Consider the following 144,179-nt stretch of genomic DNA (forward strand, 5'->3'; position numbering starts at 1 on the left):
TTGCAATCAGAAACACCGGGAAATATTTGCAGCGTTTTGTATCTACAATGAAAAAGATTACTGTGTCAGTGCTCCTTCTGTTGCACTCGGGACAAAAGAAATTGATTATCTCGGGGCAAACGGGTGTGTCGAATCAGCTAGGTAGGGCGGGAGATGAACAAGATTGTACTGAGTGAGTTAAAAAGAGAGGGAAATTTTTTTTTTTTTGACACCTCTGATGACCTTTGCCTAGACCAAGGAAACTTGTTGGAGTGGTCCTGCGCACTAGAAGTCCCCCACCCCCTCCCCCTGTGTACATAAAAGCCCTGTTTTTCATGAATGAAATTCAGTTGAAGTCTGGCGTTCGTGTTGTCTTTCTCTCCTCGTCCGTGTCCAAATGTGCGCTGGAACTATGTTTCATAATGCTGAACAGCCTTGGCACTCTTAGCTAGGAACTAGCACTTATGGAGGAGGGCAGGAGTGGAAACGGCGATGTGCGAAGGAGAGAAAACGCTACTACTAGGGTGCCTCGAGGCGCGTGCCCCCGCGACACGCTAGCTGCTACTAGACACGACTGCGGGCATATATATATCAAAACTTTTATTTAAAAGAAAGAAAAGTGCAGAAAGAGAGTGGGTGGAGCCCCTAGTCCAGGGCCCCACTGGCTTGAGCGGTCCGCCGTGCTTGGTCGAGGAGCGCTAGTTGCATCTCCCGATCCTCGCTGGCGAGCCAAGTCTCCCACTGCTCCCTTCCGGAAAGTTTGCCGGCTATTTTCGGTGTATTAATTTTGGGTGGCCTGTTCTGGCAGTCCCACGTAATGTGGGCGAGAGTTGGCCGGCCTCCGCACCAAGGACAGCGAACGCTGTACAGCGTTGGGTGAATGGCATTTTTCAAATGAAGGTTTGGAAATGTGTGCGTCTGTATTCGGCGCCAGTCATAAGAGTCCTGCCTGGATAGGTCAGGGTGTGGTGGACTGTACTTTCTTCGCTCGCGCCGCTGGTCCTCAAGGATGTCTCGTGGTAAAAAGGGATTTTCGTCAGAGTGGTCGACTGCTCGGTTGACAAAAGCACGAGCTGCACCGTCCGCTCTCTCATTGCCCTCGAGTCCTGCGTGACTCGGGCACCAGATGATGTGTGTCTGCGTTAAGTTGGATCCTAATAGGTGAGTGGTGCTGTGTGGTAACCTCCCGGTGAGGAATAGTCTACATGCGACTTGTGAATCTGTAAGCGTTATCGACGATTGTCCCAGAGCGTCCTTAGTTTTAATAGCTAGCGCGATGGCTGAAGCTTCTGCGGTATTCGCAGATGCAACTCTAGCCGTAGCGCAAGTCACAAGCCCTTGATTTGCGGCCGCTCCTACCACTGCGAGGGCGTATTTGTAAGCACCACATCGAGCGACATCTGTGTAGACTGTATTCGGGTTTCCACCGAATTGCTGCATTAACTTTCGAGCTCGAGCACTTCTACGTCCCCGGTGGTATTTTGGACTCTGGTTCTTAGGGATAGGGGCTACTATGATCCTTTCACGAAGGACTCTGGGGCAAATTGTATAAACTGAAGTTCATGGTACGGTACGTTTTTGCGATTAAAAATAAAACCATGCGAATGTGTTAAGCGGACGACTGACGCAGGACGTGTAGTCTCGGAGTCTCATTAAAGCACCGTAGCGTCTAGGGGACATCGTAGCACCGTAGTGCCTAGGCGTCGCACTTAAAAACCTCTGTGCCGGCCCTGGTAGCCTTGCGGCTATGGCATTGCTCGAGATCGCGGTTTCAATCCCGACCGCGGCAGCCACATTTCGACGGGGGCGAAATACAAATACGCTCATGCACTTAGGTTAGGTGCGCGTTAAAGAACCCTGGGATGGGGGCAGAATCAATCTAGTGTGCCAGTACTGCATACGTCATAATCCTATAGTGGTTTTGTAACGCACAGTTCTATGATTTAATGGAACTTGAACACTTCTGCCACGATGCGATGTGCCGTGTGAGGTAATGAGAAGGTTAACCTTGTAAGCAAACGCGTCTCGCTACTCTGTGTTCTGTGTACTGCGCAAACAGGAGTGGTGCACGCTAGGTAGCATTTACCACTAACTCACAACTGTTATTACAATAAAACCCTAATTAAATAGGAGTCGTCAACATCATGTATAGAATCAGGTATAGGCATCGGGCAGGTAAAATAGGTAGGTAAAATCAGGTAGGTATCGGGTACAATATCACATTTTTCTTAAAATGACTGAAAAACACTTAAGCATACGGATGTCAAAAGGGTTGCGCCATCGCCATGAGGTGGCTGCTACAACCTGCGAGCTTTCTTTAGAGGCCAACACTGAAAATGACCGGCGTCAGAACAGTTAGGAGAGAAGCAGGCTTTCTTGAAGAGGAAAGAGTAGTCCGGGAGCATCAGGGGGGCCATATCGCCGGGCGGACGTGGTTCGGTCGCTATTGGAGAAAGGAACAGAAGAGCATGTATTGTAGCAGTGCTTGTACATGCAACTTAATGTAGGCCGAAGTTATTTGATCAGGGTGACTGCACATTCATTCCGTCCGCAAAACTGCTAGGTTAGCGTTCCCACAAAGAGTTGGCGACCCAACACAGAGTAGACGACTGCGAACTGCAGCCGATTTATTAAAAGGAGACTAAAGACAAATACTAAGTCAAGCTAAAGTGATAGATCAGTGCTCGAGAATATCTAAGGTGCCAATATTATCACGACGAGAGCTTTAATAATCAAGACGTTGAGCTAAATGACATAAGAGACTCTCACGGGACATTGGGAGTACTTGCCCGATGACGATGACAACCACTCACTGCAGAAATATTCCTTGTATGGTATACGACTGAATTGCGAGCTGCCTAGTTCTATTTCATTTTTAGAACAAGAACTCGTCGAAATGCCCCTTGAAAACGACGCGGGTGGTCGAAAGGTTTCGTTTTTGCGCGATTCCGCACCGTCGACACTTACGTGTTTCAGTAGTTTCGTTATCGCGTAGTGCTGCACTGGTTTTTCTGGCTCGCGACACTCGCACAAACTCCAAGTGGCAGAGAATTCAATTTCCATGTCATGTAGCGGGATGCCCGAACGGTCTACGCCACTTGACGGTACCGCCGTCTGTCGGGCGCCGTTTTACCCACCGAAGGCAGCAAAGGGTGGTGATGGCGCATGCAACGTCACGACTCCCCTGTTGGGTGGCCGGAGACTTGAATTTCTAAAAAGGTATTCGCACCCTTCAGATGCAATTCCTTCGTAAATTCTTCATGGCACGAAAAAAGCGTTGCGATGTTTCTGGGACTGTACTTGAACAATCCACGCCGACTTAGTATTTGCCTTTAGTGTCCTTTTAAGCTTTCGCTTGGAGATAAAAGCGCAGAAATTCTCTGGTTACACGATCGCTGGATTGATTTAAATGAAGTTTGCGGTATTTCAGAGATAATTAAGTTCTAGCAACTGCCTATCACAGCCTTGTGTTCGGCAGGTTAGTTTCTTAGATGTCATGCTATAGCCATTACAAAGAAATAGCCAGCAATTTTTCCGTAATCAAGTTTATTTGGAGCGTAGAATTTATAAGTATAGAAGTAGACGGATGGGCATACAAAGGCAACAAGGCCGCGACGTGGACAGGTCTCCAATCACTAGCGGGATTCGGCCGTTATTTCGATAAGAATTTTAACCAGGAGAATGTAATTTTTCATATGTGAATAATGTTTTAATATTTAAGAAGCGCAATCTCACAGAAATATTTATGGTTGGGGAGATTTCATCTGTTTTAGACAACATCGCCGAGACATGCCCTTTACACACGAACTCCCGCCGTCCGGCTCTATTCAGATTTATTAAGTTTATTAAGATTTAAGTTTATCAAGCAGCAGTTTTTTAGGAAACAAATAACTTGGGCTCATTACCTGCCGACAGAGAAGGACCTGTTCTATTGATTTGCATGCTGGAAGACTCAAAAGGCGAATGTTGCCAACTGCCTTTATCCTGCCATCAAGAACTCCTGGCCACATTTGATTTTGTTTAGTTTTCGAATTCGTGCTTCGCTCATTTTCCATGAGTACGACTTACTGAAATGCTCCTACAAAAGCTTGTGAAACGTAGAACTAGCTGGACTAGGACCGAGACGAAACAAGAAAAATGTGAGGTCTGAAGCGGTGCCCTTTCCGTGCAAGATTACACACAACATCAAGATAGTCGTTCGGAGACGCGGTGTGCCTGTTGTGTTCTCCGTCCCTACCAAGCTCAAAAATACGTTTTCCAATTTGCTACGGTGACGTAAAAAGGAGGAAAACACAAGAGACATTCTACGACATTCACCTAATGTTCCACAGCAGTGGTGTATGAGGTTCTATTCTCCAGTGGCAAGTGCTATGTTGGGCAGACTGGGAACTGCGCGAGTCAAAATGAGGGAGCATGCGTAAAATTTTAATAAGACTGACTGCGCACAATTGTTGATGCATGTTAACACTCGTGGATGCGAGCTGCAATTCGGTAGTGCACGAATTCTGAGCAGGAACTCCGCCGCAAGAGAAACACTTGAGCGTTTGATATTAAGAAACATGGTAAGTGTTGTCAGCGGTACGCCTCTTTCTTTGACAGAGCAAACTCAGTGGCACACAGAGTCGACTCAGATTCCACACCGCGTCAGGTGCCTTTTGTACGATAAGATACGCAAGCGTGCACTTGTAAAAGTGTCAAGTTTTTTGCGTAAAATAAACTGCTGCTGATAATGACGCTTGTTCGTGTACTTTTCTAAGTTCTTCGTGACAACCATACATCTAGGTACCCAGCAACAGAGGATGCAGAGTTCTGATTTAGAACCTCATGCTTTCCACAAATGTTGCCGAAAATTGATAAGTCTCAGATTATGCAGAAAGTTCACAACTTTACAACTCTGACACTACAGTTTACAAAACTGAGATCTGGTTTGTTGCAAAGAAACTAAAGCGCATGAAGTTAATACAATTTCACGACTTAATACTGTAGCAATGCTTACGAGTGTTTAGCAAAATCCGAACTCCCAAGCTAGCAGTTCCGTTCGGATCAGTCTATAATGCACTATCTTGCCCACTTTAGTGTCTCTGTAGGTGCTCTTCAGAGAATTGAGAGCAATATTTACAACCAAAGTGAATAGTTGAAAACAGTGCTTAGTTTTGCAATTCACCAACTTTTGTAGTGTCATTCACGGCCTAGAATATCTGCTTCCGATAGTCTGTACGCTTGACCTTTTCGTTTTAAATAAAAAAAATTCGTTGACTGAATGTGTGGTCTTTAGTGGCGGAAGCGCCAGGTATGGCCAAAGAGCACCATGCCAGTGTTAATGAGGTCGAAGTGGTGTGATGAGTTCTATGAAGTTGATGTGACGTGGCTGTAAAGGCGCCTAAACATGGTCGCTAAATTGCGTAATATCTACGTGTAAGATTATGGCAATGACTAATGACGTGTACTATGAGCATTGAAATGCGTTGCGAAAGAATGATGCGATATACAAAATACGTAAGCTGATAACATTGGCTTGAGCACTATTACCCCACCAGTGCCCTTGAAACATAAGGCCTGGAGGCTCTGTGGCTTTTGCAGGCCTGCTATTTGTATTTATGCACAATAAGGATTGTACTGTATTGTATGCGCTATAAAAAACAACTATCAAAGCGGCATCACCTGGAAAGAGGAAGCGCTACAAAACTACTGGGCTTATAACATATAGGACAACATCAAGATAGCGAGAACCGTTTGCTCTTGAAAAGCTGTTCTTGACCAAGGAACATAGCCGGATGAAGAGGGACACAATAGCGGTAAGCAAAAGGAAAATGCTTCTTCCTCTTTCGGCTTCCACTCACTCCAGGAAGACGAGGATGGTCAGCCTGTCACATCTACCACAGGTTGGGGGCTCGTTACTAGTCAAGAGGAAGTTATGAGTGCCAAATATGTGTCCTATTCCGATTCGAGTGAATAGGACATGTGTTCGTGTTTTCGTAGTTGGGGGCCAGAAACCCAACTTCGGCTTTATCACGTGAAGCTTATTGCTCGTTTCAGCATCCCACAAGCGTTGCCAGTGGCGTCGCAGTTTGTTTCGTATCTAAGGCTTCAGATATGTGGCAGGGGAAGCAGCAGAACAAATAACACCTTGCGATTTCGTCGGCAAGCACATTACCTTCGACTCCTCAATGTCCAGGAACCCAGCATATTACATGACTACGAGATAAATAATGTTGAACAAGAGTGAGTAGAGTTCAATAAAAAACAGGATTTGTAAAGACATTAACGCTTTTACAAGGATTTACGAGTGAGATTATTGCTCTCTAAATTTAATATATGTGTTTTACCACAGACAGTACCGCATATTTGCATGGTGGTCAGGTTTGGAAAAAGAGTGGCCAACAGCAGCGTAAGAGACACCAGCCCGTGACGTTAACGCGTCCGTGTATAATTCTGAGCAAGAGTACTTCGATTGCAGTTCATGAAAATGCATCGCGATTTCGGGCTCCGGAGCGTGCTTTGCGACCTGTACAAATGATGAATCGCGTTCTATCAGTTGCCACTCCCGGGTCGGTAACAGCTTCCCGAGAGGCATTCGGCGATGTTCGAAAAGTGAGACTCATTTTTTCGGCAAGTTCTTTCACACGCAGAGAGAAAGGTAGTCTCAAAGAAGGTATATTACGAAAAAGTGTTGCACACGTCAAACCGTTAACGGTTGTAGAACACGGACGTTCCGATTGCAGTGCACATTGAGAAAGTAGGTGAAGCTCATGCATGCCCTCTGCAAGTGGAGTGACGACTCGTTTGATTTTACGTATAAGATTTTCGGTAGGGCTTGTTCCGAATCCGCTAGTGGTCAGGCGGGTACCTAGAAGGTTGACGGGATCTAGCATCTTCAGCGCGCTTGGGGCGGCACTGATATACGACGGTACCATAGTCCAATTGTGATCAAATTAATCTCTTGTGAAGATTCATTAAACATTTCCTGACGATCCCAGAATGCGTGACGTAAAATTTTCAGTAAATTCATGTTTTATGCATTTCACTTTGAGATATCTTATGTGTGGAATGAAAGAAAGTTTAGAGTCAAGTATGGTGCCTAAAAACTTGTGCTCTTTGTTCACAGGTATTTATCGCCAATACATTTCGACAGTGGGATCTGCAGCAAGTCCTTTCTTCCTGGTGAAAACACAACTTTTGTTGGGGCTGACTTGGAACCCTTTTTCCATCTGCCCCCTTAGGAAGTTTGTCAGACAAGTAAAACAGTGCTTGAACAAAGTAAGGTTGCAAGATTTGAAACGTATTTGTAAGTTGTCTATGTAGAGGGAATAAAAAATAGCTGGTTGTGATAATGTACCAAGCGTCTTCATCTTAACGACAAAGGGCGCGCAACTGAGTACGGATCCCTGGGGCACACCAGTATACACGCGGCAGTGCATTACCTATTTTCGCCCGGAATGTACGGTTGTATAGGTAGCTTCCTATAAATAACATGTTGCCACGGATGCCCTGCGTCGACAGGTCACGCAGGATTCTATAACGCCAAGTTGTATCGTACGCCTTTTCCACATCGAGAAACAAGGATAAGGAGGATTGTTTATGCACGAAGGCGTCGCGAATGTTTGCTTCGATGCGCACTAGATGGTTTGTTGTAGGCAGTCCTTCTCTAAAACCGCAGCGATATGGATGAAGAATTTTGCTTGATTCAAGGAAGTGCGAAAAAGGCGACCATTAATCATATTTAGTTTTTTTTTTCAAAAAGTTTGCAAATACAGCTTGTGAGGGCGATTTGGCGGCAACTTTTAACTAATGTGGGGTATTTGCCTTGTTTCAGAATCTGAACGACAAGGGCTTCTTTCCATGCAGTAGGAAGGTACCCGGCAACTCGTATAGCGTTGAAAAGTGCGAGTAGCTTTGAGTATCACTGGAGAGGCGTTTAATCATGTCGTACATAATCCTGTCAGGTCCAGGTGCAGAGTACCGACATGCAGCCAAGGAGGCTGTCAGCTCGGCAATGGTAAAAGGCAGGTTATAGGATTCGTTCTCTGCACGTGCGGTCGATAGCCTTGTGTTCTGCTACTTGTTTGTGCTTGAAGAATGCCGCGGAATACTGGTTAGAACTGGAAACGCGCTCAGTGTTTGCCACGAGCGGCAGCTTGGTCTTACACGCTGTTCGCGTCATCATTCACTAGGGGCAACGGATGAATTTCTTGCCCCTTTAGCATTCTTAGCCCGTCCAATACTTCAGCCTCTTGAATTATGGGGTTTTACGTGCCAAAACCACTTTCCGATTATGAGGCACGCCGTAACGCAGGACTCCTGGAATTTCACCCACCTGGGGTCCTTTAACGTGCACCTAAGTCTAATGCACGGGTGTTTGCGGCCGCCGTGGCCGGGATTAGTTCCCGCGAGCTGGTGCACAGCAGCCCAACACCATAGCCACTGTTTGCCCTCTTGAGTATTCGACTTAATACTTGAGAGAAACTTCGGCCAGCCTTTCCTCACGTCTTTCTTATTTAACACATTGAAATTCTATTAGAATTTCGGCCATAGGATATTCACGTAGTTTGCCCCATGCTTTATTTTGTCTCCTGTATGCCAGTCTGCAATCGTCCTTCCACCAAGGGACCCTTGTTTTGAATGAAGTGCCACTTGTTTGAGGAATGAACTTCACCGTTTTTATCATTGATGCCGCCGAAAAGTACGAAACAGCATAACCTATACTAAAATTATCTATAAAATCTTCTGACAAGTAGTGGATTCCTTAAAACATTCGCAGTCAGCTGAGGCTAGCTTCCAGCGTGGGGCGTACGGAGGGAAGTCAGGTTGGTTTACTAAGTTCAGCGCTAGTTGGAACTTATAATTTCCAAATAGATTTTTAATCACACATCAGTCTAAATCAGAAAAGATAGAAGCGAAGGGGATCGCAGGTCTATTGAAGAGTATGAATTGTGATGTGGATTACAATACGCATGTTCTTTTGCTGAGGCACGCTCCGGAGGTTAAAAGCAAAGTTACAATGAGTTGATCTATCCCGTCGCATCGTGAGTCTCCACACATCGTGTTATGAGCGTTAAAACCTCCGAAGAGTATGTAAGGCTTGGGAAGCTGATCAATGAGGTTACACTTTTTCGAGATGGTTTGGTGGTATATAAAGAGAATATGCAGCGACTAATTTATTAAAAAGAATGTCCCGAACTAACAATGCCTCAAGGAGCGTCTGAAGCGTCGACGTGTCGTCAAGCTACAGATTTGTCGGCGACTATGCCTACACCACCGGAGGCGTCCCTCGGCTCGGTCTTTTCAGAAGATGCTGTAATTACGCAGAAAATTGCGTGTTCGTGTATGTTCAAGAGATACATTTCAAACCTACGAACATTGGATTGCGTTTGGGTAGTAGTTCTATAATGCCGTCAAGGCTATGAAGAAGTCCTCCGACATTCCACTGTAGTATTTGCGTTTCCATTATGATTAAGGTATCTTGTGCTGTTTGTTTTAGAGACGCAGATAAGCTTACGGGCCCTTTCCAGGTACCGTGACGCGAGGTTTTTCTTTACTGGAGCGATTACGATAATCTCGTCGCTGCTTGTGAAGACCTCGACACGCTGGACGAGACCTTTGAGACCACTAGCCCGGAGGTCGATGGCCCCTTCTGAGATGGCGGAGCAGCGCGAGCTGTAGCCGCCGAGGGGGGGGGGGGGCGCTGATGGTGTCACCGCCGGCTCCCTGCGTGTGGGCCGGACATTGTGTTCACCCAAGCTGTCCAAGAGTTCAGCCTCAGTCAGGTCCAGGAAATCAACGCCCGAGACAACGCCGCGGGTGGTGTCTATAGTACGGTGTGGGGTTACTGTTACTTGGGTCTCCCCCAGATGATACTAGTTTCGGCAGTTTCTCATATTGCTTCTGATCACGGAGCTCCAAGAGATCACCGCTTGCCATCCTTCACGCCTTATAACCTGGACCAAAAACTTCACAACGGCTGAAACAAGGAACGGTGAACTGGATCTTACTGGTTTGTAAGACTTTTCAGAGTGAATAATGTTGAATCGAGGAAAGTTCAGGATCTGGCGTCCGAAAAACGGGAAGACATCTTCGGTGCGCCATCATTGAGGGCGATCAGTGAGTTTAAGGAAAGCATCCGCCATAAGTGTAGATGGCGTTTTCAGCGGCAATGCCAACCACCCATCGTAGAGTCCAAAAGGGGGACGAGACAGAAGTTCCTGCGAGGAAGGCCCTGCCAAGGCTAGCCGCACATGGCTGCTATAACCAAATACAGCATAACCAAGAATGGCTAGCCACACAAGGTTAACCCTTGCCACTGGGACACTCGGAAGTGAGAAGTGAAGAGAGGACAGGAAAGATTACAAGAGAAAAACGAAGATTGAAGAGGACAGGAAACTGCCACTGACGATTTCCTTCCAGGCGCATCAATCTGGAGGTACCGTCTATGTGGAAGAGAGGCCGAAGAGGTGTGTATCCTCGGCATTGTAAGTCGCTGTTTAGAGCTTAAAGGTCTAAACACCCAGCAGCGTCGGAACTCGCAGGATCTCGCTTTCCCCTGACACGGCTAAGCCGCGCACGGCAACACGCGGGAGGGTCCGACCCTCGTGTGCTCGGGTTAGTGGTGTCGGTCACACCGAACGCTTGCTGATGCAGACTCCCCTTGCGAGGAGCAAATTCGTTGCCGTGGATGATGAGTAGAAATATTGTTCCATTTTAACGTATTCCGATAACAGGCCTCCAATTTAGGGGTTTTTTTGTTATAGGGAACATCGAGCAATATGCAGGTCAACTCTGCGAAAATCAATTCTAAAACAAGCGCCATCATTCCGACCAAGAAACTAGCATTGAAAATTGTAGAAAAAGGTGGAAGCCACGGTAAAGCTTTCGCACCAGCTTATCGTGAATTCCCGAATTTTTTTTTCAAGCATTGAACTGCGTTGAAGAGGTGAACAACGGATTACAGCAACTTTCAAAAAGTGTGTGGCGAATCGGTCACAATTTGAGTACTTGAAAATACCGGACCTGATGTTGACGTACCTGCTCTAATATCGGGGCGAAATTGAAGAAAAGGAAAGTTTCTCTCATTTCCGGCGGTATTATTCCATCAAATGAATTAAAAGTGGTCATTTATTTAGAACTTTAGGAAAATTACTTCAGAATTGCTGATCCGTTTCGCTTTAGTAGTAGCACACACAAGGAGTTTTTTTACATGCACACAATTGTGGAAATTCCTTGTGGCCTCTAACACTATCCTAATCATTGATCAAAATTACTCGATGAGGTGGTATTACGTCGAGAAATTGAAATTCTCAAATAAAAATTACCATAATTACGCAAAATAACGTCTTAATTATTCACGTTGCCACACATTTCAACCTACGTATTGCAGCTAGCAGTGTGCAAGACTTAGAACGAATTATGAGGATGGCACCGGTTTCCAGATATGCGCTGTAAAACTTGTGGTAAAAATTCTCTGTTCCACTTTCTTTCGAAAGAATACTGTTTTGTGCGTTGAAGTTCAAAAATAAGTCTAACGTCAATGCATTTCATCAGACACTCTGAAAATACTAAGTATGGACAGCTGGGCTAGTTGGTTATGATTAGCATTATGAAACTTCGTTCCAGCGCAGAAGTGAACACGGACTAGATGAGAAAGACAACACGAACGCCGGACTTCAACTGAATTTTATTCATGGTAAACAGGGCTTCATGTACACAGGGGGAGGGAGTGGGGGGCTGCTAATGCGCAGGACCACTCAAAAATATTTCGTTGTTCTAGGCAACAGTGATCAGAGGTGTCAAACCAAAGAAAAAGAAAATCTTTTCCCTCTCTTCTTTTACATCACTCAGTACAATCTTGCGCATCTCCCGCCCAACCAAGCCGATTCTACACACCCGTTTGCCTGAGATAATCAAGTTCTTTCAAAAGAAGAGGGAAAAGATTCTTTTTTTTTGTTATTTTGGTTTGACACCTCTGATGACTTGCCTAGAACAAGGAAATATTTTTGAGTGGTCCTGCGCACTAGCAGCCCCCCACTCCCTCCCCCTGCGTACATAAAGCCCTGTTTACCATGATTAAAATTCAGTTGAAGTCCGGCGTTCCTGTTGTCTTTCTCTTCTCGTCCGTGTTCAATTGTGCGCTGGAACGATGTTTCATAATGCCAACTCTGAAAATTAGTGTTTCCAAACTTGCTTATCCTCAGAATTTGTACCGAATCGATAAGTTGTGCAGACTCACTAGCCACAACTCGTAAATTTAAACATGTGAAGTAAAGGAATAAATCAAAATGATAATTAGCGTAATTGTGTTAATTGTCCTGTGAGGCAATAATCTTTCGTAAAGTAATAGCCGCTACACAGCGTTTTTGTATCAATGGTTCGAATTGTGCCATCTCCCACAGGCAACTTATAAAGATTCTGCGCAGCTAAAGAATAACCTTAATGTTTTCGAATTCAACAAGTTGACCGCATAGTTTCAGCATGAGTCGTTGCAAAAAAAAATTGTGGCTTTAAAAAACTCTTCTTTGTATGCGTTTCTCATTCTTGCAACGTAGGAGGGATAATCTTAACTGAAACGTAGTGATAGTCACCTTCCTTTGGGTCCATCTTCACCACAGCCTTCACAAACCGTCCTGACCTGAAAAAAGCACACGTCATATGTAAATATAACTGCACACGATGATAAATGTTATTCACAGTATCAGCACATGACGCCTGCACGCGGAGGGTTCGTCGCGATATCAAATCCGTCAAGTACCACCAGTGCTTGCGCTAACCGATCCGCGACGAAAGCCTGCTACGTGTTTTAGAGAACGGACGAGGGCTCGCCTATCGTGCTCTGCTAACCCAGGGCACTTTCATTCAACGAGAGTAGCGCCATCAAAGGCCGACAAGGGTGGATCTTTTCTGCTGGCCCTCATTTATGGCTGCCTGACGCGAATGAACATTCGGCGCAGTGCACGTAATTGGTGACATGAAGTAATAAGTGGCTTCACTGTTCAAGACATTTCTGCATTAAGACTCCTGTGGCACAACCGCACGCAGGTTTACGAGCTGCACCTTGAAGACTGTTGTATTAAAGTATTAAAAACATTGAACTAGGCTTTCTCTAATGCCGAAGTTAGCATTACGCATGTCTGGTGTACCGCAGCGCATCGTCTCTCTTGAAGATTTCACCCTCTTCATCCCTTATAGCTGTCTGCATATTGCTAGTTAGAGCTCCGCGTTGTCATACATGGCTACAGAATCTTTTCGGTGGGCCTTTGTGCCTTTTGCAAATGTTATGCGCCCAACGTCCACTTGTGTATGTTATGCACCCAAAGTTCACGGGATATACTTTAGCGAAAATGTAGCAGCCCCGGTTACACGTCGATTCCCCGCGCGAGCTGTAGCTCCTTCAGGTGGGCCCCAGGCAGTCAGGAAGGAAGATTAAGCATTGACTGCTATGACACCAGTAGAGGTCAGAATTTGACCACAAAGAGTTAGGAAAAGACGCACGAACGATAATAGCGAAGGTAAAATTTGCCACAAACATTCAGGGTGGTGTCAAGCAGGAAAAATAGCAGGAAATTTAAACATTTACCGCTGAATGAAGCGATTAGCGCGTACGCCTAGACCAAAACGCATCTACGAGATTTGGAGCAGATAAAAGGATTTAAAAATTATGGGGTACTGGGTAGCCCGGAAAAATCTGGAGCACCAGGCATTTTTTAACGTGCACCTAAATCTAAGTACACGGGTGTTTTCGCATTTCGCCCCCCATCGAAATGCGGCCGCGGGAGCCGGTATTCGAACCCGTGACCTCGTGCGTAGCAGCCGAACACCATAGCTATTAAGCAACAACGGCGGGTAAGGGATTGATTGCATTAGAAGCGATGGGAGATATGAACGCACACAGTTGATTTTGACGGACATACTGACTGTAGTGGTTCTCTAGTGTTAAATCTGTGGGATGAAGGGAAAATGAGTCATGGACAGGTTACGTGGCAATGCGGAAACAGGCAGTCATGTATACACTACGCCTTAGTCTCAGAAATGGCCTATAAGCTAGACCAAATGATAACAGACCAACATGGAAAAAATCGCCCAGGTAGCGATCATAGACGTTTAACTTCAAATCTTGCGAGAGGTACTAACGCAAATCACGAACCAATAGCATTAGAATTCTTAAAGATAAATGAACAGCAAATAGCAAGCACAGAAATTTCGGGCTGATCCATTCATATGGTGGCGCATTAGCCATCGAAGCTGTCGATCACAAGACCGAGCAAACTGCGTCCAGAAAGAAAATCTTGAATCTGGAGTTTGCACCGGTGAAACTCGAAGGAGGTTGCAACTGGCGCCGCTCGTACTCTGCTTGTTCTTCGGCTAGTTTCCATTTCTCTTTGCGTTGCAACTGTTGCAGTGATGTACCTCTGCAATGCATAATCCGGTTATTACACAGCACGGCGGCTACCGCGGCGCACACCTCCATGTCCACACAACTGCCGCAGCGTTGCATTGAGGGCAGTTGACAGGACACGCAGGCAGCAGCAGCAACGGCGGCCAGCACGGGTGCATTCCCTACTGCGCAGGTGCGGCGTGCAGTAAGATGACATGTCCGTTCTTCTGCGCCGTACTATAGTTCGTCGTCTTTTTTGGCCCCTTTACTGGCGTTACCCAGCCCAGATAGTCACCCCCTCCCTGCGAAACCGCACATGCGGCTCATTCCTACAGGCTCGTCAGGTAAGCAGCTTCGCTGTATGGACAGAAGAAAATGCAGGCTTTTCCTACAGCAGTCAGAATATAAGGAATTTGTAGAAGTTACGCAGAAGGAGATAAGACACACATGCATAAAAACTGCTCAGTCACAAAGGGGAAACCACGTAAGTGACGGAACAATCAAAGCTAGCTTGAAAGGAGCTTAAGCAGGCGTGTAGGGATCAAGGAGAAGCGAAAAGTTGGGATTACACGCAGAAGAGTTGCTGCTTAGCTGGAACAAATACCGATAAAAAGGGCGGCGAGCAACCTTGCTCAACAGAAAGTTAAATACACAAGCGAACGTTCGGTGAATTACATTACATCAGGGACAAAGGCGCTCCAAAAAAAAAAAAAGATTCTTGAACAACATAACAGCACTCGTAGCTCAAACTAAACCTCGCAAACGGCTATAAGAGTTGAAGACTAACAACTACGAAGTTGACGATGCGCTGGGGTACATTACAGACGTTGTGAGGGATAAATTTGGCACGAAAGAAAGGGTAGTTCAGGCACACAGATCCAGCAACAGAAAAGCCCGGCGTAGTCCCAAATAATACGGCAGCAGGACCCAATGAAATTCCAATAAGGCTAAAAAAAACTGTCCTAAGAGCAAGGTACTGATGACTAATGCCATAGAGCAAGTGATATGAACCAAGAAAATTGCGGTAGATGGCGTGAAAACAAAATGAACATCCACAAAGGTGAAGTTTATAAGGATAAGACGAGCTTGTACAGGCCAGTTACAGTAACGTCCGTGATAATGTCACGGGGTTAAAAGTAGTCAGAAGTATATTTACAATTGTAGCAGCTGACAAGATGGTAGACAGCGCGCAAAGTCCAGAGCGTCGTCTCCCGACCAAGTTGCAAAGTGTTCGTCAGGTGTCACATGGCCTCTGGCGGCTGAAGCATCGGCTCACTGCTGGTTAGGAGGCAGGCGAGTGGTACGACTTCAGGCGCACGACGTGGACCACGTCGGAGCGATGCTTAGCCACGGTTGGCCCAAGAGGGGCGATTTCGTACGTGACGTCAGTTACTGTCACGCTACTCTGGCCCTGACCGTGTCTTGCGTCAAGTAACTTGTCCGAGAGGCCGACGCGCCGCGACAGTGACCAAAGGTGAACCAGGGCACCCGGTGTGTAATGGACTTCACGATGGCGGGCGTTGTACAAGCGCCGCTGATTGTACTGCGACTCAAGTCGACATCGCGCAATATGGCGCGCTTCTTGCGCTTCGAGTATGGCTTGCCTGGCGTACTCAGATGTGAAATTCCGACTAGCAGGCAGAACAGTGTCGAAAGGCAGCGTAGGGTCGCGGCCAAAGAGGACATAGCGGGCTTCTCTCCATTCATGGGGAATCGAATTATAGGCGAAGGTAACGAACGGCAACGCAACGTCGCAGTCGCGATGGTCAGCGGAGACATACATGGACAGCATGTCAGTAAGGGTTTGGTTAAGACGCTCGGTTAGACCGCTCGTTTGTGAATGATACGCAGTAGCGAGTTTGTGTTCAGTTGTGCACGAGTGTAGAACGTTATCGACAACATTAGAAAGTAGCAGCCTCGGTCGGTGAGGAGCTGTCAAGGGGCACCATGATGAAAGATGACGTTCGCTAGGAGGAAGTCAGCGACATCGCTTGCACGGCATGTCGGAAGAGCCCGTGTGACTGCACATCGGGTGGTCTACTCTGTTACTACAGCAATCCACTTGTTTCCCGAAGCAGACGTAGGAAAAAGGCCCAAAAGGTCAACTACATGTAAGAATGGTTCGGATGATAGGTTAAGTGGTTAAGTGCGGTCGGCGTTTTGCATCGTTGACAAAGGTCACACGCAACGATATAACCGCACACGTCACGGTATAGACCCGGTCAAAAGAAGGGTCAACGAACGAGGTCCGTGACACGCCAAGGTGATCAGCACTCTGTACATCATGAATCTGGGAGAGAACAGTGACGCACAAGCTCAGGCGCAATGAAGAGTCGGTTAGGGCCATCCGGGCGCGTGTTAGAGCGGTACAATATGTCATCGTGAAGTTCAAACATAGAAAGGAGAGGATCGGGCTTCGTTGAAGTGAGCTGTCGAATAAGGTCTTGTAAGGAGACGTCCCGGCGTTGTTCCGCTCCAGTGTCGCGAAAAGCATCCAGAGAGAACGGTGACAGGATTGCCGGACGTAGAAATGTCAGGTGGGTCGACAGGATGGCGCGACAAACAGTCCGCATCTTGATGTAACCGGCCGGTCTGGTATACAACTGAATGGTTGTTTTCCTAAAGGCGCAGAGCCAAGTGGCCAAGGCGCTCTAAAGGATTTTTCAGGGACGAAGCCAACAAAGACTGGTGATCAGTGATGACTGAATTGCAGGCCGTACAAATAGGGGCGGAATTTGCCCAAACGAGAGCCAGACACTCGCGTTTGGAGATAGTATAGTTGCGCTAAGCAGGGGAAAGAAGGCGGCTGCAGTGGGCAATAACACGACCTCGCCCTTGTTTCTGTGCCGATAGCTCCGTAGCTCCATACGAACCATGAGGTCTGTACCGTGGCCACTGGCATCAGTACGGACTTCTGTTGGAGCTGACGCATTAAAAAAAGTAACTTATGGGGTTATACGTGCGAAATCCACTTTCTGAATATGAGGCACGCCGTAGTGGAGGACTGCGGTAATTTCGAACACCTGGGATTCTTTAACGTGCACGTAAATCTATATGCACGGGTGCTTTCGCATTTCGCCCCCATCGAAATGCGGCCGGTGTGGCCGGGATTAGATCCCGCGAACTTGCGCTCAGCAGCACAACACTATAGCCACTGAGCAACCACGGCGGGTCGGAGCTGACGCATCAAAGTGAGCGAGAATGGGCGGGGAAGTAAGCAGCCCAATCGGCTCTGAGAAAGCACCAGCTTGATCACGGCCCCAAATAAGGGCAGCATCTTTCTTGAGGGCCCGATTAAGGGGGTGCACATCGCAAAATTTCGGATGAACCGACGGAAAGAGGAGCAAAGGCCCAAGAAGCTGCGAACGTCCTTGACACATGGTCGTACAGGAAAGCCCTTCACTGCCCGTACTTTATCGTGATCAGGGCGTACACCAGAAAAATCGACGAGATGCCCCAGAACAAATTTCAGGACGACCGCAGTGGCACTTGAACGAATTAAATTGTAGCCCCGCCTGACGGAAAACAGATCGGATCCTCGATAGACGTTCGAGGTGCGTCGCTAAAGTGGGAGAAAAAATGATCACGTCGTCCAGGTAACAGAGGCAGATGGACCTGGACGACATTCGTTCAAATGTCGCCGGGGAATTACAAAAACCGAGTGGCATCTCTTTGAAGTGATCAAGGCCATCGGGAGTAATAGAAGCCGTCTTCTCGCTATCCATGTCAACGACGGTAATTTGCCAGTAGCCGGATCGAAGGTCGATGGACGAAGAATATGCGCTATGCAGGCATTCCAGGGCATCATCAATGCGTGGTAGCGGATAGAAGTCCCTCTGTTACCTTGTTGAGGTGTCAAAATCATCATCAGCCTGGTTACGCCCACTGCAGGGCAAAGACCTCTCCCATACTTCAACTACCCCGGTCATGTACTAATTGTGGCCATGTAGTCCCTGCAAACGCCTTAATGTCATCCGCCCACCTAACTTTCTGCCGCCCCCTGCTATGCTTCCCTTCCCTTGGAATCCTGTCAGTAACCCTTAATGACCATCGGTTATCTTCCCTCCTCATTACATGTCCGGCCCATGCGAATTTCTTTTTCTTGACCTCAACTAAGATGTCATTTACCCGCGTTTGTGCGCTCACCCAATCTGCTGTTTCCTTATCCCTTAACGTTACACCTATCATTCTTTTTTTCCATGCTCGTTGCGTCGTCCTCAATTTCAGCAGAAACCGTTTCGTAACCCTCCAGGTTTCTGCCCCATACGTGAGTACTGGTAAGACACAGCTGATATACACTTTTCTCTTGAGGCATAGTGGCAACCTGCTGTTCTTGATTTGAGAATGCCTGCCAATTAAACGCACCCCTGCCCGTTCCTATTCTTCTGGTTATTTCAGTCTCATGATCCGGATCCGTGGTCACCACCTGCCCTCACCACTTCCAGTGCCTCGCTACCTATCGTAAACTGCTGTTCTCTTCCGAGACTGTTAAACATTAGTTTTCTGCAGATTAATTTTCAGACCCACCCTTCTGCTTTGCCTTTCCAGGTCAGTGAGCATACATTGCAATTGGTCTCTTGAGTTACTAAGCAAGGCAATATCATCAGCGAATCCCATGCTGCTAAGGCATTCTCCATCAACTTTTATCCCCAATTCTTCCCATTCCAGGTCTGAATACCTCCTGTAAACATGCTGTGAATAGCATTGGAGAGATCGTATATCCCTGTCTGACACCTTTATTGGGATTTTGTTGCTTTCTTTATGGAGGACTACGGTGGCTGTGGAGCCGCTAAAGATATCTTGCATTATTTTTACATATGGCTTATCGACATCCCGATTCCGTATTGCCTCCATGACTGCTGAGGTTTCGACTGAATCAAACGCTTTTTCGTAATCAATGAAAGCTATATATAAGGGCTGCTTATGTTCCACACATTTCTCTATCACCTGATTGATAGAGTGAATATGGTCTATTGAGTAGCCTTTACGGAATCCTGCCTGGTCCTTTGGTTGACAGAAGTCTAAGGTGTTCCTGATTCTATTTGCGATTACCTTAGTAAATACTTTGTAGGCAACGGACAGTAAACTGAGCGGTCTATAATTTTTCAAGTCTTTGGCGTCCCCTTTCTTATGGATTAGGATTATGTTAGCGTTCTTCCAAGATTCCGCTACGTTCGAGGTCATGAGGCATAGTGTATATAGGGTGGCGGTCTTTCTAGGACAATGTTCCCACCATCCTTCAAAAAATCTGTTACCTGATCCTTCCCCGCCGTCTTCCCCATTCGCGTAGTTCCCAAGGCGTTCTTTACTTCTTCCGGCGTTACTTGTGGGATTTCGAATTCCTCTAGGCTATTCTCTCTTCCACTATCGTCGTGGGTGCCACTGGTACTGTATAAATCTCTATAGAACTCTTCAGCCACGTGAACTATCTCATCCATATTAGTAACGATATTGCCGGCTTTATCTCTTAACGCATACATCTGATTCTTGCCTATTCCACAATCCACGGAAAATCGCCAACTGTTGGACTTTTTTTACTAGTACAACAGGGGTGCCCATGGGCTTCAAGAAGGTTCAATGATGTTACGAGAAAGTATGTCAACGTGATGTCGGATGATGTGTCGCTCGGTATGCGGGACGTAGTAGGGTCGCCGATGGTTCTGACTCTCATCACCCGTGTTCGATGTTTGACGACAGATGTTTGTCCTAGAGGGCGCTCTCCGAGGTCCAATATGTCCCATTACAACGCAAGGAGGCAAAGTTCTTGAGCACACTGGGGCGAAAGGCTGGGAGCAATCATTTTCTTTAGGGTATTCAAGTCTGAAGGGACAGGAGGCGAATCAAGAGTTGCACACGAGGAGCTGTCACAAGTTCAACCCAAAATGCGGTAGTATCGGGCCAGCGTGATTTGCGCCAGGGATATTCGGCGCGAGGGTGCTTGTGTACAAAGTCCAAAGTTCACAAGCGGCAGGCACGACGTGTTGTCCGAAATGGTAGTGACGGGGTGAGAAAAAGCAACGTTATGCGAGAGCAGGACATCTGCATTAGATGATACGATGTAGCGACCGTTTGTTACAGGTGCAACGGGTGAAATTCTTATGTAGGTAATGGCATGGTGAGGGAGGTGATTATGCTCTGTGAAACAGCCGTGTAGGAGCACTATCGGGAGGGTCAACATCAGCAGGTAGAGCGCGTTGCACGAGACCAGCAGAAGAGCCTCTCAAAGCGGAATGTGTCGACAAAGTCAACACCGAGGATTAGGTCGTGAGGGAAGTGCTCTAGAACAATAAAATAAAACTGAAGTATGATGTCGGGCGACACTCGCGAGAGCCAGGCACATGCCAATAACGGCTGGTGTTGCACTATCGACGACTGATTACAGGCGACGGGACAGCAGAGGACTTTCTTGAGACGATTCCGAAGCTTAACATTCATCAGGGATACGTGCGCGCCTGTGTCAGCTGGAACAGGTATACCATCCACGTTCACTGATAATGCTCCGATGTGTGGGCAAGGTCAGAAGAAGATTTTTTGAGTCTGGTCGGTTTGGCCGCATTACCTCTAGGTGCTGCACCTGTTAGTTTTCCGGAAGCAGCTAGGGGACGGTAATCGACTAGATGGGGGCGATCGGGAGAAGCGGCGACGATGCGAAGGAGAGCGGCTAGAGGGGGTAGGCAGAGAAGTGTCGCCAGAATTTACTGGCTGCGTTTTCGGAGGGAAGCGAGGAGCAGCAAGAGGGCAGTGGGATGGGAGGTAGGGCCAGGGGGTCGAATTCCACAAAGAACGGCAGTGACATGAAATATGGCCGACACGGCCACGAGTGAAGCATATAGGTCTCGTCTGGAGTGCGCCATTCGGCCGGGTTGCCATACCGCGTAGGAGCACTCAGGCTGCGGTTGCGTATGACAGTGCTGGGCTGAGTGTAGTCAGGCCGATTATTTGAGCAGACGTTAGTCAAGCCAACGTCGGCAAATTCCTGGCGCACGACGGACTGGATCAATGAGACGGTGGCCTGGCAATTCTCGGGGCATGGGTTCGGGTCGTGACAGGAGATGCGGCTTCTATTTCACGTCGGATGATAAGTGCGATGGCAGAGCAATCGGGCGTGGGCGCACTGCGGATGTCTTCGCAAGTAGACGTAGCATCCGTGTTGGAAGGCGGGGAAATGGGTGGGCAAAGCGGCGACTATTGGGTTCCTCAAACAGCCGGCATTCAGTAATAATGGCTTGCACAGTGGAAGAATTCTGGAACACAAGGAAGTGGAAAGTATCATCTGATACGCCCTTAATGACACATGCGACTCTATTAGGTTTGGGCACCTTCGGATCCACTTTGCGGCACAGTGCGAGCATGTTTTGGAAATATGTAAGGTAGGATTCAGTGCACGTCTCGACAGGCGAAGCAAGGTCTTTTTGGGCGGCACGCTGCAGTTTAACAGGCTTGTCAAACAAATCCTTGAGCTTCTGTTTACAAATGTCCCAGCTAGTAGGTTCCGCTTCGTGGGTCTGAAACAAGACGCCCGCCGTGCCCGCGAGGCAAAATATCAAATTAGCGAGCCTGATGGGGTGGTCCCAGTGGTTGCTGGCGGTCAACCGCTCATATAATTGAAGGCAGTCCAACATCAGAGTCGTCGGTGCCGTAAGAGGTTCCTGGGTCGCGGGGTTGAGCTAGAATGACGGTGGGCGTGGGTGCCGACGTGCTCGAAGCATGCGCGCCTTGATCTGGCATTGCAGGTGGAACGAAGGAGCGCCCGCTACGTAAATCCTTGATAATGATGGCGCAACCTCCACCAAAAATGTTATGGGGGGTGAAAAGAGGTTAGAAGTATATTTACGGAGTAATTACAATAATTGTAGCAGCTGACAAGATTGTAGACAGCGCGCGAAGTCCAGAGCGTCGTCGTTTTCGTCAGCGTGTCACAATATATAGAATGGTAATGCAAGCCGTAAAATTGGAGCTGTCGAATTCAGTGGAGAAAAATTATGTACTGGATGAACTACAGGCCAGGTTCAGGCCAGGCAGACGCTTAGAGGATAATACGTTCGTACTGACTCGGTGCATAGAGATTAAAGATGTTCAAAATAGAACTTTCCCGACGGCATTTCTAAATATTGAAGCAGCCGATGACAACATACTGAGAATTATTATGGGAAATTAAGCACGAAGGTATAGAGGACGATTTCGTGGAGCTGCTAGGAGAGATAAACAATCGAGTGCAAGTTCTACTGGTAGGATGAAAAGGTAATGAAGTAGAGAAAATTGACGGAGAACTGAAGCAAGGATGTGCTCTGTCTCCATTGTTGTTCACGCTATATGTTAAGTGCATAGGAAGACTGGAAAACAGCGAATTAGGCTTTAATTGATCACACGAGCGCGATGGACAAATTGTGCAACAGAAGTTCCCCGCACTGATGAACGTGGACGACATAATGCTTCTAGCGGACAATGCAAGAAATTTACAGACTGCGGCCAATCTAAGCTTTAAATTTAGCACAGAAATCGGTAATTCTGATCTTTATTTAAGAGAAGAGTAATTATGTGACGTCAATGCAACAGCAATTCACACTCATTCTCAAGCAATATTGATACCTACGCGCATACATAAACGACTTACTCAAGCAGCCACCAAGATCATTTGAAAATAAAGGGGAAGCTGAATTCAGCAAAACTGAAACATAGGACACTTTGGGGCCACAATAAATATGAGTTAGTACATGGGATCTGCAAAGACTTAATGGGGGAAGCGCTGACGTTCAGAAATACCATTTTGTGCTTAAAATCGGATAAATTGTCTGGGTTGGAATTCACCAACGGTCGGTGGGCCGGTTGTCTTTGGGGGGCCCACGGAAAAACCATAAATTAGGCAGCGCAAACGGACATAGGTTGGGCCTCGTATTAAGTCAGAAGCACAGAGCAAAATTAGTCTTTAAAAGGCCCCTCTCAAGTCTGGCCATATCGAGCTGACAAGCGCAGCGCATACATGCGCGATAACGATCGTCTCAGCACAAAGTATTAGACTGTTTTAGTTACACGTACTTAGAGGCTTCACGTGCGCAAACGTGAAAAGCCTACGTAGCTTACGTGCACGCCATCTGAAACGCTTTTAGCTACACGTACGCGACGCACGCCAAGAGGGACCCCGTAGCTCCATCTATCGGGAAATGTGAACACGGCGGTAGCCAATTCAATCCTGTCGCCGTGTTTCAATGCGAGCCGTCTGCGCGCGCGCGCGGCTCGCTGGCGGAACTCCCGCGCGGAGCTGTCTACGTGCGCAGGAAACGCACGCAAAGAATTGAATCTCACGTAGTAAGTCCGTGAGACGCGCGCGCGCCCGCTACGTTCTACGCATGCGCACTGCTCACACGTAGAAACTACGTACGCAAAGCCTCTACGTACGTGTAACTAAAACTGTCTATTACATCGGTACGCGCCCCGGAAAGATATGAAGTTTCAAACCGAATGCCGTTTTCTCGGCTACTTGCGGCCGCTGCGCTCAAAGCCGGAAGATGACGTGCACGTGGTAGTGTGCCTGCGTACGCGTGTTTGTACTGTGACATTGCTCGTGGTGACACGACTCCGAGAATTATTTAAGGCAAGATCTGCTATTTGCGCAATAAGTTGCTTGAATAGACGATATAAAGCTTGCAGAAATAAAACTCGCAAATAGAATGCGTGTTTTTGTTTCACTTCCCACCGCAGCAAAAGAGATGTACTTCCGTTTCATCTCCTTGTTCGCACGTCGTGCAATCTGTGCGCGCAGACACCTAAATTCATTTTCCACCGTGTTCTAGCGGGGGATTTTGATTTGTGATCCGCTTGTGTCATCCTCAGTATTCGTGTAGCACTGACTTATTCCGCTAGTGAAGTGTCCTCATGGACAGCGCGCATTATCGTGCGCTGCACGAAGGGAGACAATAGACAGCTTTAGGTTAGGGGATGCAAGCTGCTTGCGTAGACCCAGACGTAGGGATTGAGCCTGCGCAGCACCGTGGCCCCTAGTTCTTGCGTGCGCAAGCCGCTTGCGTCGCCTAATCTAAAACTGCTGAACAGCTCGCGCGTGAACGCCGTCAGCGGAAGGGCGCCGCGCAGCGACGAAGCCAGGAGAAAGAAAGGAAGAAAAGAAAGGAAAGAAACAAAGAAAGAGAAAGAAAGGCGGGGCCCGTTAAGTATGGGTCACGCGATCCTGTAGGTCCGGTGCGGGAGAACACGAGGAATAACTTTCACTTGTGGAGGCTAGATGGGGCAAGTGGAGAGGGTGTCTGGCTTGCCAGCGTAGCCAGCACAACGTACACAACAGAAGGCCTGAGCGCTCGGCGAGTGACGTCACGGAGAAGAGGCCAGCGGCGTGCTAGGGAATACGGTTTGAATGAAGGGAACGAGCCCTTATGGGCAATGTTAACCCGAGGCTACTTATTCTTTTAGGCGTAGTTGAGCAGATAGCCCGCAGAAATCAGAGGGTGTTCCAAGATTTATGCAAAACTACTTACGCACCCAATTATTAAAAACCCGTGCATAAAAATGGAATGGTTCAACCTTAGGTTTGAGAACGAATTTCGGGTAAATGATGACAGGGAGCATGGCTTATGTCGAAAAGGCAGTGCTGCCCTCTTAATCAGAGTAGCTTTTCCTTCATTTATCGTCGGCGTCAGAGTTTGCCTTTCATGCGACCACGAAAGTTCTACAAAATTTTATCACTGCACCATAACACATCTCATGACAACTTCACTGGTGTGCCCTTTTTCACATTCGGGACACATGTATTTGTTCCAGTCTAGATTAGACTAAACGGACAATTTCGCTTTCGAGGCCTTATTACGTAAAGTACAGCAGTGCACATATTTACAACACCTCACACGAGTTTATCAATGGAGATACAAAACATTCGTGCAACTACTTACAAAGAAACAGGTGGCTTATTCTGCGAACTCCAGCTTTTCTCTTTGTTTTAGCATTGGCACCCAATATTCTGTCATTGATCTTGCGGAAACGAACGCATGATTTTTCGGCCCCGATTTCTAATTGCTCCAGCACTTGGGCACGCAGCAGTGCTTAGGCATATCCGGGCATGAACGTAATCCACATTCCATGGCAATGAAGGCTTGCCGGACGCATAACCGAATCGAAGCGCAAACCCAGAGACGACCAGAAAATGTGCGCTCGGAAGCATGTCGCCGCATGCCAGGACTTTTGTAACCCCGAAGCTATCCAAGGAACGGCAGGAGCATCTAATCGAATTGTTATCGCCGTCGTCGCTCACTCGCTCTTCCGCCTCTCATTTTCAACACAGGTGCGCCGCTCGTAGCATGCTGCACGGAACTTCTATGTGGGCCTCTTTTGCGTGACGTAGCTCAAGAGGGAAGATTATAGCCAGAAGGCCTTAAGTTCTCGAGGGGGTGTTGGTGTACATTGCTCCTGAAATTATGGGTTCGCGACACTGAACTATTCCTATGTTGCTACTATTGAGCCGATTTGGAAAATTTTTGCAGCAGAACGCTCTCTTGATAGGTAAAAGCGTGCAGCGTATAACCAAAGTTTGCTGTGTGGCCTGGTGAGAGGCCCTTTAAGAAAGCCTTGGCAACACGGGTCAAAATGAGCGGCGAAAGCGCAGAAGTATCTGTACCTAAAAGCGGGGACACAAAATGAAGGAAAATGGAAGTAATGTTATCAACCAAGTACAGTCAATTGAAGGCCTAATAAACAAGCAGCAGTAATCACAAAGAAAGTGGGAGAAACAGAGGCAGCGAATTTGATGCAAAGAATGGAAATCGACACTACCGTGGAAATTTCGAAGAACAACAAAAAAATTTACAAGGGAGAACTTTTGCGGTAAAGTGAAGGGAAGTGCATTGCGATTTGAAGCTCGAGCTGAATGCCTAAGGACGCCGACATACCGAAGGGTATATTAGCAATTAGATGAGGCATGTGCACAGCGCAGCAAACATCCGGCGACCGCTCAGCACATCTGAATGTTAAGCGAAGGTATTCGCCCAGCGAGACCAGTACGCAACGTACGCAGTAATGGTGGCCATGGGCGGTGCATTGCCGGGCTGGAGGGGAGAGGCGCGCACTCTCCGCTATAGCCACGACGCGGCGGTTGGTCCGCGTAAACCTGTAGCTTAATGTTTCGCACGGAATCGTTTGCCGCCGCATATTCGTCATGGCCGACGCGTGTCGTTATTCGTGATAAACACAGCCTGCGGTTCTTGCCGACAACGTTTCTGGATCTGTCAGAAAGTTTTTTTTAAGGCATTCCAGGGCGCGCATTTCACGCGACTCGCCCGCTCCAGACCGACAGTGTGTTAGTCTACATTCGACGTGTGCGATGTAGAGATCGCACGAAATGTCTGGAAGATGAAGCACCGGAAATGATCGCTCGTCAATATCACCTATGACTGGACTGTCATGCGAAGTGCGTCAAAGAGCTGGCTTGTATGAGGGAAATTTCTGATTGTGTTTTATTCCGACCCTGTTGAGGCATGGCTTGACGGTTTGGGCATCAGGCTTCCGTGCTCTCAGATCCAGTAAATATATATACCGAAGTTCGTTGGCGGATTGATTCCCATCAGCATAGCACAATTGGTAGTGCAATGCAAGTGTAATGCGGAGGCTGTGGGTTCGGCTCAAACGAGCGACAAGTTATCTTTTCGTCCACTTTCATTTCCCCTTTTGTTTGCTGCATTTCAATATCAACCACAGCCAATTTTATCGATGCTTTTGACGTCATTATCTGTTGGCTTTATATGGTTATGATTATCCGGGCTGATTCACGCAACTTGAACCAAGAATTTTTAAAGGTGACTAACCGCAAGTAAATGCTAAGGTCAATTCTGCAAATGTTTGAAGCTTCACTTTAGGGCCAAGTGCGCTTCGTTACGTTGTAGAGGGCATTCGAAAACGACCGGTTCAATTTTTTTTGCGGCAACGTACATGCCGCGTGGCCATTTTTTTTCCGGCGTTTAAAGAAAGCCCGCGAAATATTAAATAAAACCTCGTCAGTGAGCTCATGCGCTACCGTATTGCAGGGCTCTCAACCGCGCATCGTGCGAAAGAACCGTGAGCGCGGACCGGGGCGAACTGAGCGGCCGTGGCTCTAGGCATCGGCTTCACAGTGCGTCAGAATCTTTGACGGTGGCACTCTGAAAGGAAGCACTGTCGTCCTGATGAGGGATACGCTTGACGCACGGTTGAACGCGCAGCATTACCACAGCATACGAGCGCAGTCACGTGGTTTTATTTCATATTTCGCGGGCTTTTTTTAAACGCCGGAAGAACAGCACGCAGCATTTACGTCGCCACAAAAACTGGCTCGGTCCATATTGAAATGCCCTCTACAACATGACGAAACGGACTTGGCCCTAAAGGAAATATTAAAACATTTGCATAATTGGTGTGAATTATTCAGCTAATTAAGCAAAATATAAGATTAAGAACATCCACATGACGGCAAACGGTCGTTGGTTTCATTGAGTTGCGGCTAACCACTTTTCTTTAAAATCCTTCGTTCAAGTTACGTGAACCACCGTTTATATACAGAGGAGGCAAAAAAAAAGCAGGCTGGCTCCATTGGTGTAGGGTCACAAATGAGAACTACGTACGTGGAAACACTTCGTCACTATCCAAGCGTTTTGGCTGGTATTTCAGGCTTCAGTCAAAATAGGCGAATGCTGGTGCACCAAAGGAAACGTCTGGACTCTAGGTAACGTATTTGCACGTACGTCGCTTTCATTTTATAGCACACCTCTGAAGGCGCAAACACGGGCATGCGTCGGCACGCGCCAATGCGTGTAATGCGTCATAAGCGTAGGTGGCGAAAAGGGTGATGTGTGGCGACGCACAAAGATTTTACCGACTACCGATGCTAGAAGATTGGCGACGCGTGGCGAAACATTGACGGCGTCCGCCAATCAGAGGCTTCGAAGTCTCCGGCTGGTATACCTATCATGCCCGCCAATGCGAAGACGCCGATACCAACCATCGTGCGAGTTCTTTTGACGCATGCCGCGCGCGGCAGTGTTCGCAAGAGACGGTGTTGTGACACGAGACAGACAACGATACAGCCGACAAGCGTGGGTCGACACTCACTTCAAGACTGAAATCTAGCGTGCTGCTTATTCGTCCGTGCGGGGATAAGTTTTGCAAAAACATGAATGCCGACTATGCAAGAATAGAAACTTCAAAAACGAAGAAAGATTTTCCTCCCACACGGGAATAACTTTCGTATTTGTGACAACTGAAATTTAGAGGTAATATAAGTAAAAAAATGGAAATGTGGTGCAAGCAATGCGAGTATTGCCAGTCGGAAGGCTGCGGTCACTGCGAGTCAGCGTATTCCCAGTTGTTGGAATGTAGTAATACTAGATGAAGACTGGTCATCCCACTGCGTTCAACGCAGATGCGTGCCCAACTAATATCGATGCCAGTGGGTTCAGCGAAAGTGATACAAATGACGTCCGGTTTCACAGCGAAGCTGTATACCTCTACCGTCCAAGGAAATTTTGGTATCGTATGCAAAAAAAAAACCCATACGTGGGCCGCTCCAGAAGATAGTGCAATGCCGGGCCGAACCGCGGTGGAGATTAAGCAGACGTTAAGCAATCCCCATACGTGGGCCAATTAGGAAGATAGTGCAATGCCCACCTACCCGCGGCGGAGGTGCAGTTCACCATTAAGGGGCCCACATACACAGCTTCGCTAGTCATCCTGCACACAGTGGAAGGGCACTATTTTTCGTTTAACCGTGTTTTTTGCTCTTTTTGTCCTTTTATCTGGTGTAACAAAACTCCGTCACGTGGGTTTTACATTGGTGAACACCTTAATTCTGTGGCAATCAGCAATTTAGTGGACATACGTTTTCATCGTTTTCCACTTAACGATTTGGTATAGCGTTCACGAACATAAAGCTCGATGCATGCCGAACGGTACCGAAGTGGCCTTTACCGTCTTGATGCAAGCTTTCGAGAAACCGGGCAGAGATTTGATCTAACAAAGATGTCAGATAAAAATGTCAGTGGCGTTGTAACGGCAATGCTAAATAAATTGACGTGAGCATTACGTCGCGGCCATTGGAGGTGCCTGATCCATGCTTTAGAACACGTTCACCAATTTCCGAGGTTCGTGAGGAGCGCACTCGACACATCCTGCACCTACGAGGAGCGAAGTGCAACTGACAGTGGGGTGCAGAGTAGACCACTGTCAGTTGCACCACACACACACGCGTGCGCTGTTCTAAGCCCTCACATTCCCCATCTACCTATACCACACCACCGGCTCCGCACACTTCACTCGCACAGTTTCTTCCACTCCTGAAGCTAACGATTAAAAAACTCCCTTGAAGAGCACCTTGAATATCAGGATATGGCATAAAAATCCAGCGTCAACATGCTAACCGAACACTTACACTTTCGTTGCTGGCTCAGATAAACGAAACAAATTTACCATAATTATTAGGACAAAGCTACTTTGTCCACTTACAGGAAGATATTGCTTTCAGCACCGAACCTGGGTATTTAAGCGGGATATAATTGACATCCTTCACAGCATACCTGCAGGTAATAAAAAACAACTTCAGAAGTGATTGTGTCCCGGAGCAGTCTTCGGTTAACATGAGAGTAATAATTTGTGAAGTAGCAAAAATCCGCAGTGACAACGTGGTGATCCCTTCAACTTTCCCACTCACTTCCTAGTTGCCTTGCGAATAACACGTTCCCTTTTGAGAGTCTCTTTGCTGCAGAACTTGTCAAAAGTAGCCGGGACCTTCGTGGTTGCATTCCATTCGGGGCGCTGGGAAGACGAAGCAGCCGGCCTGCAGCCAGCGTGTGGCTCTGGACGCGCTGCGCCTGCGCCTTGGAACTGCACATAAAGAACAGATTACTACAGATTATTTTGAAAACTTCAGGGACATAAGCTACGCAAGCCTATTTGCCGAAGCTTTTCTTGCAACTTATCTGTTCTTAAAACATTTGAAGCTCTGTTAGCTTGCCAACATTGTTCAGCTCTTTTAACAGCGGAAAATAATAAACTCACTTTCGAACGTAGCGCAACCTTTTCTTTCACAATTACACGGCAGGTTGTGCACACAGATAATCGCGTTTTGTTAGCGAAATTCTGAACCTTCTCTGGACTAACAACTCGTTCACTTTAGGTGAAAGTTTTTTTTTTTTTTTACCCTCCACGGCTGTATCTGCATTGCAAAAAAAAAAAAAAGGTCTCCTTGAAGTACTTGAGAAACAAAATTTTAATGATATTGTAACAGCGAATCAGAAGCAATACAATTCAGACATTCGAAATATCGCTCATGCTTCCAGAAGAGTGTAGGGGCTTACATTTACAGGTTTGCAGGTTGCAGGCCTTATCAGACGCTGTTGAGGCGAAGCGTCGAGACGGCGCTTACGTTGCATGCAGCGAGCAGAGGACATTGCTGCGTCGAACATACAGTCGTAAGTTAATTGCTCGGAAATTCAACGTCACAAAACTAAACATCCGAGACGGCACCGTGCAGGACACAAGGAAAGGGGGGGGGGGAGGTTATTCTATAAGTGTCCACCTAGTGGAATGCCCGTATAGGCTAGGTGGAAATTGGCTGAGTGTGCTTTTTGTTTTTCCTAGCTGGTTATGCAACCCAGCCAATCAGCACTTCAGCTGCAGCTGAAATGGGCAAGTGCTCCAGGTGGATATTTAGAGATTAACCTTTCTAGTAGGATCAACGTTGACCACGTAGAATTCAACCCGCACCAGTCATTTCTTGCGCGAGTGCTTTTTCATACGGCTCCTGTTAGCGTGAGTTAGGTCATGAGAACTTGAACTTGCAACTTCGTGCTCTGCGAGCTACGTTTACCGAAACAGCAGTAGTGACCGTGCGAACGTGCTTACATATTTGATCTTTAAGGTAAAAGAAATTTGAAGGCGGTAGGGACGACAAGCTTGGTTGACAGTTGTCGAATGTAATGCCTAGTGACACTTCGTCAACAGCCTAAAACTTATGTAGCATAGAAACAGGAGCACAGGAACATACATTTGGGGGAGTTGGTACAGATACATGACGGAAATAAACAGCGCAACTTTTTTCGCAAACTGCATGACACTACAGGGCAGCGCTTGTACCTGTCTTCTTGTCCTACGGTCAGCCTAAACGTTGCGCTGTTTATTTCCACTAAGACAGCATGATTCACAAGAATATGGAGACTTCGATGAGAAACAGTGGGTTGGTATTTATATGAGGTACGTGCAGCCCCCGCTTGGGGCATTGCTGTATGGTAGAACAATCACTAAAAACACAGTGATGCGATCATAGAAGATGCGGTAGGCAATTGCTGTAAATTTTATACAGCATAACCAAAATCCCAAAATATAGAGGAAGGAGAATTGCTTTTGTTCTGACAGAGGTGGAATAAATCCCGTCATTTAACCGGAAACTGAGGCGGTGTGGTGAAAGTACAGTCCAAGAGGCTCTTCCAACCGTTTATTGCTTTTCAAAAGAAACATTTATAGAAGTATTCATTCGGCGAATGTATTCACGCCGTGTTGAATAGGGACAGCAGTGCCATGTGATAGAGTGAAGATTCTTTATGTCGTACATGATGCTCTCGGCTCCGGGCGCAGAGCTTCGACAATCGTTTAAGGAAGCCCCGAACTCGGCAACACTAAATGAACGGTTGTAGGATTCGTTTTCATTGCACTTCCTTGTCAGAGGACTGTCGTATTAATTGTTTGTTTTGGGATTGACTCCGAACAATGTTCGGAGATAGAAACGCGCTCGAAATGTTGCCTAAGGGCGTTAGCCTGGTCTTCAACTTTGCCTTGGTCATCGACCTAAGGCAAAGTGTAAGGCTGACGGCATACTAATTTTCTCTGCCGGTTTCATACTTGTCCTGGAGTGCAGGTATTAATGCTGGAGGCGTATTTTTCTGAGGTTTCTCTTCTAGCAATGCGCCGTGTTAGTCTTCCTTAGGACTGTTTTAAGTTAATGAGGTTCTCAGTTGTTGGAGACTGGAGTAGCATGCCCCAAGCCTTATTCCGTTTTTTCCGTGCGTTCCTGCAATCCTCGTTTCTCGACGATATGCGCCTTTTGTTTGGAGCCTTATTCGTTTGCTAGATGCACTCTCATGCGGCGTCAATGATAAAAGCGGTAAAATAAGCAACGCATCGTTTATATTAAAATGGGTAAGAGTGTTTCGAGGCACATGTGTCACCGCCTTAAATTTTCTTCAGTCTTCGGAGTGCGGGGGAGGATCATGTCTTTCTAGAATGAGGCACACAAAAATGATTAGTATAAGCGTTCTGACATTCCATTCTAAATATGGTAGTAAGGTAACGTAAGCCCGTAAAATAGTATTATGTGCAAGAGTAAAATGTTGGTTGTTTGCTATGTAGCACGCTGGTGTCAGAAAACATTTTTCTATTATTCGGCCTTTGGCATAGCATCGAGAATTGTGTACGTTGAAATGCCAACCAATACGTAATGACCTGGCAAGACATCAAGCCCTTAAGTTCCTTTCATTGGGGTCGATACTTAGGTGGTATGTAGACAGAAGAAATTGTAACTATTTTCCCAAGCAGTAAGGCTCCAACCACAACTGCCTCAACAGGCGCTCGAAATCTTAGAGCCCGACATACGACGAACTTTATTATTTCAACATCACTGGACGAGGTGTTGGTGCCGTCACGGCCGTTGCTCAAGATGGCAAACTGCGGCAGAACGCCTAGCTACCTGGGTATTAGATATGTTTATTGCACACACAGCAACAGGGGATTAAAGTTATGAACGGGTTCTTTGTCGTCACCGAGGTTGTGGATAAGACCTCTGACGTTCCAGTGTAATATTTGTTTATCCATATTTATGATAATTGGTGATATGCACCGAGGAGAAAAAAATTACGTTATCCCACAAGATCCTTTCCCTTTCCGGACCCCGTGATGCGGGATACGTCTTTTTTGGCGCACTCCTGAAAGCTGCACCTACCTTCCGGCGTCTGGGACGCTGATGCACTCGGCAATGTGTACACTGCCTCCTCCGAGTCACTGGATGCCCCGCTAGCGGTTGTTATGGGCCCGTTTTCATGCAGAGGAGCCCTGAAGTCCTAGAGCCTACGGGCCCGGAGGACTGCTGGCTCTTGCTAGGTGGCGTAACAGCACCAGCTGATCCGGCAATGGGGCGAGTGGCTGTGCCGCCGGAGCGCTCTGCGTAGGGCAAACGCCCTCTGAGAATGGTTCTGGCATTGCCACCAGCCGTGCCACTTCGGAGAATGTAAGCACGAAAAGGGGGTTAACTGAGGGGCAGATTTTTATTGATATCGTGATAGGCGAACAAACAAAGACGCCTAGGAACTTAGGCCCCTATACATGAACAGGTGCCTACAGAATGTAGGCACCTCTACAATAGAGAGGAGTTTTCACGCTTCTTTGAATAATTTTTTTCTTTGAGGATTATGATTTGTTTTTTTTTCTTCTGCCATGAAGGACACGGGCGTCCCCTTATGTCTGGTTGTGGAAAGTGGCGGACGTAGCAAAGAAATAATGCATACATCCGCCGCCAAGGTTTGTGAGCGGTGGCCCTGGCTAACAGTCCCAGGGTCAGTTCTATTAGTGACATAAATACCCAAGAAAGTGGATGGGAAGACCGCGCCGCGGTAGCTGAATTGGCAGAGCATCGCACGTGTAATGCGAAGACGTAGGATCGTTCCCCACCTGCGGCAAGTTGTTTTTCATCGATGTTCAAATCCATTAATTTGTCATTTATGTAATTCAATTAGTAAGTGCAAGTTTTTCTCCTATGTGTTTTTGGTGTATGTTTGCTTCTTATGATATGATTAATAAAAATCGGGCCCCTCGGTTAATTCCCTTTCTCTTCGTTAATTATATATATACATATGAACCTCATGACCTCGAGCATACCGGAATCCACCAAAGACTGTCAGGCACAGGTAACATCTTTAAATAAGATCCGACTGACATCCGGACACATCACAATATGTTACCATACGTGCTGGCTAACTAGAAGTTCATTAGGAAGACATGTCATGCTTGCAAGAAAAACAAGTATTCAACAGAAAGATGATGGCCAATATGTTTTAAAATGAAATTAGGAATACATCAAAAAATTCGAAAGGAACATCAGAAAGTCAAATGATTGATGTCGAAACTCGCGATACTCATGTGAAACTCCGTCTCATGTTCTTAAGGTACTCTTCCTTTCGCTTAATTTGTTCTGTTGTGTGCTCCGTGTATGATATGTGATGTGAGCTGGCGTAGCAGAGGGCATGGCACAACAAATCACGCAAGAATATTGTAGATTTTTTTCCACCGATAAGGTTAGCCCCGCGAGATTTAGCTGACGCTACCGTGCCTCCACAAGCCAACATTTCAGGGCGCATGCGCTACGGCAGCATCGCTACCATGCGTGCTTATACCTTGATTGCGAGCGTGTGCCGAATCGCACCATTCCACCACCGAGAACATGGGTGTCTGAGTCACCTAACGTCGAGAAATCACGCAGGGCGCGTTCTCGCTTGCCTAAACGTTCCTTTCATTTCACGATTTGCTCCCATGCAGCTGTCACTTTCGCGCAAGGCGCCTCCCCGCCTGACACGTGCACTGCTCGGCAGGATTTCACAGTAGCGGCACCACGTAAAGTAACGCTGGTAACCTCCAGTTGGCGCACCGTCACCAATGGCGCTAGCTGCGACGTAATATGGCCGAGATACGCTGAGCCGTGCTCGTTACAAAGCGGTGCCTCACGCAAAACTCGCCCATAATAGCGGGGCGCGTCGGGCACCACCAGCAGATATACCAGCGTGTACTATACTTCTGGACGAACATGAGCGGGTCTCGACTCCAGGCCAAGCGCGAAGTCGCTGGGCGGCGCAATGATGCAATTCGGCTACCGCTCACAGCGGTCTTGTTTTTGCTCACGACAGTACATATACGTATGTACTCGCGCACCACGTTTTGTGGATGTAGAGAAGCACGAAGGCAAACCATGCTCAAGTCAGTGCGCTTCACATTTTCATCCGCGTTTCAGATTAGGCTGGGGGAAGAGAGAAGCACCTTTTAAGACAAAGCACACCACCAAGTGTCAAAGGACCACTTTTGCTACTTTCTCCTGCGTCAGAACAAACGCGAAACGGTCCACGTGGAAGCAGCAGCGATTCAGCCTCTGTGGCGAGAAACCAAAAGCGCAGCAAATGGCGCGGTAAAACGCGTGCAGAAGCTCCGCCTGAGTAGCCGTCCCTTCATTGCCACAGAATCTCCGCCAGTGTAGGCAGAGCTTCCGTGTTCAGAACGGTGCGCATGCGCAGCGGAACGTGTCCCGTTTCCTATCATAAACCACACGACTGCAAGTAGGCCACGCTTCCGCGTCATTGCCGTGGTGCAGCAAAGGACGCACCACAAGCTACCACCTGGTCTGTGATAGGCAGCACATCAACCCTTTTCTCTGGAGCCCATGACTGCTAGCAAAACAAGGTAATAGCACAGCTGCTGCTTTGCTCAAGGTGCTTGCTCAACACTGCATTGCCCGAGAGCACCTTGTGGCTTCGACTAGGTGCAAACATGCCTCAAACCGGCCAGAAACATTCCTTTGCACCGCAGTGCATCGATTAAGCGCGCTAGACAGATGTGACCAACTATGCTACCAACAAAGTCGTAACTTTACGGATAGTAACCAGAGTCAGAAGGGCCACAATACCGGCTAGTGTTGTGACAAATTGGGTGGGTCTGACGTACAAGGATTCGGTAATGGCAGACGTGTTGAAGGATGGCGGGCATGTTCTAGAAAAACTGGCGACCCTGTATACGCATTGCCTCATGACCTCGAGCGTGCCGAAACTTTGAAAGAACGCCAACATAAGCTTAATGCATAAGAAAGGGGAAAGCCAAAGACATGAAAATTTATAGACCGATCACCTTACTGCCCGTTGCCTACAAAGTATTTACTAAGGTAATCGCAAATAGATTCAGGAGCACCTTAAACTTCTGTGAACCAAAGGACCAGGCAGGATTTCGTAAAGGCTACTCAACAATAGACCATATTCCCATTATCAGTCAAGTGATAGAGAAATGTGCAGAATATAACCAGCCCTTAGATATAGCTTTCATTGATTAAGAGAAAGCGTTTGATTATATCGAAACCTCAGCAGTCATGGAGCCATTACGGACTCTGGGTGCAGGCGACCCATGTGTGTAAATAATGAAGGATATGTATAGTGGCTCCACAGCCACCGTAGTCCTCCATAAAGAAACCAAAATCCCAATAAAGAAGGGTGTCAGGCAGGAAGGTACGATCTCTCCAATGCTATTCACAGCGTGTACAGGAGGTATTCAGAGACCTGGAATGGGAAGAATTGGGTATAAGAGTTAATGGAGAATACCTTAGTAAATTGAGATTCGCTGATGACATTGCCTTGCTTAGTAACTCAGGGGACCAATTGCAATGCATGCTCACTGACCTGGACGGGCGAATCAGAAGGGTGGGTCGAAAATTTAATCCGCCGAAAACTGAAGAAATGTTTAACAGTATCAGAAGAGAACAGCAGTTTACGATAGGTAGCGAGGCACTGGAAGTGGTAAGGGAAATAATGTACTTAGTAACCGCGGATCCGGATCATGCGACCGAAATAATCAGAATAAGAATGGGCTGGGGTGCGTTTGGCAGGCACTCTCAGATCATGAACAGTAGGTTGCCATTATCCCTCAAGAGAAAAGTGTATAGCAGCTGTGTTTTACCAGTACTCACGTACGGGGCAGAAACCTGGAGGCTTACTAAAAGGGTTCTACTCAAATTGAGGACGACGCAACGAGCTATGGGAAGAAGAATGATGGGTGTAACGTTAAGGGATAAGAAAAGAGCAGATCGGATGAGGGAACAAACGCAACTTAATGACATCTTAGTTGAAATCAAGACGAAATGGGCATGGGCAGGACATGTAATGAGAGAAGATGGTCATTAAGGGTTACAGACTGGTTCCAAGGGAAGGGAATCGTAGCAGGGGAGCCAGAAAGTTAGGTGGGCGGATGAGATTAAGAAGTTTGCAGGGACAACATGGCCACAACATGGCCTGTTTACGCCCTGCAGTGGGCGTAACCAAGCTGACGATGACGTACAATTCGTTCTTGCACAATCCTTTGTCTCTCCAACATTACGAGCATACAAATTTTTTCTGCTTGAAATGCATAAGTGGAGACCTTCGAATGAATTGTATATGAGGAAGAGGCCTTTGTTTCTAATAAGGTTGCTATCTTCCGCTTTAACTGCAAGTCGTTCAAGTAAAAAGAAAACCGTGTTCAACGCCCAAACGGAGCATACGAGATGTAGATGTAAGCTGACAACCACGCCCACATGTTCTTTTATAGCCCACCTAAATTCAAATACATACAGGCATTGATATTTCAACCCAACCAGAGTCCGGGCCCCAGTAGACAGGAACTTGCAACCACGCACTCAGTAACGGCCAAGTCACACAACGGCGACACTACACCATTTTTTGTCTTCCGACTTACCGCGACAGCTGTCGCAAACTTCATTGACCCTATGATACTGTGCGACGCCAATAGCCCGCACATCATTCGCAAGCGGCGCTTCGGCGGGGCTTAATTCTCCGCAGATGTCAGACCATTTTCTTCAAGAGACGGCCACCCTATCACCTTGCCTGCCGCAGAATTCTGGCTCATTTCTGCACTGCTGCTCGCTTTTTTTTTTTTAAATCTTTACCCATCCTCAAAAACATTTGAAAAAAATCGTAAATAGTCTGCAAGTAACCTCCGACAGAGCGTAACTTTCTGCGTTTGTTTCCATTTGCAGGTATATAGGGCCACCACTGGTTGTTCGCTTCAAGTACGGTATAAACCATGTAGTGCTCACATGAAATCGCAGCAAAATGCTCCGAGAAAGATGTGCGCAAATGAGTAGCGTCGCATTACACGTGGAAGGGTGAATATAAGCGGCAGGTCTTCGGAAATAGCTGTTCAGCAGACTGATAGGGAGTTCTTGCTTTTCGTGCCATAACCCCGCTTGAGTGCGCGCAATACGAAGTGAAAAGTAGTTGATATATCGCTATGGCCATAACTGAACTACACGGAATTGGGCAGCCCGAAATTGGAGTGGTGTCGCCCTAGAGTCGCTGGGCGTTTAGGTCAGGCCGTCCGCTATTGCGTCCACGTGCAGCCGTGGCCGGGATTCGATCCCGTGACACCACAGCCACTAACAACCACGGCGGCTACGACATAAGCAGCGCGCTACCTAGAGACGTAAAACACCTCTAGCACGGAAACAACACACGTACTACAACACAAACTGCAACACTTCTTAAAGGGAGTACTGTAAGACGGCGTCAGGAATAAGAATATAAAATGCCTTCACTGACCGTATCTGTCGCTCGCACTGTCGTTCAAGAGCGATCCGCACAGCTCGGCTGAACAAGCGAGTGTGACTGGCGTGACCGCCGTAAGGGGCTTTTAAACCGTTTAGACCGCCGGCGCGTAACGGCAATCCATAAACCAGACAATGCCATTGGACCAGAACACGACAGCCTCGCACCCAGACTAACCGAACGCATACTCTCGCACCCGGGTTGCCCGATCGACCGGCGCCATCTTGTACTGGGCTGCCAAAGTGTGTTCGCCGGCGACCGGCACACATGGCGAGCGTCAGCTCTAGGACTCCAAAGTGCGGAAATGTGCCCGTTCACGCGGATCCAAAGTACAAGAAGTCATCTGGGCATCATTGCGTCGTGTTTGGATGCCAAAACAACCAGCGCAAAAGGAACAGGTTGCTTAGCGCTGTTTGCGAAGAGCACAACACACGTAGGGAATCGTGCCGGTGCGGTGTTTTCAGCCTGCACCGATTTCCATCCGCAACGAAGAATGCCAAGCTGCGCCACCGGTGGATAGCTGCAGTGAATAGGAAGAACTACCAACCCAGTGAAAATGCACGAGTGAGTATTCGATCTCTGTGTATTTTGGTGCCACGTTCAACTTTGCGCCCTACGAACGTAATATGTGTAACACGCAGGTTTGCTCCGAGCACTTTCTGGGCAACAAGCCTACAGAGCAGAATCCCGTGCCGGTGCTTCGCCTTGGCTATAACAAAAAGACAAGCCTTTTCGTGTTTTTAGTCATGCAGAGCTCCCGACGGTTAAGCGGAACAGTTGAGTTTGCGGTTAGCGATACTTGCAGCTGGTGCACGGCATGACCATTAAGCGTGAACGACAAGTTGTAGGCAATAGAATGTTGCCCTGCTGGTGAGCGTTATTGCTATGAAAGTAAACCGAAGTCTGCTCGTCACGTAGCATGCGTCCACAAAAACGTAAACGACGACTGCTCGTCGCCGAAGGTGCTCGTGCAGCGCGCCTGTCTTTACGAGCTCGTGTTGCAGGTGTCATTCGTGACGAATTCATTTGAGCTTCCTGAGCTCTAAACTGCGCGCGGGCTGTTATGCGGGGTAAAGCGCAAGATTTTTCCGTTCATATAGCGAGGAAAATAAGGTGGTTAGTTATTGTTGTATTTTATAACAAAATTTTGCTCGTTCTCACCAGTTTTTTTTTATTTTACTCTTTTCTTTTCTAAGGGAGCGCCAACAATCCGATATGGCCTCGCACAGGTGAAACAGGTCTGATACCAGGTAGCTGCAGTTGGTGGGGCTAATTTAATGCAGGTGCGGTTGTTGTATTGTACAAAGGGGTCCCTGATGATTCAGCTTAAAGTAGGGATGGTAATTTTATGTGCCCTGTCATGGTTTTTGCAGCAGCTGTACAACACCTGCATCTGTCATGCTCACCCTGTTATACGGGCTTTGACTGCACATGTAGTTGAGCATTATAACTACTGTAGTTCCTCATTTTCCATTGAGTGCAGGTTTAGCTTCGTATGCTGCTTGTTCGAGTGCTGTAGGCTTATGTTCTGAATGTTGTACTCTTAAGTGGTTGCACGATACAATTTGCCTTGTGTATTTTTCATATTGAGAGGACTTTATATCTTCGCAATAGTGATGGCATGGGAGAGAACTACAGCCGTTCTTACTATAACATATATTTTGTTTTCAATGGTGGTGAAGGGCAGGCGTCTGCTAATCAGGCAGTCTTTATAAGCCCAGTCATACGACCTCGCCAGTTGGTTGCCAAACGCGGCCAACCCTGTAGTGACCATGACAAACAAGACCAAACTGAAAGTGCAGAGGACAACGTTCTGCGTGCTTTATTAATATATGGCACCAACACAGTGCTGTATATTTCTTCACAGGTTACGTGCCAAAAATGCGGAGATATTACAGCTCACACGTGTTCTAGCATATAGCGCGCGGTTTGTACAAACGTAATAGCGTACTTGCCCGATGTATTTGCTTCTGCAGCCTGCACAGCACTCAGTGTGGCCATTGCGGACTTGCATGATGTCTTGAAGTTTGATTGGATCGAGACAGCGAAAATTACAGGTTAGAAAAAACGCGACACACGCCTTCCGCCCAGCTGAAAAGCCAAAGTTTCGCTTATGCGCCGGGTCGCATCTCCCGGCGTGGCAGCCCAGACCTGCTACTTCGCGGCGCTTGGGATAGATGGCGCGACGAGCGCTCATCAATATGGCGGCGCGCTTTGAATTCACGGTGTTCTGGTGTATTTAGTGTACGACAAGAGCGGACACTCGAGCCGTTTCGCGGCCGAGCTATGGAGCTACGATGAGACGGTCATTAGAGGAAACGCCAGTTCACGGGATTGGCCAGTCGTTTCAGCGGGTGCGAGAGAGAAAATCTGGGGGCGTTTGCGCCTGAAATTCCTCCCTTTGTCTAGGTACTACGGAGGAGAAGCCGATTTGCTTGTTTCGTATGCGTTTGTCCCTAGGCGCGCATTTTGCCGTGTGTCGGCTGGCGATGCTTCAAATCAATGTCTCCTTTCTTGACGAAGCCGTGCGTGCCATGCGTCGTGCATAAGTGTTCCTCCTGCGTCTCCTTGGATGTTGCCGGTAGGTTTGTTGCGCTTTTTGGTAACATACGGAACGTGCGACGGGATCAGTGAACCTGTGATATCGAGGACCAATCGGATAACTTAATGCCACGGCGTAATGCCAAAGCATTACGCCGTGTCCATGATGTGTTGGTTATCGGTGCATACTGCACCCTTCAAGAGATACGCGTGAACATGCATGTCTGGATGTCGAAACACATTTAGCACCCTGTAGCTGGGAAAAGCGAAAGTCGTTATGCAATTTATGGCCGTAGACCACTCTGAAACGTGATGGCGGCCGCAGTGTTCCGACTGGTGTTATAGAAGTGGCGGGGTGCTTCGCAAAATGCCGGCACGCCAGGGCACGCCTAGGGACAGAACGACCAAAGAAACTGCTCCTCCGTGGTACCTAGGCAAAGGGAGAAATTTCAAGCGCGAAAGCCCCCAGATTTTCTCTCTCGCACCCGCTGAAACGACTGGCCAATCCCGTGAACTGGCGTTTCCTCTAATGACCGTCTCGTTGCCCTGGCGTGCCGGCATTTTGCGATGTGTCGGCTGGCGATCTGAGCGTCGCGTACAAGTTTTCCTCGTGCGTCTCCTTGGGTGTTGCTGGCGCAGTGCACTGGCGCGAACGATTGTTGTCGTTTGGTCAGTGGTCTCCCGTGAAGGCGAGTATGATATGGCGTTGCCCTGTCACTACCAGTGTCACACGTATACTTCTCAGGGCGATCGGCACCGATCCGGATCGAAATTCTCGACTGTTATTGGGTGTCTCGCTCATTTTGTCCAAAGAAGGCAATCACGACCGCGAAATTCGATCAAGATCGGGCGTGATCGCGATGAGCAGTGAGCCGGAACACAAGATACACACACAGCGCACACTGTCAACAATTTCATTGCGAAAGCATTGCGACCTTTGAAGATTATAGCATGGCACTAGTCACTTGATAGATATAGCATATATTACATATATAGCAAAATATATAGCATCTTCACAGTTTGCCCTGTGTGTGCGTTTTCGTTCCTTGTTTGTGCCCCTGTCACACTAGTATCTTACCGTCCTCGCGAATTTTTCCATGCGTCGAACGCTTCGAGAGGGCTCAGTTGCGCGTTATTCAATTGCCATAATTTAAATATTAAAATACTACTAACTTGTAGCGTGGGGTCTCTTTTTCACGTTTCTGTGTCTTCGTCCGCTTCCGCTGCTGCCTTAGTATGTCAAACGGCAAACTTCTGACTGCTGTTGCAGAAGTCTTGGCGTCACAAGTTGGCGGCTGGACGTAATAATATTTAAGTCCAGCACGCTTAGGCCTCCGCCACTCCAATCCTACGGGCCATCCTGCTTCCAGCTTTGATCTCCCCACTACCCCTTGGGTGCCCTGGGGATCCTGCGCCGCCTGCTTTATTATAACCTCAGGTCCTCTCCTGAGGCCTCCGGTTGCATGTGCCCTCCTGGAGCAGTGCTTGTAAAAAATCCAATCTATCGTCGCGACTTAAAAAGCGATCCACGACAACAGTCACAAAAAGCGACAACACCAGTCAGAACCTTGCCTGTCGAACCAAGTCATTCTCACCTAATTATTTAAATGATTAAGCGACTTCTGTAGGTGTCGGTCAATGTCATATTAAGCGACTGGCGAATTTGTTCCCTTTACTGGATGGATCCTGCATCTCGGCATGCATTTTGTAGCTGTGTATTCGTATAGATGTAGGAGCTCGGTGGGAGATCTATTAGTGCAGGCAGCATGCGCTAACACCATGTGGCAGATGCTGCTTGATGATTTCTAGTATATCATACCCGCGCGCAGCTATCGTGTGCGCCACAGCCCTTATAAGTTATTTGGCTGAGCCATAAGTTCCAGCTTTGCTCCGACACCACGTGAGTGCTGGTTTCCCATGTCTGTCTGTCCACACAGTTCTTTAAGCTGACAATGACCGCTGTCATCATTGATTTTCATTTTTCGTTGCCAGGATCGTGATCCCCATCTTCACATTGCATTAGTACAAATAATAAGAAAACTTTGACCACTATTGTCACCACTTTGATTAAAGTTCAGGTCCCTGCAATAATGTGCATTTCACTCTATATCTATACATTTCTTTTCTTGGGAGTTCTTCGAAAGTATATTTTTTTCACTAGAAGGTTGGTAACAATGAGCACCTCACCGTCATGGGCTACCAGTTTGGTGCAATGTCCCACTCATTATAAAAATCTTATAGATGGATCGTCATTTGAAGAAAACCAATTCTTTAACAAATGGTCCATTCTGCATTATGGTTCTACCTACCTGTCTTCTACAAGCTATGCATTCACATATGAAAGAACGGTATATAATGAAAGTGATGAAGCGGTGTATCTGAAATAACCTTTGACATCATCACAGGAACTTGGAAACAGGTACCACATAGTGATAACTCTGATAATTATTAATCATGTCTTATACATGGCTGGACATGTTTTCGTTCGCTTCTGGCCTTCCTTGGGTCACATGATATTTTCTGTACCTCACAATGAGACCTTAAAGCATAGGCATCTAAGGCTTTCACCTTAAAATGGAAAGACGCAAAATTGATTGCTTCAATGTTGCTTCCCATGAAAATGAACTACGTGTGCTTTGTTTAATTTATTCACTTGAGAAATGCACATATAATACCATCCATGTTAACATAGCAGTATAGACGGTGACTATGTGGGGGCCTCCGGGGCCCGAGCCCCCTCCGGAGATTTTCAGGGGGGGGGGCTGAGCCCCCCACCCTGAAAAAAAAATTGTAATCTTGGTCCCCCACTTGATTAATGGCTAGCGTCATTACTATTGTAGTGTTGATAGCTCAGATATGTTGAAATAATTTTTGCTCTTCAAAATGAGAAAACACATGACATTGCTGAACTGTGGCTGTTTGTCAACTCTTGATATTAAACAATAGAGAATCTTCTTACCGCCCTCAAATAGTTTGTGCGTGGTTTACAAGCTGGAACATACATTCAACAAACTTTCTCCTCAAAACTTAATAACCGCTTCTCATAATTACAATATTGAAAATTGTTCATGGCAGAACAGCCCTTTTTGCATCATTTTGTGGAGTCTTGATAATAGCAATCCCTTGCTATTGAAAGTTGTAACATTCTTTTGATTAACATTGAAGTTCGAATGCTTTCAAGTCCTTTTAAATAAAAAAATAGGAGGCTTGGGACATTGTGATATAGGGCCTGTCCAGACATTTTTAAACTGCTAGAATAAGAAGTTAACATTCACGAATGTTTGTACTGAGAAAAAGGTACCGAGTTCGATTTATCTAAGCAGTGGTTCATACGCACCTCTAACACCACCCCAGGAGGAGCCAGACACTGCCAAATTTTTTCCAATATACCCCCCCCCCCCTCCTTACTTTCTCCCGCACGCAAGAGGTATTCGCCAAATGCCAGTTAGGTCGGAAGAGACAAAATAGAAAGGCGTCTTTTTGCGCCTCTTGTTCATCGAGCAATGTTTCAGAAAAAATGAGGACATACAAGGCACTGTTTCCAACTAAATCTTTTATCCAAGAAAACCAATATACAGTAAACTACCACTTGAACGTCACTTAAGCAAATTATTCAGCTGTACGAACTTTTTTTGTATCCCCCATCGAAACCCCATTCAACCCAATGCAAATGCCTTTCAGTTTAACAAAATTCAGTACAGTGGCATTTCAGTTCTGTGATCATATTCTGCTACATCATCGTCATCATGATTTTTATTTTTTACCACTGGATACAAGGTGAAAAAGGGAGAGCCGGGAAAAAAGCCGAAATCTCTTCGGCTTGACAAAGTTCCGGTCTCCCAGACAGGCACGGAAGCGGCTGGTGTAGCAATAGAATTACGCAGAAAGTGTGGATATAAGAGTTTTTTAAACACAAATACATATAGAAATTTTCATGTTATTACATGGAAACTAGTTGTAATACAGTTGTGTCAAATGACTCCCAGTATACAATTGTAATCTGTTATCTTGCATATTATTATTTAACACAGACTCAGTTGCATATATCATAGTGGACTTGGAAGCACCGAACAAGTACAGATGCTGATCAAAGTTTTTCTGATCGCACAGATGGCCGGACCGAGGACCGGATTCGTCGACGCAGGGTCTGAGCATGCACTGCATCAGGCCTATCTACTGCTACCTCCGGCTGTCTGCCCTGCTGGCTTCATCGGACAAAACAAGTCGCAGGAAGCTGTACCATGTGCACTGCACTGGGACCACCTGACCAGCACGGTAACGTCGACGGAGACATCGTGGCACCCGGATAAAAGCAGCAGCCTTTTCGACGTTCCCTTCAGTGGACTTGGAAGCACCTAACGAGCACGGATGCTGATCAAATTTTTTCTGATCGCACAGGTTAGTGACCAGCATTTAGTCTCTTCAGTTAGAGACAACGGCGTAACGTTAACGGTGCTCCCAAGTCCACAATGCTGTGTTGCTATTTTGCGGGGTTGTTTTAATGTTGTCCGCTTAATGTTACTAACATCCGGAGACGAACAAAATCCAGGCCCTTACTCTGATTCAGATAAATGTTCGCAGCGGGAACTAATGAAACACATTCTACGAGAACAAAAGGAAACGAACAAAACACTGAAACAACTGTCTTCAAATATCAAGCATGTGGAGACAATAGTTGCAGATTTGCAAGAAATAATGACAGTTATTGAGAATGAAAGGGGATTATGGAAAGAATGCGAAGACAGGATAGTACACTGTGAGGAATCTTGTAAATCTACCATGATGCAAGTAGAATTTCTGGCATCGAAGGTCGATGATTTAGAAAATAGAAGTAGGCGGAATAACCTAGTAATTTATGGATTAAGAGAGAGCTCTGATGAAGATGTTAAAACACTTGAAGAAGTGCACGGTATACTTAAGAAGACCCTAGGAATAGAAATTAACTCAATAGAACGAGTTCACAGAATTGGTACAAAGCAAAGCCAAAGGACACGCCCCGTTATTATCAGGCTATTCAACTTCGCTGAGAAAAACAAAATATTATCAAGCTGCTTCAAGGTGAAAAACACCCGGATTTCAATATCCGAGGATTTCTCAAAGAAAGTATGCGACACACGTGCTAAATTATGGTGTTCTGCAGTAAGTGACAAGGCGAAAGGGGCAAAGGTATCTCTGTCATTTGATAAACTAAAAATAAATGGCAACACCTTTATATGGAATGAGTGTGAGGTCAGAAGAATTGAACTATCTAAACCGAAAACTTCTGCACACGCTGGCCCAGCAGCTTGCGATGGCACGTGACAACAACGTACGAAATCTATCAGAGTGTTATCACTGAATGCGCGCAGCGTAGTCAATAAGTCAAGCCTACTTGAAAGCATAGTTGCAGCCCATCAACCGCACGTTATAGTCATCATGGAAACCTGGCTTCAGGGAAGCGTCCAGGATTCCAAAGTGTTTCCACCTTCTTATCGGCTCATACGGAAAGACAGAGAATCGTGGGGGGGGAGGTGTAGCTGTCGCAATTAAATCTAACATAAAATTCACAGTTTTAAACAGCATACCTGACCATGAAAGCGTATGGTGTAACCTTACATTTAATGGAAGAAGCATATTTCTGGGTGGCGTATACAGACCTCCGAATGCGCCCCCTGAATACCTAGACGTTATGCATGATTACATTGCACAACACACTTATTCACGTTTCAATATTATTATCACGGGTGATTTCAATTTACCAGGAATCAATTGGTCTAATCTTTCGCACAACAGTTCCGACGCAAAAAGTGCTGAATCACTATTGTTCATGTCATTTACCTTCTCTCTAGACCAGCTAGTTTCCAAACCGACTAGAATAGCTGGTCCGTCATGTTCTGTGCTTGATCTGATGTTCGTAAGCAGTCTATTTCAAGATAACACATTAAATGTTGAAAATAGCATTTCGGACCATAAAACTATTGTATTCTCCTGTCCGATTTTAGGAAACTGTGAACGCGTTAAGCCATCGATTGCTGTTATCAGGGATTACTCAAGAGCGGATGACAATGCTATCTCAGAATATTTAAACGCCTGCTTTCTGCAGGTTTCATTACTTCATGACGTAAATGAATTATGGTTACGTTTTAAGCATATTGTACACTTTTGTGAAGAAAACTACATTCCCTCCAGAAAGAAAAGAGTGAACAGAGAACATCCTTGGGTATCGCGCGAAATAATACATTTAAAACGAAAAATTAAAAGGAAGCGCAGAAAGAAAACCACACGTGACCTTCAAGATCTTGTACGCTTATTACAATATAAGATAAACATATGGCCAAGGAGCGTTTTTTAACTGTTACTCTGCCTTCTTACATGACGAATAAACCACAAAAATCCTGGTGCTACCTATCGAGGGAGTGGCACACCGTATCGCAGATTACTGTTTCAAACGAGACGTTTGTTCAGCCGGACGTCATAGCAAGCAAATTTAATGAATTTTTTCTATCTGTATTTAACAGAACTACATTATCATTTCAAGAATCCAATGCCTGAAATAGATATCGACCAACAAGGAATTCTTTGACTCTTACAAAAACTGGATGTAAAGAAACCCTGTGGCCTTGAACTTATATCAGATGCATTTTTGCAAAAACATGCAGTTTTGACATCAAAATACTTATACGTAATTTACAGGCGATCTTTGGAAACTTCAGTGATACCTGACGACTGGCGAAGGGCCAAAGTAATACCTGTGCACAAATCTGGCTCTAAACTCGACGTAAGTAACTATAGATCTGTTTCATTAACATGTGCACCCAGTAAACATGTGCATCCAGTAACATGTGCATCCACTTTTTTTTTTTTTTGTTCGAACATATTATTTATAAGGCCATAATATTGCACTTAGAGAATAATAACCTACTATACAGCCGGCAACATGGATTCCGTTCAGGTCTAAGTACTATTACTCAGTTAGCTGAGTTAACCCATGATGTAGCTACCACAATAAATAACAGAAGCCAAATAGATGCCATTTTCTTAGATTTTTCAAAGGCCTTTGATGTTGTTCCTCATCCAGATCTTATTACTAAACTAATTGCCATTGGTGTACACGAGAAAACAGTATCATGGATCAAGAACTATCTCGAAAACAGAAAGCAATGCGTAGCTGTGAATGATATTACGTCTGATTACGTCAACGTTTTTTCTGGTGTTCCACAAGGCTCGGTTCTTGCGCCCCTCCTATTTCTGATCTACATCAATGATATTCGTTCATGCGTTCAGCCGCCTATTCGTCGATGATTGCGTAGTGTACGCAACAGTGGATACCAGAGAGGATCAGGTAAAACTAGATGATTCGTTAGCTGCTGTACAAAATTGGTGCAACATTTGGGGGATGAAACTGAATGCATCAAAAACTACCAGTATCTCCTTCACTCACAAGAAAAATGTGCTTCAGTTTACATACACAATAAACAATATATCACTAAGAAAATATGAGGAGGTCACATATCTCGAGGTCACTCTTACAACGAAATTAAATTGGGAAACTCATATAAATAACATATATGACAAGGCCCTAGGTAAACTACATTTATTGAGAAGAAAACTTGGAAACACACCTCCTAGTGTTAAATTAAATGCATACAAAACCCTCATTAGACCCTCTTTAGAGTATGCTGACATTATTTGGGCCCCGCACCAGAAGTATTTAACCGAGAAACTAGAACGCATACAGAACTTAGCATTGAGATTTATATATTCACAATATTCACGTCAAACGAGCATTACGAACCTGCGCGTCAAGGCTAACATTAAATCACTGGCTCAACATAGAATGATTTCCAGATTAAAATTTCTATACTTACTTTATCACGGCTCCTATCGAATACCACAAGCAACATACATTCAAGCGCCATTCAGACTTTCTGCCCGAACCAACCATAATAAATCAATACGACACCATCCCAGCCATAATAACACTCACAAGTACTCTTTATTCCCACACGCCATTTCCCATTGGAACATACTACCCTCTAGAGCCGTAAATTGCCCATCTGCCAACGCAATTATTGACAGTATTGAGAATCTGGAATTCGAATGGTGATATTACCTGTATTTCATATGCAGCCTCTGTAGATGCATTCTTATGGTAAACGCTGTTTCTCCTGCTTCCCGGACGGCTCATTTAAACAGTGTATATATTTATTGAGTGTGTTCTTTTTTGTGTGTGCTAATGCTCTTTGTTTTGGATACACTAGTTTCACTTTATTCTTTTTTTGTACTGTATTCCATGTTGTAACCACCCCTGCATGGGCCCGACGATGGCCTGCAGTATTGTAAAATAAATAAATAAATAAGAATGCAAAAGCAATATATGTATACATATATATACATATACACACATACATATATAAATATAACAAATTTCACAGAAGTTTACAATAAACACAAGTTAAGTTACCATCAGGAAACATTCTTTTTTTCAGAAATTATTTTACATACTTGCAAATATATATGTGCATCTATGTTAAAAAACATAAAAAAAGAAAATCTGCATATAGGCTGCTGCTTTCGCGACATACATCACGGCAACGTAGCCCAGGGCGTCATCACATCCTTGAATTTTAACAAACGCAAAGACGCCCTTTGCAGCATCCAGTTTACAACACGAAACCCTGCCACGTGGTTCGGGCACAATCACTGCAGCGGAAACCCGGATTCTAGGAATAGTAGTTACAAGTGTGAATGTATAAACAAAATGAGAATATATGATAAGTTCTGCGGAACTGTTGGAGCAGTTAACAATACACATCTATAAGAACAAATCCAATATTTTAGTTTTGTTTAGAGATAACACATCAACATGTTGTTGGTTAAAATAGTTAAGTAGGGACGGTAGTGTATGTTTAAGGCATTGGCAGCTATAATTAGTATGTGAGAGAGGGATCTGCCATGGTGCCTTGTGACGATATGAATATGCACTTCTATTTTGTTGTAGAGTTGCCGGGGCTAGGAATGAATCGAGTTTTCCCAGCATAGCATTTCTATAGCTTAGTAATGTTTTGAATTTATATATGTCACGGGCTCTGATTATTCTGTTTTGTTGGAAAAGCTCTTGCGTATGCTCGAAAAAAGAAACGTTCACTATCGCCCGAATTGCTTTCTTTTGAAGTATTTCCAGCATTTGAATATTTTGCGCTGTAGTGTTACCCCATATAAGTGAACAGTAACTGAGGTGTGAATGGAGAAGAGCATGATAAATGAGACACTTAACTTGAAAATGTAATGCACTTCAATTGCAATTTAACACACCAACAACTTTTCGTACCTTTGAGCAAACATGACTAACGTGTTCATTCCAGGACATATGCTTAGTGAGTATAATGCCTAGGGTTTTTATGGATGATGTAAGGTTAATTTTATACAGACCCCACACAATATTATCTGGCAATGTAGTAGAACTTCCCAGAGCATGAAAAATAACGCACTTTGTTTTGGTTTCATTGAGGATGAGGCCGTTTGCCTTAGACCATGCTCGAAGTCCATAACAAACGGAGCTTGCTATAGGCGTTATTTCTTTTAAATCTTTACCTGTAAAGACACAGAGCAATCATCTGCATACGTGACAAATTTACACATATCGCCCACTTGTACAATATCATTAATGTAATACAGGAAAAGTATCGGGCCAAGAATGCTACCTTGGGGCACACTCGCTGTCAAAGATTTTATCTGCGATCTGTTCTCATTAATTTCAGCAAACTGATGTCGGCTTTCTAAATAAGATCAGATAAGTTCAAGTGTTATTCCTCGGAAGCCATATTTTTCCAGCTTTATCAGCAGCAATTTCTGGTTGACCCTATCAAAGGCTTTGCTGAAGTCTAAGTATAACCCTAAAGTGAGAAATTTTTTGTCAGTGTTCTCTAGAATAAGCTCCTTCTGTATACTTAAAGCAGTTTCCATAGACCGCTTTTTCTTAAACCCGTGTTGACAGTCGGTTAGCAGGCTATGTTTTTGCGAAAATTTATTAATACAACAGTTAACAATTTTTTTGAGTCCCTTTGATAGCACAGGAAGTATAGATACTGGCCAATAATTGCCCATATTATTTTTGTCACCTCCTTTGTGAACTATTACTCTCGCTACCTGCATATTACGCGGGAAAACTCCGGTTGACAAGAAAATATAAAAAATGTGCATTACTGCAGGTGCAAGTAAGTCTATGACGTACTTAATTGGCCTAATTTCTAAATCATCTACGTCTCGACTATGGCTATTTTTCAAGGATGAAAATGTTGTAATCACCTCAGGGATGCTAGTAATTTTTAGGAATAAAGATTCTCTTAATGAAGCGGCATGCATTGTATCTTGAATGTCGTGATCTATGCATCCTACTTTAACAAAAAAATTGTTAAAACGGTCTGCAAGTTCTGTACCCCCTACAAAAGTGCAATCAATGTTCAACGTATCTGTTTGTGTATCGACTGACCGATTTAGTGCTTCGTTTTTTTTCCTTACTTTGTCACTTCTGCTATTACCTCCATGGAGTTGTTAGTTGAGTTTTCTTCTCTATTAGTTGCAGGTGTGCCTAATACAGTGTTTTCACTTTAACCTCCTTATTTGCCTTTCTTCACTCTCATTTCCACTTGAGAATTTTGAACTTTGAGTGCCTATAACCTATATTAGGAAGTAGCCGCTAGCAACACTTGGGAAGCAGTGTTTTTTTATTTTAAGCATGAATGACATTGTCATTCATTGAATTTTGTGTGTAGTGCACAAAGCATCACATGGCAATAATTTCTTTGTTGAAAGAACTATAAAAGACATTGGTAAAAAATTACTGCATAATTCATTTGGGATAAGTAAGTTGAAAACCCTGTATTGTTTTTAGAATGCTTTTCTTCCCAATTAGATGTTTTACTGGAAAACATTTTGCAGCAGAAATTATGTTCCTGTGTCATCCTTCCAAAAGGCACAGTAAAACTTGTGAGCCCACTTAGTGTCTGCAAAACTGAATGAATTGGTTTTATGTGTAAGATTAAATTGCCCAAATTATACAGAATTTTTTAATGTTAATTATTAAGCTCAAGGATGTAATTAATGCTTTGAAACATTTGTTCTATGCTTCCATATATGTAAATGTAAGCTTTCACCCAGTGAACACACTAAATTAGAAATATGCCTGCTATCCATGCTCTTTGCGCGTTAAAGGAACTTGCATGCTTTTGCATGTTTAGGAAATTGCCTTTCATTCTGTTTATACAGCATAATTTTCTCACCTATACTAGTAGCTACAGTGTACTGAGGTTGAGTGCCCAGGCAAGGAACCCGGAAATTTTACGGGAATAACTACCCAAAATTACTGTGGATGGATCTGGCAGTGGGAGCGGTTCAGGAAGTGCACTGAAACTTCGAAATTAATGTTCAGTGTGACCTGCAGCATCCTGGAGTGAGGGTCTGCACTGGAAGGAAACTATGAAATATGTTAGCAACTAGTCAAACATTGTTTTAACCCCAATGAGTGCTTTTAATGGTGCATAATGGGAAAGGACAACCAGTGACATCGATGCGAGCCTTCAGACTCTAAAGTTTCCTCTATGCATTCCTCTGTGTCATTTCATCAATGGCAACAGAGCAGGCGCGTATGCAGTAACTTTTGGGGGGGGGGGGGGGGGGGGGCAACCATAGGTCTCCTTCCTATGCAAATTAGGGGAAGGGTACCTTTATTATACAAATATGAATAATGCCGACCATTCACCATAAAGACACATGTAGGCCTGTGAGATGCACCTCTCCTTTACATGGCAAACAAGGAACCCCATCAAATGGACTCACACTGGAAAGAACCGCAGGAAGAACACTGCCAAGAACAAGTAAACAAGTGAAAATGTAAATTAAAGATTTCTATAGTAGAATACATAGCAACCATGGCACATGAACCGCGCGGGGTTGTGTTACTTAGCCAGCCAATCACAAAAGCAAACAAAATCATCGTCATGTGGCCTTTTCAACAATGCGTCGTACTTGATAGATCCGGAGAGTCTGCTGTTCTTGAAGAGCCTTTTATCGGCAGAAGCAATGAGGTGTGCAACAGACATGGACAAAGTGTATGGAGTCTGAGCATTTCACTCTTCAAAAGTCTGCGGTACAGTTAATTTCACTGCTGAACCAGTTTTACTCATGAAACTTCACTGCCAACTGCACTGAAACTTGAAAACAAATAGTTGCAGCAAAACAAGCATTTTATAATTTTCAGTTGAATAAAGAATTCGACTTTCGCCATTACTTTATTTATTTATTTTATTTACAATACTGCTACTCTCATTTGAGAGCGTGGCAGTTGGGCGATACAGTAGACATGTATATGAATACGCATTTAGGCAGAACAGTTAATTGAAAAAAGGAAGAAAAAAGAAAACAATTGCCCGAGGATGGTAATATAAGAAAGAAGCTGAGTTTAGAAACAAAAATGCAAGTTTTCACATGACAGTTAATTAACATGATTCTGGCAGTTAAGAACACGTAATTAACTAGTTTATACATAAAATAGGAGCGAACTGAAAGATAACACTTAACGCGTGAAGAAATTTTAAAGTTGTGTGAAGGGATACGCTTTAAAGCATACACTTTGAGAGCGAGAAGACACGAATGGAAAAAGAAAGAACAATCTAGGCAAGCAATCAGCAGGAAATGGCAGTTATAACAATTATCTTAGCAGTAGTACAGTAATGAAAATTTATTTTGGGAACACAGTGTACCATATGTCCACATAACGACAATCAAACAAAATGGAAAAAGAAAAGTGGGAAGTCGAAAGCAACACAATGCGAAATTTCTGACGATGACACGTGCGATGATAAATTGTTTAATTTATGCACTGCAGCTTCCACTTGTGAAGTAAATTCGGACAACGATTCGATGGCGGTTATAGCAGGATCAAGTCAGTTCCATTCAGCAATTGTAAGGGGGAAGAATGAATACTTAAACGTGTCATTGTTGCATGTGTATTCTGTTAAAGTGTGCGCATGTTTGTTACGTGTTTTTCGAGCCTCAGAAAATGAAATGTACCTGGACACATCTATCTTATAGTTATTCTTTAGAAGCTGAAACAAAAACTTCAGGCGAGCGTGTTTTGCCCTGGTAGATACCATTTGCAATCCAGACTGCGTTAGAAGATTAGTCGGTGAGTCAGTGCGTATATATTTGTTGTGAATGAACCGTATAGCCTTTCTTTGTACTGCCTCTAATTTTGTTATGTTAGTTGTTGTATGAGGAAACCAGACTGTATTTGCATATTCGAGAACCGGCCTAACGAACATTGTGTAGGCCAGTAGCTTCGTTGATGTTGTAGAGAGCTCAAGGCTTCTTTTGAGGAAGAATAGTTTGCGTAATGCTCCTGCCGTGATATTCGAAATGTGTTTATCCCACCTGAGGTCTGAGGTTAATGTAACTCCCAGGTATTTATGTTGTTCAACTTTAGTTAGCGGTATGCCGTTAATCTCACATGTAAAGTTAGATGGTCTTGTTTTCCTTGTTACGGTCATGACCACAGACTTTTTTACGTTAATTGACATCTGCCAATTAGAGCACCAAATAGCTAGTGTTGAGGGATGTATTAAGTGCGATGTTATCGTTATAATTAGTGATTTCACTATAGATAACGCAGTCGTCAGCGAACAGTTTTATATTACAACCAATGTTAGCTGTGATGTCATTAATATAGATTATTAAGAAGAGTAAGGCCCAAGAACTGAGCCTTGGGGAACTTTGGAAGTAACGGTGACAGTGTTAGGTGGCATTTTTTCGTAGGTTACAAATTGTGAACGATTGGCTAGAAATTCTTATCCAGGCTGAAAGGAGCCCTTTCCCAACAACACTTTCAACTTTAGCGATTAATTTGTTATGGCATACACAATCAAATGCCTTAGATGGATCAAGTAAAATCATGTCAGTCTGGCCGCGGTGATTGATAGTATATGCAAGATCGTGGATTCGTTCTGTTAGTTGGGTGATTGTTGATAAACCACTGCGAAAACCATGTTGGTAGGGAGACAAGAAGCCAATGGTCTCTAGAAAAACCGTTATGTGCTTTAAGATTATGTGCTCTAGAAGCTTACAGGATGTACTAGTTAATGAAATGGGTCTAAAATTTGAAATTTCTGTTGTGTCGCCTGATTTATGGATAGGTATTATCTTTGCAATTTTCCAGTCGTTCGGTAGCTGTGAAGTCATGAGTGATTTACGAAAAATTATGCCGAGGTATCTACTGCACCATTCCGCATACCTTTTCAGAAAGTCGTTAGGTATGTTGTCAGGACCGCTGCCTTTTTTAGGGTTAAGATTAAGCAGAAGATTAAGTATGCCAGCGTCCGTAATGTGTAATTCGCCAATGCTTACGCCCTGTCTCGTTAGAATGGGGGGAATAATGTTATTGTCTGTAGTAAATACTGATTGAAAAAAAATGTTATATGCGTTGGCTTTCGCAGTTTCTTCCTCTGGGCTTAAGTGGGACGCTTCTCCATCATTGGTGCGAAAGTGCCTCCAGAACCTTCCGGGATTATTAGTAAGAAAGCTCGGTAACTTTACATTAAAATAATATTTTTTTGCTCATTTGGCTGCAAGCTTGAATTCCGCGATGGCATTAGGAAGTTTCGTCACCCTGGATTCGTCTCCTCCTTTAATTTTTATTGTTCTACGCAGTCTTTTCAGACGGCGCTTTGCCTGAATTACTTCTTGGGTTATCCAGGGATTATTTTTTGGCGGCCGCTTGGTTTTAGTGGGCACGTAGTTTGTGACGCAGTAGAGGACGATAGATTTGTACTTATACTCGCCTATTATACTTTAATAGGCGAGGGAAAATGTATAAAATTATGCTCTAATAATATTATTTTTGTGGTTACCGCCTTATTTGCCTAACAGGAAAAGTTTGAAGTATGAATTATTTGCAGCCTCGCAGAGGAACAGTGGCTGGCGGTTATAAGGCCGTGGGCGGGGCTTCGCTGCATACTTAAGTTGAATCCGACTATAGTTTCGTTTTTTGAATTACCTCTAGAAGAATTATAGAGAAATATATATTTGCGGAACAACCACATTTCTTTTGGATCCCTCATTTACTGCTCTACCAAGTGCCAAAACTGACTCTTATTGTTATTTGGGAGGTTGTGTAACGATGCGTGGCCGCCAGTCCCGTGCAACCGCATAGAGCGCAGGACGCTGCGGCTCTAGACATGCTGCACCCACCGTGAAGGTTAGAAAAAAGCCCACATAAGCACAACAGAGAAGTGGCAACATTAGGCGGTTTGACTGATAACTGTACAAGCGTCATTCAAGACACACGGAATTGCTCCCCACTTCTGGCGGCGTTTACAGTAACGAACGGCACACGCGTTATCAGCATGATAGCATTGCCTGTTACTTTCCTGTCGGGAATGATAACGCGCATGCCGTTCGTTACTGGAAAGTACCAGGCTCGCCGCGTTAAAGAAAGGAAATGCGGACAAGCAGATGACGATTATCGTTGTGTGGCAAAAGGGTGTAATTATGCTTAAGAGTGTATGCTAGCCACCATACCCTTAGTATAAACATATCTTCTCTGTAAAAAAAAAAAAAGTTTAACACAGTGATTTTCGTCTGGCGACAAAAAAAAAAGTCGCTTCCAAAGATTGTGCGCATCTATAGCCAAAGCCGATCCATGCCTAAAGCTTCCCAAAATGGCCGACTGCATCGTCGAAATCGTTAATACACTCTAATCGTTCACTTGATTTTTCGCTGCATTGGAAATGCAAGCGGTTAATTTCGCCGAATGAAATGTCTCGACGCTTTTCAGCGGCCGTCTCGTGCTTCTGAAAAGAGCTTGCGGTATTGGCGTGAACAGACAGGCAAGTGGACGTATTTATTCTACAGTTATTGAACAGTTACTTATCGATACATCTTGAAGTTAGCCTACAAGCTGTCGTTAAAAGTTCCGTCTTTCAGTAGACCTTGTGCAGCGTACTCTCAGCTCAATACGAAATTCTTGACTGCGTTCTCGAGTTTTGTTTAACGGTAATGAGGAGGAGTTAGATAATGCACAGAGGCAAGGTTTTTTCTGGTCTTGCAGGAGTCCCAGGTGCTTTTTCCGCCGCGTACACTGTCGCAATCGTTACACGTCTGAGGAACCAGACTGGCGGCGCATAGGTAAAGCCGGCTGCCAGTGCAAGCCACAGTCCCCTACATTGTCGCTATAAAGAGGAAATTTGTACGTGTACTAAGTGTACGCAACGTTTCTTTGTTTAGTATAATTTGGCGGTGCCTCCAGCAGACAAAATGTGGATCCCATACTGCTCCGTCGGTTTGGGCTCGGCAATGCCTCCACGTGGCGGGCGCGTTTAAGAGAAAGCTTTAGCTCGGGTGTTCCAATCTAAATACATGTAAACGCAGTATTCGTTTTTCTCGGCAACCACTGCACCAAATTTGACGAGGTTTGTTACATTTAAAACAAAAGCTTAGAATCTAGAATTTCTACTGGGTACACAAAAGATTTAAGCGAAACAACTGAAGCAAAGCGGGGCATGGTGCTTTCAGTGCACAATTTTTTATAGAACATGTAGTTTTCAATTATAAAGGGGACTGTAATGCGATGTCCTTAAGTAGGGGGTTGTCTTATATTCAGAGTCGACTTATGTTTCAATATGAACGGGAATGAAGTGTTACGCAATTCTATTAACGAAATTTACCTCTGCTGTTTAGTTTCCATATTGTGCGTAGAAGCAACAGTGCGTGCACTTTCAGCTGCTCAGTTTATCTTCAATGCTGCTCTCATTTTGTAGAGTTCATCACTTGTTCACACTAGCTGGACAAGTCGGAATGGCAATGCACCTTGGAGAACAAGACTCGAATTGTGAAAGTCTGGTGGTAAGTCTGAATTAATATATTTTCATTTATATTTGGCGTTAACTTTCCAGCGCACTTTCTATCCTATTGAAGAAACATTTAGCCCCGTTTGGCCTGTTTTTTGAGGGCCTTACATCAGGCCCCCTAGCAAGTTTTAGTTTACACTGCAATTTAAAGCTTCTCGAGACCCGAATACAGCCATGGGACATAATTACTTTTCAAGCTGGTTATTATTGCCTCCAGGCTTGTTACGAACATGAAAGATGTTTTTTTAATAACATAGTTTTAAATAACTGGCATCTTCTTTAAATGTCAGTCATACGTAGACAGGCAAAGAGCTGCATCTCCAACAAGTGAACATCTCATGTTCGCTATGGTAAAAACTGTATTTCATTGCCTGAACACAGAGGTGAAGATGGAGTTATGTGTAGTAGACTGTTACTTGGCTGCTGCATCCTGGATTTTCATGCATTAATGAGGAATTCAAAACAGGCTTCAAGGTTGCTTCCTGCTGTTTGTGACAATGCAGAGGTCTAGATCAATTTAGTGTGAAATTTCTTGAAAGTAGATGAGAAGAATATGAGTGAACCACTTTCGACAGTTCCACATGCATTGGACTTCATATCCATGATGAATGTTTGGAGTAATGACTTCAGACTTCTGGCATTGCTTTACCGAAATAATCTTTTAAACTGGTTTATTATTAGAGGAGACAGCAGAAATTGAATGCCCTCTTACCACACCACCATGAGGCAAGCGTGACTGCCAACAGAGACACTCTCTCCCTCTCCCTCGAGTAGCCTCCGCAAGCGACGTTCCTTCCTCGCCTTGTCACATACTTGAGCCGAAGAACCACATCGGGTTCACGTGACTAGCACCACCCGCTTTTTTTTTCCTTATCCATTTTTGTTGCGTGGCACATTTTCCACCGTGGCATTGTGCATTCTGAATTGGGCGATTTACCAAAGTAATGCGTCATGGCGAGCGACACGACTGTGTTTTGCGTCGCAGTGTTTGTTTGTGTTGCCTTGACTCTGGCTGGGTGTGGCGCTTTCTCGAGAGGGAGGAAAGCGGCGTTTCATTTGACATTTCAGCTGTCTGTATGACATGCACAGATTTGTCATGAATATCTGTGTCATGTGCTGTAAGGCTGTAAACTTAAGAACAGCATTAAATACATTCTCTTAGTGGTGAATGCAACGCATATTTATCTTTTGCGCACAAAGAAAATGTGAACAGTGTACAGTGCTCCCACTTCTGCGTCAGTCTGATAAAAAGGCCAACAAAGAGTGATACTGCACTAAATCAAGTATCTTGAAATTTGGAGACATCCTAGGGATGCTTCTGCAGCAGACATGATTGACCAGAGAGGTTAACAATGTACAGCTGCTTGCGGTGACCAAATGCACAGCACCATCAGTTTTGTGCCATGCTATAATTCTATCAAAACCGCCTAAAATTCTTGCAGCTTTTTAAGAAAGGATTAGTGGCACATAACAGTGTGCCTTTTTTTTCCCGTTTTTTGAATGTATATTTTTCTCCCACATAGCCGATGTGACTGAAAGGTTTATAGTCCTGAAAGCTTGTTTGCTTTGTTATGAATGTTACGAAAAACTTATGTGTGCAAGCTTACCTCTGCCCACACTGAACGCAGACACAGTAAGTTTATTTAGTATGGAAAGCTAAAACAATGTAGTGGCTGCACTATTGTTATGAATCTGTCGTAGTGATAGATGTTGCTGATTTTATGTAGTGCTTGTTTTCATCACTCAGGATATCACCCAAAATTCTAAGAGGCAAAAAAAAAATGTATATAATGTTCACAAGATATGGCTATGTGACGAGTAGAGACTGGGTGATGGCAGCCGATTGAGGGAACGAGCTCGCCTGCGGATCTTGCAACCACAAGAGGTTTAAGTAGATTTTATCGCATTAAAGTGTAACAAGTGACGAGAAAAAAAAAAGCCTGGGCATGTCATCAAAAGATACCACTGGGAACAAAAGTCTATGGATCTACACGTACCGTGAAATACCCAATTTTTTTTCTTACTTGCCATGTTGGCATACACTGGTCCACAGTAAAGTTGCAGAATGGGGCAGGCCCTCCATTTCATTCCTGCTTGACAAAGCTGAGATCTCTTAATTCCACTCTTTTTAACTCCCCAGAATGCCTAGAGTTGTACCATTCCTCCAACTTTAAATGAAATTCTTACTATACTGGCTCTTTCAGTATCTACCTATAGGTCACTATCTCTGCCGTGGTACTTGCCAACAAAATGGTATTCTACTTATTGTGAAATCCTGAAGTACTGGAGACTGTTCCAATGACGAGCTTTAATTGCACCTAAACACTAAGCTTTAGTTACAAAGAATGATTCTATTTAGCAAGAGCATGCTTGGACTATGACACAAGGATGGAGGCCAAAAAGTAATTGCCCTTCCACTGCTGCGAAGTGGGGTGCAAGCGAAACTTGGGATCTGCGGCTCTTTGTAACACCTCACGGCGAGGGCGGCACGTCAACGTCGACCCCTTTCTCAAGTTCCCGGTGGCATCAATCAAACACTGCCTGTTCTTTGGCCAAAGGCACAACACGTGGCCTGCTCCCACTGCCATTCCTTCAACACAGCCTGCTCTTCAGCAGAACAGACCAAACGCCGCCTCCCCATCTGACTGCTGGGCCTGAACTGGTGTGGGAAACTGCGGGTGTCAGGCGAGCGAACACACCCCTTTCCCTCCTCTGGAGGAAGGGGACGCCCGTGATTGGCTCATGCCTTGCGCTGCTTCTACTTACCCACCTTAAAGGCAGCGTTTGATGAACTGACAGTGGCTGAATCGGTTAGCATGGTGATCTCGCAACCCAGAGGTCGGTGGTTCGAATCCGCAGCCTGATAAGCAATTTCTATTTTTGCGCAGCTTGGGTTTTTTCGCGCGGTAACACCGACACCAGTGAGGCAATACAAGCTTCTGTTAAAAAGGTCACAAATGGTTGCATCTTATGCCAGTTCCTGTTCATGTGGACATTCAGTGTTATTTTTCACTGTCAGAAGTATCCTTGAAGAAAAAAGGGGAGGGGCGCCAACGAAGTATCAACACTAAAGAAGCAAGGTCGACGTACATGGTAGTTGAAATAAATCGATGATTAAATGTTGATTATGCTGTCATGTACGACGCACAAATTGTGAGATGGATCTGGCGAACTTCAAGCTCACCTGTCAGCACTCTCATTGGCCTGTTGAGCATGTGTAGCGTTGGTAAGATTAGCATTTCCTCTCTTCAGCGTTGACTGCTGCATTGTGGCGTGGTGCACTGCCATTACGAATCCCCTCACAAACTATGAGCTACCAAGCTGCACTAAGACCAGTGCACCAGTTTCACGTCTGTGCGCACTCAAGGATGACAGCACGCATTGCATGCGAACTCAGATGTGCATACATACAAATTCTTGATTACGTCTCTCATTGTACTGTTACACTAAGGTACGTTTTAATACTGCATAAAATTACTGCTTAATTTGCACATCACATAGCATTAATTATAAAAAATTCAGCATGTGCATATTATAGCCGGCTATAAAGAAAAAAAGTTACAGAGCTCCTTCCAACATATCATGCTATGTTTCGCAAGCTGTTCCAACAACGAAATAGATGATTGCACAATGGTGGCCGCTTTTCATAAGTTAGCTTCGCTGGAATACATCTGTGTTAGTGGCAAAGCATACGAATTTGGTTTCGTGTCTTGGTGAACTGTGCAAGCTATTTCCGGCCCAAATTTCTTTTTTAAAGAGTTGCATGCATTCATCATCATCATCATCCTATTTTAAAGTTCAATGCAGAATGAAGGTGCCTCCCTGCAATCTCCAATTATCATTGTCTTGCACTAGCTGATGCGAACTTGTGCTTTCAAATTTCATCTCACCTAGTTTTCTGTCATCCTTGACAGAACTTCCCTTCCCTTGGCACCCATTCTGCAACTCTAATGGTCCACTGGTTATCTACCCTATGCATTACATGGCCTGCCTAGCTTCATTTTTTCCTCTTAATGTCTACTAGAATATAGACTATCCACACTGCTCTCTTCCTGTCTCATTGTCATTTATCATTGCATTGCTCTTTGTACGGCCCTTAACATGTTCTCGAGATTCTTCGTTAACCTCCAGGCTTATGTGCCATACTGCATGCTTAGAAGAACGTGTCTACCAAGTTGACATTTTCAAATTCCCTGATTTTTTCAGGTTCCAAAGAACTTTGTTTTATGTCAAGATGGGCTGACACCATGTCACCTGATGCTGTCACTCTCTGGTAAGCATGTTAAAAAAATAAAAACAATCCAGTTTGAACAGTAAGGAGTAGTGTTTATTTTATTCAAAATAGAAAACTGAAAAGAGGGGTTTGTAAAATGCACAGCTACTAAAATATCTTCGAAAGAAACTCGGTGCCCTTTTACTCTGAAGGATGACCAGCAAAGCTGCGTACGTGGGCCCCTTAATGGTGAACTGCACCTCTACCGCGGGTCGGCCTGGTATTGCACTACCTATGGGATTGGCCCATGTGTGGGGGAGTGCTTAAAGCCTGCTTCATCTCCGCCGCAGGTTTGACTGGCATTTCACGACCTTCGGGATCAGCCCACATATGGGGAGTGTTAATGCTTGCTTCACTTCTGCCTTGGGTTGGCCTGGTATTGCACTTTCTTCGGAATCGGCCCACCGTATGAAATATTGTTGGTCTATGCGCAAATGCGATCTGCCAGATCCTCACCATAGACAGCTTCACTGTAAAAAAAAGTGGTCTAGCTCACGGCAAATAGAGTCAAACATTTTAAAATGCGAATAAAAAGAGATGCATACAAAAGCAAATAGCTATTTGTATCAACTGATAGCAAGCTCATTGGTATCATGCCCGAACTTTGTCACATATGAGATTCTCCAAGCAACTGGAAAGTCAACCTCAACTGTCTTGACATACTCTCAGCCTGCCCATAATGCCTCAGTTTTGCATTTCATTGCTTTAAGAGATTTATTTTGGTTTGGATGTGGGTAACCTGCATCTTAGTGTCAGCCAACACTTTGCTTTTTGAGCGCAAGCTCCTTCAAAGAGGCGGCACAGTTCCTTTCCTGATCATTCCTCGATGCAATGGTCCTTCCTATTGTCCTTGTTACGCTGCGTGTTCGCCCCATGGATGAAGCATCCTTTTGGTCAGTTGTACAGTCCGATTTTTCAGACTCCCTAAGGGCCGCTACAATGTCCGAAAAAAAAAAGTGAATGCATGTCTTTTACTGCCCTTAAGGGCCCAAATCGCCACAGGCACGTCCGTAAAAGCTCTGAAGGTCTGCCAGTACACTTATTAGGCATATAGGTGCTTGCACTCTGACAGGAGACGGCAAGTGCACGTGAGTCTAACAATATATGTGCTGCGTCCCATACACTTCACCGCGTAGCATCACTGTGCTGAGGCAAAGCTGCCTTTCGAGGACTAGCAATATGCAACGCGCCGTGCTTTACGAGGATTGCAGAGGCAGAGTGGGTACCTTTGCTGACAGCGGTGAATTCTTTCAATGAAAAAGACAGCACCGAATGTCAAGAACCGTAATAGCATACCTAGGCCTAGCGTTCCCGCCATGGTGATTACAGTGGCCAGTGGATCTGCGTGTGAGTGTCAGTTCAAGGTGGTGAGATAACACGGCGGTGTTGGCTTTGATTAATGCCATATCAAATCTGCAGTTGCAGCACATTCGGAGTGCGGATCAATGGTGAATATCTCGGCAACAGTGGGGACAAATTACTAGTGATTGAGGACCTTAACCAAAAAAGTGTTAGAGTGGGTTTGAAGATTAATATGCAGAAGACAATGTTGAAGAATTCACATCGCCAGTCAGCCTCTAGAGTCTGTACAGGAGTAAGTCAGTTGCTCGTAAGGGACCCTGATCATGAAAAGGCAATTTACCTAAGAATAAAAATGGAGTGGAATGCATATGGCAGGCATTACCAAATCATGGCTGGGAGCTTACCACTGTCATTGAAAGAAAAAAATTAAATTATGGGGTTTTACTTGCCAAAACCACTTTCTGATTATGAGGCACGCTGTAGTGGAGGACTCTGGAAATTTCAACCACCTAGGGTTCTTTAACGAGCACCTAAATCTAAGTACACGGGTGTTTTCGCATTTCGCCCCCATCGAAATGCGGCCGCCGTGGCCGGGATTCGATCCCCATCCTCGTGCTCATCAGCCCAACACCATAGTCACTGAAAAGAAAAGTGTACAACTATTGCATTCTACTAGTGCTAACTTATGAGGCACACATCAGAATCGGGTAAATACCGTAATTAAACTTTGTGATATATGGTTCTTGCTTCAAAAGTTTCCTATGGCAAGCATAAATGGGAGTTGTCGACACGCGATCACACGTGTTGAATGCATACATTGTTTCCTAAGCATCGTCGAGCTAGACGTGCTGCCACTAAAGGAGTCGCTATTGGGTTCACCATAGGGGTCAACAGCGAGTCACTGTTCCAAGTTCAAGTTATCCTGCGAAGGCCAATTTTACAATCAACATAAGAGATTCGGGACTGTAGAAATGTATGACTGCCGGCCAAGACCTTTGGCCAGGATTGAATTACTCGGAGTCGAATTAACAGAAGTCGACTGTACCATATGGCAGTGGAGTTTGCAGCAAAAATGTATCTCCTACTACACATAGCAGTATATTGGCATGCTGCAGTGCTCAGAGGCTGCAGAACAGTAGACTCCTATAAATTTGATCCCGTCTGAAAGTCCCAGCCGACACACGTGCATTTCTATAGGTCCAAACTTCGGTTATTTTGATACTAAAATAGGCCTTCACCCAACAATTCCAACTTGAGCAGTCAGCATGCATGCTGACCCCTACAGTGAACCCAATAAGCGACCCCTTTGGTGACATACCTTAGAGGACAGTAGATGTGTGAAACAGACTTTATCTCCTGCAGGAAATGCCTATTTTCTGCCTGCCCAGGAGGAGCTCCAAGCAATAATCACAGATCAAAACGTCTGATTGTGGTATTCACCCATTTCTAATGTGCCATCTTAACAAAACTTCCTTGGCGATTTTTGTATGCTTTACCGCATAACCGATGGGTATTGCGGCGAAGCTCACTTTTGAAAATTGGTTGCAATGTGCAACACATTGGACCCCTGTCCATTTCTTTTTTTAATAAAAATTGTGTGCGCATTTGATTTCTTTCATTTTAGGGGCTTTTGTCCTTTCTATGCTAGTTTACACTTCGGACACAGAGACAGCGGGCGTGTGTTTCACTCTGGGGCATGTTAGAATCTGTACGTAAACCATGGCAAATAAATCAGTCATGTGTGTTGGCATTTCTTCTGCATCTTCTTAAATTTGACCCACCAGATAATTCAATCTGTTTCGTCAGTCCCGTCAGAGTCGAATTAACGGAATGAAGTCAACTGCATTTTGCTTGCTGCTCAGAAGTATGAGCTTGAATAAATAACATAGCATTACAACACATAGGAGACAAATGAAGTGCTGCAACATGTGCCAACTTGCCTAAGTTAGCACTATATAAGCTTGAACCCAGATGTGCCAGCTACATTAAGGTTGTGACAAAATGTAAAATCGCATGTGTTGGAGACTCAGTAGGTTGGCTTTCCTTCTTGAAAAAGTGTTGCAGAGTGCCTGTTAGGATTCACTGATCGATGCTGTCACACTGTCAACAAGGCTGCCAAAAAATTATTCGTAATACAACCCTTTCATGGACACAACAAGGTAACAAATTGTTTTGTGTGTGAAGCATTAAGAGTATATTCGTGATCAAATATTGTTCTTAAAGAGTGACCTCAACGAGACAGCACACGAGACTGCACAAGATCTAACTCACCGTGTGAGCCCGGACTCCCTCTCGGCAGGATGGGCAAGCGAGTGCGATCCCCTCGTCACAACGATCTCACCCAGCATTACAAGTTAGTCAAGAGAACCATGCCGCTACCGCACAAAGCACCCAATAAAGCACAAGAAGTCACGTACAGGTGGCTTCAGACAGGCACCTACGCATGCCCGGCCTTCCTGCACAAAATCTTTCCGGACGTGCACCCTCACAATGCGTGTCACTACTGTAAGGATATAGCTAGCCTTGATCACATGCTCTGGGCTTGCCCTCTGGTGCCAGGACCACCAAGGAAGAGTGGGACCGAGCTCCACACAGCTCGGACCTTGAAGCACAGCTCTGGGCTGTCCATCGGGCCCGCGACGCGGTGGAGGGGCATGGCCTCTCTGTCTCGACGTGGGAGTGGCCCACTGTGCGCTAATCGCACGTACCGACGGACGTCAAGAAATTTATTCATCCATCCATCATCAAAGCAGTTGTCAGAAAACATTCTGCAGGGAGCAGCTAAAACACTATGCATTTCTCGTTATAGTGATATTATGTGTGCGTGAGTTTAATAAATAGATAATTGCAGGTGTGTGTATGGCAAATTCAGATGCTAACTTCACCAAAGTCATAAAAGCACACAGCACTCTACTTAAAAGGAATCTGAGCATTTGGCCACTGTTGTGTCACTAATGTGCACTGTCGTAGCCGTCTTCATTACCAAGCAGAAATACACCCAAGAAACTATTTTTCGGACATGCATGAGAATTCGGGTATCCTTGCAACACTGCCACGTACCTCACAGAGGCAATTAATTATAAGCACAGCTGAAATTTCGGATGCTGAAATGCTTTGCCTTCAAAGTGCGGAAGGCACAACCATTGTAGAAAGTGTTGTATAATGCCGGTTTTCAAGCGTCAACTTTGCTGCAATATAGCTTGCTACGGGAAGAGGCTTATGCAATGTATCGTGGTGGAGCATACCAGCAGTGAAAAGGGGCCATTGTAAGATGGCGTGATTTACATTTTTTTATTTACACACATACATACTCTCTTCTGTTACAGCACAAGCGCCAAGAAGCCTGATAAGTGTTGTGGTTGGTCTACAAAATTAAGAAAAATTAAATTATGGGGTCTTACGTGCCAAAACCACTTTCTGATTATGAGGCATGCCGTAGTGTGAGACTCCGGAAATTTCTACCAACTGGGGTTTTTTAACGTGCACCTACAGTAAATTTAAGTGCACAGGTGTTTTCGCCTTTTGCCCCCATTGAAATGCGGCAGCTCTGGCCGAGATTCGATCCTGCGACCTCGTGCTTAGCAGCCCAACACCACAGCCACTAAGCAACTAGGGCGGGTACAAATTAAGTTCCTTGCCTACCCAAACAAAAATGTTCGCAACATGATGTGCGTGGTATACCGTCCTTGGGAAGGCAAGCTTAATTGGTTGCTGTTGGCTTTGTGTCTTGCTTCACTCTTGAGCAGCGCTTACTGACTGCACAGTAATAATAAGCTCCACCAAATGGCTAGATTACTTCTGTACTACTCCAAGTGTTCCAAGAAGACTTTTGGAACATGAAGTAGAAAAAAAATTTCTGCTCCTAAACTGCTCCAGAATGTCAACTTTGTGCTTGAAACCCTAAACTGTCTTGACCACCACTGAGGGGTTGATCTTGAACATCACTTATATACTTAAGATAAAATCTTGAGTAACACTTACTGGTTGTCGACATTTTGAAATGGTTTCACAGGTTCTAATTTAACACTTATATGCACTTTTTAAAACAACAGTGAATAACGATTTCGGTAACATATTTCAGTATTCTACAGTTGATTTGGAGGATTATGCGCCATCACTGGTCTGCAATTATGGAAGTTTAGAGATAAAAAAATGGGGGCAATAATGCCTACGTTTTACACATTGTCATTGTACAGAACACAACCTATGCAACTTGCTATAAAACTGATTTATATAGTATTTGAAATTACCATAAGAGTATGTAAACAGCTGGGGTTTCATAGTTCTAGGTTCTTGTTATGTTTTAAACTAGCACCTCCCTTTAAATGGCAGTAAAAGGCATGCATTAATGTTTTTTTTGGACTGCCTGATTTTCTAAATGTTTTGTTTTTGCAGTCCTCAGGGAACCACCCACCGCCACCAAGAAAAAGCACTTTTGACTGTAGCAGTAATCAGTGATTCGCCTAATTGGCAAACAGTTCAGGATGCCAAACAGCCTCGAGACAGCTGTACCTCTGACAGAAGGCACTAATACACAGTGCAATGCACTGTTTCTGCACTCTAGACTGTGGGATTCTCATCCCGTACCTTGGGTCAAAGGAACGACAATCACAAGGGCATTTATTGCACCTTTCATAGATCAATGCCTGCTAGCCGAGTTGCTATCCACAAAACATGCCGATGGGCGTGCGACAAATCGCGGAAGTCCGACTCACCGCGACCGGATAGCGAGCGAATATGTTCGCCCCTTGCTGGATCCCAATGCCTGGTCGTTCACGCGTACGGTCACGCGAACGGTGGCTCTTTCGCACAAGGCCTCACGAGACGATCTCGCAGAAGCATGGATCGGCGCACGGGCGGCACGTCCGTGCTGCTTGCCGTCCCGAACCAAAGAGGAAACATGTTCTCCCTTGCGCCCCCAAGTAACCCTGCCATGAGGCGGCATTAGCAGCGCAACACTCGCGCCATCTCTCGCGTGGCCTGGGGCCCGCGGCGAAGCCGCAATGCAGGAGACGGAAGCTATGCGGGAAAAACAACATATCAGGGGACGTGTGAAAGTCGCGCATCCCCACAAGACAAATGTGATAAGAGCTGTATTATGTGACCTATTATAACTCCGTGGTGACAATACAGACAGGATATGCAGGGCATATAGCGATGAGGACAGTAGCAATGGAATGATATCACCAGTGTACAGAGCGCTGAATTCATTCTTGCTCCGTTACTGATAATTGAGAACTCTATCAAATGAAAAATTAAGAGAAATATCATGTGTGAAGGAATACTACTCATCATATCTATTGCAATTCTTCTTGGACAGCATTCCCTCTTTCTTGCTTTTATTATTAAGGCATTTATATAGTACTGCTCACCTGCTGTTCCATGTGTTCCATCGACACATATACGATCAGTTCCAAGCCTCTTGAACAGCTCCTGTTGTGGTGTGGTCATGATGACTAGCATAAAATCTCTGTCATCCAAAAGGTCCTCATTTTTTTCTCTAAAAAAAATGTCACTTTTTGTCAGGTTGTCCTTGGTGTTTAAAGAAGAGCAATGGGTTTTCCTTTTCACTATGCATCCTCTCAACCTAGAGTTGCACGCTCACAGTCATTATCGTGCAGCCGCTCGGTCTTTGAGACTCTGGCATCCCTCGTTATTTTGCGGAGATCCTGCTTGCTTAACAGGCTAATGCGGTGGAATGTCTCATCCACGTTGGACCGCACATTATCCAGTACTGCATCCATGGACACGCCTTCTCGCAGCTTGTCTTGAGAGAGTAGAGAAAAAGTGTATATTAGTTGAAGCATAAGTAAAAATTACCGAGCACGCAAGGAAGTGAAATGGGCACTGATGAACATTTTTAGTATCATTATTTAGAATTCCTTTAATTGAATAATGAGTTACATTGACTTACAAAAACCTTTTGCAATGGTGTGTGTTAAATAGTTCAAGCTGTTGCAATTTTTGTTCTTTTTAGGTTAGGTTAGGTTAGGTGTTATGCAGCCTTCAGCTGCTGAAGAGGCAAGATTACATTTCTGAATTATACTACACGATTACATTACATTTCAAGAGGCAAGATTACATATTAAAGTGTTTAAATGTTTGGTGTCATTGATAAACCGTCATAGGGATTATCTGCACCAGTGTTATCAGGTACGTAAGTGAAGAAATTTATTGTGTGTACCAAGTTTACAGCTAGGCTGCCAATTTCATCCTTCACTGTTGGTAACCTTGTTCACACAAAAGACATTACTGAACCATTGTAAAAGCATTGCACTGGACATGTGCAGATTGTGGTTCAGATCCTACCCAGGGCAAAAATGTCTTCCACTTTAGTTCCTTTACTAAATATTGCCATTGTTATCAATTTCTATCTTACAGTTAGAACTTAATTTTCCAATTACATTCCATAGCATAAGTTATTGCCACTTCCATAGTGGCATGCCACCATAGAAGGGCAAAACAGTCTGCAATCGAAAACATGTGCAGCATTTCCAGATTAACTTAAACATCACTGTTACTGACTGAATTGATGCACATAATTTGATTAATGTCAATATAAAAATTGTCAATTAAAGCTTTCAGCAATTATTTTTAATGGTTGATTTATCAGTCATTCATCCATATTTACAGAGCAGACACACCTGTGAACGTATGCTTTGAAGGCTATGCAGTCATGTGGGTTTTTGAGTTAAAGGTATTATTTCAGTCAAGTAGAGTACTGACTGGACACTTGAAGCTGTTTTACGAGTTCATGTCTAATACCCCTGTCACACGGCAAATCTAATGTCATTTACAACGAATTACATTCGCTGATAATGCCATTTCTTTGGTGTCACACGGTAAAACGTAAGGACATTTACAAACAAATCAGTTCGCCAAACTCATTCGCATTCGTTTGGAACTGAATGTGTATCCTCGACACCACGAGTTTACCAGTGTTTCGCAAACAGTACGTGCTTCTTTTTTTGTTTTAACAAAAAATCACTATTATTCTATCCATTTTATTACCTAATTATTGCTTTAACGACATTGAAGTCCATCACATAGGTAAATACAGAAAACTACTCTCAGTCCAGTGACCAGACAGCCATCTTTAGCTTTCGCTGCAGCAGTCATGTTGGTTCTCACCGGAGCATCGGCCGCGGCCACTTCAATTGACTTGGCATAAAAGCGTGCGCGTTTTTTCCTGTGGCACGCGCCAAGAATGAGGATATTAGAAGCTCGCATGCACATCAGAAAGGCGATGACATGCAACTGCCCTTCTCGTACCTTTTTTAGCAGATGTAGCGGACGCACCTATCGTTCTCTTCGCCCTGTTGCTTGCCTTAGCTCGACTCGACTTCGTTGGCAATGTCGACAAGTTAGTAATCGAACACTATGGTTTGAAAGCAGTGATCACATATTCTAGTGGAATTTAGCATACTGGAAAATAATTATTGGACAAAAGTGGGTTTGAGGCGTTTTTTTTTTTTTTTTACTATCGTCATTGTCATCATTTTCAAATGACATTAGTTTTCGCCATGTGACAGGGGTATAAGCCTAATTATCGTGATCGTTTCAATCATGTTTCATTCACATAGCTGATTCATGAGCATCCAAATATTAAGGCACCATATTTTCCAAACCATAGGTGCCATCATTTTCTTTTCATTTTCGTCCAAGCGTATTGTAGAACAGTGTAACTTATATATGCAAGACCAACATGAGACATTCTTTTTCTCCAGCAATGTACTTGCAGTTTACTTTGTCTGCTAGAATGTGCGGCTCATAAAATTTTTTTTTACTGAAGTTTAGTGCCCTGAAATGGGTAAGTACAACATTTTAGGATAAGTGTATAAACATGCACAATCGCACTTCACGATGCTGACCCAAGTTAAGATAGATGCATCTTATACAATGAGTTATATACACATATTTTTTCTTTGAAAGTTGTGAAAAGAGGGGGACAAGGGGGTGACTTGTACAACAGTTCAAATTATAGTCCAGAAAATATGGCACATGGTTTGTGAGCTCTACATATAGTAGAGTAAAATACAACTTGAGCTGATGAAAGTTTCACATGGAAAGCACATCTGCTGTGGATGACCTACAGTAGTGGCGAGAGGTCGCAGTTTCATCGATGTCTGTAATACTTGCACTTCAGTTTAGGCAAAATGGCAGACATAATTATGTACAATGCACCTTAAGTAATCCCAAGTGGAAATTATTCCAGCTTACTGCTATTTTGAGACATTGAATCCCACTAGGATCATAAGTCATACCAATACAGTTAACTGAAAGCCTGAAAAATAAAACAGAAAAAGAAAAAGCCACAGTCTGCTACGTGGCCTACAGTGCACCAGGAGGCACTACACCTTCCTGCTTGGTACATGAAGTGATGCAAACAAGTATAAAATAACTAAAGTCGTTGCCTGCAATAAGAATAGCCATATAGGTCAAATATAGGCCACTGGCTGTGCCAAGGTAGTTGTTACCGCTGTGAAATTGGAGAACGGTTCCCTTTTTTCTCTCTCTCTCTGAACCCTTCAGGCATTGATACAATGTAGCAAAATGATAAACATGTTTATGATGTCATTAACTATAATGCCCTGCAGTCAGTAAAGGTGGCCTCGAATTATGTGGAAATTATGAATTATAAATGAATTTCATGTGCTCAAAGTTCATTGCATGGTCTGGCATGAGTATTGCCTTGTATTTGTGATGTTGAAAACTCAACAACCACTCTTTATGTATTATAAAGCAGGGCAAAAGCGGTTTCTTACCAGCAATAGCAGCTCTTTCAGACTTGGATAGAAAAACACGACCCAGTTCAAAGTCGTGGCCTCTGTGCTTGAATTGGAAAACCACATACACACCTGTGTTGGCTTCAGTCACAGCCATTGCCGCAAAACATCTTTTTCCACACTTGACACTTGAAGGCCGCTTCAGCTTTTGTTTACTTGTAGCTGTGGAAAAAGATAACCGGGTAGTTTATTCTAACTTAAGCACTGGACTTCCAACACATGCTTAGGGGTGGTTCTACTACACCATTTAGCTACAATTCAACTTGCCTGAAACCTGGCTACGCGAACTGTGCAAAGGTGTGGTATTTTCACGCTTTCAGGGCAATGCAGCGTTTTCAGCAGGGGTACGAGAAGACTTAAATATAAGAAACAAATAGTGAACGTGCAAGTAATTCAGTTTGAGATGGATCATCTACTAGACTTTTCAAATATTGAGTAATATTTGCAGTAATGCAATGGATTGCCCGAGGTCAAAGCATTGCATGCAGCATTTCAAAAACACTTGGTTTGTCTCGAAACAAGAACAAATAAAACAAATCTGGGTTTTTACATGCCAATACCACGATCTGATTATCAGGCATGCCTCTCTCAGTATAAGTTTTGTCCTGGCTGTCAACACCAATCGAAGCAATTACTATATGCAATGCTAACAGGGTACGGTGACAAAAGCAGCATTCATAGCAAGCACAATGGCATGCACTAAGACCCATTGACCACTGGAAGGCACACAGTTTGCATTGCATACATGTGTTCTTGCACGTGGTTCAGAACTGTATGGCAATTTGTGATCTTTTAAGTACAGGAACTAACTTCTGTGCACACTTGTGATAGTTGCCGACTTGTGAAAAGAGGGGGAGGTTACTTGTGCCAGGTTCAAATTATTGTCCGGAAAATATTGTATATGGTTTGTGAGCCCTGCATATAGTAGAATAATATACAAGTTAAAGTGATGAAAGCTTCACATGGAAAGCAGATCTGCTGTGATCTTGTGGACTCGTACAGCAGTGCTTCATCAGTTATCAAAAACTCGTACTAATGATCTCGGAAACAATTGCCAATCGTACCAATATATTAACACCAAGCTTCCTGTAACTGCTTGCAGCCCATATCACAATCACCAAAAGCTAATTTCATGGCACACTACCCTGACCATTGGCCCTAATCAGCACTGCTTCATCAGGTCGGTTGGGTATCAGTAACTAGAGCTACAGTTAGCTGATGAATTGACTCATATCTATTTGCAGTTGAATCGACTCATATCTATTTGCAGAGGCCAGCAAACCACCTTGTAACAAAATTGAGTGCATGGAATGGTAGCAATGTTGTTTGTGTCCACCACTGCCATCTTTGCACCATTTGTGCTATGGCACCTCCTTCTGGACGCCGTTCATAGCCTCGCGGCAGTCTCTTGTCGAGCTTCTTGCATTGTTATCGGGAGTAATACACTTGTGCATGTGCCATAGTGCATATGAAAGCACATGTGTCATTTGCAATGCACATAAGACATTCACCTTCACTTCTTTTGTTATGTGTGACAGAGCAAATTGTTCTAGTGCAGTTGTAATTTCTTGCCTCTCCGACGCCTAGGCACACAGCTGCTTTCATTAGCCCACAAAATTTTTATTTATTTACAAAGGCTTTCTACCTACTCAAATGAAAGTACTTGCAACATACTGGCATGGTAATAATTGGCTGGTTCTGGGTGTTAAAATTTTCTTAAATGTGTAGGCATTTCTATGCTTACCAAACGTCCATCACGCAAGATAAAAATGTGGGCCGATCCCAGAGATAGTGCAATACTGGGCCGACCCACGGCGGAGGTTAACAGCCTTCAAGTACCCAACAAAGTGAAAAGTGCATACAATATAGATAGAGCATGGAGCAGTGAGTGGCTTTACCTTTGTTCTGCCTGTCGCTACCACGAGATCGAAGCAGCGCTCGCAAATCTCTCAGCACACACCGCACCCTGCACCTTTCGCAGATCGCTTTCAAGATATGGGCCCGCTCTTCAAGGCAAAGCGACGAGAACACGGAGTTCAAGATATGGTCCACGCGGCGCATAATGGTTTGACGTGGATGGATAAGGCACTAAAGAGCAGTATCAGCTTATAATGATCAGAACGTCATCAGCACACCTGGCGCCGCCGTCTGCAGCAGTCCGTGTTGCTGCGACGCTGCTGTTTATACCGGTCATATTAACTTCCATAACACTTTTTTGTTCAAGTACCCTAAAGAGCCCAGGAGGCATAGGGGTGGGGGATGTTACGATTGGCCAGCGGGGATAGTGACCTTCTGGCTTCACTGCAATGAATCGCTTCGTGAAGCCAACAACACGCCCTCTTCGAATAGCCCTTCGGAGCCAGTAAGGCTAGACACGTTTGGCGGACAGGATTGTTACCTGGTTCGCTGTCACCTTCAGGGACCAATTGGAGCAAGAAAACTCCTGGAAATGTTTGTTCTATGGCATTCCCCCATGTACTCTGGTAATAGTCACGGTCATGACAGATTCAGCAGCAAACTGCAGAGTCAGCTCAGGAACGACATGCCAGCTTAAGTCAAGCGTGACAACACCTGTCTGTGAGGCCTCACTGGTTTTGGTGTGTTCAGTAAAACAAAAGTGCAAGAGAGTGTGTGAACCTTCGCCCTCAAAGGCGGGTACTTCGACGACTTTGGACGCTTTGATTGGATGAAGGTTGGATGGCAGCTTTCCCTGGCCTAGGGATCTAGTAAGGACAGAGAGTGTTTAAGCAGACATTTTCGGCTGTTCAGTGTGCATTTCAGTCATGCTAGACTGATCAGATGTAATGTTCTCCACCCTTCATGTAGATATTGTAAATAAATCCCCTACTCCTCATTCCTCCCTTCAACAACATCCTTAGCATGAATGAGTCGGACGATGGTATGGGCCAGGTACCCTTTTCATGGCAGACACCATCTCTTACAGGGATTACAATGAAAGGAGCAAAACATACCAAAAGTACACAACTAAACAAGAAATATGAATTGGAACAACATGAATTAGTGAAAAAAAACGACCTATTACAGGGTATATACAATGTGTGAAAAAACATAGTAATGACAAGGTTCAAGGTTCCTAAAATACTTGACTTATCACAATGAGCTGTTTTACATTACAAAACAATGGAAAAAAATTTAAGTATACATTACTAAACAGGAAAGCAAAATTGCATATTAAATAAGAACATCAAGAAATGCAACTGGAACGGAACAGCAAGGTAAGAGGTAGTTCAGATTTCTAGGAACAACTTTAAATTATGTACAAATGAGTTGTGACAAATAGCGAGGAGAAGAGGTGAGTGGAAAAACAGATTAGTGTGGGCGAAGATGGGTGCGATTTTAAGTTGGTGATCAAGCCGTCAAGACACGTCACGAGCTAGTCTGATATTTAGAGTCACGTGGGACAACCGATTGGAGTAAAGTTTATGAAAGAAGGATAATAGTGTCGGAAGCCTGCGTATATTGAGAGGAGCTAAATTAATCTAATATTTGATTTCCGTAACTAGATGTATGCGAGTAGTTTCTTGTGATGAAGCGAGCAACATTATTTTGCAGAGACTCTAGTTTGTGTTCGAGGTAGGCCTCATGTGTGGATTCCAAATTAAGAAGGCATATTCGATTTTAGAGCATACTAAGGTGGTGTAAGCCAGAAATTTGGTCTCGGAGTTAGCCGAGTGCAAATAGTGCCTTATGAAGCCAAGTGATCTGGTTGCTTTAGTAGAGTGTTCTAGTTTGCCGTTTTTACATTCGGCTAAGCAGCTGAGCGGAGCGAAAGCGTGAATGCGCATGCGCCCTCCGCTTAGGCGCAAGCAGGCTGGTGGAGTCAGAAACACGGTCCGCTTACAAGCTGCCTGAGCAGAAGGTTGCTGCCATTTTTTTCTAGCAAGGGTGGTCGATGCACACACCCACTCTGGCACATGCATCGAGGCACCTTGCCTGCCTTGCTCTTTACAAGACAGATTTGCACAGACGAAGACTTATGTCTGCTAGAAGGTGCGCATGCTGACCCATTTGAAAACCTCGCAGCGCGGTAGTATGTGATGCATGCTGTGCAACATGTTAGCATCAGAAAGGATCAGATTGGATGCAAAATGCAAGCTCGCTGGCTATCACGTGGCATTTCCCAAGATGGGGCTTTATTTTCCACTGGATAAAATGGACCCGTAATGCATTACAAGTTCACGTTTAGATGCTTTATGGACAAATAAGCTATATGTATTCATTTTACTTATAAAAGCTTTACTTACAAGTTTTACTTATAGGTGCTTTTATTTTGTTTCATTACCCTGAATTCGGCCAGAAGGCACTGCAAATACGAAAGGAACATCAAGCGGAAAGCCAGAGAGGCCGAGATAATCTCGTGGCTGGCGGCAATGGAAAATAAACCTGCTATGAGTAACTACTGAAGAGGAAATAACAATATTGGGAAAGAAACAATCTATTATAACTCAAAGGGAAGCTTATTACTTTCTGAAATGAGCTCGGGATGCCTTAGAACACGCACTTATACAGCAAGATATAATAAGGAAGAAGCATGTGCTTGCTGCGGTAAAGCTAGGGAAACAATAGAGCATGCTTTACTAGAATGTGAAATATCTCCCCAGCAGTAGATTTAGGCACCACTGGCCTATATACCATTAATAAAATATATCCAGAGAGGGAGATTAAGATGGACTGCAATGATTGTAATGGCATCATTGGAATCAGACATATGCTGGCGGGGTGTCCCACGACTCTCTCCAAACTCGTTGAAGAATGGACACAGTGGGAGAAAAGGATTCAAAGCCCATTGTTTCAGGACCAACTAAAGGCAGTCCAGGGGGCCCATGATGTCGCTGAAAGGCTTGGCCTGACAGTGCCAACATGGGAGCGGCCCGCCTTGGCTTGAGAAGTCTAGCCTCCGGACATCATTAGAATAAAAGTTTTCACACACATACACCACTGGCCTGCTTGAAGCCCTTGGGTTCAGCAAGAGCAGAGGGAAAGTAAAAATGTATGCAGTAAAGATTGGTAAGCAGCGAATGGAAGATTGGTGGACAAAAAGTAGGGAAACGTCAAACAACAGAGGCTTGCAAAGACAAAGTTCAGAAAGTTTGGTTATGGGAAGTCATCGTGGGTTTTTTTTTTTCTTTGTTAACATAGGGGGGGGAAAGTAGTGGGGCGCCGACTAGTGCGGACGCGACAACATCGGCTCCCGATATCTTCAATGATTTCACGAGTTTATTCACCCCAAATCGACGTGTATTGCGTACCAGCGAAAGCAGCAAGTTACACGGATTCCGGGGATACCAGATTTATTTCGGTGGGTGGGCTCTTTCACAACATTTCCGCGTTCGAATTTTCAACCTCGGCGTGCAAAGGCGGGCAGGCCTAGGCCTAACACCGCAAGTCATTCATTACCGCCATGGAAGTCGTCACCGGTGAGACGATATCGCCGGAAGAAGCGAATGACCCGGGCTGGATCGCGGCATATAACCGCAAACCCCGCAAGGGCAAGGCCAGTCAACCTCAGGGACCAAGTTCGTCAAGTACACGTGGCAGACGAAGGGACGGCGATCGCACCGCCGGACCGAACAGCGCATACCAGCGCCTCGTCGCCACCTCGAGACTCCCTCAGCTACCGAGGGACACGTTCCGTATCATCGTGAGACCCCGAGACGGTCTCAACGTGGCCAAATCCACACCCGTGCAGGTTGAGCAAGCCATCGCCATGGCGGCAGCCCTGGCTCCTCAAGACCTCACGGAAGACTCCATCTGCCCCAACGTAACTCAGAATATCTTCATCATCTGCACCCCCAGCGAACGTAATGCAAGAGCATACGCCACGGTGCAACAGATTCGCATGAAAGATACCACGTATCGGGTCGCAGTATACCCGGCCCCACCCGATAACACCTGCAAAGGCGTAGTCCGAGGGATTGACCTCGAGCTCACCGACTCCCAACTCCGAGAACTGATCGTCACCCCAATGCCTTGGAGGTGAAGAGAATAAAGAACACCACAGCCGCGACAATCCTTTTCCAAGGAATGCAAGTACCCAGCTACATCTACTGCGGAGCAAGCATTGTTCGGTGCACGCTCTTTCGCAGACACACGGAAGTTTGTTACAACTGTGGCAACATCGGTCACCGCGCGGATGTATGCCCTAACCCCAACACCACGTGGTGCCGGAAGTGTGGCCTCAAAACGCCACCAGAAGATCACCAGTGTACTCCTCACTGCACCCTGTGCGGCGGACCACACCCAACCGCCGACAAGGACTGTAAACGGAAGTTTCAAGTCCCTTACATCGTGCGACAGAGACGCCGCCGCAGACGCAACCAACGCGGCCGCAGCCGCTCCCGAGGACCGAGCGGCGCCGGTCACAGCGAGTCGAGCGCAACCTCGGGAATTTCCGTAGCGACCACAAGGAGTCGCTCGGTCACGCCGGCACCCGAGCGCCGCAGCGCCCTCCGCAGCAGCCGCTCCCGCTCCAGGGGACGACACAGCAGCCGCTCCCGCTCCAGGGGGTGCCCTAAATCCGGCCACACAGAACTGACGTGGGCCGACCGAGTACGAGGGAAACAGCACCAGCAGCAGCAACGGGACGCCTCATCTACCAGACAGGTAACGCGGTCTTCATTGCCCGAGCATGAGAGCGAGATAGTAACAGCACTACGACAGGAACTAGCTGGTCTCCGAGCCACCATACAAGTGCTTACAGAGCAGCTTAATGACGCGAAACAGCAGATTCAAAGCCTTAAAGCTCCCAAACAAGCACCACCCCAAGAGACAAACGTAAAAGTAAGCACAGCCAAACGCAAACCCCCTCCGCTCCCTGAGACGGAAGAAGAGAGTCACGCACCGCAAGACACCCTAGGCGAAATTCTGCGCCTCACGCGAGAGAACCTAGACAGTATTCGTACCCTAGCAAACCGTGTAGAGGTGGTCGAAAACAAAGTCGCCATAAAAATTAAAAACAAAGCTAGTCAGCCACAACAGATGGACACGACGACGCACCCTTCACCACCAATAAATCCCCCGCAAAACCATCATGGCTAACACGACACGGGATACCTTAGAAATTTGGCAGTGGAATTGCGCTAGCTACGCGAAACGCAAATCCTCGCTGCAACAGTACCTCAAAATTCAACCCAAAAAGCCGCACGTCATACTATTACAAGAAACTCTATGCGAAACCCTCACGCTCGCAGGGTACAGCCCCATCTCCCAAAGAGGAGGGGACGCCAGGAGAGGCATCGCCACGCTCGTTAATAGAAAATTCGCGCACATCGTTCATAACGTCCTACCGGAAAACAGTCGCATCGAGGCGATCCTAATCGAGCTTGTACCTAACCGACTCTTAAAACAAAGCATTTTTGTACTAAACGTCTACAGCTCCCCCACGCACTACAAACAATCCTTCCACGCGATCCTTACTAAAGTCACATCATTGGCACGAAACTCACCGCTCATTATCGCAGGTGACTTCAACGCTCCCCACCCGTCGTGGGGTTACCCCATAATCAAGCCGAGCGGCAACAACCTCTCGCGCGCAATAGACGACCTGTCCCTCACCCTGGTGACGGACCACAGGTTTCCCACCAGATTGGGTACGTCGACGCGACGCGACACTACGCCGGACCTCACGTTACTCCGCAATATAGACAACTATACATGGACGAATACGCAAGAGAACCTGGGCAGCGATCACTTCGTCATACGCACAGAAATACCAAACACGACCGCCCCACCCCGATCTTTCACCCTCACAGACTGGGACACCTTCCGTAGGTTACGGAAGGAAGACACGAACACGTACGACTCCTTCGCGGAACTCCTCTCTGCGATAAAGGGCGACGTAACTAGAGCCACGAAAACGATACAAACGGAACTGGAAGTCCCAAGGGTTGACCCTCACCTCGCTCACTTACTCGAGGCCAAGGCCTCGATACTTACGCGATGGAGAAAGCAACGTCTAAACAGACGACTGCGCAAACGCATCGCGAACCTCAACCAAGACATCGACCAATACTGTACGGAACTCACACGACTCCAATGGCACGAACTCTGTTCGGCGGTCGACGGCCGCATGCGGACCGGAGGTAAGTGGAACCTCCTGAAACGCATGTTAGACGACAGCCAAACGAAGGTTAATCAAAGCCACGCGCTAGACCGACTTTTACACTCACATAAAGAGAAAGGGGGAACGGAGGAGTCTTTCGTGGAAGAAATTGCCAAACGATACCTTCCATTAGGCGACGCTCACCCCAACGATTACCCGAGCATAAAGTGCGAATCCACTCCCGAGCTAGACGCTGCCTTCACGGAAGCAGAAGTCCGAGAGGCGCTACACAACCTAAACAGCAGGTCGGCCTCAGGACCGGACGGGGTAACCAACCGCATGTTACGTAACTTAGACGACCAATCCATTACATTGCTCACGAAAGATATCAACCACGTGTGGGAAACAGGAGAGGTACCAACGCAATGGCGCACTGCCACGGTGGTCCTCATTCCCAAACCCGGCAAACCCCTTAACCTGGACAACTTACGACCCATCTCTCTTACTTCATGCGTGGGTAAAGTGGCGGAGCACGTCATTCACAACCGAGTGTCACGCTACATTGAGGAACACGAACTCCTCCCATACAACATGGTAGGGTTTCGACCCCACCTATCCACTCAGGATGTTATGTTACTCCTAAAGAGACAGATCTTCGACGTTAAAACAAGAGACGTTCGAGGCATCCTCGCCCTCGATCTCACGAAAGCATTCGATACCGTCTCGCATCGCTTCGTACTGGAGTCTGTTGCAGGCCTCGGCCTCGGCCAGAGATTTCAGGAGTACGTACGCTCCTTCCTGAAAGACAGAGAAGCCCGACTGCGAGTCTTAGAACTAAAGTCGGACCCTTACACGCTGGGCTCCGTCGGAACACCTCAAGGCTCAGTCATCTCTCCATTACTATTTAATATAGTGATGAAGGGACTCGCAGACAAACTACGAGACATCCCGAACGTAAACTGCGCTTTATACGCAGATGACATCACCATTTGGAGCCCGGGAGGCTCCTTGGCAGACATGGAGCAGGCATTACAGTCTGCCCTAGATGCCACGGAAGACTACCTACTAGACACAGGCATGAAACTATCCTCCAAGAAATCGGAACTCTTACTATTTCGCAAGTCTTGCCAAGGAGTCCGCTACCTAACACCTCTAGACGAACTTCCGATAGCACTACACACAAGAGACGGACAACAGATTCCGCGAGTCGACCACATACGCATTCTTGGGCTTCTAATCGAAGCCACCGGATGCCACGGACACACTATCAAACATTTAACCGCCAAAACCGAAAACATGATCAGACTCATCCACAGAGTCTCGGGGCGCAGAAAGGGTCTCTGCGAGGATAACCTTTTGCGCGTATACCACGCATTCCTTATGAGCCACATTAATTACGTCGCCTCTGCCCACAACTGGACGAAAATAGAAAAGACGAAACTAAACACACTCATTCGCAAGAGCATCAAACAGGTCTTGGGCATTCCACAAAGAGCAAGTACATCAAAGGTTGACCAGCTAGGCATGCACAACAACATCGACGAAGTGATCGAGGCTCAGACTATGGCGCAAATACTACGCCTATCCTCGTCCAAAGCCGGTAGACTAATCCTAAACGAAGCTAATATCTCCCCATCTCCCTATTTCGAGCATGCGATTACCCTACCGAGTGAAATTAGAGACAACTACAAGGTTTCACCATTTCCTAGAAACGTCCACCCACAACACAACGTGGGCAGGCGCCGGGCCCGCGCCCGCGCGATTCTCGATCGCACCGAGGCGGATCGTGACGCCACCGCATTTGTGGATGCGGCCCAGTACGGCAACACATCCACTTTCGCGATAGCAGTCGTGGACGGTAACGGAACCTTACGATCATCCGCATCGGTTAAAACGACCACCAGCGCTAAAGCAGAACAGATAGCCGTAGCCATCGCTATGGCAGACCCCACATTTACTCATGTCCTCACGGACTCGCGTGCCGCAATTCGGGCCTACGAAAGCGGCAACGTATGTAAAGAAGTGGCGCACATACTACTAGCGAGCTCAAAGGAGAGCAAACGACGCCTCTCCTGGTTCCCCGCTCACATGGGGAAAGACATTCACCCGCGGAAACCAAACCTCAATGAAACGGCCCACGACCGTGCGCGAGAACTTGCCCGCCGCGACGGTCCTACGGCCTCAGAGGGGCTGGACATTCAGTTTAATGACCCGCTACTCACTTATCACGAAATCACCTCATACTATCGAAAAGGCAGAATGAAATATCCGCTCCCGCACTCCAAACTCGAACGCGCGCAGGCGGCCGCGTTTCGAATGCTACAAACGGACTCGTATCCTTCACGAGGCCTACTGAGTCACTATAACTCAGACATCCCGGCAAATTGCCCAGACTGCCAAGAACTCTATTGCTCACTCTCGCACATGCTATGGCAATGTACCGCGTTACCAAAGGGCCCTCTCTCTAGTGAGCCCGAATGGGAAGCAGCCCTCAAAAGCCCGGACCTCAAACTCCAGCTCAAGGCCGTCCAGAGGGCCCAAGAACTGGCGGAGCGTCACCACGTTCCCGTCCCGACTTGGGCGTCGCCTACGGTTTCGGCCCGAGGAGCTCCCCGCATGGGATCTCTAACGGCTTGAAACTCCTCAGGACCTCACTGAAGTTCTTGACTGACTGACTGACTGTTAACATAGGTAGAACATTGGGCAATACAAGAGCTTCATGGCGCAACCCACACATCTTTCCAAAGGGGACACTCGTAGCACCTATCCATCCGTCCCTCTGCTCCGCTAGGCTAGACATACAACTAAAACATGCAACCACCCACCACTCCACCATGTGGCTTAGCGGGGCAACTTGGAGCGGGGTGGACCGTAATGACACTAAACTAAAACACTCTAGTGAAAATCACATCTACACAAATGTTCCATGACAGATCGGATGACAAATGAACACCCAGATATTGCGAATACCGAGGCTACGGGCATGTCTTATAATTATGCAATTGCATAACACGGGTTTAGCTGTAGTCCCGAATCTGATAGCTTTTGTTATATTAATGTTGATTTCCGCTTGCTTACTGCCCCACTTACGGAGATTGTCTAAGTAAGATGGAAGGTAGCAGGTGTCCTCAGGGTTAGTAGATCACGCAATCATCAGCAAATAGTCTATGAAACGCCTACCATTACTAATATCGTTAATATAATCTAAAAACAAAATAGGCCTGAGCATGGAACCTTGCGGTACTCCAGATTTGACATGATTTAATGGAGACAAATGGTCATTGATGAAAACTGATTGCTACCGGTTAGTTAAAAAGATTGTAGTCCACCTAGTTATCCTCACATGTTAAGATCTGTCAGTTTATGAATAAGCCAGAATTGAGGAACCTTGTCAAAAGCCTTCGCGAAGTCTAGAGATATTACATCTATTCGATAAAAAGAATGAGTGGAGTTATGCAAGTCATTAATTCAAATCAATCGTGTAAAAGTCCATGCCGACTGATAAAGAAAAAGTTATGTTCTGTAAGAAACTTCATTAGAGCAGATGAAATGATGTGTTCGAGAAGTTTGCAGCACATGCTGGTTAAAGAAATTGGTCTGTAATTTGATGGGTTAGACGAATCACCATATTTAAATATGAGAATTATGCAAGCTGCCTTCCAAACATTTGGGACGCATCCCGTGTCAATACATTGCTGAAAAGGCTTGGCTAAAATGCGACATATTGCAGGTTTGGATATCTTAAGAAGTTTAGGGCAGATGCCATCACGGCCAGGAGCAGAGTTAGTTGGAAGACAATCGATACAGGACTGTACTACTTCAGAAGCGATATTAATGTTGTGCATGCTTGAATGCAAAATAGGGGCCTGAAAGCTACTAGGTACAGGAGTCTCGTCCGTGAAAACGGATGAAAAAAAACTTGTTGAATTCAATAGCAACATGTGCCAGAGAAAGAATGTTACCATCCTTAGATAACGGTACCGTCAAGTTCGATAATTTGGGTTTCCTAAATTTTTGTGTCATTGCTAAGCATGTCTGAAATGTCATGGTTGAAAAATTTATCTTTGGCTGTTGTTACGGTCCTGCATAAGTGTGCGTGCTCACGATAGGGCCTCCAATCTTCCACAGATGCTCATAGTTCAGCTCTGCAATATATAGGTTTCACATGCGTCGCAAACCAAGTGCTTTCTGTGCAGGCTGTTATTTTGAATTTTGGAATATGCTTTTCTTTTTAAGTGTGATCAGCCCATTATGAAGAAAAACCCAGTTTGTGTTTATGTTGCAATGAGGGAATGACTGCAAGAAGCCGACAGAAAAGGTGGAAAGGTCACTAACAAGCCCGCTGACATTCACGCAGGTGTAATCAAATATTAATTTCTTTCTATTTTCATGTTTCTTTAGGGCACCTATGAATTCACAATGCAAGATATTGTGGCCACTGATACCATCCAATACATTTTCCGTAACATTATTTGGTTCTGTGGCTAGTATGAGGTCAGAGTGAATCACCATGAGTGGGAACAGAAATTTGATGCAAATTGAAAGTTGAGAGCATGCCAGGAAAATATTGGCATTGACGTTTTTCTTGTGCCATACAGGGGTCGGCATCAATGCCATTCAATATTGGGATAGTCGAAATCGCCGACAAGAAATATTGGTGATGTCGGGTACTTGTTCTGGACAAAACTTAAAGACTTGTTTAGATGATCCGGAAAGTAGTGGGATGAATCAAGTGGACGATAGCAGACTCCAATGACAGAGGTAGAATGTGTGGGCAGACAGAGAGCAACCCTTACAATTTTGAGGCAGGAATTAGTTTCAATAACACAAGCTTCCAAACTAGATTTTACTGCGATTAACACACCGCCACCTCTCAATTCAGTTTTATGTTTTCTAAATAATGAAAACTGACGAGACAAGGACGATCCAAAATGTCGAATGACAACCAGGTTTCGGTGCCTAGAACGTCTACTGAACAGGATTCAAGATAAGAACAGAGGTGATCTTGCTTACGAAATAAGCTGTGGAGGTTTGACAAAAGAATTGACACACATGCATCACAGCGTTCATTGTTTACATCACTGGGTTTTCACGAGGACTTGACGTTTCGGGAGGGCACTTACTTCATTAGTGGTATGGTCAAAGACAAATCGTGTTGTTTAGTAGAAGCTTGCCAAACAGAAGTTTGAACCTTTCAGCGGGCTTCTGTTTGGAACGTCCGAAATCTCGGAGTTTCTGGACTGCATCCTCATTGAAAAATCCTTATCAGTCCATATGAGACAATTCAAACCTTTTTTAGTTTAAATGCATTTTTCAGTATGTGTTTTCTTTTTTAAGTTTAGGAATTTCACAATTACCAGCCAAGTATAGCCTTGTCTTTTCTGTCCTATTCTATGGGCACGTTCAATTTCACCAGCTGCAATGCCTAAATATTTAGAAACTAACTCAGTTACAAGCCCTTCCTTTTCCTGCCACGTCTCCGAGTCTTGCTCAATGACTGCTTTAAAGGTAAGGTTGTTGTGACGCAATCTGTTACTGAGGTCGTTTACCACCAAACTTGTGTTGCAATTGTCCTGATTTTATGCTTTCCAGTTTGTCCTGGGTGTCAAGCATATGAATTACCTCGTGACGCCAGAGGTTCCTTCCATTTAGGAAAGAAGTTCAGTAACATTCGTTTGGACGTCTTTTACTTTCCCTAGGATGTCTTTCTGAAATTTTCCATTACAGGCTGCCGTATCCTTGAAAATGAGTTGATAATGACATTGGGCTGCGTGGAGATGAGCAAGTGGTACAATGCTTAAGCGTACTTAAGTCCCAGAGGAGTTTCTGCATGAATTTTTCAATTGTTTATGAAGGTTTCTTACCTATTCAAAGAAAAGTGTTTGCAACATACTGATGTGGTACTAATTGGCTGCTGCTGGCTGTTGGCCTTGGTGTCTTCCTTTGCTGTTGAGCAGCATTTAGTGAGTGCACAGTAATAATGAGCTGCACCAAATGCTACACATTACTGCTGTACTACTCGAACTATTCCAAAAGGGCGAATTTTTCTGCTCCAACATGCACCATGACTACTTATTTCCTAGCCCAAATCCTTAACTGGCTAGGCCACCGCTGCATGCTGACACACCACCCACTGTGGGTGTGGGCTGTATTAGCTAAGTCTCAGTAATACAAAAATAACTGTGGCACTGTTCTTTTTGAGCTTTGTTATTTAATGAAAAGGCTTTGAATTCAGGCCACCAGTGCCACAATAAAGTATTCCTATTCCAGCCGCACTACTTGTTAGAGCTGCATGCCACCTGCACTACTAGCTGGGCCAGTCACTTGAAATCCGTGGACTATAAGGTTAGAGTAGAATCAAACAGAAGACATTTTTTTGATATACTGGCTTTGGACGTCCCCAAATTTTTGGGATGGGCCTGCTATAAATTTTACGTATTCATAACATGGGAAGGTTATGACGACATGTAACCCAGGCAGGCAATGCTTTTGGAAACCAACTTTAAACTTTGCCACTCCGACAGTGGTGAATAGTGATCTGTTGTCATGTTGAGCAGTACTACTTGCATCTGACCGCTGGATGTATTGTGTCACTGTTCGTTATTTATTACATGTGCTTATAACATGTGCTCCAAAAAGATGTTCCAATCATTGGTGCAATCTACTAATACCAGCTACTTTCGCAATGCCTCTGTAGGCATCTCTTTAATCCTTTTATGTCTAACACGATACACGAGGACTCCCCTGCAATCACTGACACAGAAATAGTACAGTGTAGTTCTAAAACAAATGTGCTTAACTCATATTGGTGACAACAAATAGTTTAACATTGGTGCTATCATAGGTCTGGTTTGCGATTACAGCCGATGTCTTGTGGTTGATTATAGGAGTTCTTTAACAGCAAGGTCCAGCATTACTAGAGCTTTGTTTAAAGGGCAGCCACTTGGACAGTGGTACGCTTGGACTCGGGTGTAAGTAGTTTAATATTGATGCATAGGCTTTGAGGTGACCAGGGTCAGGCTAGTGTATACAATTTTTATCCTGTTCTATTTTCTTTCGCATCACTCGCACTTCATTCAGTGTTACTGCATACATGGTGCGTTGAATGATAGGAAGGAAATAGAATAATATGTATAATCTTGGCCAAGATGGCCTTGGAGTATGTTTAAGCCCAACTTTAGGCACACATGATTCCCAGCTTAGGTGAGCATACCGAGGTAACTGTCCAGGTTGAGGTTCATTCCGATATGCTGTTAACGCTTCTTTGAGTAATCGTATAAACATGACTGAACAAAAATCTCTGTGGTTTTTAAAAACCCATCAAAGCCAGAGACTCAGACTGGTGGTCATGATACGGGCATTTCACGATACCTTGTGAAGCATAACTTCCAGACCGGTGACAGACGAAGTAGAAATGCTTCTTTTTCAGGTGGCCGCAAGTCTCTGTACCTGTCCTTGCAATGAAGTGACTGCGTGTGTCTTTCTCCACCTTTTCCTTCAATGACTTGAAAGCTGATCAGGATAATAAAATAAAGCAAATGTTACATGTATGCAGTGTGTCAAGGGGAATCAGTTTATTGTAAGCCCACGTTGGCTGTGCAGAATATCTTATGGGGTAATTTAGAAGAAGAAAGAAGATTAAGTACCCTGGACACTTGTATGTTCAGTCTGCATTTCAGGGTGTGTAATGCACAGAACTAGCGTTACAAAGTTGAATCGTAGACATGTTGTGGAACTCAGTAGTTATGAAGAAGAGGTTCAGTGACATCTTTTCTCTTTTCCTGATGAGGATCAAGCATTTGTTTTTCTCAGGGCAAAATTTTAGAGCGAAGCATAATGGAATTGAAGAAAAAGAAGATATAAAAACGTGACAAGAATGATGTTGCTTCTTGTACATCTTTAAACTATGCTTTGCTTGAGTACATTTTGCAGCTTTCATACAGAGATCAAACTCCTGCGAAGACAGTATGTATAGAAACTGTAAGCTAATTTGCTTTATTAATTTGAGGTTGACACTGTGACATGGCGTCTAATTATAGCAGCACAAAGTGACTGCCATCAAATTTTTTTTTGTGAGCAACGCCAAGAATTGCATGAAATGACAAGTGAAAATGACAACTCTACATCTTACAAATTTCCGTTCTGAACGAGAAAGAAAATACAGAGAATCATACCTTATCTATAAGTTCAAGGCATTGCAACAAATAGGCATAAACATTTCAAAAGGAGCTTTATAATCTATCCGCTATGCTAAATTTCAAGCTATAGGCAACAACACTTAGTCTGGTTTCTTGGCGTATCCTTATTTTTTTCTTTCCTCTTCTTTTTCTCAGCCGGCGTGTCAGACGCCGTTGACATGCCGGCTAACACGCGTGAGTTGGCACGTGGTTGACACCATGTTTTCCCCGTGTTTTAACTGAACAATTAGTAGATTTAAATTTTTTGCACATTGGGAATTCAGGAAATATAAAACTTCGACAGGAGCTATCATTAGAACTAGTGTACAGTACTTCTAGCACTTCTTTAATCAAACAATGCAAAATTTGCGCTTTGGTTGACTCAGCATTTACTTATTGTGTTAAGATTGATATGAAGTGCTACTTTGTTTTTTCTGCTGTGTGTACATGTTTTTAGACGCAATCCTTTCCATTGTATGGAGTTCTCGCTCACACAAAGCCATGTACTCGATTGCAGATCGACCTTAGGCAGAAGTGCAATCTCATACCTGTGCACTTGCCTCTATTCATTAGTGTGCAATACCGCGCAAGCCTGTGCATAACTATACGAGGACTGTAAAGCATATGAAAGCTCCAGCACCAGTTTAGGGCACAAGATTAGACCAGATTTCTTGAACAGAAAAGCTGATTTAACACATTATTAATGTACAAGGAGGCTTGTCCATGCTACCTAACCTGACAACTATTGCTTCTAGACCCTAAAGAATGCAGTAAAAAAAAAAAGTAGGTGCTTGCTGCAATGGGGAGAAACAAATTTTTCCTGTACCATACTATAGGTGCTTACCCATTTCCAAGTTTGCAAAGCGAGTGCTTTCCTGCATGGCATGGCCACCACTATGGCTAATATTCATGCTACCAAATCTGCATATATTGTATCGCATGGTTTACCTTACAGAAGTTGGGAACTAGAAGCAGGGTTCATACTTTGTATATTTGTTTTCTTTCTTTCATTAGTTAAAGTAAAAATAGCAAATCATTAACTTCATTCATGCTCCTCCAGTCACTTTTCTTTTATAGAATGTATTCTAGGGTTTTATGCGCTAAAACCACGATTTGATTATGAGGCATGCCATAGTGGCGCAGTCCAGATTAATTTTGACCACGAGGGGATCTTTAAAGGGACACTAAAGCGAAACAATAAATCAGTTTAGACTAATGAAGCATTGTTTGAGAACCCTGCAGGCAGTGATTTCAAAAAAATAGTTTGATTATTAGATGAGAAAATGAAGATCGAAGTATCAGTATTTGAATTTCGCGCCGAAACCCCAGTGCCGGTACGTTAGCGTGACGTCAGGGATTCCAAAGTATGTTTTCGCATTTGGGCCGCGTTGGCTGAATAAAGGTTCCTGAAACTTGCCATGTTTAATATTTGGTTCCTTTAGAACTCAATATAGTCAATCTGTACCGCTATATATAATTAGTAGGCCCTAGAAGATGCCATCAAAATCCACGTTGTCACAGCCCCCAGGTGCGGGAACTCAAGTAGGCGTCGCCACCCGTATTTCGTTCTTGCGCTTTTTCTGGCTTACCAAACGTCTTATCATTGTAACAGTGGTGTTTTTGGTGTTGTAGAACGGTAATTTACTGATGCAGAAGAAATAATTTTTCACTTTAATGTCCCTTTAACGTGCCACACAGGCGTTTCTTGCATTTCGCTCCCATCTAAATGCGGCCGCCGCGGCGGGTACATTCTTTTAAAACTTAAATATGCGATTCCTAAAAAAGATCCATCAGCAATGATTCTGCGTTGCTTCGATTCAAAACAGCAATGATAAGCATGCAATTTAATGTATGGTGGTATAAGTTGCAGCTAGTGCATGGTCAGATAAAATGTTAAGCATGAAAGCACCATAAATGAGCACATTTCAAGCAATAAGTGAACAAGTGAATCGTTCACTCTGCAAGCCCGTAATGCAAAAATAACAGGTGCAGCGGTAATCACGCGTTGCTTTGAGAGAATAAGCAAGTGTCTTACCTGGCATTGTCAGAAAGTGATACCTCTCATATTCTGGCTCGAAGAAATGCATGCTGGTATGGCGGTACTCCAGTTCTTTCAAAGTCAGGGCTACTTCACACTCGTCGCAGTTGTACTTCGGGTGAGTGATTTTGTGCACAAGTTTTATGTGCCTCTGCAGACTGCGATTGTTCGCTAACCGCAGGTCGCAGTACTGACATTCAAAGGAAGCAACTTTCGCCATTGCGAGACCGCGAAGAGAAGCATGGGGTTTCCTAAAAACCGATTACGTAACTATGCTCAGTGCGTGCAAGCGGGCCTTCTATATCTGCGGGTGCTCTGACCATGGAGGAAAGAAAAAGCTGAGAGATGCTGACGTCACTCTTTGCGAAGCATGAGTGACGTCGGAAGGCGTGGCAGATATCTTCTCTTGTGCATATCTCTCTCCTCCGGCCCGCAACCATGCACGAACTGCGTGGGCTGCACAGGCGCGCCTGTAGCAATCCGAAAGCATCTACTATTCTGACAAAAGATGCAATCGCGATGTAACGTTGGCGAAGTCTGAGTATTCTGCCCTGGCATTGAAACAAGTTTAAAATAAACTCCTCACATTAGACCGTCATGTTGGACTCCGCAACTTTTGCGGGATTTTGTGAAAAGCAATATGGTTTATTGGTCCAGCCAACTGAAACTGTCCTGATGGCTTCTAAACCCACCATGTTGTATTAGTGGTTTTGGCGTTGCGCTGCGAAAGTGAGGTTGTGGGATCACATCTTGGTCGTGGAGGCCGCATTTCGACGGGGTTCGACGAAGTAAAAATGCAATGCCCGTGTACCGTACGTTAAACACATGTTAACGAATCCCGCGCGGTGAAAATTAATCCGCAGTTCACCGCTACGGTGTGCCTCATTATCAGTTCTCGGCTTTGGCATGTGAAGTGTCAAAATTTGAATGTTTGATTAACCGCAGGTACGGTGGCTGCCTAGTTCCTGCGTCATTTTAGATTACCTTTATCGTTCATTTCTACCTTCGTTTCCTCTGTTTGGGCTCCCTGGGGCTAGACCATAGTGGTTATGGCTAGACGCGGCGATGAAAAAATCAATGAGTCTAGAAGTTCAGGACAACATTCATTTGGGATAGATGGTGCATACTTGATTTAGGACGGAACAGCGCCAACGAAGACGTTCACAAGTGGGGAGAACGACATAGGACAAGCACCATGTTAAAATTGGCTCCAAGGCGCTGTCAATACAGGTTAAGAAAATGTTAGTAAGCACCGGGGCGACGCAGGACCCAATACAAATCCCTTGTCTTTGTCGATAAAACTTGTTCTCAAAAGAGATTAACGTCACATCAAGGTAAAATTCTAGCATTTTCATAAAATTATATATTGACACGCCAGAGGAGTTTTGGAACTCTACTGCACTGTTACTTCCTATAGCATCTCTGACAGAACGAAATAAGGCATCGTGGAGCACAGAGTAAAACAAGTCTTCAACATCTACTGAAAACACATAACCATTGGAAGTACATCCATCAAGAAACCTAACAACATCTTTTGAACTCTTTGTGGCGTACGGATCTTGAACTTTAAGGGATGTAAGGTGCTTTTGAAGAAACTTGCTTAACACAATCAGCCAAGTTCCATTTTCGCTGACCACTGTTCTGAATGGCACGGACAGTTTGTGCGTTTTGGCCGTAAAGAACATGGAAAGGGCATTGCTTTTGCTGTTACCAATGTCATTGGCCAGCGTGCTCAGATCTAATTCTTTGCACATCGCAGCCGCCTTGCCTCTCACTCGCGTAGCACTAGCTTTCAGAGGGATGAAGTTCTTTGCAATTGCTTCGCCGGCTCTTTTTTGAAACTCTTCCTCGGTGAGCACCACAAACCCACCATCCTTGTCAGCTTGAAAAAGCCGGAGTCTATTCTTCCTGAAATACGACACGACTTTTCCCATAGAATCTTTGCTAGTCAACGTGTTAGTGCTGGTCGTAGATCTTATAAGCGTATTCACACCATCTAGAAGGCATCTTTCACGGTTTTCTTCCAACGCCTTTCCTGCTATGCACCTATTAAGCGCCAGGAACTCATGTGCTTCTATCCGTGGCTCGTGGCTGAATTTCGGACCTTTGTTCAACACCTGCCTGACATCGTTGGGAAGATCAACGTCTCCGATGACCGTCACCAGCCTTTCCGGGGGCTTCTTGTCCTTCTTCAGAGAAGACGACCGTAAACACTGGTTCCGTGTCTGAGCCCATCAAAATATATATGTATATATATATATATATATATTATAGAGAGAGAGAGAGAAAGAACAGCGCATTAGTAACTCCCAGTTATGGATATCCATACATTTGTTCCCGCGAGCAGGCATCATGTAATGAATGATGGTAGACCAAAAAATATTTCGCGTTTCTTTCCGGATAAATACATGAACATTAATAATGCCTTGGTTTTCATACTTATTAAGAAGTAAAGGAACATTACAGGTTAGCGATTGCATTAGATAAATTGTTAGCCTTTTTGGCACGAGCCATCTATCCTGGCTGTAGTCCCGACAGTGATTTTACAAGTGAAGAGACTTTGTTAGAGGAAAAAAATATGAATAGAGTAAAGGAAAGCCATACAGATCTGGCAGTTTGAAATCGCATTAAATTTGGTGAAAAGTGGTGATGTTGTGTGGAGGTATGGAACGTTAGCAATAATTCCGACGTGCACGTTTCTGAAGAAAAAGCTTGTGTTAGTGTTCACAGTGGTGCCCCACACATGCATGCAGTAGTTAATATGAGACGCAAATAGTGCCTGGTAAATTTGTAATTTCAACTGTTCTGGAAAGAAATAATATTTTTAAGGCCGTTGTGGCTGGCCCATCGCAATAAAGTGGAAAGGAGTGCATTCGCTTTAGGAATGACATCGCAAGCCTCCAGACCAGAGACAAACAGGCTGGTATGATCCACATATAGAATGGTTGTTGCCTCACTTTCTGCAAGGGTTCATCGAGCAATAAGGTTCCCAAAGAGCTCCAGCCGCACGGGAAGGTGCGAGGTGAAATCCGGCAACACTCATGCAGGCGGCTGTTCCCCCACTCTCCATTCCCCCCAGCCGCACTTTGCTTCGCTGCACCGCTCATTCTTGGCTCAGCAGCCGTCCGATATGGAGGTTCCCATTGTTGATCGCGCCAAGTACGAGATTTGTTCCGCAATTCGCTTTTTGCACGTCAAGGGGACTCCCCCGTGGATATTCATCATCAGTTGACAGAGGTGTATGGCGACAAGTGCATGTCCGTTCAACACGTCCGAAAGTGGTTTAGGGAGTTTAGTGCCGGTTGAAAGAAAGTCTACGATGAAGAACGGAGTGGAACACCGTCAGTTTCGAAGGTGGTTATCAAGATGGCCCAACGCAAAGTGCTTCGGAAGAGGAGGATCAACATCTGTGAACTTATTGCTCAGATTCCTGGAAGTTCTTACGGTACAGTGGAAAGAGCTTTGACTAAAGTATTGGGGTATCAGAAGTGTTGTGCTCAATGGATATCGCGGCTATTGACATCAGACTACAAGGAGAAACGCCTTGACTGTGCTCGCCAGTTTCTTCAAAATTGTCAAGAAGATAAGGAAGGATTGTTGGACTCCATTTTTATGGGAGACTAAAAGTGGGTGTTTCATTTCACTCCTGATATGAAATAAAAATACCAAGAGTGGCGTCACCCAGAGTCACCAGTCGCAAAGAAGTTCAAATTCCTTCTGCTGGCAAAGTCATGGCCACTGTTTTTTGGGATCATAAGGGAGTACTGCTGATCGATTTAATGGAACGTGAGACAACAATCAACTCTGAGAGTTATTGTGCAACACTATGAAAACTCAGGCAAGCTATTCAGAACTGCCGGCGAGGACAACTGGCAGCCAGTGTAACACTGCTTCACGACAACGCCCGACCTGACGTCTCCTGTCAAACCCAGGAACTTTTGACAAACTTTGGGTCGACTGTCATGCCCCACCCACCGTACAGTCCGGACCTTGCACCTAGTGATTATCACTTGTTCCCCAAGCTAAAAACATTTTAGTAGCCAACGCTTCCGGAGCGATGAAGTCGAAGAGGTGAAATGCTTCCTCAGTGGGTCGGCGGCAGACTTCTACGACACTGGGATACAGAAATTGGAGCACTGTATACAAAAATGCATAGAAAAAGATGGCGATTATGTAAGGTTCATCTTTCCAATAATGTAAATTTCTATGAGAATAAACAATGTTCTCTACTTCTAAAATTGATGGGAACCTTATTTCTGGATCAACCTTCGTATGTCTATCATGTCATTAACGTAAATGTCGAAGGGGACCTAAAATGCTGCCCTGTGGGACACCTAACAATATTGCCGTCCAAGGAAATACTATTTCCAATAACAACGCATTGCCTGCAATCAAGCAGATACGAACACAACAAAATATGTCATTCCATGTACACCGTTTGCAGTCAACTCTGTTATTAGAATCTTGTGTTGCAGACTGTCAAAAGCCTTGCTGTAGTCAATAAATATCCAGACTACTAGGTTTCATTTTTCTAGCTTCTTGATTAACACCTGCTGAACAAGCAGTACAGTTTCGGTAGAGCAGGTCATCAAAGCTGTTTCTCCATCGCCAGGGTTTGTGTCATGCTCTCCAACCATGATTCCTCGCTCCTTTGTGCCCTCCAGAGGGGCACGGTCATGGCCCCCCAAACAAGGGGCTTAAATCACCACAGCAATGAAATTGCAATTTTTCGCTTTTAATATGCTTCAGTGCAATACATTGCATAAGCTTCCCTGCTTAACTCAACTGTAATGCGGCAGAGGTGACTTTAGGAAGACTTTCTAGACATGCCAAACAATATGTGCATTCTGGTCAGAACTACACCTGACTTAACATTCCGACACGTCGGCGTATGGATGGCCCTTGTGCAGTTTAAGAGCACGAATACGCATGCTGGTTGTGGCTTGAGGAAATGCGATTTCTTAAACAAGTTTCAATGCCAATGCCCTAGACTAAGCTTCACCGCAATGCAGTTGTGTTATGCACTGGAGCTTCTGTAATGTATTGCGGTCCATCACTGCAGCAACGTCAGAACCAGCTTTGAATGGGTGTCATGCGAGTTTTTAGATGTCTGTGACAGATGACGGCAGATGTGCGCATGTATAGTCGGGAACATGTGCAAGGCTGTGTTGCAGTCTCGTATATGGAGCTTGCAAGATGGGCGAAGCAAGGGCCCAAATCACCACAACCCTGCCGGAAATAGCTCTAAATCCCTGCCTGTACACTTCTTAAGGGTTTCGGTGCTTTTACCGTAATTGGAGATTGCACATATAATACTATATTTTCAAAACTGAGCCCATTGGAACATCTTCCTGTTCATGCTATGCACACAAAAATGAGGAATAAGGGAAAAATTATGCAGATCCCACACCCTGTGGGAATTGATGTAAGTGAAGCTTTCCATGCTGGATGCTCTGATTGACGATAATTAGCAGTGTTGACGGCTAAAGCTTAATTTCTTCAACGTTTAGGCTAACACGAGATTGGCGAATTGATGTTAAACGTTACCTTGTGGGCACCACTGCTGTTTGTCTGCGTAATAGGCAGAACACACAGGGAGAGGTGTTTGCATGAGGCATTGTTGTGGGCCATATCTTGTAACCCGAGAGGGTTAAGTGTTGTCATTTCCTCATATGGCACATCGCGTTATGGCAGAAGTTTTAAGCTTGAATTGGATTATGGGGCTGTACGTGCCAAAACGACACTCAGATTATGAAGCACGGCATAGTGGCAGACTCCAGATTAATTTTGACACCGTGATGTTCTTTAATGTGTCCTAAAATCTAAGTGCACATGGGTTTTCTATTTCGCCCCCGTCGAAATGTGGCTCCCGCGATTGGGATCAAATCCATGACCTCTCGCAATGCCATAGCAGCAGAGCTAATAATGCAGCGGGCACAGAAGTGTTGATTTGACGGTCAACCACTTCTGTAGTGTTTCCTGGACGCTGCAGTGTGCTTTAATTAATGCGGCTCTGCTTCTGCACGCCGTGTGAATTGCCCGCTTGACATATTTTCATTGTGTTTATTTTTTCAGAAATAGCAGCAACGTATTGTATTGTGCCTTGTACATAAGCACACCGCAACTGCTGTTGTATGTTAGTGGAGTTTCCTTGCCTTCTCATGTCACTTCCCCCATCTTATATGGGAACTGCCTCTTCTCCTCCCTCTTCTTCTCTCTACAGTTCTATCTGTGTCCCCTCTCGCCTCGCACATAAGCGCTGCAGTTTCTTCAGTGCTTCTGAGGGGAGTCACGGATAATTGCAGCTGTCAGGTGGCTAATGTGACAACGGCCAGGGAGCTCCAGAGGACATTGTGCACATTCGATGCGGTGGGGTGAAAACAAGCTTCTCCCATCTCCTTTCCTCTCTTACTTGTGCCTGTCATGTATATACACACTCTGAACCCCCCCCCCCCCCCCCCGATGTGGTGTGTGTGACATCAGCAGCAGTCCACAGCAGCAGCTGGAGTGGGAAAGTCAGAGGAAGAGACAAAGAAAGCTTCACTTTAAAACAAAATGCGTAAAGGTTTCTATGCTTACCCAATGAGGAAACCCGTCCATCACGTAAGATGATTGCTTTCAAGATAAGGCCCGCATGAGCGAGCGAATTGTAAGATCGGGCCTGCGCAGCCGTGCCATAAGCAGCGGCCGCTGATGTACAGTTGATAATGGTTTGCATCGAGAGGAGGCAGCATCATTGACCACATCTACGTATGACGTCTCCCTAACGTGACAGTTCAATTACGTCACGTAGAACAGCACGCATTGGCCAATGCTCATCTTCCATGAAGCAACAACATCATCCAAATGCACCATAATATAAAAGGAGTGAACAGTGCTACTACTGGCCTCTGCTTTATACTCATGCTGGTCTCAGTTTAACATTTTGGTGTTGCAAATGCGCTTCTCCATTTCATGATTTTTTTCGTGGCGTTTCTCGCAATTATATGAAACGCAGCAGCATATGACGACAAAACATTAGGTGATCAGTCGCAAATGCTTATGCATCATTTAGATAACTCCCACAGGATACTCTGCATGTAATTTTATCTTTTTCCACTTTCAGTATGCTTCAGCGCTATGGTATGCTTGACCGCGTAACCTTGCTATGTCCAGTGTTTGTGACCCCTTCCCACTGTTGGTATACTTCATCACAATGCTAAGTGCATGGTTGAATGCATAACACCACTGTATTGGGATGAAGCTAACTTATGGGTCTGACATTACAGTTTTAATTTAGCGTACGCAACTATAGCGTATGCTATACGCTAAAGTATATATAGCGTATGCTAAGCAGCACACATTTCTTTAGGTTGAGTTGGCCTGTGAGATGTTCAGATCTTAAAGGCCATGTGCCGTCATTGCGGCTATCTCCCGACTGTAGCTATAGGTGGTGCTAACATGTCGGATGTTTCTTTCGTTAGGTTTCAACTCACTCGAAACGAGAAGCGATCTCGAAAACACCACAAGGTTATCCATAATACTCTGTCGTCGAAGCAGCCTGAGACTAAGCGAAAGCCATTTACACAGTCAGTTGCAAAGAACGAAGTCCATTTTACAAAAGCAACGCCAAATTCAATTCGAAGCTGGCAGCCGGGGCCGCCGCCATGTTTCACGCAAATTCCGCAAACCACGTAAAGACACTAATGCTAAATCTGAGAAATAGTGCGCGTACGCTATACGCAATGGGTCGTTTAGCGTTCTGCGCATGCGCAGTGATGACCCACTATTTTATAGCGTACGCTAAACTAAAACGGTCTATTATGCAGCACATTTTAGATGCTTGCTGGTTTTAAAGTCCGAAAGCGGAGACACAACAGCGTCGCACACTATCACGTGAGGAAAACTAACCGCTGCATGGAGCAAGTAGCATCAGCATAAGCACTAGATTACAGTTGAACAGCTCTACAATGAAGACCACAATTAATTTGCCTGTAAAACAAAGAAACTTATGTGTACCTGGCGGCTGATTTACGTTTATAAAACGAATGCCGCACCAGTGCTGCCACTGCCCCGCGAAGATGTCACCAGGGTAAGCTGTGCGCTAGCGCTAACAGCAGTGTATTTGAAGAGCATGCTGATATTACTAGTTCTGTTGCCCTGCTCCAGGATTCACTCACCTCGTATGCTACTTGTTGTGACGGATCAATGGCTGACGAATGCATGGATAGGCCGCGAATGTCAACGAAGGCGACCAAAAATTTTGCAGCAAGGGAGGCTTAGGGGCACTAGACAATCGGGGGCTTTGCTTTGCATGGTTCCTGCATTTGGTTGGAGAGCAAGCTGGGAACCTCAATGGAGCATAGGGTGGCTACAGTAGAACGTGCTGTCAGGGATATTTTGCAGAGAAAAATTAGCGGTCTATTTCATTAAGTCTCTCTTGAATTCTTGTTAAAGATTTTCTTTTGTTGAAAGTGCTTAGCTATTGTGAGCAGTGAGCTGCGCAACCTTTAAAACAAAGTGACCTGCATAGCAAAGGATTTTGAAGGTGCGAGCACTTTGTTGAAATGGCGTTTGACTACATAAATACATTCAGAGCAGCGCTTTCTACCCTTTAGCCCATGCAGAATTTGTAGGTCCTATTTGCGCCAACAGGATCTGCCGATGTACTGCAGTGAAGCCTTTAATATGTGTCCCAATGTCCAATGCTACGGAGTTCAATATATCCATTTAATGTCTGAGCAAGTTTGATGTATGAAGTTTCATATACATGTAATTCTCTTGGTGATTCATCACCTGTTATTTAAGCAGTAATTCTATTTATAATTGTTTCATATAACAAGGTTTAATTGTAATGAATTATTGCTATACGACATTCTTTCCATTACTATAACTAATACTCTCAAGCTTGGAATCTCCCAGCTTCCTCATACAGTTGGCCAATGGGACAGTGCACCTGACACAACAAGCCATGTCGTACACTTACTCTGTGCATATTTACAGCCCATGCAAGCTTGTGCTGAAAGCTTGTTGCTGCTTGCAGAGGTAAACGTTTCACTTGACTGTTGTAATGATCTCGCTGACTATGTGATGGAATAAACAGTTACTCCACAATAAAACATAGTATGAGGCCATTTTGTAAACATGAGCTTGAAGTAAAACTGTGCCATGCATCGTCGAAAAAGGAAAACAACATTACAGGGATGAGGATACTTATCGTGGGCTTGTCTCTATAGCTTTTATGTCTTGCTTTGTCCACATTATGCTGCACAGTTTTAGTTGAAGCGGTTATTGGCTGGCAGACGTCTTCCCATCATGTTACTACGAGTTTTGATGAAAGCAGTCTTGGCCAGCCTCTCTACCCCTGGTTCTCTGGCTTAGGTACTGGTGCCTCCAGTAGTTCAGATTTGAATGGGTGCAAATTAATTTTCCCTCTCAGTGAAATCATACCAACTTTCCCAGGTTACCGGGCTTCTACAATTCCTCCTAAGTTGAACTTGTTCAACAGCTTTACCGAGTACTTTAAGTAGGCAGTGTATTCTATGTCGTAGGGCAAACAGAAAATTAGCATAAGCACTCTTGCTTTCAAGCTGCCATAGACTTCGAGTTAAAAGTGCAGTCGAGATCAACATGTCCAACCTTGATCCCTCCAGCCAATGTGCCAGCCTTCCCTATGAGCCACTACTTGCGAAGGTGAACATACCTTCTTTGTTCCATGCAAAACATTTTGTTAACTGTTTCCAGGAAAAAGTAGTTCAAGCATAAATGGCCAACGCATGCTCTTCATACCAGGTTGCCATGGATAATGGAGACGATAGGAAAGTACAGGCCAGCGTCGCTGTCCCAGATCCATCCGGCAGCTTTTCTGTCACAGGTCCATGTGTCCTAACTGCTGGTCTTCAATGGGTGTTGACACTGTCTCCTTCTATAGGGGGCATTTTCTGACATGCTCTTCTGTGGGAGAATGCCCCATTCATAAAAAGAAACAACAAAGATTGGACACAAAATGGTGCAGCTCATTAAAAGAAAATTACTTGCTGGGTTCGCCACTGGGCCGTATGCGTTGGCGCTCGTGACTCGACAAAAAGCAGCCGCAGCGGCACGCACAAGCTCAGGCTTCACATAGTTTCGCGCCCATCGCAAGAGGGGCACCTCACGGCTACATTCGGATATCGCCGGCGCACAAGGAGGAAGTGCAGAAACATGCACGCTTGCAGTCTCAGAGGGACGCGCATGCATGCAAACTCGATACCATGGGTGCACAGCTAGAAGGGAAGAAGGGTCGTTTTGCCACACGCTTGCGCACCCTGTAACATTTTGTGGGCGAGTGTACATGCTAGACATGTCTGTAGTGCTTATTTTTGAAATGTGATCCTTTGGGATGTATAATACATATAATATGCATCTTAGCTTTGTTGTGCATTAAGAAGAATTTTTTTTACAAATACTATATAATTATCTGAAAAGATGAATGTTTCTTTAGATTTCACACATTTATTTTGCTACATTGTAAATGTATATCCTAATAGATTAGTGTTTCGTATGTTATACGTTTGCCGATAGGAGACTTACTGCTGCCATGCGAGGGCCTTCAGGCACATTAAAGCTGTATGTTGCAGCTTTTCGCCTGGAGGACACCCAACAAAGTTTGTTGGAAATAAAACCATTTCTGGTATGGTAAGTCGAAAATTCTATTTCAAGTCGCTGCCTCTAGACCCTTCGTGCCAACCGCCATTTTGGCAAGGCTGTGTGATGTCTGGGAATAAGGCTGCTTTGATGGATTTCAAGACCAGATAGCAGCCTTCCTTCACACACTCTGGCACCAAAAAGGGCAGCACAAGTGTCAGTGTTACTTGTGCTACAATTCCTTCACTTGTGCTATAAATAGCAGCAGCAAACTGCCAAGATGCAAAAGCAAAACAATGAATGAGGGCCATAACGTATTTCCCAGCTCCTGAAATCAGTTCCAGTTTTTCCAATAGATAAAAGCATGGCCTTCAAGATCAGCTTCGATTACCAGTGGGAACAGTTTCCGAGGGTGCCAATTCATTTCATCAAGACTCAGTGTTGCCACACTGCTTTTGATTGAAGTGTGAGAAAAAAATATTGAAGTGAACGTTTTCTAACACATTGCATGCAGTCAAATTTTATTTCTGTTATGCTTTCCTTTTATTTCAAAGCAAAAAAAAAACCAAAAATCTAAGAAAGCAAGAAGCAAAACAGAAAGAAAAATATCTCAGTATAGGGCATCATTGCACAGTGTTGTGAAACCAGATGTGCACGCCTGTGAGGGTGATGATTGGCCAAGTGTGTGCACTATACATTCAGTGATGCTACAGGCATGCACTCTGCTGTTTGCGTTTCATTTGACGCTGATAGTACATCCACACAATGTAGCCACAGGGACAAGTGAGCAGTCAAGTGAAGCTTTTTGAGATCATGTTTAGTTGGATCATGCAAATAAAATGCATTAATTAATCATATGCCATTAAATATACAAGCACAAGTACACAAATTACTGTGCATGACAGGAGTGGCTGCGAAGATGTATAAGGCTCACACAAAGGCCGGACAGCAGACAAAAGACGATGATATTTAACTCATTTCGCCAGGAAAAATGACTTCGAAGTTTGTGCATTAAGTACGAAGAAAATCCGAGGATACCTAAGCACTTCTTACGAGTTGTGAATACTTTAATGTCCAACTGAACGCCACTGAGCAGTCCGAGTTATGAACTCCTCGCGGGCAAGCGGGCACGTTAAGACGCTTGGCACATATTGATTTAGCTTAGCCTCACCGAGGCGCAGTTAGAACACACACAAGAGCTTGAGTAGACAAGGAACAGGTGGTAACACAGGCTTGCGAGAGGGAAGGTGATGTTTTGTCGTAGCAATGCACTCTCCCCTCGCGAAGTAGCGCAGCAGCAGATGTTCCCCTTCACTCGCTTTCCTCTGCTGAGACACGAGCCAGCAAATGCAAGCTAGTGTCATGAGCGCGCCTCGTGTGCTCACATGGCGTCACAGTCAACGGGAAATTAGGCACCGTTTTGCTGCTACAGGTGCTGCCGGCTTTTTCACTGAAGGAACCATTTAACATTCTTGCATAAAAAAAAATCCTGTCACTGACCACATAATAAACAGCAATAAAGAAATTCCGTTAAAAGTATTGCATCAAACCAGCTAACAGCACGAAAGATTGACCAAAGCTGTCAGGCTTGGCTGCTGAAAATTAATGTCTTGTAGCAAGGTTTAACGAGCGAAAATGATATGCAAGAATACTCAGAATGATGCGAATGCTCAGATGCTAAGCTCTGCTCTTGTGCAGGAGCTTGGCAATGCAGCTGGCATAAATGCCAGTCTTCTGACTACTACTCTGGTTTCATGAAAAGTAGGTTATTCTGGCAAGAGTATCACTGCAACATCACTGCAGTGCATTTTTACTTCACAGTGAGTAAGTACACTTTTACTTCACTGTGTCAGATAAACAAGCCGACAGACGTTTGAAGTGGTTCAACCACGATTCACAGCTGGAGAACAGGATAGCAACCATATAATTTGGCGAGATGATTAGACAACAGGCAAAGGAGAGTGGACAAAAGTTGGAGGTGAAAGCTGTTCTGTTTGACTGTGGCGAGGTGTAATGGAGTCATCAAGCAACAGGCAATGGCGATGGTGCTTCCTAGCGTGCTGATATTGTTCTGGCTGCAAGGCACATAATGGTGATTACTGCATTTTATAGTGTCCCATTTTTCTTTAGATGACAAAGTATTTAAATTTGTGTATTGGTTACATTTGCAGTGACATCCAAAATCCAGATTTGTACTGGGCAAAGACAATACTTAAAAATTAAGTTCAGTGGTTTTACATGCCAAAATCACTAAATGATGATGAGGGATGCAATAATGAGAAACTCTGGATTAATTCTGACTACCTGGGTTTAACATGCACCCAATGCAAGGCGCACAGCATTTTTTGCATTTTGCCCCGATCGAAATGTGGCCGCAGGGGCTTGGATTTGATCGCACGGCCTTGGGCTTAGCAGCCAACACCAAAGCCACAGCACCAGTAACATTAAAACAAAGCAGTGATTTGATAAAGCATGTAAGAGCACAACGATTTTTAAGCATTGCTTCATGCTAAGGTCTAAGTTCGGTACTGTCACACAACAACCACAATAATGAGATGAACAACGGGGGTAAAATGCTAAATTAAGCTGCAAAATCGTGAAACAAAAGCCTTTGAAGCTGTGAAGTTCTTTAGGAACTTGCAAGGTGTGGACATTTGGACATGCAAAGGATGTAGCCTTTGGAAACAACTTGCCAAGTTAATTAGTTGTTTTTTACTAAAGCAATACTTCATCACAATGCAAATAGCTATAATTTCAGTATGCTCCAAGACTGAATGCCCTATGATGAAAATTTCTATTGCATTTCTAGCAAGTTATATGGAGCAACCAAAGGTAAGAGACATTTGATGCTAGTGTTCAATAAATTTCAGTTATTAGACAGCACTCGTCCAGTGCCCTTCCGTGTGTCTTCCATTGCTTCCGCGCTGATTAGTAAGTATGATGCTAGTGACTGCAATAGAATACGCGAAGGCCGAGAAAATAGCAATGGCAATGAAGAGCTATTGCTTGAACAAAAAAAAAAAAGAAAGCATAGGTGTAGTGCCAAAGCAGAAAGGAGAACATGAACGAAAAGTATGTGCAAAGTCATACATGACAAGAGAAAGCAGCAGGCAAGATGTTGTGAGCAGGGGGGTGGGGGGTGGGGAGGAGTATTCTGTAAGAGCCCACCTAGTGGACTGTCCATTTCGGCCCCTACTGATTGGCTAGGGCTGCTCGTCTCCTCCTCTCACAGAGCTGAATCCAATCTGCAGTGGCCGAAATGGACAGCCCACTAGGTGTACTCTTACAGAATACCCCCCCCCCCCCCCCCCCCAGGAGAAAATGATGAGATGGATTCTTGCCTTGTGAAGTGCAGCAACTGTTTTTTTTTTTTTCTGTTCAGAGCCAACGTGAGTGAGACTGGAGATGTAATGGTGATATGAGGCTTTGATGTGGAGATAAGCTGTGGTCTGGGATGAAGCACAATTTTGGTTTCCAGCTGTGGATGAATTTCCAGGAGACCCTGCAGATAAAAGTTTTTTTAGCAATTAATAATTCACGTATCTGGCAAAAGAAATCATTACAGTGAACATGCGGCATAAGCAATAGACAGCCAGGCACATATAGCAAAAGACAGTGCCACTGTAGAGGAATGGAGACAGGGAAGAGCAACAAAAAGTGATCAAGCATGTGCAGGGAGAAGGGTACAGAAAAACTACAAGGGATCACACAAAGGAGATCAGTTTGACAGTGACGACAAGAGCAGCACTTATGAGCACAAATTTCAGAAGAAAGTAGCAAATTAATTGGGTCATAAGTTGCCAAAGAGCAAGCACTTTCTGTCACGAATGCTACTGATGCCAAGCATCAGTCCTGGCGCTGTTAAGGAAGTGACGGCGCAGTTGTGGCAAGGGATAGCAGCAGGTGTCTCATAAAAATGGCAGTACCGGGCAGTACTGGGCTACAGTGAGCCAAGTGTACCAGCCTGTGCTTCTTGAAATCTGTCGCCTATGTCGAGTTTAAATGCACTGCTAAAGTGGGTGTACGTCGGAAAGACTTTCTCGCCCGTGCGGCGCTCGTGCCGAGTTGGTGATGGCGGATTATTGATTTAATGAGCCATCTTTCGTCTCATTAAAGATGTTTTGCGTCTCTTCCCGGGCGAGGAATAGGGGCCATAGTGTAGACCAGGCATGCTCTCCTGAAGCAGTACCTTCGCTCGTGCAACGCTTTTTGTACGCTGCTCTCCGACTTTTAAATGGAATATTTGAATGGTCCCCTTCGATATAAATAAAGGTTCTTCAGCAAAACCATGTGCAATAAATCGGTAAGCGGGAGCCGCAGAGCTAGCGAAACGGAAGCAAAGCAGGCAAGTCGGACGTACATTTAAATTAAATTATGGGGTTTTACGTGCCAAAACCACTTTCTGATTATGAGGCACGCCGTAGTGGAGGACTCCGGAAATTTCGACCACCTGGGGTTCTTTAACATGCACCTAAACCTAAGCACACGGGTGTTTTCGCATTTCGCCCCCATCGAAATGCGGCCGCCGTGGCCGGGATCGGATGTACATTTAGACAGAGCGTTATTATAAGCTCAGGTGCTCTCGTGAGGGCTCCGTTTGCCGGTGACGTATGCCGTCCTGTCGCAGTACTGGTAAAAATCCATTATATCGTCGGGACGAAAAAAGCACCCCGCCACTTCTATAACACCAGTCGGAACACTGCGGCCGCCATCACGTTTCAGAGTGGTCTACGGCCATAAATTGCATAACGACTTTCGCTTTTCCCAGCTACAGGGTGCTAAATGTGTTTCGACATCCAGACATGCATGTTCACACGTATCTCTTGAAGGGTGCAGTATGCACCGATAACCAGCACATCATGGACACGGCGTAATGCTTTGGCATTACGCCGTGGCATTAAGTTATCCGATTGGTCCTCGATATCACAGGTTCACTGATCCCGTCGCACGTTCCGTATGTTACCAAAAAGCGCAACAAACCTACCGGCAACATCCAAGGAGACGCAGGAGGAACACTTATGCACGACGCATGGCACGCACGGCTTCGTCAAGAAAGGAGACATTGATTTGAAGGATCGCCAGCCGACACACGGCAAAATGCGCGCCTAGGGACAAACGCATTCGAAACAAGCAAATCGGCTTCTCCTCCGTAGTATCTAAGCAAAGGGAGGAATTTCAGGCGCAAACGCCCCAGATTTTCTCTCTCGCACCCGCTGAAACGACTGGCCAATCCCGTGAACTGGCGTTTCCTCTAATGACCGTCTCGTGGCACAGATTTTCTCTCTCGCACCCGCTGAAACGACTGGCCAATCCCGTGAACTGGCGTTTCCTCTAATGACCGTCTCGTGTCTCGTCACTGGGCACGGCCCAACATGTGCGAAGCCTTGTCAGACCGCTCCGCCGGACTCTTTCTATAAAATGCACCTGAGCATCGTTGTTGGGTTCTTCTGACAGCGTCTGCTTCGTCGCCGTTTCATGGTAAGGCCACAGCAAGTTCTTTTGCGCGTTGTTAACGACTTATTTTCTTCGCATTTCGTTATGTCACTGTTAGCCGCACGAACGAGTGACGGCGGCCTTGCAGCTATGAACAGCTGCTACCCATTTGCTACGCTGACTTTCATTTCGTGTTCTTGTTTGTATGCGCAACAATGAGCGGTGATGCTGGCGATAACAGCGATACGGCAGCGTCCGAGCTGCTATGCACGTTCGATACAATGACGAAGTCAGAAAATAAAATAAAATGGGTCGTTAAGAAATGTGGCCTATGAACACATGCCGTTCGGGGCAGAGAGCTTTATGATACGCGCGGCGACTGCTGAAAAAGTATGCTCTCCTTCTGCAAAAGAGGAGGAGTGCGGATGTTTTCATGTCGGCTCCGGCTTTCTCAAATGTTATCGCAGATTTCTCTGTGATTAGCGACCTAAAGTTCACCAATCGACTCTTGAAGTTCTCCGGACTCTGTGGACACCTCGCTTTCAGGTGGGACTTTCCATTTTCCTGGGAACCGCACCTTTTCTCCACCCGCCACGTCGCCGCCGCGCTAAGCCTAGCTGGCCGGTCGTTACGCCTCCGACTGCACCGACTGGGTCACGGCGGCGTGTCGCGCCTCGGCGCGCGGCGTTTACATCTCCTACCAGAGTGATCCCGCACCTCTGTCTTCACTATGGAGATCCAGGTCGCCGGCCAGGATATTTCGCCAGATGAAGTGACCGCCCAGTCTGGCTGGCTCACTGCACGATCCCGCCGCTCAAAACGCGGCACGGACAACTTGACCCCGGCCGATGAATCATCTCAAGCCCCAAGTAGCCGGCCCCGCTCTCGGGTGAGGCAGCCCGTTAAAGCTCAAGTTTTGAAGGCGGGCCGCATGCCGCCGCTTCCGACGGAGGATATCAAGATTGTCATCCGCCCCAAGGGCGCCCTTCATATAGCCAAGATCGGCAGTCCCGTGGTAACCACCGCCATTCTCCAAGCAGCCAACTTCACGGACGAAGAAAGCTCAGGAGACACTGTCTGCCCGAATACGGAACAAAACATCGTTGTCGTCAGCACACCTCGCCCGGACCATGCAGACCGGTACGCTCGCATCCGCTCTATCCATGTGAACGGCGTCAACCACGAGGTCAATGCATACGAAACCGCAGCTGAGCACACGACGAAGGGGGTCATCCGTGGGATCCCACTCACAGACTCCCCAGCAGATCCACAACAAAATTGTCACTGCCCGAAACCCGACAGCCTTGGCAGCCAAGCGCATCGCTTCTACTACAACAGTGATAATCGCTTTTGACGGACTGGATGTGCCTTATCAGGTCCGCTACGGTTCCACGTTACTCCCATGTTCGCTATATCTGAAGCAAATTGACATTTGTTACCAGTGTGGCCGCCTCGGACACCGTATGGACGTTTGTCCCTACCCAAGTAACAAGATATGCCGGGGCTGCGGTGTCCGCAACCCTCCCGCCGACCATAACTGTAACCCTAAGTGCTCGCTCTGTGGTGGTCCCCATCTCACCGCGGACAAAAGCTGTGCCGCTCGATATAAAACCCCGTACGTCATCCGCAAGCGTATCGGAGAACGACGAACAACCAGCCAAGCCACCTATAAACAAGCCGGCCCCTCCACCCTCAGCACCAGAACCAGGCCACGCTCCCGCACACCGTCAAGGGGGAGCCGTTCCCGCTCCAGAACTCCATCTCGATCCAGGCAACAACGCTCAAGATCCCGGTCCGCATCGGCTTCACGCATCACATCTACCAACCACAGCAAGGTGAGCTTCGCAGACGCTCCCATGGGCACCTCGCGAGAGGGTCGTAAGATCGCCAACACACAAGTCACCTACCCTCCTCTTTCACCAGAAAACCCAGAAATAGCTCAGCTTAAGCGCGAGAACGCCATCCTACGCGATCTCCTAACTAAACTCTCGCAGGAGGTTAGAGACCTCAAACAGTCCCAAACACCAGCCCCTACGCCTATCGCACAGAACGTCCCTGCCCCTAGTCAGGAGGCCCCCTCGACTCCCGCCCCCAAGAAGAGAGCCCTGCAAGATGGAGCCACGGGCCAGGTCCGCTCTGAAGTCAAAGACATGCTCATCTCACTTCAAACAACTATTAGCACTTTCCAACATGCACTGGACTCCATCCAGCAAGCCTTCATTGGTATTGTCCAACGCGTGACCAACCTGGAAACTCATATTCTCACGCCTCCTAGCCATGCCGCCCCCGTCTACGACCCTTCCGGGACGCCGATGGCGACATCCACCATCTCCCATCATGGCTCACACTAACCAAGACGCCCTCATTTGGCAGTGGAACTGCCGAGGCTTTCACCATAAACAACCGGTACTCAATCAATACCTACGCCAACATACCCGCCGCCCGGATGCTATCCTACTTCAAGAAACCAACAACGCCCCGACCACGCTCCCCGGTTATCAAACCTTCCATACCACCCACCCTCTTCACCGGGTCTCCACCCTAGTACGGCGTCGTATTCCTGTTATTGAACATGATCTCAATAGTCCTCGCATCGAACATCTATTCCTCGAATTAATTCCGAATCGTAAACGCAAAGAATGCATCTTCCTTCTGAACATTTACAATAGCCCCAAGGATAAAGCAAGGTGTCGCTTCCTCACCCTCTTTAAGAAGGCTCTTCACGTAGCTGGAACGCACCCCCTACTCATCGGCGGTGATTTCAACCTCGCCCATACAGGCTGGGGCTACGTTCGCACGGAAGCTGCAGCTCGCAACCTCTGGCAAGATTACCACGACTTAGGCCTTACGCTCATCACGGATCCCTCCTTTCCTACATGCCTCGGTACTTCCACTACCTGGGACTCTACCCCCGACCTCACCTTCATCAAACATATCAACAATGCACACTGGACCAATACCCAGCAAGACCTGGGCAGCGACCATTATATCCTTGCTCTCTCTTTACCCCAACTCGCTGCCGCCCCTGCCCCCACTAAAGAATTCACCATTACCGACTGGGACGTTTTTCGAAAAATACGCATAGGTTCTACCTCGGCAGGAGGCATTACCGACATTAACACCTGGATGCAAGCGCTACGCACTGATGTTCAAACGGCCACTCGGGTGGTAACTACAGATGCCTCAGTTGAACGCATGGATAGCCGCCTCGCCCATCTTCTGGAGGCTAAAGCCTCTATCCTAGCTCGATGGAAGGGGCAGCGCCTAAACCGTCGCCTCAGAACTAAGATCTCCAAACTGAACACAGCCATCGAGGAGCATTGTCAAACCCTCAGCCGGCAAAATGGACTGAGCTGTGTAACACGGTGGATGGACAACTTCATCGCCCTTCCTCGTGGAAACTCCTCAAACATCTGCTTGATAATACCACCACCCGCACCACCCAACAGGATCGGCTGCAGAAGCTCCTTTATACGGATACCCTTAAGCAAGGTCCACAACAGGTGCTTGACTACCTCTGCACCAGATATATCTCCAGGGGACAAGTCAGTCCACACAGCAATTACATCGGTAGCCCCAACCCTACACTAGACGCCGATTTCAGCGTATCTGAAATACATGCCGCTCTACGCAAGCTTAACGGTCGTTCTGCTCCAGGGCCGGACGGGGTCACTAACAAAAGCCTTCACAATCTCGATGACGAGTCCGTGTCCCATCTGACTGACTACATCAACGATTGCTGGCGCAGTGGTGCCCTTCCAGCCGCCTGGAAGACTGCCAACGTTATCCTAATCCCAAAGCCTGGCAAACCATCTAGCCTCAATAACTTAAGGCCCATCTCCCTCACTTCATGCGTAGGCAAGGTGATGGAACACGCCTTCTTAGCACGCAGCAACAGTCACCTCGAGGACAACTCTCTCTATCCCCACACCATCATTGGATTTCGCCCTCACCTTTCTACTCAAGACGCTATGTTGCAGCTCAAACATCAAGTGCTAAACGATCGTTCCCGTAACGTTAAAGCCATCCTCGGACTCGACCTCACCCAAGCCTTTGATAACATTTCCCATGCAGCTATCCTTGACCAGGTCTCCAACCTCCACCTGGGAGAGCGAGCCTACAATTACATCCGTGACTTTCTCTCCAATCGCACGGCTACCCTCTCGGCCGGGGATTTACGATCAGACCAGCTTCCCCTTGGCAGCAAAGGCACCCCGCAAGGTTCAGTTATCTCTCCCATGCTCTTTAACTTAGTCATGATTGACCTTGCCAAGCACCTACAGCAAGTCGACAATATCAACCATACCATCTACGCCGACATCACCATCTGGTCGTACCGAGGCAGTGATGGTCAAGTGGAATCAGCCCTCCAAACGGCGATTGACACGGTTGAAGCCTATCTACAAGGGACCGGACTGCGCTGTTCGCCGGCTAAATCGGAGCTTCTGTTATACAAGCCCATTCAGCGGGGTCGCCCTCCCAAACACCAATCTGATCACCGCCCTGTGACGCCATCACCCTACGCCTTCAAGATGGCAGTCCTATCCCACACGTCCCTAGTATCCGGGTTCTCGGTCTCACCATCTCTACCAACGGCTCCAACGCCTTGGCTCTCAACAAGATCTGTGCCCAATCGCAAAACACCCTACGACTTCTTAAACGTATATCTAACCGACGAGGAGGACTCAAAGAAGAAAGCCTTCTCCGACTCGTCCAATCCTTTGTCATATGCCACATTACGTACGTTGCTGCGTACCTCAACTGGTACCGGGCTGAGCAAAACAAGCTCGACACCCTCATACGAGGGGTCTACAAGCAAGCACTTGGGCTCCCGCATTGCACCAGCACTGAACTCTTCAACCAACTGGGTGTTCACAACAACCTTTCCGAACTCATTGAAGCCCAACAACGCTCTCAGCTTGAACGGCTCACCCTTACTGAAACGGGGCGCTTTATTCTGTCCACGCTTGGCTTCACCTACCATCAGCAACAGGGCCCCAAACAACCGATCCCGACCGACATCCGTAGCTGGATCTACATAGACCCTATCCCTGGAAATATGCACCCTGAATATAACAGGGCCCGGCGCCAAGCTCGGGCCGGAGCTATCATAAAAGCCCTTGCCCACGTACCTGGCGTCACATTTGTTGATGCAGCCCAATACTCCCATGGCACACGATTTGTGGCCGTCGCCACACGCGATGGAGCCCTACACCATGCCTGCAGCGTCACTACCCCCACTTCCGAGACGGCTGAAGAAGTGGCCATCGCCCTGGCCACTTTAGATCCCACCTGTCACACCATAGTGTGTGACTCTCGCTCAGCCGTTACTAACTTCAGCAAAGGCCGTATTTCTCCCCAAGCTCTTCGCATCCTCTGCCAGGCACCACACTCTAAAGACAGCATAATCTCCCTAACATGGATCCCGGCCCATGCGGGCCCTGTCCACCCACACCTCCCCAATCTCAACGAGGTCACCCACTCCATTGCGCGAGGTCTAGTCAACCGCGCCGGAGTCACTGGAGATGAGTTGGACACCAGGGACAGTCTGACAACTTATAACGATCTCGTTAAGGCCTTTCACCTCAGTCGCCGAATCTTCCCCCCGCCTCACCCAAAGTTCAGCCGGGCGCAGGCTACCACCCTGCGTCTGCTACAAACAAACACGTACCCTTCACCCGCCCGCCTCCACCTTATATTTCCGGACGTCTACACTACCCCCAACTGCCGGTGCTGTGGAATTCACCCGGCTACGCTTCCGCATATGCTATGGGAGTGCCCAGCAGAGTACACCCAGACTGACACCACGACTCTCTCGTCGAGGTTGCATGAGGCTCTGCGGAGCTCCGCCCTCGACGACCAAACCTGGGCGACCCAGCACGCCCGCGAGGCGGCGGCGAGGCAAGCCCTCGACGTCCCTTCGTGGGAGGCTTAGGCCCGGCCATCATAAAGTGCTGGTTCTACAATAAAAGTTTATTCCTCCTCCTCCTCCTTCTGCAAAAGAAATGTAGTTATTTCTAAAGCGGTACACGTGCAATATTTGCAGTATGGCAATAATGCGCTCTCTCCCAACCTCTATAGAAGGCTATGTGCGCTCGAGAGTTGTTAGCTGTTCTGCATAGGGGCTGAGAATACGTGTTTTCATTTCTTAATTGTGTATGGAGTCGTTACCGTAGACAGTTCTTTGTTTCCTAGCCTTTATAACCAGTGCTTCCTTAACCAAAAAAAATAAAATAAGATACGCATTGCATAAACGAACGCAGCATCTCCATTATAAAGGTTTGCAGGCACCAATATTGCTTATACGAAGGAACGTAGCGTCTACATTCAATAGCTTTGAAGGCTCCAGTATTGCTTACCTTCTGTCTGTCATTCTGCGTATTGCAGGAATCTCCACCATTTGCTGAAAATACACTGCACAGCCAAAGGACATCACGCATACTCAAATGCAAAATTCCAATATCAGGAGACGATTGCAAGGCTTCGAAGACAGCAGGTGTAAACCCCCAACACAAAATGCTTAATTGGAGCTCTTTAATGACTGCACACTGGCTTACACATTCGAGATGAAGATGCTGGTGCGTGCTCAATTATTTTTGCAGCCATTTTATTTCGGCACGCTACCATTTACATAATTTTGCTGTCCTAATTCACCCTCCTTCGCAGAAGTACAAGAAAAAAACGTCATATTTTTTTTCCCTTCTAAAACAATCCCATTTTAAGCAAATTAATTGCTGTCGTCTATTTGCAGTTTTCTTTTTCATTATCTGGATAGTTGCACCGCGTCTTCTATGTGTTTTGCTCGTGCAAAGTTATTGCCATCACGCCATTCGTTTCCGACTATTCTCCATTTACCGATGTCACACGACCACTTTCGATCGCGAACAAGTCCGATCCGGATTGAAATTCGCCACTAATATTGGCGCCATCGCGCAGCTTGCGCAAAAGAACCAATCGTGACTGAGAAATTCAAATCGGATTGGGCTTGATCGCGTTTAAGAGTGCGCCGTGTGACACCCGTATTACTTGCATTTCGCTGTTTCTTCCCGTTTTCATGTATCTGCCTCTTACAATCTTGCTGCAATAAATTGTTGTCTGCTATTTTCGTGTTCTTGACTGTGCAGCAAGTTCATTTATATTTAAGGAGTTCGCATGAATGTTCGGCTAAGTTACAGCTTGAAACAGCAAATATGAATTTAAATGAAACTAACATGAGTGAAACACCTTTGCGCGCTCGTCGTCACAGCATATAAACAGCGGCACAAGCGCCTGCATGAAATCACGCGATTTAAGCAAAGGTATGGTTTCCCCCCCCCCTCCAAAAAAAAAACAAGAAACGAAACTGAAATTGGAGCCTCCGAGATTCGGCAGCGTGCGCGACTATCTTGGAAGCTGGTGCATTTCGCCGATTCCGCTTGGTGCGCTGAGAGCCAAAGTCGGCCGCAGGCGCCTATTGGGAGTGTCCGCTCTTGTCGTTACTCTATGGGCAATCGCTGGAAGCATTGCACATGCGCAGTACACGTATGGTGAGACTATCTTTCCGGCGCGCGAATCACGTCGCTGGAGAGGCTCATTCGTCGTCTGCTAGCCGCGCTCTTGGCTTGTGAGCTGATGCTTTCGGCATTTTAATTTCCCTCCTTCTTTAAATAACTGTGCTTTGAAAAAAACAGGGTAGAAAAAAAAGAAAACGGACATACCTATGGAGGGCGTGTCTATGTATTGCCTTCAGTGTTGTTCCAAATGCACTGTCAGATAAAAAAAAATATGCGGGCTCTTCTGTACCCGAGAGCAGATGTAAGCACGGAATGGCTACCGGCAAAGCAGATTGGTTGGAGTAATTATTTATTATTTTATTTATTTTATTCTCAAATACTGTTGGCCGTCTTGGCCGTAGCAGGGTGGGTACAGCTGGTATGCACATAGCGTAAAAAATGTAAACACTTTACAAACGAAAATAGGACATGAAGCAATGAATGTTGCAAATACAATGCGAAACAAATAATGAAATACAAATACAATAGTTTGGCTAAGAAATACATGTTTCTAACATTGTGATAGTGATATTGGAAGCAGCATAAAAGAAAGACTATTGTATGTATTTCTAGAATAGTGTGACAATGTTTGCATGGCATCACTAAGATTAAATTTCATAAAAGGTTTTTAACGTGTTCCTCGAAGATTTTAATGCTACTCGACTGCAAAACAGACGCCGGCAAACTGTTCCATTCCTTAATCGTTCGCGGAAAAAATGAATAAGCGTAGATGTCCAGATATGCTTTTGGAATTGAGAACATGTAATCATTGCCTGATCTGACGTTTCTAGCCTGCCTGGGAGCAAGATAGGGCGTGATTTCAATATTGAAGTGGCCTTTTGATAACAAAAAAAGAAATTTTATTAAGTCGAGCTAACTTCCGCCGTTGAGCCAGTGGAGGCAAATCAAGCAACCGAAGCATTTCGGAAACAGAGTCAGTACGATAATACCGGGAAAGAATGAACCTTGCAGATTTTCTCTGTATCTTCTCAATGCGGTTTATACTTCCGGATTGAAACGGATCCCAAATGACACTGGCATACTCTAACGTTGGTCTAATGTAAGTTAAATATGCAAGTAGTTTGACGGGTGTCGTTGCTAGCTTTAATTTTCGGCGAAGGAACCATAACTTTTTTTTCTGCAGCTCCACAAATTCTGTCTATGTGTGATTTCCAACTGAAGTCTTTCGAAATTGTTAAACCTAGGTATTTTATCGTTTCAGCTTCGGTAAGAATTGTTGAGTTCATCTCGTAATTACACTCAATAACATGCTTTGTTTTGTTTGTAACTCTGAGCAATACTGATTTAGATTCGTTAATTTTCATTTTACTTTTTGCGGCCCAGACTTCTACAGCTTTAAGGGCTTGACTAAGTGACGCCTGATCGTTTTGGTTATTGATTTCACGATAGAATAAACAATCTTCTGCAAATAACCGACGATTACCCACAACCATTTCACGACCACCACAACTATCGGCGGCGCGCCGGACGCTGCCGGCATGGTGACACAGCGTGGCGCCATCTCTCGATGAAGGCGGCGCAAAACTCGCGCCGCGGAACCCAAGGACCGCACGAGACGTTCATTTGAGGGATCGCCAGTCATTTTCGCGCAGGCGTGAGTAAGAGTGGGCGCGAGAGAAAAAACCTGGGGGCTTTTGCTCTTTGAATATATGACCCTGCCTAGGCACTACGGGGGAGGCTTCATAGCGCGTGTTGTAGGTGTGTGTCCCTAGACGTGCAGGCATGCCGGCATTGCGGAGTGGAGTCGAGTTTCTTTACTGTCGGACGCTGGCTGCAGGCGCGGTAACGAAGGTGAAGCAGCGGGCTAAGTCGTGGCGGATCGTAGCTTTCTCGCGCGTTACGGTGATGTACCTTGTAAATAACAGCACAGATTTTTCTGTGGGAGCAGTAACGACCATAGTGGCGCCCGGGCCGCATATATTGGAAATCTAGAAAACAGAGCGCCTTAGCAACCGCGGTTGAACGCAAGTAGCTGAAAGGCCGCCGGTGACGATGACTAACCCAGTACCAGCTGCTTGAATATATGACTCTGCCTAGGCACTACGGGGAAGGTTTTTTTAGCGCGTGTTGCATGCGTTTGTCCCCTAGTTCGCTCCGCCGCTGGCTGCCAGCGCGGTGAGGCAATGGGCACGGACGCACCGTTTGGTGATCGCTGTGGCTTAAGGGTCAAGTTTCTGACTGTGTTGTACAAGTCACGGGTCGCTTTTTTCGTCGCGAAGATAGATTCGATTTTTTACGAGCACTGCACCAGGAGGGCACATGTTACCGGCAAACGGAGTCCTCAGGAGAGCACCTGAGGTTATAGTAAAGCAGGCGGCGCAGGGATCTCCGAGGCACCCAAGGGCTAGCGGGGTGTTACGTTTCGCCTACGACGCGCGGTATAGCCGGCGCGGATGCAGCGGACGCCGGGGCTTCGTTCAAAGCGGCGGACATTTTGGCCCGTTCGGCGCCGCTGCTACGCCTCCCCGCCAAGCGCGTCCAGGCATGTTCCAATGCCACGTGTCTTCGTGTGCGCGTGTGTGTGTGTGTGTGCATGTTGGTGCCCATGCTTGTCAAAGCGCGGCAGCCGGGGAGAGGAGCTCCCCCAACTGTGAAGCGAGGAGGTCTGAGCGGCGCCGGCCCGGCGGATGCGTCACCTACTCGTCTCAACGTGCCCGAGCGGCGCATTACGGGCGCCTCTATCAAGGCGTTGCTTCTTGCCCTCAACTGCGAGAGTATAAAAGCAGCTGCCCCCGGACGCCAAGAGAGAGGCTCCGATTTCTTCTGTTGAGTAACGTGCTCTCCCGTCTCTCCACTTCGGTCGACCTGGCCGGCCGCTCTTTTGCGATGCTAGAATAAACAAGTTGTTCTGTTACCAGTCGACTCATGCTTTGCTCGGACCTTCGGATGCTTCCAGTTGTGCCCCAGGCCGCCAGGCCAACGCTACCCTTGGGGCTTGCGACCCAGCTGCAACAACGGGCGTCAGCGCTGAGTTTCCAACAACTGTCTGCCAGCGGTGAGATCGCGACAACGGAGGCCAGCAGCGAAGATATGAGGTTGACTGTATGCTGAGCAGCACAACGACCATCCGGGAGCAGTGCAACGAGCCCTGTGTGATGACTGGTTGCCTGCAGCGGAACGACTGCGCTGAATTCTTGGCTGCGAGGTTTGGTGAGTGCGGGACTTTCTTCTTCCGAGTTTTGCCAGGCTTTTGTTAGTGTCAGAAACAGAGCTGGTAATTGTGGTTGTCGTTGCTGCCGGGTTAGTTTGCGGCAAGACAATAGTAGGCAGTAGAGAAATCAGCATTCAGAGTAGCCATGGATTTGAAGTCGTTGCGCAAACCGAAATTGCTGGAGCTTGCAAGAGAGTTGGGTCTGGATGTCTCAGACAAACTCAGAAAACCAGAACTGCTAAGGGCTATTCTTGAGTTAGAAGCTGAGGATGACGAGCTGTCGGAATGCCTTGAGACCATTGAGGAGAGGGCAAAAAGACAGGAGCGCGACCTTAAAGAGCAAAAAGAGAAACAGGAGCGCGAACTTAAAGAACAGAAAGAGCGAGAGCAACAAGAGAAAGAAAAAGAGCGAGAGCAACAAGAGAAAGAAAAAGAGCGCGACCGTCAACACGCTTTGGAAATGAAGCGTCTCGAGGTAGAGATGGAACGCGCTCGTAATGGAAGTCAGGCACACGGTGCAGGAGAACGAGTATCGTTCAAAATGACTGACCTGATGCGGCCGTTTAAGCTTGGAGAGGACATTGGTTTGTTCCTGGTTAACTTTGAGCGAACGTGCGAGAAGCAGGGGTTCTCTCGGGAAACGTGGCCACAGCGCTTGCTCACTTTGTTACCCGGCGAGGCGGCCGACGTAGTCGCTCGCTTGAAGAGAGAGGAGGCAGAGGATTTCGACAAAGTGAAATCGAGTCTGCTAAAAAAGTACAGGCTGTCAGCGGAGGCGTTCCGTCGGAAGTTTCGGGAAAATGAGAAAGGCAAAAGTGAGTCATATACAGAGTTTGCCTACAGGCTTATGTCAAACATGCAGGAGTGGCTCAAAGAAGAGAAAGCGTTTGGTGACCACGAGAAAGTTCTGCAGTGTTTCGGGCTAGAACAGTTTTATAGTCGGTTACCTGAGAACGTGCGGTACTGGGTCTTGGATAGGCCAGACGTTAGTACAGTGGCTAAAGCCGCTGAGCTAGCCGAGGAGTTTGTGACGCGTCGGGCTCGCGGAGCTAAGGACGGTCAAAAGGGTGAATTTGGCTCCAAGTTTGAGAGGCCAAAGTTCACACCCATGAGAGCAAGGGGCGACACACGTAGTGCGGATGCGAGTGAAAGCAGTCCGACCGAACGTAAGGAGACGGCGGCAGCCGAAGCCGAACGCAGAAAGCGGTTCGAGACGAGGCAAGCGCGCGTTTGTTATACGTGCCAGAAGCCGGGTCACTTTTCGGCGCAGTGTCCGGAAACAAAAACAAAAGTCGTGTTTTTGTCATTATGCAGCACTGACGAGAACATGAAGCTTCTCGAGCCTTACATGCGAGACCTCCTCGTGAACGGGAAAGAGTGCCGAGTGCTTCGCGATTCCGCAGCTACAATGGATGTAGTTCACCCCTCCTACGTAGAACCCGATATGTTCACGGGCGAGTGCGCATGGATCAAGCAAGCCGTGGAAGCTCATAGCGTGTGTCTGCCCGTAGCAAAAGTGCTCATTGAAGGACCTTTCGGAGCGCTTGAGACGGAGGCCGCAGTGTCATCTATGCTGCCCCCCCAGTACCCGTACCTATTTTCGAACAGGTCCGATCACCTCCTGCGCGAGAAGGGGCTTTTGTTTGGTGAGGCTAGCGTTCAGGCCTTAACCAGATCGAAGGTTCGGGAGCTCGCTGCAAAGGCGGTAGTTGCGGGGCCGACGTTGTCAAACAATGAAAAAGGGTCAGAGGCGCAGCAAGCTGATATTCAGAGCACGCCCGAACTGAATAAAATTGAGCCTGTAGCGTTGAAGGCACCAGATACTGGAGAGGAAATGCCCGACACGGGAAAGTTAGAAGAGCTATCTGCAGATTTGCTCATCGCGCCCACGTCAGACGGACTTAATAGGTTGCTAAAAGTCAGCCGGTCGGCTTTGATAGCCGAGCAAAAAAAAGGATGGCAGCCTAGAAAACATACGCTGCATTATCAAGGAAGGTATCGCCAAGAAAAATGCTCGCTTTGTGGAAAGAGGTGGGGTCCTGTACCGGAAGTATCTAGACCGCAGGGGAGTGGAGTTCGATCAGCTGATCGTTCCTCAATGCTATCGTCAGGATCTGTTGCGCTTGTCGCATGGGGGTTCGTGGTCCGGACACCTAGGAGTTAAGAAAACTAAGGACCGTCTCTTGCAAGAGTACTATTGGCCAGGGTGTTTTCGGGACGCAGACCACTTCGTGAGGACATGTGACACCTGTCAGCGGGTGGGCAAACCAGGGGACAAATCGAGGGCACCGTTGAAATTGGTACCTATCATTACGGAGCCTTTTAGACGGCTCGTTATTGATACAGTGGGACCTCTGCCGGTAACAACCACGGGGTACAGACACATTTTGACTGTGATCTGCCCTGCGACAAAGTTCCCTGAAGCAGTGCCGCTTAAAGAACTCAGCTCAGTTGAGATAGTCAATGCACTGCTGTCCATATTTGCGCGAGTTGGTTTTCCTGCGGAAATCCAGTCAGATCAGGGCACAGTGTTTACTAGCGCTTTGACGACAGCCTTTCTCGAAAGGTGCGGGGTAAAGCTGTTACACAGCTCAGTGTACCACCCACAGTCGAATTCCGTTGAGAAGCTCCACTCCGTCATGAAGCGCGTGTTGAGAGCATTGTATTTTGAACAACAAACTGACTGGGAGCTGTGTCTGCCTGGGGTGATGTTTGCATTAAGGACCGCGCCGCATGCGGCTACGGGGTTTTCGCCAGCTGAGCTGGTGTACGGTCGCTCGCTGCGATCTCCGCTTCGCATGCTTCGAGACGGATCACTGCCCTCTCCAATGACTGCAGACCATCTCTTTCACAAATGGCCGCCTCCTGCGCTGGAGCCTCGCTTTGCAGCAATATTCCTTTGAGGTGCGTTACAAAAAGGGGAGTCTCAACGGTAACGCCGATGGCTTAAGTCGAAGCCCCTAACGTAGGAATCAGCCTCAGAGTTGTTTGTTACTGATGTTTTTCTTCCTGAGGCAGGATTTTTAACATATTGCTTTTGTTTAGTGTTTCTAAGTGATGACGTGCTTTCTAGTGCAATTTTCCAATTTGTGGACGCGTTCTGAGTGCTGCTAGACTACTGTAAGGAACTAGGCAGTGGTATAAAAGGGGAAAGAGCCTGGCAGGGCTTGGTGAGAGTTGTGCCGTGCTTGCTGACTGAGCGGTTGAGTTTCGGCGTAGTTCTAACGCTTGCCGAGAACGAGAACAAAAATGTCAACTCTCCCGAAGTCACTTTGCAGTGTCCTGTGTGAACCTGAACGAGAGAACAAGGCCTTCTCTGTGCGCTGCGCTCAAGAAACGCCGAAGGACGCCCGACTTCGGTTATGAGCATCATCGAGCGACATCCCTCCGGACAGCGGATGCAGTCCCCTGACCATCGGGATCTCCTTCCCCCGGCGGGGCGGTCTGTTACGTTTCGCCTACGACGCGCGGTATAGCCGGCGCGGATGCAGCGGACGCCGGGGCTTCGTTCAAAGCGGCGGACATTTTGGCCCGTTCGGCGCCGCTGCTACGCCTCCCCGCCAAGCGCGTCCAGGCATGTTCCAATGCCACGTGTCTTCGTGTGCGCGTGTGTGTGTGTGTGCATGTTGGTGCCCATGCTTGTCAAAGCGCGGCAGCCGGGGAGAGGAGCTCCCCCAACTGTGAAGCGAGGAGGTCTGAGCGGCGCCGGCCCGGCGGATGCGTCACCTACTCGTCTCAACGTGCCCGAGCGGCGCATCACGGGCGCCTCTATCAAAGCGTTCCTTCTTGCCCTCAACTGCGAGCGTATAAAAGCAGCTGCCCCCGGACGCCAAGAGAGAGGCTCCGATTTCTTCTGTTGAGTAACGTGCTCTCCCGTCTCTCCACTTCGGTCGACCTGACCGGCCGCTCTTTTGCGATGCTAGAATAAACAAGTTGTTCTGTTACCAGTCGACTCATACTTTGCTCGGACCTTCGGATGCTTCCAGTTGTGCCCCAGGCCGCCAGGCCAACGCTACCCTTGGGGCTTGCGACCCAGCTGCAACAACGGGCGTCAGGGCTGAGATTACAACAGGGGGTATCAAAGCTGGAAGCAGGGCGGCACGTGGGTTGGGGCCGCTGACGCCGAAGCGTGCCCCAACCCACGGACCAGTCACAGTTCTAGCTTTGGTGTCCCCTTTGCCACTTTCGTTTCCTGGAGGCGCCGCCGCGAAAATATGACACGTTGTTGCAATTAGTGAAAGGCACGATTGAATAAATATAATTACAACCAGCCGCCAACTTGTGACGCTAGGTTCAGCACTACCGCGCCCTGCGACTACTGCAACACCAGTCAGAACTTTGCCTCTGAAGGTACGTCGGAGAGACTTTCTCGCACCTGAGGCGCCGGTACTGGGTCAGTCATTGTCACCGGCGGCCTTTCAACCACTTGTGTTCATCGCGGTTGCTAAGGCGCTCTGCCTTCTAGATTTTCAATATATGCGGCCCGGGCTCTACTATGGTCGTTACTGCTCCCACAGAAACATCTGTGCTGTTATTTACAAGTTGCATCACTGTAACGCGCAAGAAAGCTACGATCCACCACGACTTAGCCCGCTGCTTCACCTTCCTTACCGCAGCGGCAGCCAGCGTCCTACAGCAAACAAACTCGACTCCACTCCGCACGTCTAGGTACACACGCCTACAACACGCGCTAAGAAACCTCCCCCGTAGTGCCTAGGCAGGGTCATATATTCAAGGAGCAAAAGCCCCCAGAATTTCTCTCTCGCGCCCGCTCTGTGCGTGTGTGCCTGCGCACATACGACTGGCGATCCGTCAAATGAACGTCTGTCAACCCTCTCTCAGGGCCAAATGACAATCACTTTAGAGTGCACTGTATCTGCTTTCTGAACGTCGCTATTGGAATTAGGAAATTAAACTTCAGTATACAAGAAGCACAGCTTGATTGATATTGTGAACAAATATTAGGAAGAAATCTGAAGCAATATTATTTTTTATAACTTGTTTGGACCGTGACTAGTATATACTAGTCACTGTTTTTACTCACTGTTTAATATACCAGCACGCTAGTTTCAACTGTTTGCGACAAGAGGATAGCCCTTTGTAACAACATATGCATTCATGGCACTTAGTTGGAACATTGGTATTGCGCGTTAAAACAGTGTTTCGGTCGGCAATGGGCGGTTATCTCACAAGGCTGGAGCAAATGGTCTTGCACCCTCTCAGCAGAGGGCGCATTGACTTGAAGAAATGGCAAATTTAAACCGTAAAGCGATTTATTACAGCTGGAGGTTTGAACAGCAATTGAAGAGCGAGTGTAATTCAGTCTGTCTGCACGCGCATGTTTTTTGTGAGGCAGCAGGGAAATAGAGAGTGTATATGGGTGTGCACACCTTGAGCGTGCGCGCATATTTGTGTCTCAGCATTTGAATATGCGTGCGCACGAGTGCGTGTATGCGTGTGCGAGCGTGTTTGTGCGTGCGTGCAGTACCGTGTGCGTGCGTTGGTACATTTTTTGCTTGTGTGGATGCGTGGGCGCGTGTAAATGTGAATGCGGGATAGCTTGTGTCGTATCTCTGTGTTTGCGTGCGTGCGTGCGTATGTGCGTGTGCGTGTGTGCATGTGTGTGTGTGTGTGTGTGTGTGTGTGTGTGTGTGTGTGTGTGTGTGTGTGTGTGTGTGTGTGTGTGTGTGTGTGTGTGTGTGTGTGTGTGTGTGTGTGTGTGTGTGTGTTAAAGCGAGCGAGTTAGCGAGCATTTCTCCGCTTACACCTTCCTACTCTTGGAGATGAATGGGATATAGAGTTTATTTAAACCCATATTTAAACCTACAAAACAAGAACCAATGGCTTTGCATTCATAGCACTATTTCTTTCTAAAAGTGAAATCAATGCAAGAAAAGAAGAAAACGCAGTTCCCTTCCACTCTGTGTAGAAGTATGACCAGCGAAGCTGTGCATGTGGGCCCCTTAATGGCGAACTGCATCTCCGCCGCGGGTCGGCCCGGTATTCCACCATCTTCGGGATCGGCCCACGTATGGGGAGTGCTTAAGCCTGCTTCATCTCCGCCGCGGGTCGGCCCAGCATCGCACTATCTTCGGGATTTTGTTCTACACGGGGACACGATAGTGGGGAAAGTAGCCCTTAAGAGGAAGCTTTAGCTCTGGCCCAACTCCAACGGGGCCTAGTGAAATGCATGTAAAACGCGAAAACGCTTTTCTGAGATAACCCCTGGACCGATTTTAATAAATTTGTTACATTTAAGACAGAAAGTAAAAGTCTGGTGACTGTTGGTAGCGGAATTTCAATTTACTACTTGGATTTTATTGAAAGAATTTTCCAAATGTCGAAAGTTCGAAAAAAATAGAAGCACGAAGTTTACAAATTAATAGCGCTCCGTCAAGAACAGATATCGCGGTTCTGTAAATTCTTTTCGCCAGATGCGACTGCCCATCGTCGACTTTCTATTGCAGATTCCAATTCTTCTTAGGGACTTATTTCGAAAAAAAAAATGACCGTAATTTTTCTAGGGTGACCGTAAAGTGAGAAAAAAATATTGTGCGTTGGTATATATGTACTCTTCATTCATGAATGCCAACAATAAAAAAGGAAACAAACCTTTAAGAATTGAAAATTGTATCCATTGTTATACTTCAAGGCTTTGAAAATGCGCATACTAGAATATTTCGCAACACCCAAACGTTCCTGCTCTTACACTAATATGTACTATCGGCCAAAAAAGTAAGCGGACCACGGCACAGGTGGCCGGAGCGGCTGCGGGGCCACACCGGGTCGCTGCGATCTCGCTCCGCGCGCTGACGGCGAGAGTGCTCCGAGTGACGGCAGACTTCCCCCCTCTCTCGCGCGGGGCCTTGTCACGCCTGATAAATTTCTAGTGCGCCGTTCGGTTGCTCTGCTACTGACGGTCGCGACGAAGGGGACTGTGCATCGCCGGTAGTTTAGCACATGGCGCTGTCGAACTGTAGTGGACGGCCGCGGGGCATCAAACCGCGCCACTGAGAAGGAACGAAGACTCGTTCTTAATGTTGTTTTGCTTATATTCACCATACCTCTCATATTAGTGCATTTCGCTGGCGTCCACCGCTGCTCGATTTTAGGCAACACAAAGCGAGGAGCCGCAACGGCGGCTACGGTGAAGGCCGCTCCATGCGCGCTCTTTCACGCCTGCGCGATAACTTACAGGCGCCAAGCTTTGCTGCCAGTGCGGGTTCTCTGCCGATATTACTTTTCCGGCATTGTCTCCAGCAGTGGGTGCAATAACTATAGCAACTACGCCTCTCAAAACTGCTTTAATTCGATACTACAATACGCAGCCCGTTATGAAACTTTTTTTTTTACAGAAATACCGTCAGAAAGAGATTGGAAAGGCGAATCGGAAAAAAACTAGTCGCTCGTGAAAGCTTATTCACGGAAGCAAATGAAAAATGGCATTCCGTGGGTTGAAGAGGTCCTCAGCGGGATGAAAAGTTGCTGTCGACCGCGATGACAGCCTACTCGCCTTGGCATCGAGTCATAGAGCGCTGCTACTAGCTCCGGTCGTCCGCGCAGCGCTTCCCACCCTTCCTTCACGGTATGATGCAGCTGATCCGCGGTGCCACAGCAAAGGCGCCAATAGGACACCGGCGTTCAATATTTCCTTTTATTCTCTGGAACGGTGTGGGCGACGCGCTTTGTAGTTCGCGCTGCTATCCAGATATGGTTCTGTCCAGCCATTGGACACTGGAAGACTAGGAAATTTTTAAAAACGAGAACGGTCGCATTCGTTTCGTCGCAAAAATGCCATCTCGGGCGCCGATCGAGGAGAGAAGGCGCATCGTGCAGCTCAGCATAGAAGGTGTCCCTCAGTGTGAAATCTTCAGCTGCACCAGGAGGAGCAGAACATCGGTGAACCGCATTATTCAAGCCTATAGGGATGAATACGGTAGAATTGCTGATGCTCAGCGCAGTGGGCGGCCAAGGCTTACAACATTGGAAGAGGACCAAAGGATAGTTGCTGCCGCTGTTGTTGACCCCTTTCTGAACGCCAGGGAAATTCGCGACGCACTAGAGCTCAGTTGGTGCCGCGAGACTATCAGGAGCAGACTGCGAGAGGCAGGTCTCATGAACTGCGTTGCCGCTCAGAAGCCGCACCTGACGACGAAGCAGAAGGAAGAGCGACTGAATTTTGCCAGAGCGTTCGAGCAATGGACTGCAGAGGAGTGGCGGGAGGTCAGCTTCACGAATGAGTCAACGTTCAGCACACGCTGGGATCAACAGCAGCGTCTGTGGCGTCCGTTGAACAGCAGGTACGACCTGTCATCCTTACAGCTGAGGCAAGTTGCGGGTAAAGTTCGCATAGCTAGTCAGTGCTAAAAAATAGATAGGGATTAAGAATGCAGTACAGCCTCATTTCTCGTCTTACTGCATGACTAGACGTAGGTGCAGTATTGACTACGAAGTGTTTCTTTTGCGTCATTGCATATCAGCGAGCTGAATGTTAGACAGGCTTTGATGTAAGCCTTCGTTATTTTCTTTTCTATAGCAGAGTGAGGTGGCTGCGCGTTAAGTTTTGTACCCGACATATGTTAATGACTGCTCTCTCATATGCCCAGATATGACCCCGGCCACATCCACAGCGTGCTCAGCAGCGGCCGCTGCTCGGTTAGTCTTTGGGGGCGCCATCAGTATGGACGGCCTTGGCCCACTCGTGCGGATTGAGGGCTCCTTCACCGGGTCGAAGTACTGCGAACTCCTCGTCAAGCACTTGATTCCATACGTTCTGGACGGGCCATGCCGGGACGGGTGCTACCTGTTCCAGCACGACCGCAGCCCTGTGCACAAAGCACGCGGTGTGAGCGCACTTCTGGAGAGCTACGCCGTGCGTCAGCTTCCGTGGCCGCCTAACGGGGCTGATCTTAACCCCATCGAGGACATTTGGGCAATGTTGAAGACTTGCCTCACGGCGCCTGTGTGGGGGCACAGCAGATCAGCTTTGGCATGCCGTGAAGGAAGAGTGGGAAGCACTACGCGGACCTCCGGAGCTAGTGGCCGCGGTCTATGACTCGATGCCAAGGCGGGTAGGCCAAGTTATCGCAGTCGACGGCGAATTTTCATCCCATTGAGGACCTCTTCAACGCATGGAACCCCATTTTTTTTGTCTTCTGCCGTGAATAACCTTTCACGAGCGACTTGTTTTTCCGATTAGTCTTTCCAATCATCTCTTTCTGACGGTACTTTTGTAAAGAAAGTTTCATAACGGACTGTGTATTGTAGTAGCGAATTAAAGCAGTGTGGAGAGGCGCACTGCTATAGTTAATAAGCCCACTGCTGCAGACAATGCCGGAAAAGTAATCTCGACAGAGAACCCGCGCCGGCAGTAAAGCTTGGCACCTGCAAGCGCGCGTCACCGTAGCCGCCGTTGCGGCTCCTTGCGTTGTGTTGCCTAAAATCGAGCAGCGGTGAACGCCAGCGAAATGCACTAATATGAGACGTATGGTGAATATAAGCAAAACAACATTAAGAACGAGTCTCCGTTCCTTCTCAGTGGCGCGGTTTGATGCCCCGCGGCCGTCCACTACTGTTCGACAGCGCCATGCGCTAAACTACCGGCGATGCACAGTCCCCTTCGTCGCGACCGTCAGCAGCAGAGCAACCGAACGGCGCACTAGAAATTTATCAGGCGTGACAAGGCTCCGCGCGAGAGAGAGGGCGAAGTCTGCCGTCACTCGGGGCACTCTCGCCGTCAGCGCGCGGAGCGAGATCGCAGCGACCCGGTGTGGCCCCGCAGCCGCTCCGGCCACCTGTGCCGTGGTCCGTTTACTTTTTTGGCCGATAGTACATCCATGGCTTAATCGAACTGCGTGGGTGCGTGCACTCAAGAAAACTGTGTGATTGTGTGCCCGTCAAGAAAGCAAAACATGTGACAAACTTCCGCTAATCTTCATCTTATCGCCACCCAGAGGCAATTAGGATTCGCGAGTCTCAAAAAAAAAAAAAAAAAGCAACGGAAACGCCTCACTCTAAGAAAAGTTTACACCCTTTGGAGTGCCCCTTCTGCCACACAACATTAATCGTCCTATGCCTTGATGCGTTTCCTCCTTTCTTTAACGCTGCGAGCCCGCTACTTTCCAGTAACGAACGGCATGCGCGTTATCAGCATGATAGCATTCCCGACAGGAAAGTAGCGAGCGAGGCGTTTTCAAGAAAGGAAACTCATCAAGGCAGATGACGATTATCGTTGTGTGGCAGAAGGGGCACTCCAAAGGGTGTAAACTTATAGAGTGATGCACGGCGGCATCCTTCCTATGCGCCCCCCTGTGAGCACTAAACGAACGAGAAACAAGCGGTCGCCCTTTGAGCGATTAGTAACGAGATAGCCATCAGTTTCGCAAGCGCAAGAAGCCCAAACCGCCCGCGGAACAAAACCCAAGCCGCCGCCAGCCCGCTCGTGCGCCAATGCGCGAGCGGTACTATATAGACGCGCGGGAGCAAACTAGCGCTAAAACAAACCATGCAACAAAAAGTGCGAGAGGGAGGCGCGCGAAAAAAATTCCCTGTATTCCCATATAGTGGCAGCACAAGACAGAAAAATAAAAGGTTAGGAAATTGGTGCGCTTTTTAAGTGTACAGATGGCGCCGTAAATATACCATTTTGGAGTTCATTCGCGGCGCCGTATATTTACGTCATTGCCTCAAAGGGTTAAATGCGGACAAATGCGATATGTCAACTTATATATTACGTGAAATCGTTACGTTGTGTACAAGGGTTTCGGAAAAGCTGTATTTACAAATTTCTACATTGTTTTAGATTCATGTATAACAGATCATTTTTGTCAGCTTTAAATGTACTATGAGTTGCAATTCACAGAATTGCGATATCATTCGTTATTGTTGAGTTACGGAGTTGTAAACTTCATAGTTTCGTTTTCAAAACATTTCGAAGTTTTTCTTTTAAATGCAACAAATCTCGTCAAGTTTCGTGCTGTGGTTGCCGAGAAAAATGAATTCTGCTTTTACATGTATTTAGACAGGAGCACACGAGCTAAACCTTCCTCTTAACGGATTCGCTGTGAAAAAAAATTAATACAAAACGCCTCATCCGTCAATATTGCCGCCCCAGATTTCGTCACGATGGTACCGTCACCATCGGCACGGCTCCGTGAGCAGCTACCAAGCTGTTCACTTGAGTCATCTTCCTTCCCTCGGCGGCAGCGCATTGTCTTGATGCCAGCGACACGATAAATCTCCACCATCATTGTGTCATGCATCGTTTCTGCGACCAAGCAAGCTTTCGGCGGCACATGTTCGCTGCTATATTTACACTAAAACTTGCCTTTGAAAAACAGCGTGCATAAACGAAAGAGGACTGGCTACAAGGGACATGCTCACGGGGTCATCTATTGATAGCATCACAAAAGGCTTGGTGCGGTCAGGTTGACTTTACAGGTTTGTAAGGATGGGCAGATTGGGTAGTTGGTTCATAATCACAGAAAGAACAGCGCTTCAAGTTGTTAGCGCAGTGTGTGGGGTTTCTCCTTTGTGTCCAGCCTTGAAGCGTTGTTCTTTCTGTAAATTTACAGACGTTCTTTTTCTGCCTCAGTCACGCTTTCGATGAGTGTTCACTTGGAGAATTTTTGTTCGCATATCACTTACAGAAGCATGTTTAATCAAAATTTCTTTGCTCGGCTAGATGATCTCGAGGACCGGCTCCAATGTGCTAATTTTCTTTAACCACCTAAGATTAATTAACGAAAAGTTAATTAACGTAGTTTTGTTAATTACGCACACAACTTCTCCACTTACTCCCCATCCAGAGGTCATCCATTTGAACACTCGTATGATAGAATTATGTCGCCAATATTTGCATTGGTTTAATGGTTCTGTTTGGTGCAAATAATGGCAGTCAGCCTATTGATGGTGCTGTAGGGTTGTTATGTAGCAAGTATAAAAGCTTGGGCAGGTTTTCTTGGCGCAAATTAAGTTCATGAGCTTGAGCACATGGGCCCAACCGTGCACTTCTGCCTTAACAATGGACTAGTCTACACTATACAAGAAGCATCTCAGCGCTATATATACGATACATCACACAAGGTGTGCGAGAACATTGTGCGTGCTCCTGATTAGATTTCTGAGCGTTGCTGGCATCAGGCTCGGTTTCCTGGCATCATCAGGAATAAAAACAGCTGCTTGGGGGAAAGCATTGGATAAATTTTCAGTACTTTCTAGCATATGGATCAGCACTGACATGTACGTTTGAACAAAAAGTACTGAAATATTATAATGAGGGTTTCGCTACATATATTTTGGCTGTCTAATGTTAAGATATAACGAGAAAACACTGATTTTTCGACAATTGATGCTGACGTATGTACAGTCGCCCACAAAATATTGCGGGGTGCGCGAGTGCGTGGCGAAGCGATCCTCCTCCCCTTCTAGCGGCGCAGCCCTGGTGTCGAGACCGATGCCTGCACGCATGCACGTTCCTCCGAGAATGCAAGCGTGCATGTTTCCGCGCTTCCTTCTTGCGCGCCGGCGATATCCGAATGTAGCCGCGAGGTGGCCCTCTTGTGATATGCGCTGATGCGCTGTGGCGGCTTCGACGGACGTGCGAAGCGTGTTTAGAAGCGTGAGCTTGCGTGCGCCACTGCGGCCGCTTTTTGTCGAATCACGCGCGCTGACGCACAGGGCCGGCCTGGTGGCGAACGCAACAAGTCATTTTTTTTTTCTGCGCTGCACCTTTTCATGGCCAATCTTCGTTGTTTCTTTCTGTTTACGAACGGGGAATCTCCCGCAAAAGAGCGTGGCAGAAAACTCAATCTATAGAAGGAGACAGGCAACACGAAAATGAACAATTGATTTCTGTTGTATAAACGAAGTTCTGCCCGTCAAAGCAGCCATGGCGCATCTCGCAAGAGGGGCACCTCGCGACTACATTCGAATATCGCCGGCGCGCAAGGAGGAAGCGCGGAAACATGCACGCTGGCAACTTACCTCACCTATATCGCTGTCATTTAGCCTTTAATAAGCAATGTACTTTTTAAATCGACGCATCACGAATCAGAAAAGAGCGGCCCGCGACCAGCCCAGCTAGGTTTCTTTCATTTCGTAGACAATATGGTAGACAATATAGATTTCATGTCAGACAATATGGAGAACACACAAATCCCTCATATATTACCGCACAATAACTTTAAATATCGGTATTCCTTCAGGTACATGGATAACCATGACAGGAGACTATTTTGGGAACTGCAGGTACTATATATGTCATACCCAAAGGCGTACCTGGCCGGGTGGCCAGTAAATGTGACGCCATATTGAGAGCAGCTTTGGCCATAGCATGCTAACGGACGACGACAGCTGACTTCCAACTATGTACGCGCTGTACATTTACGTGATGTTTGAAACAATGGAATACCAACTAATCCGTACCCAAACCCTGCTGCATTTTAGCTTTGGTTGCTACCCCATTAGTTATCGTTGGTACGAAACCGCGGAGCTGGACCAACTGAAATTCTGGTGCATCTGCGGCAGTTTTCACGTAAAACTATATTGTCCGCGCGCAGCCTCCCTCATTCTTAACTACATTGCACGGAGATAGACTTCACCCTCACTTGTTGCCTTGCAGCGGCGGTAATCTGCTAGACCGGCAGCAGTACGCGCCGGCTCACAAAGTACTCTCTAGTACAAGCGTCGCATGCTACGCTGTTTCCTTCACGACTACGAGGAAGGCGCGAAACAAAACGGACGAAGGAAGACGACACGGGATAACCGCGTAGGCGCAATAATAACATAGCGTTTTATTTCTTGACACAGAAATGAGTAGCTGCTGCCAAGGGTCAAAACATAAAAAAAAACAGTACCGCCTTCTGCATCACGCAACGAAAACACGATACAGAACAGCTTCTTAAGCGCTGCTCCCAAGATACGCCAGTTCCTTCGTCGATAGAGGAACTGATGGTTCACTGATACAAGCATCACCGGGCTTCTTGATCTCAAGCGCTTCCAATATCTCCATTGTGAGTTGATCATCTGCTCTGTTCAAAACACAGGTTCTATCAAAATCTTGAGTGCACTTGTGAGCCTTACACTGAGCACTAATGACACCTGAGATCTGGTTTTGCATCTTATAACGATGCTCATACAATCTGTCATTCAGACATCCGCGCGTTTGGCCAACATATGATGCACCACGCGACAAGGGAGCAGAATGAATGGATACAACTTTCTTGTACGTCCGGCAAGGTTTAACGCCACCCGGGCTCAGGTCTCCCACGGGGGAACGTCAAGGCCCTGCCTCAACGCCGCCTCATGGGTTTGCTGGACTGCCCACGTCTGGATTCCGAGGTCAGAGCTGCGCAGAGTGGCCGCCCACCTCGACGATAGGGTCCCCGGAGCAACTGCCATCCTTCCTATAACTACATTGCACTCCCGCTGCATGTGTTTGAGTGTTGCTGGTCCTTGCTGACACAATTTACACGTGTCGTCCTGATGTTTATCTGGGAAGGTACGTTTCAGACGAAATGGATTAGGGAAGGTGTTCGTCTGGAGTTGTCTCCAGGCGACGGCCTGCCTCCTGTTCAATTTGGGACTCGGTGGTAGGTATATCCTTCTGGCGTTTAGATATGCGCTGGTTATGTCGTTGTATCTGGTGAGCCTACATGTCCCGTTCTGCGCGAGGAGTGTTCGCTATCGTGCGAGAGGCGTTGTCCTGTTCGGCGCGGCGGGTCATGTCTCGCGCCGTCCGGTGCGTGGTCTGGCTTAGGTTCGGGAGCGCGTCGCCTTCCATGGTTACGTGCGCGGGGAACCCTATGATCCTCGATCTCGCGGTTTTGGATCTGCCCGCTTTGGCCAGAATGGACAGGGCCTCCTTGTAAATTCTACCTTTGGCGTGATTCTTTACTGCCCTTTGCGAGTCGCTTAGTACGACTTCGCACTCCTGTTCTGTGAGGGCCAGCGCGATCGCTACTTCCTCCGCTATTTCCGAGTGTTTGGTATGCACTGCATGTGGTTCTGATTTTGGAGTTTGTGTCTATGACTACGGCGGTGTATTTTTGGCCGTTCGGATATTCGGCTTGCGTCGACAAAGCGCGCATTTCTCTCCCTGCCGAATGAATGGAGCAGAGCCTCGGCTCTTGCCTTTTGTCTACCTCGGTTGAAATCGGGGTACACGTTTCTTGGTATGTTTGCCACCGTAATGGTGTCTCCGATTTTGTTGGGGATTTGAATTTTCTGGCCGTGCTGGTTGGGGTATGTTATGCCGAGCGTGTTCATAATGTACCTTCCCGTCGTGGTGGTCGATAGGCGCTCGAGCTGCGAGATGCGTTTTGCTTCGGCTATTTCTTCCAGGGTGTTGCATATACCCAGCTGAGCCAGGAGCTCGGTGCTCGCCGATTCTGGGAAGCCCAGGGCTATCTTGTACGTTTTCTTTATGAGCGTGTTGATCTTGTTCTTTTCCGCGACGTACCAGTTGTGGTAGGCGCCTACGTAGGCGGTGTGGTTGACAACGAAGGAGTGGATCAGTCGAATGACGTTTTCTTCCTTCATACCCGCGTGTCTATTGGTTATTCTCTTTATAAGCCTCGTGGCGCTGGTGACTTTGCCTTCGATCATTGTCACGGTTTCGCCGTTAGCTCCGTTGGCCTCAACGATCATTCCGAGGGTTTTAATCGTGTTTACTTTCGGGATTGCGTTTCCATCTTGGGTGTACAGGCCGATTTCATCGTACTCTCGGGGTCCCCTGTAGCTCTTTGGTGGCATGCCTCTGCACCTGGGCCGGTAAAGGAGTAGCTCGGACTTGCTCGGGGAGCATTTGGGGCCCGTTCCTTGGAGGTACTTTTCGACTTTGTGAATGGCCGTTTGTAGTGCGTTCTCAATTTGGCCGTCACTGCCGCGGTACGCCCAAATCATTATATCGTCTGCGTATATAGCGTCAAGGATTCCTTCAATTTCCCGTAGTTTGCTGGGGAGACCCAGCATGACTAAACTGAAAAGGAGTGGAGATATAACAGAGCCCTGGGGTAGTACCTGCACTTCCCTGGGCTCGTTCTTCGGAGTCGAGGTCGTTAACCATCAGGGTGGCTTTCGATCGTTCAGAAAGACTCTCACGTAGTTGTAGGCCCTTTCCCCTAGGTTCAGATTAGACACTTGTTTCAGGATCGACTCGTTAGTGACGTTGTCGAATGCTTTCCCCAGGTCTAGTCCTAGGATGTTTCTGGTGTTTCTTGTCTTGTCGTCAAGGATCTCGTTCTTCAGTTGCAACATGACGTTGCGTGGACAGGCGGGATCGTAAGCCTATCGTGGTGGGGGGGTAAGGTTCCGTCTCTTCTAGATGGCTGTTGATAGGGTTGAGGAACGCGTGTTCCAAGACCTTACTCACGCATGACGTGAGAGAGATTGGGCGCAGGTTCTCCAAACTCAAAGGCTTTCCGGGCCTGGGTATGAGGATAGCCTTGGACCTCTTCCACTGCTCCAGGATGTGGACTTCTCTCCAGCACTTGTTCATATAGCCCGTGAGTTTGGTGACAGATTTGTCGTCCAGGTTTTTGAGCGTTTTGTTGTTAACCTTGTCCGGTTCTAGGGCTGACTTGCCGTGGAGTCCTTGGAGTGCCGTTCTGCTTTCCGCCTCACTAAAGTCTTCATCTAACTTGGGACTAGGATTGCCAGTGTACCGGCCGTGCTCGACCGTCGGTCATAGCGGGAGGTACTTGTCACAGAGTTTCATGACGATTTGCTTCTCACTCGCCACCCCTTTCTCGTTGTGCAGAAGTCTCTGCATAAACTGCTTTCTTTACACAGCCGAAATGCTTCTGTCCATGTCTTTTGCGCGCACATGTTTATTTTCCTGATGTCCTCCATTCACTTTGGCACACAACAAACCAAGACGTTTCGGAGCGGAAAATAATACCCGAACACCTGCTGGTTTGCCTATATTTGTTATAAGCAAAAGGTGCCCCCAGTGCGGCTAGTTTAGTGCCTGTAACTAATGCGCACAGGTGTGTGATACCGTTGATGAGCTGGCCGTGTACGATATGATTTAGGCAACTGCGGGGCTGCTCTTGAGTAGGTGCAAACGACTCATGCTGGAGTTCTCTAATCTTGAATATATACAAAAGGCACCCCAATGCAGCTAGTACTGTGGCTGTAGCCGAATTCCGGTTGATAAGTGTGGCAGGGATGGTAACACACTGTGACGGAAGCCACACAACAACGGTAAATTATGTAGATTTGGCAAACCATTGGTGTGCAGTATGTGATAGCGAGTGCTGTAGCATTTATTAGTATACTGAAAAGCAAAATATGTCAGCGCTGGTCCAGGACTTTATTCCTGGCTCTAGAAGCCAGGCACATTTTAAGGGCTTTGAAAGGTCAGATAGAAAGAGAGAGATAATTTGTTTGAAAGAAGGCAGAGAGGTCGGCCTGGAGCTAACGCGCTCTAGCTTGCTACTCTGTACAGGGGAAGAGGGAACAGGGACATAAAGGTGTGATGAGACCCGCCATGGTTGCTCAGTGCCTATGGTGTTGGGCTGTTGAGCACGAGGTCGCGGGATCGAATCCCGGCCACGGCGGCCGCATTTCGATGGGGGCGAAATGCGAAAACACGCGTGTGCTTAGATTTAGGTGCACGTTAAAGAGCCTCAGGTGGTCGAAATTTCCGGAGTCCTCCACTACGGCGTGCCTCATAATCAGAAAATAGTTTTGGCGCGTAAAACCCCATAATTTAAAGGTGTGATGAGGGATGATGATGACATAGAAAGGGGGTGCGCAAGGGTGAAAGCCAGTTCAACCTTCTGATCGTAAACATTCGGAAATCTCATCCATGAAGCCCCTATCAGGTTCAACATCAAGTCTGTACTCACCAATTCAAGTGAACCTAGAGATAAAGCCGCTAGGACGAAGCTAGTGTGTGGGCCGCCCCTGCGTGATCAGCGCAAGCGCCAAACAAAAGCTTTATATCATATAAAGAGCTGCGATAAGCGGCTCCAGCATGGCGAGCACCTGCAGCGCACTTTTAGCGGCCAGATTCTCGAGACCACCGAGAATCGCGCGCATTGTCTCTACCAGGTGCTGCAGCATTTTCTCTATGCTCTCCTGCTCATTGTGTCCATCTCCTTCCTTGCCCGTAGTGACACCGGTTTCGTTGGCCCTATAATTCTTGGCTTCATGGCGCAGAGGAACACTAGGGCCCGCTGGCATGGCCGTGGGCCTAGATGGCAGCAAAGGCCATTGCATGTCTGTATCAGCCAGTGGAGGTGAATGTTTGCCGCGCGCTGTCGTCGACCTTGAATTAGCACTAGGCGCCGTTACCGTCCTCGATGTACGAACAGGTAGAGGTGGTCGTGGCGCCTGTGCCCCACCGTGTACTATTTCTGAAATGGCTTTGCGACGCTTCTTTCGCGAGCGTTGGTCATTTTGGCGGACAGATTGAGCAGCCTCTTTACGTGAAGATTGGTCTTTTGCCATTTTTCAAAGAATACGAACTTCTTGTTTCATCTTCGGGCATTCCTTCGAAGTCGCTTCGTGGGAGCCAGTACAGTTCGACCATTTAAAGGAAGATGCATCACAGTCGGTGGTATTGCGCACTCTGCTGCGACGCGAGCAGGTGGCTTTACTTCTACAAACAGCGCTCACGTGTCCTATCTTGAGACATTTCCGGCCCTGAACAGGCCTCGGAACGAATGGCCATACACGGTGTATCACGTAGCCCACTTTGACAGACACCGGTAATGTCGAAGAAGGAAATATCTTGATACATCGGGAGTGCCCCAAGCGGTGAATCTCAAGAATGCGCGCCGATGACCTCAAAAGAATTTTGAGGTCCGCATGCTTGATGTTAAGCTCCACATCGGAAATCACTCCAGTCGTTGTCTCCTTCCCGTAAGTAATAATGGAGCGGACGGGGATTGCGTTTAACTGTGGAATGGCTTTTAACTTCTCCAGTATTGCGTAAATTTTCACATCCATTGTCAGGATGTTCTTGCGGGCGTTGATCCTGATCTCGTTGATTTGCCCAAAAGCCACACTTTCAAAATATTTGGTTAGGAACTGCCTGCTGAGAGACTTCATGCTGTGTGACGGCGAGAGCGGTACGCAAGAAACCATGAAGGACTCCTGCTCACTCTGATTCGATGAAGTCGCCTCAGTCGAAATACGGCGCATCTTCTTCATACGGCAGCCCATGGCTACGGTGTACTCGCTGTCAGAGTCCATGGCTTCTGGCGTTGAGCTCTCCCAGGAATCGAGGAGCTTCCAAAGGCACGTCGTCCAAAAATGAGCGATGAAGTAGACGACTGACCTTGTTCAGGTGGTCGTGGGAACATCTTCTTGCTCAACCTTGATGAAATAACTCTAACGAAAATGGCAAAAACATAAAAAAATTGTATAAAAGCGGGAGTCCCAGAGCACCAGTGAGCTCTGGGCACTTCTCTTGAAAGGTCAGTGTGAGCAAGCTGAGTACCTAAGAGAGCAGCTTGAAGCTTGTGGGCGACATGGCACTCTGGCAGCAAAGCGTACCTATGCTTGCTGGCTCTTGCCGCAGAAACATGGAAATTGACTAGTGTCTTGTTTTCTTTCTAAAGTTATGTGCGTCGTTAATGTATGTATGTGTGTGTGCGTGTGTCTGTGTGTGCCTCTGTTTCAAATGCACTATTTCTTGACAATTCGCGCTGGTCTTGTGTACTCCATTTGGTCTCGGTCTTTTCAAACATTTTATACCTCTTAATGCTGCATTCCGTAGTTCTCCCATACTCCAGACCTGGCCACTAAGAAGGAATGTGTTGTCACTCAATAGCCTTTACCACCGCCGAGGGGCTTGGCGTTGGTTAAGGGGTTGACGCTGTTTGTACGAAACACTACTTTCTTCTGCTAGTCTGTTGTCGAGAATATTTGCGCAGAATATTTTTGCAACTTGTCTAAAACTGGCCACCCGCACTCCGCATACCTTTCCCTACTTTGATCGTGCGCCCCCAGTGTACTTGTGTATTCCTTCTCAAAAAGCGGAGTGCTCTTTTCACGCAGTTTTTCATGGTGGTAAGATGACATCACGCAAGCAAAGTCGTTCGCGTGCATACGCATAGCTCCTACGCATATGAAACTAAAGCTGTCTAATCCTTGCTGTGGGATACGGGCGTAGATTTTTAGTTTGCTATTACTGCAATGCTGCACGATGACCGCGTTTTAAGTTCATCAGAATTACAAATCCTTCATTTTGATCTCAACCATGCGGCACAAAAGTAAACACAGATATAATTATTCGAACTTTATGGCAGACAGCATTGCTATTCTAGACTGAAGCTGCCAGCATGTTCTCTCACTCGGAAGCCTGATTTATTCAAGCATCCTTGTATGTGTCAAGTTTTAGAGCGATAACTTATTTTAGCCACATTTGAAAAAAAAAAAGTGAAGGCAAGTTGTAGTGGCTCTTGTAGAACTGTGATAGCGTCACTGAAAAAGGAATGACATACGAATGCACTTTGAGGTAAAAAGATTTATTAATTCAAGAATGACAAACTCGCTGTTCCGAGAACAAATTTGAGCTAGTGACTATAAAGTGAAAGTGAATAACTCGAACCAACCCATAGGTGAGGAACGAAATAGCATCTTTTTTTTAAATATCGGGTTCCGCATAGCTGAGGAACGAAATTCCAATACACTTTCAGTAAAATATGAGCACGACAACCAAAGAAATTTTCGGACCGTCCGAGTGAGTTGGCATTTATAAGGACAGTATGCTCAGTGCATTTGTTTGTTTCTTTATTTTCTCCCCTTCAGCATATGGGAGAGGGGGAGGACAAAGCTGCCAGAAACACGGCTGGGAAAACCCTCAACCCCCTCAAAACATGACCAAATGCATGTCAGAAAACAGATATTTGGCTCAAGTGACAAAACAAAATAAAAATGGAGATGTGGTTTGGATAACACGAGAGTCACAGCCGACACGTACACTTAATGAAGACCAAAGTTTACAACGTGTACAGTACAGGCTGATCAATTGAAATTCAGCAGTGACAAGCTTACAACTAGTTTGACAAATGCTTTAAACAGATTCGTAGGATGTCAATAAAAGGAACATACACAAAATATGCCGCGCATGCCGGATGCCCAATTATATCATCGCTAATTCAGGGACTTGTGCAGCCAGATAACTCAATGTTGTTCGGACGGACATTTGCCGGAGGGAGCTTGTTCTTTTTGTCCCGCCTCCTTCCTTTCAAGATGGCGTCCACTGTCATCTTGTCTATATTGGTTATGGGACATTCGCACATTATATAGAAGACGTAGGCGAATAACAAGCTGAAGAACAGCAGTCCAATGGCATCCGTGAGCTGCGTGACATAGTAGGCTCATTATCAATCGCACGTAAAGACACTGTTATAGTTTTGTTATTGTTAATCAACTACGAGAAATTTGGAAGCTAGGTTATACTAACATCGTAGCTAAAAATAACAATCAGCAAAATTAAGATACCAGGTAAGATAATTAAGGTATAAAAGCAAACTTCAATGTAACCACGTAGAAAGGAACAGAAAAAATCAAAATATTTCCCAATTGCTTAAAAGCAAGCAAACAGCCGCTATATGGTAAGCACATTACCAAAGCTGCAAGTGTTATACTCATATGAAGCGTACTGTAGAGCCACAGCATTACTTCTGACCGGAATCAGCACAGCATCTGATCATGCTGACATGTAGAGTTCACAGCAAGGCATATAAAATTGACAAATGCAAAAAGTTATCATTGCATTACATTAAAATAAAAAAAACAAATCATGCCACCAAAACACACAACTTTCTTGACAAAAAGGTCATCATTAAGTTATATTGCCGTACAAATTGCGTCAAACAAATTGTGCAGCGGTAGTCACTAACAACTAATCAGGCCACTGTACAACAAAATTGCGCAGGTGTTTCATAACGTCTCTTTGTCGGGACACGTCCAGTATAGAAGCATTCTCTTTACAGATGAGACTTCTATCTAAACGTCTAAGACATCAAGACTCCCACAAACTGTATCGCAATGGTGGTAAAATCCTGAATATTCGATGAGGATGTGCTTTGCCTGATGAGGAAGGCTTAGCACAAGTTAGCTAAACACGCCGTAGAAAGTGGGTCGTGTACACAAAGGCAAGACATAGGCGATGGAATATTGTCTAGAGCCCATTCAAACTTCTGGCAGGCGAGGAGCGCAACAAAGCCCGGGTCCATGTTGTACACGAGATGCCATTTCGTCCGCTTATTGTATAATGCTGTACTTGATAATTCACGACTGCCCATTTGGCGCCTGACGTAGCAAACGCTATGGGTGCCAGTTCATTCAAAGTATGCTTCGCTGCAGCCACATTTCCCGCTACTTCATTCCCAGTAATTTCAATATGCCTTGGGATCGACTGCAGACGAATTTGATTATCAGAATATGATCCATTGGGAAACGTTTTCTTAGCTTCGTAACAAAGTGAAAAGTTGTCACCGCGAAAACAGCACTCATTACTGCCTCCAGGCCTGCTTCAGAACCTGAGTTAACCACCCAGTTGCGACTGTATGCATTTTCAGCAATTCATCGTCGGTACTGGCCCTGCTGCAGCTGTAAAGAGCACTGTTTCTGGGCTTTTTACGGCACAGCTTGCCAGTTTTGCCGAACACATCTAAAACAAACATTCGTACCCCTGAATGTTTACAAGGACAGGCTATACGGACATGTCTTGGACTACCACGATGCGCTTAGACTCACGCAACAATAATGATTGCTAGAGACTACTTGGTTCCAACATATACATAACCATTGACAGCCTTAGAGCACACATTCGAGATCTTTGTCGCGTACCTAGTTATTATATTGCTGCTTTTCGAGTACAAAGACCTCAAGTCACATTTTCTGAACTTGTTGCGACACATCAAGGCTACCTCCCGTCGGGCTTTACACCAGCAGCAAGACCACTGTTGCCCCTGTGGTTCCTACGACAACCACAAGAAACGCCTCACGATTCCGGGAATAACGAAGAAGACCCGTCATTGACCCGTCATTCAAAGTGGCTCTACATCAGTTCAGATTGGCATTACTGAACGAGGCATATGAACAAGGAACGCACATTTACACCTATTGATCTGCCTCAGCCACCAGCTCGGCAGGCGCTGTCATCATCCCTGCCTTACAAATTTTAATTACTTTCAAAGTGTCCCATATAACGACCTCTACGGAAACAGAGCTTGCCGCTCTACGTGCCGCTGTTAAATACATCGCACAAGCCAAACCTCGAAAGTGGGTCGTTTTTTGTGACTCCAAGTCATGCAGCCATTCTGAGTATGCAGTAAGCCTTACGACGCAAGACCCATGACTAACTGGTGTTCGTGACCAGAGAGGTTCTCCATCAAGCCCTCATAAACGGGCATCATCTTCCAATGGCATCCGGGGCACTGTGGCATCGTCAGAAATAATCTTGCTGATGATGCCGCTCGGTTAGCCCATAAAGAAACCCGGACACTTCCTATACCCTTATCCAGGACAGATGCTGCGAGGAGTCTTCGTTTAGTTGCTCAAACGGAGACTGAAGCTTAGTGGAACACCCCGATTTTCTCCAACTGCCGTCTCCACCAGTTGGATTCTACATTGAAGCGGCAGATTCCATCGAACTTCTCCCACCATGATGCAACTTTACTGTGCCACTTCTGCTGAGGGGTGGCTTTTACGAAAGCCTACGCATTCCTTATTGGAACATCCGACACACCGATCTCTGACTCGTGCAACTGTGAAGAGACGATTGAGCACGTGTTGTGTTTTGGAATCTCTATGACAACGAACGCGACGTTTTTCATAGTGTTAAACCGATTTGATAACAGACTATTATCATAGACAGATTCTCGGACCATGGACCCATGCGTTGCAGGCTTACAAAGCGACGCAAGCACCGCTACGTTTCATGAAAGCGACTGGCCTCAGTGAGCGATTATAGGCGTGAAGTTATGGGCGTCCGCATGTACTCACACCGATAGTACCTTCTTCCCTGCCTCTCCTTTCTTTTCTTCTCTTAAACCCCTTCCCCTGTGTAGGGTAGTCAACCGGACATGCGTCTGGTTGACCTCCCTGCCTTTCCATCCTTCCTTTTCATCCTTCCTTTTCATCCATCCGTTCATCCATTCAGCAATTAATATGGCAGCTTCATAACTGCCGAAAAGCTTTGCTATTGTAGATAACGTTTTATGTATTAATTGTACCTTTGTCACTGCTTTAGACTCGGTGAAGATGTTGGATGCCAAGTGTAACGGCAGAGAGTATTCTGTTTGTCGTAGGCCCTGTCACTCGTACATCGCACAACACTGAGGTAGTATACATTCTATATATACAGGCGTTACACATACATACAAAAAATGCACACTAATTATACATTTCCAAATCCAAAAAGTGTAGGTGCAACACAGTAAGATATGTAATATGGACAAAAATGTACAAGCAGATCACTCTGACTTAAAAGAAATAATCATAATAAAGCATTTTAAAGAATACAGGAGTGAAACAACAGAACTTATTGATATAATTTCAGACGAATCAACCAAATATGCCGTCATAACATTTTTGCAAAAAGGAACTCTACAGCACAGACGCCTGAAATTGTATGACGCAATACCTGGGATGTACGTTTGGTAAAATGCGTGAGCATCTTCCTGAATTTCACCCTGTAAGTGTATAGCGAGCTTAAGATCATACAGGCACGTGGGTCACATTTAAAAGGCCATACTTCAAGAAAAACATTTGCCGCATGATCGAGGCTTCCAAGCTTTTCAATGCAACAAACTTCTTGTTTCTGTGGACAAATCAAGCGGTCCGAACTTGATTTTTGACGACGTCCCTAGAATGTGCTTCGGAGGAATAAAACGGCAAGTTTTCTGGAAATGAGCTGCTACCACTGCAGTAAAATATTTCAATGAACTATAATTGCTAGAAACTTAGTAATTTGCTAATGGCGCATTTCGATACATACTACAACTAAAATGTTCCTTTCTTCAAATAGCACGACTTAAATAGAAGGTATATAGATATATTTTATTGATAAAAAAGGCAGAGAGGTTAACCTGAGCTAGTGCGCTATAGTCTGTTACTCTGCACTGGGAAGAGGGAAAGAGAGTGAACGTACAAGGATGGATGATGATAAGAGAAGTGGTGAGTGCTTATGTACATTAGACTGGGGCCCTACTACAGCCGCTCGTCTTGTTTTCTGTCATCCAGAAACTTTAACAGAGCTTTAGTCGTCCGAATTGAAGTCTCAGTGTCAGCCCATGGGTCGAGAACCGCGTGCTCCGACAGTGGTTTCCTGCCAATGTTTGCTAGGCAATTATCCAACGACCTTGGCTCCAGCAGAAAAGCTGGGCATTCGGAAAGTATGTGTTCCAACGTGTCAGACATTGTTCGCAATCAGAGCTGTTCGAGTGGCCGCAGCGGGTGTGCATAGCGACGGGTGAAGCAACGCCCGTCCGAATCCTTCATAGCAATGATGCTTTGCTCGGCGTAACCATTGGAGGCAAACAAAATTTACCTTCTGGGTCGATCACATGTAGACGTCTCTGGATGCTGTCAGAATTGGCTATGTATGTCTTTGTAAGGTCCTGCATGAGTGGCTTGATCCCTGAGCTCGTGTCACGACGCGAGTAGGCAATCCGTACTTCATCAGAGGAAGAGAGTGCCGATATTGCCTCACTGTCCGCGAGCTCCTTGCCACTCGCACTACAGTGACCAGGCACCATTTGAAAAGTGATCAAGTGGTCAGCTCGCTTGGTACTGTGATGAAGTTCAGCAATCTGCAGCGCGAGCAGGCAATATGATCCTTTCGTTAAAACACATTTTAGCGCCTGCAACACTCATTTGCCATCGCAGAACACCGACCATTTATGAGGTGTCTGCGTTCTCATAAAACGGACAGCCTCCCGTATTGCCACCAGTTCCGCAGCCGTAGATGTCGATTTGTGGTTCGATTGAAATCACCGAGTAATGTTAAGTTGCGGGATAAGAAATGCCGCCGTTGTGGCAGATGGTGTGACCGAACCATCGGTATGTACTTGTATAGTCACATCACATAATGTAAATAAATTGGACAGGGTGAGGTGTTTCAAGTCAACGGAAGAAACGCGGACTTTCTTCGTCATTCCAGGTATTTGGAGCCTCACTAGTGGCATCGTTAATATCCACAGACATGTCTCTGGAATGTTGGTGGCCTGGAACTTTGCAGGTATAATGCATGCGTGACATGCAACTGCTTTAGAAAGAAAGCATAGTCAGGGTTGGTTGTTGGAAGTGATGATAGAGGATGGTGTGAGTGTCTGGTCAGCAGGCGAACATTAGTTCACACAGGTTCACAAGGTCTGTATAAGTCGATTAGGCAATCCCGTGCTTCCACTATTGTGCCCTCAGTTGACGAACATCTAGGCCAGTACTTATGCAGTACTTTTGCCTGGAGGCTCTCCGGCGTGCGCATACGAGATGACTCTACATTGGATACCACAGGCATGCTGTAGCGTGTGCAGCCTTCAAAAAGTACCTGGTGTACTTGGAGCAAACTTCGTTCAGAAGGGCCCCACCACAGTCCAGATATAACACAAATAGCACGTACAAAGTGCATAACCTAAGCGTAGTAACATGATTAATTTAGTCCTAAGCGCAGTAACAGTAAAACCCAGAATAATGCTTTGTGGCAGTGA

The 144,179-nt window shown here is 46.2% G+C and overlaps 2 protein-coding genes across 10 annotated transcripts; one reads left to right on the plus strand and one right to left on the minus strand.

The window, feature by feature from the left end:
* Positions 1-2,234: 2,234 nt before the first annotated feature.
* On the minus strand, positions 2,235-38,728 carry LOC142570025 (uncharacterized). Its single transcript, XM_075678638.1, has 6 exons — positions 38,698-38,728; positions 33,300-33,517; positions 30,664-30,758; positions 30,018-30,190; positions 12,552-12,598; positions 2,235-2,422 (listed from the first exon to the last, which is right to left on the minus strand). Exons 3-6 carry the CDS (start codon positions 30,754-30,756, stop codon positions 2,277-2,279), a joined length of 459 nt encoding a protein of 152 aa, XP_075534753.1. The 5' UTR covers positions 30,757-30,758; positions 33,300-33,517; positions 38,698-38,728; the 3' UTR covers positions 2,235-2,276.
* Positions 38,729-41,493: 2,765 nt separating this feature from the next.
* Positions 41,494-97,217, plus strand: LOC142575228 (uncharacterized). 9 transcript variants are annotated; one of them, XM_075684417.1, is made up of 7 exons: positions 41,505-41,933; positions 45,355-45,642; positions 47,917-48,001; positions 57,053-57,104; positions 58,058-58,119; positions 62,331-62,397; positions 96,986-97,217. In XM_075684417.1, exons 5-7 carry the CDS (start codon positions 58,072-58,074, stop codon positions 97,138-97,140), a joined length of 270 nt encoding a protein of 89 aa, XP_075540532.1. In that variant the 5' UTR covers positions 41,505-41,933; positions 45,355-45,642; positions 47,917-48,001; positions 57,053-57,104; positions 58,058-58,071; the 3' UTR covers positions 97,141-97,217. The 9 variants fall into 9 exon arrangements, 7 of the variants coding, with proteins under 7 accessions (XP_075540532.1, XP_075540541.1, XP_075540504.1 ...); XR_012826615.1 differs by lacking the exons at positions 47,917-48,001; positions 96,986-97,217 and adding an exon at positions 65,062-65,306 and having other exon boundaries at positions 41,494-41,933; positions 55,713-57,104; XM_075684426.1 differs by lacking the exon at positions 57,053-57,104 and having other exon boundaries at positions 58,035-58,119.
* Positions 97,218-144,179: the final 46,962 nt, after the last annotated feature.

Source organism: Dermacentor variabilis, chromosome 1 (assembly GCF_050947875.1).
Source record: "Dermacentor variabilis isolate Ectoservices chromosome 1, ASM5094787v1, whole genome shotgun sequence".
Lineage (NCBI taxonomy): Eukaryota > Metazoa > Arthropoda > Arachnida > Ixodida > Ixodidae > Dermacentor > Dermacentor variabilis.

Bases quoted from the DNA above. Each gene is read 5' to 3' on its own strand.
- LOC142570025 (XM_075678638.1), bottom strand. From the start codon at position 30,756: ATGTCCTCTGCTCGCTGCATGCAACGTAAGCGCCGTCTCGACGCTTCG. The intron at 30,191-30,663 runs GTAAGCCCCTAC...CTTTATGTGCAG, and splicing joins CAACCTGCAAACCTGTAAAT to TTCCAAGGCGCAGGCGCAGC. The intron at 12,599-30,017 runs GTGAGTGGGAAA...TGCTTTTTTCAG, and splicing joins ATTCGCAAGGCAACTAGGAA to GTCAGGACGGTTTGTGAAGG.
- LOC142575228 (XM_075684389.1), top strand. From the start codon at position 45,613: ATGCTGATCAAATTTTTTCTGATCGCACAG. The intron at 57,105-58,057 runs GCAAGTGGACGT...TGTTCACACTAG, and splicing joins GTATTGGCGTGAACAGACAG to CTGGACAAGTCGGAATGGCA. The intron at 58,120-62,330 runs GTAAGTCTGAAT...TGATTTTTTCAG, and splicing joins CGAATTGTGAAAGTCTGGTG to GTTCCAAAGAACTTTGTTTT.